General features: G+C 41.1%; 4 protein-coding genes across 9 annotated transcripts; 1 reads left to right on the top strand and 3 right to left on the bottom strand.

Moving 5' to 3' along the window:
- Window positions 1-2,956: 2,956 nt before the first annotated feature.
- LOC139465135 (uncharacterized) lies at window positions 2,957-7,866 on the bottom strand. The gene is made up of 5 exons (XM_071246824.1): window positions 7,820-7,866; window positions 6,250-6,565; window positions 4,855-4,948; window positions 3,958-4,080; window positions 2,957-3,234 (listed from the first exon to the last, which is right to left on the bottom strand). Exons 1-5 carry the CDS (start codon window positions 7,864-7,866, stop codon window positions 2,957-2,959), a joined length of 858 nt encoding a protein of 285 aa, XP_071102925.1.
- A 17,162-nt stretch (window positions 7,867-25,028) lies between these two features.
- LOC139464860 (PAT complex subunit CCDC47-like) lies at window positions 25,029-40,325 on the bottom strand. Of its 2 annotated transcripts, none has more exons than XM_071246416.1 (13): window positions 40,293-40,325; window positions 37,594-37,734; window positions 36,469-36,575; window positions 35,550-35,669; window positions 33,266-33,440; window positions 32,813-32,997; window positions 32,006-32,107; window positions 31,333-31,437; window positions 30,644-30,726; window positions 29,880-29,938; window positions 29,011-29,120; window positions 28,473-28,640; window positions 25,029-27,313 (listed from the first exon to the last, which is right to left on the bottom strand). In XM_071246416.1, exons 2-13 carry the CDS (start codon window positions 37,730-37,732, stop codon window positions 27,242-27,244), a joined length of 1,425 nt encoding a protein of 474 aa, XP_071102517.1. In that variant the 5' UTR covers window positions 37,733-37,734; window positions 40,293-40,325; the 3' UTR covers window positions 25,029-27,241. The 2 variants fall into 2 exon arrangements, with proteins under 2 accessions (XP_071102517.1, XP_071102518.1); XM_071246417.1 differs by lacking the exon at window positions 40,293-40,325 and adding an exon at window positions 40,254-40,285.
- A 9,842-nt stretch (window positions 40,326-50,167) lies between these two features.
- LOC139464285 (uncharacterized oxidoreductase YrbE-like) lies at window positions 50,168-83,014 on the top strand. 2 transcript variants are annotated; one of them, XM_071245809.1, is made up of 9 exons: window positions 50,168-50,228; window positions 54,319-54,386; window positions 68,771-68,994; window positions 71,850-71,920; window positions 72,272-72,380; window positions 73,067-73,191; window positions 80,341-80,573; window positions 82,338-82,503; window positions 82,804-83,014. In XM_071245809.1, exons 2-9 carry the CDS (start codon window positions 54,378-54,380, stop codon window positions 82,920-82,922), a joined length of 1,056 nt encoding a protein of 351 aa, XP_071101910.1. In that variant the 5' UTR covers window positions 50,168-50,228; window positions 54,319-54,377; the 3' UTR covers window positions 82,923-83,014. The 2 variants fall into 2 exon arrangements, with proteins under 2 accessions (XP_071101910.1, XP_071101909.1); XM_071245808.1 differs by lacking the exon at window positions 50,168-50,228 and adding an exon at window positions 50,270-50,391.
- A 2,586-nt stretch (window positions 83,015-85,600) lies between these two features.
- Window positions 85,601-112,321, bottom strand: LOC139464859 (uncharacterized). 4 transcript variants are annotated; one of them, XM_071246412.1, is made up of 9 exons: window positions 112,204-112,321; window positions 103,613-103,882; window positions 102,017-102,112; window positions 100,135-100,494; window positions 97,899-98,074; window positions 96,805-96,940; window positions 95,813-95,839; window positions 91,448-91,462; window positions 85,601-88,616 (listed from the first exon to the last, which is right to left on the bottom strand). In XM_071246412.1, exons 1-9 carry the CDS (start codon window positions 112,244-112,246, stop codon window positions 88,531-88,533), a joined length of 1,209 nt encoding a protein of 402 aa, XP_071102513.1. In that variant the 5' UTR covers window positions 112,247-112,321; the 3' UTR covers window positions 85,601-88,530. The 4 variants fall into 4 exon arrangements, with proteins under 4 accessions (XP_071102513.1, XP_071102514.1, XP_071102515.1 ...); XM_071246413.1 differs by lacking the exon at window positions 91,448-91,462; XM_071246414.1 differs by lacking the exon at window positions 95,813-95,839.
- Window positions 112,322-113,577: the final 1,256 nt, after the last annotated feature.

The raw sequence follows: 113,577 nt of genomic DNA, 5'->3' as shown, positions 1-113,577 counted from the left end.
GCTTCATGTAAAGTGGTGTCCATGTTTGTTTGTTTGTTTGTTGTTTAACGCCGCACTCAGCAATATTCCAGGTATAGGACGGCAGTCTGTAAGTAAGCGAGTCTGGACCAGATAATCCAGTGATTGATCTCATTAGCATCGATCCACACAATTGGCATCGATGACATGCATCAACCAAGTCAGCGAGCCTGACCACCAGATAACATAAGTCACCTCTTACGACAAGCATAGTCGCCATTTACGGCAAGCATGGGTTGCAGAAGACCTATTCTACTCTGGATCAGCAGGGTCTGGTGTCCATGTTATGTTATTGTAAACAACAACATAATAGTTGGTCATTTGTCTAATCAATGGTGCCGTGATATCACTGGAAAAAAAGCGGGGTTAAACTCAACTCAACTCAACTCTCAATGGTTTATCATAACAATTCCATTGACAAATACCAATACCGGGTAACAGGAGATCGGGTGACGACCTGTAAGAGGGTGGTATAACAACACGATTAATAATGTCCCCTTGAAAACAAGCCGGCAGATGTTCCAAGTGTCGGTCAAAGATTGGCCCAACTGAGCTGGCATTACCAGCTGGTTCAGTCCTGCCTTAGGCCTCATTCTATATCACCCAATACATGTTCTATGGGGGAGAGGTCTGCAGAAACAGACAGTATAGCAATGTTTTCCTACCTAAAAAATCTCTTATTAAACACGTTGCACGAGGGCATTATCTTGCTGTAACGTGGCGTTATGCATTTGCATAAAGGGTCGAACATGGTAGCGTACGCCATTCAAATTGCCAGTAACAATGATGAGTTGTGTTCTTCTATAAATTGTGATGCCACCTGGACTCATTTGTGAACTCAGACTTGTCTCTTGAAGCCCCGATGGTGTCTAAGGTCCGGTGTAGAATAGGTATTCAGCAACCCATTCTTGCCGTAAAAGGCGACTGTGCTTGTAAGAGGCGACTAACTTGGTTTGATGCATGCCATCGTATCCTATTTGCGTGGATCGATGATCATGATGTCAATCACTGGATTGTCTGCTCCAGACGCGATATTATTTGAGCATTTTAAAACAAGTGTTTGAACAAAGGAATATGGAAACAAACAGAAGACAATGTGAGATATTCTCTATTAAATTGTTTTTTGTCCACTACCAAGCAAGGCGCATTGGGACACCTGCTGCGACGAATTTGGACAAGAACATACATTATTGTTTGAACAGTAATGGACTTTGCAAACCAAGTTAAAAATGTACTTTTAGAACAAAACTATTACGTGTAAAACGAAACACGGTTTTAATTTACAGGAATCATTACGTGAACAGATCATTATAATAAAAACCTTTGCAATGTGATCGACACTGAATCTTAGCTGCTTTGGATAACGATGCGTTACCCCAGCTGAAACTGTTGTAGACAGATTGACAACAATGTCACATGGTTATGGTGATATATCATCCTCTTTCTTCTCATAAACAATATGTTTTTTGCACTCACACACAACTTCTCTTCACCGAGAATATACAATGGATGATACATGTACGGCTTTGTAACAAATAAAACAGCTTGAAGTGTACAGTGGACATTAGATTCTTGAAATGAACTATAGACATTAGATGGTTAAGACTGACGTCGTAAAACACAGAATCTGCTTTCAACCTAATGCAATATCTAAGCAACAGAGACCATACAGGCTTCCCTAGGCAAACGTGACGTATTGCGTCAGTTTGAAGTTTTATCACCTCAGAGTATTATTACCGTAGTAGATGAAGAAGAGGATTTACCATCAGTCGTTGTTCTTGTAACTAAACTAAATAAGCCTAAAGCTGGTCTTAAACCTGGAACTAGAGAGGCTTGTCGTTCCCTTTACAGATTTTGTTGTGACTTTTAGACATCTCAACTCTTAAAGTCAGGAACATTTATATATATATGTGTGTGTGTCAATCCTATCAGTTGTTTGTATTCCAGAATCATGATACAAGGGGGATAGCGCAGTCAAATATGTTACCATGCCATCACTTTATTTGTCTATGACTTGCATGCATAATACTTCGTTTGCGGACAAGTTGAATAAAGATATTTTCTATCCGCAGTTTTCATGGCCGAATATTCAGCTAATTACAAGGCATGTCTAAAGTTCACACAAGGCACTAGCTACAACGAGTGGATTAGAAATATAAACAAGTTACTGTGCAGTACACCATAAATTGGTCACAATATATGACTCTGACACTATTAGTTATGATGTCCTTAGTTGCCGTACATGGTGTCATATTAGGTTAGGCTAGCCTAACTAAAGACACAATAACGAATGTATTATACCGAAAAGTTTATTTGGTATCGTTGTCGCACATGTCATGTCAAAACCTAAAACCCAAAACTAAACACTTACAACCTAAGACGTTAAGGGTCAAAAGGGAGACTACTCTTCAAACCTCAAATGCCAAACCTTGTTGATAATTTTAACTTTATATAATCATATTAAAGTCATGAACGTGATCCAAAAAACATGGGCGTCCTTGCACATAAAAATTAATGATATTAAAACACAAAACTGTGTCGAATGACGAATTTCTGTACCAGAATTTTCATAAGAAATGTGTGAGGTGGGTATTGAAAAATCCAAGATGGCGGTTACTGACGGTATACGTCTCTACGGTATATGTCATAAAAAACATCTTGGATTTTTACTGACGGTATATGGGCTCATGTGTGGTCAGTAGTTCTGCTCTCTGATTGGTTTATTTCACTTTGAAGCATGATAAAGCGACATACAGTGCGATACATACTTTAAACCGACAATTTGAAAAGATATATGTGTTACATTTGAGTTTAATGGGTTTTTGTAGCCACCGACCATGTGGTTTTGGGACATCTTATATGTAAAACAGGTTGTTACAGAGGGTTCTTCTTATTATGCTTAATTTGTAGAGGGACAAATTGTATGATCTCTATAACATCATTGACATCCCCGTACTGCCATCCACCATCCAGGCAGATCCCGTTGTCTGTTCTCAGCGGCGACGTCCAAGTAGCCTTCACTGCTGAGGTGACAAAGCTCGTACCGACGTCCGTAATCTACACTTTTGCATACGAAGGAGGTTTCTTCCACACATGCCGACATGCACATCTTCATCGCATCTTCCAGCCCTCCAACGACCTTAAGTGTCTTCCTGTTATGGTCTCTTATGCCCAGTCCCTTATACGGCGTCATGGTGTCTCCATAACTCTTGCAGTCTGAAACGTGAGTGAGTTGGTTTTAACGCTGCTTTGAGCAAAATTTCTATGACATAAGTGTATGTCAGGTTCTTGTGGGAGGGGGCCGGTGGGGTGGTCTAGTGGTTAAAGCGTTCGCTCGTCACGCCGAAGGCCCGGGTTCCATTCCCGACATGGGTACAATGTGTGAAGCCCATTCCTGGTGTCCCCCGCCGTGATATTGCTGAAATATTGCTAAAAGCGGCGTAAAACCGTACTCACTAACTCACTCTTGTTGGAGGAAGGACAAACGTGTTTTCAGTGACTGACATTTGCTACTGTGGGGAAACCTATAGCCAGGGGCTGACACATCAAGGGTAATGATCTGGGCGTGTATAGGATTCGACTCACGACCATCAGATAGTGGTTTGGGGAATTCTGTAGCAAGTGACGCAGCTTCGACCACTGAACCACCTGTGCACTTGCAGCCTTGGAAATTTTTTTTGACTGGTGACTCCATTATTATTATTATTATTATTATTATTATTATTTTTATTATCATTATTGTTGTTGTTGTTGTTGTTGTTGTTGTTGTTATTATTATTATTATTATTATTATTATTATTATTATATATCGCACGTGACTAGTCAAATGTGATTTTTATTTTCCCCCGACCAGTGGATCCGTTCGCATACCAGTTATCATTCTCAACTCCCTGAGGAATATTTAAACTGTTTATAACCCGCTTCCGCTAAGACGCTCACCTCTGTCACAGGAGTTACGTCGGATGTTGTGGCTGTATCCAGGGTGACACAGACATTGTCCCAGAAAGCATGACGTCATAGTCACGTGACAGTCAGCATCACGAGTACAGTTCATGCCGATGACTTGAATTAAGAAGGTTAGAAGACTAAATTTCAAATAATGTGTATGATTCATAAGATGACATATGAACATATGAAACTGTAGGTACACACAAGTATGGCATCTATCTATTTATTTCATGGCATGCATACGTAGGTGTGATTAACCGTACATGTTATAATGGATTTATTACAATTGAGGCGAAGTAGTATAGGTAGTGGAAGTGGTCCAGAATCCCCATTACCTATACTACTGGCGACGTTTATGGGTAGATTCTAACACCTTTATCAAACACTTGGTGAGTTACGTGAGAGTCATTGTATTAAATAGCTGGTGCGCAGAGACTTACGTGGGAGTCATTGTATTAAATAGCACGTGCGTGGAGACTAATGTGGGTGTCGTTGTATTAAATATCACGTGCGTGGAGACTTACGTGGGAGTTATTGTATTAAATATTACGTGCGTGGAGACCTACGTGGGAGTCATTGTATTAAATTGCACGTGTGTGGAGACTTACGTGGGAGTCATTGTATTAAATAGCACGTGTGTGGAGACTTACATGAGGTCATTGCATTAAATAGAATCTGCGTGGAGATTTACGCCAGAGTCATTGCCACAGGTAGCACGTGCGTGGAGACTTACAGGAGCGTGATCGTCGTAAATAGCAATTCACTTGATATGGATATGATGGATCAGTTGAGAGTTCAAAAACAGGGGTAACAACACGCGTGTATTGGTTTCATGACGACGTAACACAGACATTATGCACATACATTTTCTTGACAATGTATACTTACCAGCATAGCTTACACACAGCGGTTGATCATACCTTCCCACAGTGCACCGCGAATTTGGGCCACAGGAAGCGTCACCACACGCTCCTGTCAGTGGCTGGATAAAGAAACAATTTAAATACGGCTTCATTGCGTTTACATATTTACAGATTATAAGTAAAATAATATCAACCCTAACTGGTAGAGATGAATTTCCCCAAGACGTGGGTGTTATGTTTATTTACACCACTTGGGTACGTGTTACAGCAGGGCGGTTTTCTTTGTAAACACTCTGTGCACGTGCCGAGGCTGCGCGATTCGATTTCATGGGATAGTAAGCCTTGGTTCCGGATTTTGTATTATTGAGTAGGTTTACTACGCCGCCTCCTTCATCCCCATTCCTCTTTGTTTCGTTTGATAAGATTGATGTGACTTTATTAGACGTCAGTGTTTCTATGTCAAATCAGAAATTTACTCAAAGACAAAAGTTATCGTCACTCGTGATTCCATTTTTCTTAGACATACATGTATCATATTATTATTTTTATTTGAACAAAAATGTTTGAGAAAGCTCGAAGGAATGCAACCAATTTATTGTTTGCTAATATTGCATGTTGTTTCCAAGAAAAAACGGATGTACGGATACATTGCTTCAAACTGTCTCTTAAAAGGCCATACCTTGGCAACTCTTAGCAATCCTCTGATAGGGTTCAACATAGTTCACAGTGGTCGCTCAAGGCCACAGGTGGCCCAGTCGTTCAAGGCGCCTCAACTTGAAGCAACCTAGGACCATGGGTTCGAATCCCAGTTCTCTTCGATTCGATTCGATATTTCTGCGACTTATCCTTCCTCAAATATGAACTGCCATTCCACAGTTCTTATGTCAACGTTTAATAATCTCAGAGAGATGAAGGTGTCAAGCCTGCATCAATGCATAAGGTAGACGCGCTCACTACTGACTGTCAAGTTCCCTCAACCAGTCTCGCTCTATAAGTCCAAAAATCTTGAACGCGACGATGAACCCCATTTCACCTCACCTCACCTGAACCAATAGTGTTACGTTAGCGCTGTCCCTATGAACTGTTTTTCGTTACCTTACCATTCCATGTGATATAATTCCATGTTCGACAGTTAAAGGTTTTGGCTGATTCTCTCTGTTTCAGGTATGTGACAAGAACTTTTACCCTTGAGCATTTATGGTATCCGTCGAAAAATCTGTCATTAATTCAGAATATATCAGTATTTCATAAAATATTTCAATCGGAAATACTGGGGCGACAGTTTTTATCGTAAATGTTTGCTTATAAACCTGTGCCTCCTGTCAACAGGGCAGTAAGCCTTCATACAGAAACAAGCAAGGAGGACGTGACGTACGTGTCCCGTGTCGCATCAGAAGTACACGTAACCCTTCATACAAACCATTTTCCAGTCTTGAATGTTGCTCAAGAAGATGCCACTGCCGACAGTGAAGCTGGGGTTAGTTTTCTTCAATAGTTGACATGCGCGTTTCTCTGGGTCAAAGATGAAGGACAGGCACGGCGGCAACAATTTGCATTCAGCTGCACAGTCGTACATAGAGGGCGCGCCAACAGACCGGATGTAATCATGATTCTTGCCAGGGGCAACTTCATGGACTGGAGGATGAACACAGTCGTCATCACTCGCCTGCAGTGTCAGAGAGAGGGCACACAGACAGGCAATGGCCACAAGAATGGTCCACATCTGTGTATGGAGGCTGAAAATAAAGGTTATTAGTAACAGCGATCAAGAGCATTGATACATCATAGACCCTATTAGGTAATATTGTTCTGTCTTCAAACTAAATGACAGAAATACCATAGACCCTTGCAATGATATACCCCTCATTAGCATCTTTGTATAATTTACATGTATTCTAATGCTATATTTAGGGACGGATCACTTTTCAATTTTCACCGAGATTCAGGTAAGCTCACTCCGACCTTCTGTAGATGCAAACAGGTCAGAGAATCATATTACTACCGACCTATTAAACGATGCTGTTGATGGTTGAAATCCTAACAGTATTCAAACATTATTTAAATCAACCAGGCGAGCAATGGGAAAATCTATGTGAGTTCATTTCGATATTTATTCCACTCAAGTGCAAGATCAAATGCTACAACCAAACATCACAGACTTGACAAAAGATATAAAATACACTCTTCAAAGAAAGAAACGCTTAGGCCATAATGATAATCTTGATTTTGTTAATCCATGAAACATTCAATACAAACGCAATATTTTTTAAACGATGTTGGTTAACTGGTGCAGTGTACAAATGCAACCGTTTTAACCCTATGTCGCTTTATACAGAGATTTTTATAAGACTCCACGAAAGTGTCATGAAAAAGAAATTAAAAGGTGAATGCACGTGCACGTTGTGACAACAATGTGCAATGACAATGACTATAAAAGATCAAACGTCCGTTAACATTTTCTCCTACGTTTGTCGGGTTACTGGAAGTGGGAAAATGCCGAGACTGAATGCTGCCAATCGCAACATCACCATAGGACGTCCTGAAGCTGGAGAGTCCCAGTCTGCAGTTGCACGTCATTTCAATGAACACCAGCGCTCCATGTTTACGGGATTCCATATGCATTGTTTAGCATCGTGCTGACATCAACCACTCAGAAAAACAACAAAATTACGCAATTATTCAACATTTCGAAATGCCACGCCTGTCAGAAAATGAGCGTCTGCGAGCCATTAGTATGCCTGAAGCAGGATCGAGTCAACGTGATGTTGCAAGACAATTTAACGTCCAAGGAAACACCATTTGGTGTTTATGGAAACATTGGCAACAGACGAATGCAGTCAGAGACCATCCTCGGAGTGGCAGGCCACGCGTAACCAATAATCGACAAGACAACTGGATTCGAACAACATACCTACGAAATCGATTCCAGCCAGCAACAGTGACTGCAAGAAGCACCCCTGGCCTTCGACGAATATCTTCACAAACCGTACGTCGTCGCCTCAGAGATTGTCGCCAGAAGACCCGCCAGACGTCCCATTTTGACCGGAAACCACCGTTAAGCACGTCTACAGTGGTGCAGACAGCGTCTACGCTGGACGGTCATGCAGTGGGGACACGTTCTATTCACTGACGAGTCTCGTTTTCACCTCAGCCACAGCGATGGACGGATTCTAGTGTACCGACGTCGAGGAGAACGTTACGTCAATCATTGTGTCATGGAAGAACATCGGTTCGGGGGCGGCAGCGTTATGGTATGGGGGTGGGATAACAGCAAGGCAGAGGACCCGTTTGATAGTGGTAGAGGAAAATCTCAATGGACAGCGCTACCGCGACGAGATAATCGGCCCTGTTGTTCTACCGTTTTTGCGTCGTCATGACCCAGGCATTACCATTCAACATGACAACGCCCGGCCTCACATTGCTCGACTTGTTCAGGATTCTCTTCAACAAAACAACGTGAATGTCATCCCCTGGCCGGCTCGCTCCCCTGATCGCTCACCAATCGAGCACATGTGGGATGAGATGGATCGGCGCCTTCGACGTCAACCACGTGTTCCACAGAAAGTCCTGGAATTTCGAAACATGCTTCAGCAGATGTGGACAGATATCCCACAGGACGCCTGTTCCATTCCACGAGACGAAGATGTGTTGCTTGCATCGCAACCAGAGGTGGACACACACGCTATTGATTTGTAAATTGACATTTTGGCATGTTCATGTTGTTTTTTATTAAATCACGCATTTTAAATCTTATTCAATGTCACAGGAACTTTTAAATAAATAGAGGTTATCACGCGAGTGTGTTTGGGGATGGTAAATATCCTGCATTAGGAATGAACATTGTATTTAGCGAGCCTAATAAAGGATATTTACCATCCCCAAACACACAAGCGTGATAACCTCTTTATCATATAATGTCATTCTTTAATTCTGTGCTTCAAAATCGCTTTCCCTCTCTCACAAACATTACCGAAACATTGCGAGTTTTCCTGGAATGCACGCATTAATATTTATTACGTCACAGGGTAAGTGATGTGTCAGTCGGACAGTGATAGTAGCCAATATAGTTCCAACTGAAATCGGTTTCTTACACAGTGGCGAAGCAACATATACGCAAAACAACAATTGTTTTTAATTGCCTGTCGCGGCAATCCATCGGTCTGTCCGCTAGAGTAACTGCCCTTTTTCAAAGGGAAGCTACTCTAACCCTAGTCTATGAGACGTCACGACCACGGTCAGACGTTGTTTACAGTCGGTCTGTCCTGTCATAACGTTAAGAAGTGTAGTCAGATGTACACACAGCGACAAAACGAAACAAGGTAACAATTCAAACATATTTCGGCCAAATCCAACTATTTTAATTTGTGGAGAAGGTTTCAAGCCGCAGAGGTCTACAAGCACAGATATGGCTACTGATCCCGCTTGGCTAGGCCTCGTGCCCTCGTAAAATTGTTTCGAAATTTATATCTCTAAAGTTGCCCAAACTTATAAAATGCCTTAGCTACGTCACATTTAGACTATGATTTTCAGTATATTAGACTGTTCTTTTGATGATGATAGCATTTATCCCTGTAGTTTATCCAGATTCCCGATGGTTAATTCTGACTCGATCGCCGAATGACGAGGGCGACGCCATGTTTGTTTATAAACAGTGAAAGTAGTCCCTACTTGACCTTTAATATTTGCATCTCTATCCGCATATGACCCCAACGGATATCGTGTCTATCCGTTGGCTATATCCTGCCGAGAAACCTACCCATTATATGATAAATAATATGTCTTGCAATGGCTTTCTAGATCTCCGGATCTGAAACCAATAGAGTATCTGTGGGATGAACTCGATAGACGGGTACGTCAACATCAAAATACGCCACGGTTGCAAGAAGAATGGAAGAGAATTCCACAGTACAATTTCGTGGAAGTATTCAGTCTGTGTCAAGGAGTTGTAGATAACACACGGTGGTCACGCCAGGTGACAGGACAACCAGTATTGCCATTATGTCGATAGAACATGTCACGATCACCCTGCTAAGTTTCATCCTTTTGCCAATCAAAGAAAATTAAATATACACATTTAATTGAACACTCTAAAACTGTGGTTGTTTGTTTTAAGAGTGTATGTTTATTTCAAATTTCAAACGAAAGAAGCATCTCAAACTTAAGTCACTTTCATGAAGAGTGACATTTTCATAGGAAGAAACTAGAAAAATAAATTTGATAGTCATTGATAATATTCTCTGTATGAGCATTGCATGAACATTGAATTTAACTGACAAAAATCAAAGCTTAGTAAATTATTGATAATGTGATTATGTGAATATATGAAATATATGAACCTAATGAATGTGCATACACTTACCCAACGTCAATTGTTTACTTATTGAAATAGACCCGTGAAGATTCCCGGGAAGAATAGGTCTTCAGCAACCCATGCTTGTCCTAAAAGGCGACGATGCTTGTCGTAAAAGGCGACTAACGGGATCGGGTGGTCAGGCTCGCTAAATTGGTTGATGCATGTCATCGATCCCAATTGCGTGGATCGATGCTCATGATTTCAATCACTGGATTGTCTGGACCAGACTCGATTATTTACAGACCGCCGTCATATAGCTGGAATATTGCAGAGTGCGGCGTTAAACAACAACCAACCAACAAAACAACCAACTTATTGAAATAAAATGCAAAATAAACCTTTTTGACAGGGCAATAGGTAAATGTCAATATTACAGCTGCCGTCCAAACATGCAAATAGATTGTTAATCCTGTTTATTCTGACATGTCAACAGGCTTCACATTTCAACCTTATCTGTTGTGTAAACATCAAACTATCATCATTTTGTCTTGTACAAACATCAATTATTCACATGTTTATAAACTTCCAACTGCCCATTTCCGTACATCACTTGCTAGATAACGGTGTTGGTATATGCCCTGAAACGTCGCATTCATTGTAATAAAGAAGTTGTATATCCATAGAACTATCTATGGACTATGGACCTTGTTCATTGATATATAGCCCTGAATGAATGAAAGAATCTGATTCAGCTTAACACAATCTGTGAGACTATAGCATCAATCAAATATCTGCAAATTTACGAAAAAGAGAAACAATGTGAAAGTTGTTATAACAGTATTGACATTGAGGAACGTAACGTTATATGATGGTAACAGTGCGGAAAGTAACACTATATCATGGTAACGGTGTGGAAAGTAACATTATATGATGGTAACGGTGTGGAAAGTAACAGTACAAGATGGTGGTGGTGTGGAAAGTTACAATATATCATTGTAACGGTGTGGAAAGTAACAGCACAAGATGGTAACGGGGTGGAAAGTAACAATATAAGATGGTGACGGTGTGGAAAGTAACAGTACAAGATGGTGATGGTGTGGAAAGTAACAGTACAAGATGGTGACGGTGTGGAGAGTAACAGTACAAGATGGTGACGGGGTGGAAAGTAACAGTTCAAGATGGTAACGGTGTGGAAAGTAACAGCACAAGATGGTAACGGGGTGGAAAGTAACAATATAAGATGGTGACGGTGTGGAAAGTAACAGTACAAGATGGTGATGGTGTGGAAAGTAACAGTACAAGATGGTGACGGTGTGGAGAGTAACAGTACAAGATGGTGACGGGGTGGAAAGTAACAGTTCAAGATGGTAACGGTGTGGAAAGTAACAGCACAAGATCGTAACGGGGTGGAAAGTAACAATATAAGATGGTGACGGTGTGGAACGTAACAGTACAAGATGGTGGTGGTGTGGAGAGTAAAAGCACAAGATGGTAACGGGGTGGAACGTAACAGTACAAGGTGGCGATGGTGTGGAAAGTAACAGCACAAGATGGTGATGGTGTGGAGAGTAACAGTACAAGATGGTGATGGTGTGGAAAGTAACAGTACAAGGTGGCGATGGTGTGGAAAGTAACAGCACAAGATGGTGATGGTGTGGAGAGTAACAGTACAAGATGGTGGTGGTGTGGAGAGTAACAGTACAAGATGGTGGTGGTGTGGAGAGTAACAGTACAAGATGGTGATGGTGTGGAGAGTAACAGTACAAGATGGTGATGGTGTGGAAAGTAACAGTACAAGATGGTGATGATGTGGAGAGTCACAGTACAAGATGGTGGTGGTGTGGAAAGTAACAGTACAAGATGGTGGTGGGGTGGAGAGTAACAGCACAAGATGGTAACGGGGTGGAAAGTAACAATATAAGATGGTGACGGTGTGGAGAGTAACAGTACAAGATGGTGACAGTGTGGAAAGTAACAGTACAAGATGGTGACGGTGTGGAAAGTAACAGTACAAGATGGTGACGGTGTGGAAAGTAACAGTACAAGATGGTGACGGTGTGGAAAGTAACAGTACAAGATGTTGACTGTGTGGAAAGTAACAGTACAAGATGGTGACGGTGTGGAAAGTAACAGTACAAGATGGTGACGGCGTGGAAAGTAACAGTACAAGATGGTGATGGAGTGGAAAGTAAAAGTCCAAGATGGTGACGGAGTGGAAAGTAACAGTACAGGATGGTGACGGCGTGGAGAGTAACAGTACAAGATGGTGGTGGTGTGGAGAGTAACAGTACAAGATGGTAACGGTGTGGAAAGTAAAAGTACAAGATGGTGATGGTGTGGAAAGTAACAGTACAAGATGGTGATGGTGTGGAGAGTAACAGTACAAGATGGTGGTGGTGTGGAGAGTAACAGTACAAGATGGTGACGTTGTGGAAAGTAACAGTACAAGATGGTGACGATGTGGAAAGTCACAGTACAAGATGGTGATGGTGTGGAAAGTAACAGTACAAGATGGTGACGTAGTGGAAAGTAACAGTACAAGATGGTGACGATGTGGAAAGTCACAGTACAAGATGGTGACGGAGTGGAAAGTAACAGTACAAGATGGTGACGGTCGGGAAAGTCACAGTACAAGATGGTGATGGAGTGGAAAGTAACAGTACAAGATGGTGACGGTGTGGAAAGTAACAGTACAAGGTGGCGATGGTGTGGAGAGTAACAGTACAAGATGGTGACTGTGTGGAAAGTAACAGTACAGGATGGTGACGGTGTGGAAAGTAACAGTACATGATGGTGACGGTGTGGAAAGTAACATTACAAGATGGTGACGGTGTGGAGAGTAACAGTACATGATGGTGACGGTGTGGAAAGTAACAGTACAGGATGGTGACGGTGTGGAAAGTAACAGTACAAGATGGTGATGGTGTGGAGAGTAACAGTACAAGATGGTGACGGTGTGGAAAGTAACATTACAAGATGGTGACGGTGTGCTCGGTGATGCATGATCAGATATTACTCAGAGCCAAATACACGCAAGATGCCACCACGAAGACAAGATTAAATTGATTAAAAAGTTGTTTTCTTATTGAAGTTTCCATATGGTTTGTTTGTTGTTTTACGCCGCACTCAGCATTAGTCCAGCTATATGACGGCGGTCTGGAAATAATCGAGTCTGGACCAGACAATCGAGTGGTTGATATCATGAGCATCGATCCACGCAATTGGGATCGATGACATGGATCAATCAAGTCAGGGAGCCTGACCACCCGATCCCGTTAGTCGCCTCTTACGACAAGCATAGCCGCCTTTTGCTGAAGACCTATTCTATCCCGGATCTTCACGGGTTAGTTCCGATATGTATCAATATTGGTAGCAGAGTTACTGTTACTGTTACTGTTACTGCAGTAGTTATGATATGTGAGGCAATGTAGTTTGAGAAAACAATATAGAAATTGACTGAGGGGAGTGTAAGTTGTGCCCCCTTCTGTATATATTACATTCAGGATGGTAACCCATTCGAAACATTGGACTAAGTACATGTCACTTTATGTCTTCGTTGGCTCTTGCATTCAATTTTGTCATAGTGGAATGACGATAAAGATTATTTTACCAATTAGAGTGTTCGGTTCCAAATTCAAATCTACAGCTCTACATTGACAACACATTTACATAAACATATGGTTCAAGTTATATAAAGAGATGTTTCGCCCTGATTATGTATTTTTATGTGTGGCCCTTTGTAAATGTCGAGGAACGTGAGCGTAATGTAATTGAAGGGAAATTCGTGCAAAATTGCATTTGGAAGAGATTTCTTATGATTATGTAAAGGGTCGTGCCGTTTTTCCGATATCCCTTAGAATAGGCTCATTCGTGCCTCACGACATGTTCGATAAAATGGCATGTGTTTTGTTGTTTAGATGATTTTCAAAGCTTTGTAATTTAAGGATACCGTGGCTCACGACATGTTCGACAAAATAGCATGTGCTTTGGTTTTTGGATGATTTTTAAAGATTTTGTAATTTAAGAACACCGTGCCTCACGACATGTTCGACAAAATGGCATGTGCTTTGTTTCTTGGGTGATTTTCAAAGATTTTGTAATTTAAGAATGTCTTATCGACCAACAAGCAAGACTCAAGTGTGATAAACAGCGGAGATGTCTTGACCGTTTCGGTTTACATGTCTTGTACAAATTGAGCTAGATGTTGTAGAGCAATGCGAGATGAGTTCTTCTTTGAAAATTTCTACAATCAGTACAGACATTCTGAAAAGTGAATAGTTACATGTAGAAACAACAAATGCAGTTTGGTATATAACGATTGTTTGGTAATATAACAAATTATATTAAACATGATAAATACTCACAAGGCACTATAAAACATGCAAAGCCAGCAAAGGCGACATACCTCAATCTTGGTGACTTGAAATACATCAGTCCTGATTCAGATCCTTTGTTTCGTAATGAATGACACGAGCTCGCCGCTCTTGCACAACGAAGACGGGTCGTATTAAAATTGCATCTTGCATAAATGTATAATTCCACAGTACACAGTAGGAGATTTTGATTTATTGATGTGGTAACATGATATATCGCAGATGACTCATCATTTGATTTGATTTTGTTTCAGACCGCACGCAGTAATATTCTAGCTACAAGACGCCGTGATTTGTATCATCAATCGAGTCCAGTCAATCCGGTGACTGACATCCTGAGCATCGCAATTGGGATACGATGACATGCAATCAAGTAAGCTACCAAACCTGACACCAAAACCGACCATACATATTTTATGATTAAGCAGTGGTAGATATGAAAATACATTGAATGGCATGGTGTTACAAATCCCTATCAAGTTGACAAATACCTTTACACTACACTTTCATAGATTGTTCAAGTGCTACCTCCGATGTGGCATTGGCCATCGCGTTACCATTGATGCCAACACACCAGGATAAAAAAAAAGATATTGTTGTACTGGCCAGTGGAAAGATCATTGTGTTCGTGTAGTTTAACAATTTCAGATTGGATGTTTGCAAGAATTATTTTTATAGCCTAAAGAAGAGGATAGAATATGCAGACAGCACAAATGGAAAACAATGTTCAAAGTTACAGGAACTGCATCAATTTGAAGAAGGTACTAAGAGGGGCGGGGGCTATGAATCACGCCATGCTTCACAGCAATTGAGGAACATCTAGTGGCTTAAGAACCTGTAGGTGAAAAGAAATTGTAAAGGAATGTTATAACCTCTGTCATCAAATTTGCCAATGTCATTATACTATGGTTCTTGTAAACATATTGGGGCGGTCGGGTAGCCTGGTGGTTAAAGCGTTAGCTCGTCACGCCGAAGACCCGGGTTCGATTCCCGACATGGGTACAATGTGTGAAGCCCATTTCTGGTGTCCCCCGCCGTGATATTGCTGGAATATTGCTAAAAGCGGCGTAAAACCATACTCACTCACTCACTCATGGTTTAATGTATTGAATTAACTGCTGTAAATCATTGTAATTATTCCTAAGTCATCTGCAGTTTATATTATAGTTGATGCTTGAGTCATGGAGATAAATTGTGTGATCTCTCACGTAAACGTATCACTAGCTTGTGTTTATGAATCACTAAATATTGATGATACCAGATGTTCGCGAAAAAGGTGAGCATATCCTGCTTCATCAGTGACACCCGTCACAAACACACCAAAGGCTAATGTTCACCGGGGGGCACGGGGGGCCCAGTGGTCTAAGGCGCCCCGATTATGTTTCTAGGTTTGTCAGCACCATTACCGCGCGCATGGGTTTCACTGAAGTGGTAAACGTCTGAGACCTGCTTCACTTCGGGCTTTCCTCCAAAATTAAGCTGACACGCCGTGATATAACTGGAATACTGTTAAAAGCGGTGTTAAACCCAACTCACTCACTAATGTTCACCTGAAAACAGCAATGTCTACCAAGACATTTTTGAAAGCTTTCCTGAATGTTGTAACCTTGAAGTACATGTCGTTTCCAAATATGAAAACGTTTTGAACCCGTGAAGATCCGGGGTAGAATAGTTCTTCAGTAACCCATGCTTGCCTTAAAAGGCGTATATGCTTGTCATAAGAGACGACTAACGGGATCGGGTGGTCAGGCTCCCTGACTTGGTTGATGCATGTCATTGATCCCAATTGCGTGGATCGATGCTCATGATATCAACCACTCGATTGTCTGGTCCAGGCTCGATTATTTACAGACCGCCGTCGCATAGCTGGAATATTGCTAAGTGCGGCGTTAAACAACAAACAAACAAACAAATTAAAACGTTTTGTAAACTGTTGGAAACCATGACCGTTTCTAAACTTGTAACCCCTTTCTTTAAGTCGCATTAAGAAGTTGGTAAGATGATTGGTTGGTTGGTTGGCTGGTTGGACGATGGTCTTTTCAAAAAAATAACCATACGGAAACTGTGGTTGTATCTAAACTTCTGTCCATTTGGAAGCTCTAAGATTGTTTCTTAACTTGTAACCACTTTGAAACTAGAGTAGTTTCTAATGTTGTAACCACTTGAAACTGCTTGTTTCTAAACTTATAACCAATTGGAAACAAGTGTGGTTGCTAAACGTGTAACCACTTTGAAACAATATTCGTTTCTACATTTGTAATCCTTTGGAAACTATGGTCGTTTCTTAACTTTTAACCACTCGGAATAATATTCAGTATTTCTATGTTAGTGCGTTATGGGGTGAACTGCAAAAAGGTTTAAAGATCAGAATCAATGCCTTCATGAATACTTTAATGGCCACATTTCAAACTGATGGGAATTAAGAGAAGGAATTCCACTTAATGTGGATCAATATGCCATTTTAACATTTCAAAATGGAATATTGTCTTTCAGGTTTGATACATCAGCTGAAGTCACTATAACTATTTATTTTTATACTCCCCATTACAAAAGTTGAAGGAAAGGGGAGAAGAAACTGTAAATCACACTAAAACTTTTACGTTCGAATCAAACTAATATCAGTTTGAACTGTTTGTCAGGTTACCTGATCTTAAAAAGTAGCTTGTGACAATGATGTTAACGCTGACAGTACCGCATGTGTCAGTACCACATAGTAAATTTCAAAGTTAAGATTGAAAATGAAATCAAACTACTTAAAGATCAATTTAACAAGCACAATCTTGCCCATGTAAAGTTCAGCCTCAAGGAATCAGTAGTTCACCTGAGCAGATCAATGCGGGACAGTTTGAGTTTCTCATTTTTATGACATAGACAATACCAAGGACTTCACAAAAGAGCATCCAATGACATGACAAATTTGGATGTTTATTTATGAATAAGACTTTTCATGACAAATGTTTGCCACGGGATGTCAGAAGCATTTCTATACAGATTCACTGTGGCAAATATAATTGCATACAAATGACAAACGGGTTTGCAGCAGAATATAGAAAATAAGGGGGCATCAAGTCATGTGGCTGACAGGATAGGGTACATCTGGCGAGTTTCTTCGGGGACACGATGGAAATAAACCCTTATGTCCTGCCTTGGAAGTTGTGAACATTATGTTTCAGACACAGCAAAAGTAGGAGTAATCATGTACACAAGGACATTTCGTTCGTCGGGCTATGAATACTTACTGTTTTAATGCAAATTGTGTGGACGGCTAGTTCTACCAGAATGGCAGGATATCCTTACTCTTTTCGCAAAAACATGGTGTCACCACTGGTTTCCAATGGTCCATTCATATAACGTTCACAGATATTTTGTCCTTTAGGTCAAATGGAATCTGTTTTGACGGAAAGTCAAGACTGGTTATTCTCTTGCATTGACAATTTATATTGCCATTCCACCTGGAAGACAATGGTAAATGGATCAACAAGGACCAACTTACTGCATTTTCTACAGCTTACCAAATATGCCAGGGTGAGGTTAGGTGAAATGGGGTTTAACGTCGCGTCCAAGATTATTGCACTTATATAGCGGCGTGCATGCACGTGTATGTGTGTGGCTGCTTGTACTAGTCCGGACTGATGCCTATTTATAGTGCTAGCACACGGAGATACCATGCCGTAGTTTAACATGAATACCCCACTCAGACACAGTATACTGACTCCGAGCCGACCAGTCCTTGTTTTAGCCCCTTAATGCTGAGCGCCGGACAGGGTAACAACAAGTACCATCTTTTAACGTCTTTTAGTATGACGCGGCTGGGGATCGAACCCCGGACTTTCCCATCTCCGGGCGGACGCTCTACCATTAGACCACGGAGGCGGTCAAATATGCCAGGGCCAGTGCAGGGCATGCTTACCCTTTTCGCGAACACCCGGTGTCATCTGTGATTTTCAGTGATCTATGCATATATTTGTCACCGTTAATTTGCCTTTTACACCCAATGGAATATAAGGAAGAGAATAAATGGATGTCAACTTCTTTATCATAAAAAAGAAGTTGACATCCATATATTATCTTCTTTATGTATATCACTTCAAATGCCTCTCAAAGACCCAATGGAAACTCTTTCGGCGGATAACCCGTAAGACTCCTCTTACGATAAGCATTGGTTGATGAAGACCAGTTTCAACCCGGATCTTTACGGAGTGCGGTTAGAAGCAGCTAGGATGCTAGGTTCATGAGCTGTCACCTTGACCCTCAAAGTCAGCCAACCAAGAATGCTCTACGGTGAGCGAATGATAAGAATACTTTGGAAATTGACCCGTGGGGGTTCTGTCCCGAGCACCGTATGCATGTCGGAAGAGGCGACCAAGCGGACCCGGTGGTCAGATGTAATAACTGGGTTAATTGCTTGTCATCGTATACTGACGGCGTGGATCGCTCCTGGCAAATCATGCTGACTGGAGCGTTAAAAAAACCCCCCAAAACACGACATTTGATTTTCAACTGATACCGTCAGGCTATTTGTAGTTAGTATCATGCCACGACTCAATATGTAAACACTATTCCATTGTAGAGAAGGATCGGATAACAATAGCGGGAAGGTTTCACAAAATGATCTTTACGAGTACAGTCAGTATGAATAGCTATGAACAGATATGCCTGTACTGAAGCTGAGAGAGCTACATTGGGCAGTTATCCATAGTGTTGCTTTTTTTATATACTATTTGCCTATCGAATTTCTTCATGCGTATTTGTACCGTTTTATATTCTGGAGAGGTCCTGACATTTTGTATGTCGAATAGCTATTTGTTTCAGCTACAGTTGCGAAACGAGACGTGCGTTTAATTACAACTATATGCCTTTATATCATGTATAGAAAACAGCTTACAACTATGTTTTTCAAGAGCTTGAAGTATAACTATTCCTTTCAAGCATGTTCTGTGATGTCTTTTTGTCGCTAGAATATGAAATGGCGGTTCCAAAGCAAATCAAAATTAATTAGGTATGGTGATTTAGTTATCGTTTTTACGAAAATACACAGCTTATCTCGAGGTCTGGAGAGTGTTTAAGATCATTCGTCCGGCATACCATACGGAATACCATCAATCCATTGAATCTAGTTTGTTTTGTTTGTTTGTTGTTTAACGCCGCACTCAGCAATATTCCAGCTATATGACGGCGGTCTGTAAAATAATCGAGTCTGGACCAGACAATCCAGTGATCGACATCAATCGAGTGGTTGATATCATGAGCATCGATCTACGCAATTGGGATCGATGACATGCATCAAACCAAGCCAGCGAGCCTGACCACCCGATCCCGTTAGTCGCGTATTAGGACAAGCACAGCCGCCTTTTACGGCAAGCATGGGTTGCTGAAGACCTATTTTATCCCGGAATCTTCACGGGTCCCATTGAATCTAAATGACCCAAGTTATTAGTGGATCCTCCTTTTCTGTTCCCAGTAGGGGGCATTTTCCGTTATGTTTGTTTTGCTATCTGACACGCTTTGTTTACACTTTATTAACTCTTGTTAACTTTCCAAAATGTTTTCGTAAATAAAAAACAAAAACACGAACGCTGTCACTTTGAATGAATTTGGTTTGAGGTTTGAATGTGTATTTTCTATCCATTTGTACATATGGCTGATTAAATATATTCAAGTAACATAAGGAGACATGTGTATGTTTCCAGTCTGGATGCATCTGAAAATAGAGTGAGTGAGTTGTAATTTACCGTCACATCGGCATTATTTCAGCCATATCGTGCCGAGAAAAAGTACTATATTCAAAATACATATATTGAGACCATAAAAACATGTCTTCGAAGGACAGTAAAATAACTAGATTTATCACAGATTTTTTTTAAAACTAGCTGATAATCATTTAAATAGAACTTCATACGTAACAATACAAGATAAAAATGAGCTATAGATCGCCAGCCACTGAAGGTAGATCACCACACTGGAGTCCATGGGGACTTACAGTGCCTTTGCTACCTGCATGGACCCCAGCAGGATTTACACCATCCTGTCAGTCGCTGGCAATTGTAATGGAAGATTAGCCACAATTAAAATGACAAAAATTCTACGGTTAAAAACGTAGTAGATATAAATATTCTTTGAATGACGGGGACTTACGATATCCTCACAGGGGGACGCATCTGAAGATAATAACCCAATTATGTTCCAGTGTTATTTCACTCAATGACGTATGCACAAGTGCACAGGCATGTCTTGCCTCATGGAAAACACTTGTGTCAACTTTGGCAGTTTGTACAAAACTGACTACCACAAACACCGGATATCGTTACTGTCATCTTTGAAAGATTTTTTCATTTGTTCTTTCTCTTGGATTGGTATAACATCTGCCTCCTTTCTTGGGAAAGAAATATGACATGCGAGATACACAGCCTGTATAAAGTAACTTCTTTCAGTGGCATTTAGAAGTTGGAGTGATGAAGTAAGACGAGTTCTATGGATGAACAACTTCTTTATCACAATTAGTGCGACGTTTCGGTGTAGATACAGTAAAGGTGTTAGGATCTACACCGAAACGTCGCACTAATTGTAATAAAGAAGTTGTTCATCCATAGAACTCGTCTTACTACTCCTGTATAAAGTAAGTAAGGATAAGAATTTATGGATGAACAACTTCTTTATTACAATTAAGAGCGACGTTTCGGTGTAGGTTCTAACACCGTAACGTCGCTCTTAATTGTAATAAAGAAGTTGTTCATCCATAAGTTCTTATCCTTACTTAGTACTCCAACTTCTAAATGCCTATCAAAGAAGTTACTGTATAAAGTATGTTCCACGCTGAATTAGAGTAGTGTATCTCTTTGTTCACAAATAATGTTTCTATCTTAAACCACAAAACGCGTAAAGTTTTGTATAACTCTTAGGGGTCGGGTATATAAAAAATAACGAAATCTAGTGGTCAGACTCGCTTATATCGTTGATGCATGCCATCGTGTCCTCTTTGTGTGGATCGATGTTCATATCAATCACTGGAATGTCTGGTCCAGATTCGATTATTTACAGACTGCCGTATACAGACCGCCATATTGATGATTGCGGCGTTAAATAACAAACACAATACTAATGCTCGTAACTTACACCACGAAACGCGGACACTTCAGTACGACAAGACAAGAGTATTCAAAAGTAACAACAAATGAATAATTTGTCTCGAGTGAGTGAGTTGAGTTTAACGCCGCTTTTAACAGTATTCCAGTTATATCACGGCGTGTCAGCTTAATGTGGGAGGAAAGCCCGAAGTGATGCAGGTCTCAGACGTTTACCACTTCAGTGAAACCCACGAGCACGGGTATGGCCCTGACAAACCTAGAAACATAATCGGGGCGAACCGGGATTCGAACCCAAAATCATATGTTTCTGGCGTGTCCAAGGGACGCAACTCTACACAGCGAATCGCTGCGCCTTAGACGACTGGGCCACCCGTGCCCCCAATTTGTCTCGACGAAACGGAACCTGACAAGTACAGCCGACACATATATTTTCTCATGGCATAAACAATAGTGTGTCGATATAGAAATGTTTGCGTTACAGACATATGTCTGCTCACAGCAGACGTAATTAAGTATTAAACATACACATGTATCGTTTTTTAGTTTCCAAAAAAATGGTAAATCGACACGCTATGGTGTCTCTGATTTTATGCTTGGTCCATCAATTTATTGCCTGGTTTGTTTACACACTGCCGTCGCATGACAGGATTACCGCAAGGTGGCGTCAGTCAACAAACAAACAATTACCCTGTTATGCAAAGTTGGCGGGTGGAAGGAGTTGTCGGTAGAGCAATGATACTATGATAGAATGATAGTAATGATACTATCCATTTAAAAGATTTGTTGCCTCTCCTCCAGGAACTATTGGGTCTCTACAAAGTAAAAACAAGACTACTCTGTGTCATTGCAAGAAACTAAACCACCCCAGAACTTGTCCTGATGGGTGGGCCAGTAAGAGCCCACAATACCGCCTAGAGAGTTGAGCTCTTAATACTGCTTTGAAAGGTTTGGCCAAACCAGAAACAGACTCCAGTAAATCAGACGAAGACGCATGTTCTTAAATTTGAAATTTGCAGACAAGTAAATTGATGCCTTAAATTTAAGAAACATTCTTTTCCCCAAATGCAACACTATTACAAGGAACCACTAACACTATCATTTTCCTATTCGAACACATTTTCATACAGATTGTTCAATTATAGGAAAGTGTAAATTTCATTTTGATGTAAATTCCTACTGCTCGTGACTGCCAAGAGTCACCATACTGCTTCCAACGTTAAGATGATATAATCATAGGTAGCTTCTCTATTATTGACAATACCAACCTTCGTCAGTTATTCAAATATGGACCAAACCGTCGTGAACAGCCTCCTATCAATTGGTGTCACAACTTTTAAGATCATTATGGATGCTGCCGAAACATATGCCAATAAATGGGCCAAACGAGAAGAATATGTTGAACGTCTTTCAGAGAGTGTAAAGTCAGTGCATGATGTTGTCAATGGTAGAATTCACAAACTGAAAATAGGAACAAAGTCTGGCTGCCCTACATGAAATGTTTGTTGTTGTTCCCACTTACAAGGCCAACCATTGTATGTCAACATCACTACATTAACTGTTTTATTAAAGATCTTGGTATAAGTGGCATATCAAATAATGCCACATATAAGGCCATTATGTTAACTGAGGAAGAATTCTGCCCAAACCAAGCATCAGTACTCTCAACTCCCAAACCTGAAGACATGTCCTTTCCTCTTTGGTACTGGATTCCAAAGCATCATAAAAATCCGAACAAAGAGAGATATATTGCTGGGTCCAGCAAATGTACAACTAACTCCCTCTCGCAAAGATTATCCATAATCCTTAATACAATCAATGAAGGACTTTCTATATATTCATAGAAAGTATTTGAGACAAGTGGAATTAATACCATGTTGATTCTCGGAAGCTCCAACGATTTACGTGACATTTAAAAGTCTCGGAAAATAATTAAGTTCAGTTCTGTCAAAACATTTGATTTTTTAACTTTGTACACCACTTTCCCACATGACAAACTTCAGGAAGAACTTCATTCCTTGATCCATTTGGCATTTGTTACAAACCGTGGTGACCTTAGATATAGTTATATATCTATCTTCAGCCCAGGTTGTCCAAAATGAAGGCAAATGCCATCTGAAATTTACTGAGAAAACAATATGTGAAATGCTGGACTTCCTTACTGATAACATCTATGTAGAATTTGATGGTTAGACATTTAGGCAGGAAGTAGGCATCCGCATCCAACTGCACTCCCCTTCTTGCTGATTTGTTTCTTAACCCATATGTATCAAACTTTCTGCTTGAAATGGCAAAATGAAAAGAAGGTAATTTGGCCATGAAGTTTAACTTGAGCTTCAGGTTATTCCATGAACAGATTTCGTTCAATAACCATCAAATAGACTATTACTTTTTTGTAGCTTCAGCTGATCTTTCCACTTGAACTGGAAATAAAGAAGATCTGTGAGACCGTTTTCATATGTGCATAAAGATTCCGAGTGACAAGAGTGTCAACTTTCCCTTTATGTCGAGCATTTTTCCTGACGATCCAATCCTTGGTGTCTACATTTCACAGCTTATGACGTACAAACTAGAATGCTCTTTCTACCAAGATTTCAAAGAGCGCCATAGAAGCTCTTGCTCAGAAGATGTTTGATCAAGGTTACATCATTTAAGGCCTCACTAAAGCTATCAACAAGTTTTATGGTAGAGATGTGGAGGACATTTCCATTTTTGACACATCAGTGACATAAATGATGCCCAATGCAATTCCTTATTTGCCTTCCTGGTTTTTTTTTCAGGTAAACAATGAACTTGTCTTTGCATGTTATTGTGGTGGGTGCCTCCAGTGGTGCAGGATATGCTCAGCTTTTCACGAACACCTATTTGATAGTGATTCATAAACACATGCACGTGATAGTCGGAATCGTACAATCGACTCTGTTTTTGGCAGAGTTTTCTTATGAATATGGAAAGGGTTTTTGTCGCTTATATTTAGTTTTGCTGTTCAGTTACGATGTCTTAAGATTTATGCCTTTTGTCTTGAACCTTCATCAGTTTCTGTGCAATATTGTGGGCTGTTGTCCGTTTTTCTGTTTAGATGATATATTTATTTATTTGTTGTTTAAGGCCTCACAAAGCAACATTCCAACTATATGACGTCTGGACCTGACAATCCAGTAAGTGAGATCATGAGCATCGATCCGCACAATTGGGATACAATGACATGCATCAACCAAGTCAGTGAGCCTGACCAGTCGATACCGTTTGCCTCTTACAACAAGCATAATCGCCTTTTAAGTCAAACATGGGTTGTTGAAGACCTGTTCTACCCCTGATATTCACGGGTTCAGATGATATCTACAAAGATTCATCCCTACTACGCCAACAATAAGTTAATTCTGTTTGCTTCTGAGGCTGTTTCTCTTGACATTCAAAGGAAACCAAACTTTGCATATGGTACAAACACGGACATTTTATTGGATTCACTTTGTACACAAACAGAAGAAGACAAACAACATACATGGTCAAACAACATACAGGATCAGGGTAAAATGAGGTCCAAATGATCTGATTAGTTTAGTATCTGCCAAATACAGTGGGGTGAAAGTCAGGTACCAGTTGTTACATGTAATGTCACATCCTCAATGTGATCAGAATACACGAAAGGCATATTCCAAATCTAATTCCTGTAACCTATGACTCAACTAAAGCCCATTAATATTCCATCGCCAGTGAAACTATTGCCTTGTAATGTTACAGCCCTGATGATTTATACTGTAGTATGTGCTGATATCCATGAAGCCCCTGTACAATAAATAGCTGGTGTGTGTAACCATGTAGCCTGACATACACCCATCTTGTACCTTAAACCACACTCACTCACACCGCACAATAATTGATCGTATGACAACTACATTACACTCTCATGTTTCACTGACATGATGAGCTGGTATTACAGGTATGTTACATTATATATCTTGACTATTGACATAGAAAGGCCAAAGTTCCGAGAAAAGTGTACAAATGGCAAAGAAAGTTAATGAAAAGGCTACACTACTGGAAGACCAAAAATTACATCCTGTACTTTCATGTCCAGGCATTCTCATCTATAAACAAATGAATTTGAAAATGGAAATGAAATACAAATGTTAAAACTGTGTATATTTTCACCATTCCTTCTTTTGTGTCTGGGATAAAATAAACACTGGCAGTGAACAACACCATTCATCAGACTGCCATCACACACATTATATATTATATGCAACACAAAAGTATGACAATTTAAAAATAAATAGAGATTTTCATACAAGCATGTGTGTTCTACTGATTTTAGGAAACGAGTGTGAGAATTCTTGTGTTTCCCGAGCAAGTTTCATGAAGTCATTATGGCACACGTGGGAGTGTAATAATTTCTTTATTACCTATGATTTTTTAATCTTTTTTGGCTCTCCCTAATAAAAATGCACTGACCATGACCGCCGTCTAAGAAAACCACATTTGTCGAATGGCGTCAACAATCTTCAGCTGTGTATGTGTATGTCATTTATAGTGTGACGTCATTCCGACCTTACGTCACAATAAGATTTGAATGATGTCAACCATGAAGCCTGGATGACGCAAACAATGGTGACCATGAAGTGATATTTGCAATAGTACACATACATGTTTTATGAACTTGGTTATGACTAACCCTATAGGTAATAAAAGGATATATCAATGACCCTCTGTGACTATTGTTCACAAACATGGTTCTCATCATAGATGTGTGTTCATCCATCTGTGACCATAAGCGACTATCCGTGCCTTTGACAGATATTCTCAAACAGGCTTTATATGAGCAGACAAATTAACCTGATAGTAACAGGCAATGCTTTACACAAAGACAACCAGGGTCAAGAACTCTCTGAAAATGCTTCAACAGAACCTTACAGACAGAAGGCAATGAGTTAAACAGGCCAATGAGGACCATATGTTACTTGATCCCTAAGTATTCAATCAATCTAAATCTATGATACATATCTTTGTAAAAGGCATAGCAAAAGGCATAGTTCTGGTTCATATGTATTTTCATTAATGTGAAGAAATATCTGCATTTCTGCCCTATTTAGCAAATAACATAAGAAACTAAAGCTAAAAGCCTGTTTTCCAATTTCATCACCTTCATCTTTCAATCACGATTCTGTTCTGTTTCTTTATAAAGTCAATAACACATTTGTAGAAAGGTATTACTACTAGTCACAGATAGCTGGTCATTTATGGATGTAATAAAATACCTCTCCTGCCCAAGGCTTTAGTCAACAACCAAATCATGGTCAAATTCCCCCATAGCTGCAGCCCTTGAGCATTTACGTACAATGACAATTTTGGTCTCATCCAAGAAGAACTGAAGAGAAATGATCATGAGAAGTAAAAGAAGCAAAAGTAAAAGACCTCTACTGATGATGGACAGTGCCTACGTCAGCTATTACATGATTAGCTCCGCCAGCAGGTGGTGTATTTGGTCTAGAAAAAAGTCGAGAGGTAAAATGAAATGGTGATATGGTTGCAACCGCTTAACAATCATGTCTGCATGCAATGACACTGTGGAACTTGTTCCATTTCTGGTATAATATATTCACACTTGGTTGAGTTGTCTAGAGTCTGTGGCCACCTGCCTAAACACACTGTCAAATTCATCATGGTCTACATTGCCTTCATCTTCATCATCTTCATCTTTGGCTGTTTTCTCTTCATTTCACGGCGACTCTCACGTTCCTGTAAAACAACAAATACATGTGCCAAAACCTCAATACAGTGAGTGAGTTTAGCAGGTCTTAGCGCTGCTTTTAACAGTATTCCAGTTGTACCATCACATGTCGGCTTGATGTGGAAGGAAAGTTTAAAGTGAAGCAGGTCTCAGATGTTTACATTGGATCACACAACACATTTTATATCAGTAACTTGGTATCTGAACATATGCCTTGCTTATGCACAAAATGTAATTCAGACTGCCTATAAATGAGACCAGTAAGAGAGGTAAGTGATGTTTTGTTTGGTATTTAAATTTGAAATGTTAGTAACACACATTCAACTTCAGAACACAGAAACATACATTCAAGAATGGAACACACGGTCAGTTTCAGAACATAGGAACACAGATTCAACACAGGAACAGACATTCAAGAATGGAACACACGGTCAGTTTCAGAACATAGGAACACAGATTCAACACAGGAACAGACATTCAATCCAAAAACATGCATTCAACACAGCAACAGACATTCAACACAGGAACACACTCACCACAGGAACAGCCATTCAATCCAAAAACACGCATTCAACACAGCAACAGACATTCGATCCAAAAACACATTCACCACAGGAACAGACATTCAATCCAAAAACACATTCACCACGGGAACAGACATTCAATCCAAGAACACACATTCAACACAGGAACACACATTCTATACAGGAACAGACATTCAACACAGGAACAGACATTCAATCCAAAAACACATTCAGCACAGGAACAGACATTCAATCCAAGAACACTTCACAACAGGAATAAACATTCAATTCAAGAACACATTCAACACAAGAACACATTCAACACCAGAAAACATACAACACAGGAACACATTGAACACCGGAACACACATTGAAGCAGCTACACATTAAAACAAAAATAAGAGCAGAGGACTTGAGATTGTATTTTCTCACTAACAGCTGAAGGACTAACAATAACATCGGGGGTGTGTGTGGAATTGCTGGGTTTGTTGCAAAAAGAAATCATTTTTACTGTCTGTCTTCTACATGGAGCTTAAAGATCAAACATAGCTGGACCTTATTGCACATATGAATCCTACTTTAATCAATAATATTCATTCAAGGTGCAAAGAGGTATCAATACAGGTCTGATAGTCCAGCTCACCTCCAACTTGCGGGCCTTGTCAGGATCTTCTTCTGACAGAAGTCGCTCCTTCTCCGCTCGTTTCTTCTCCTCCCGGCGAGCTTGAGCTGCTTCTTGTCTCTGGGCGTGGGCCTGCTTCAGAAACACTTCTTCGGCCTTCTGTCGATTCTTTTCAGATTTGTTCTTAGCCTGCACAATAACAACATATCATATCAGGGGAAGCCTGGATCCTGTTCAGGTGAGGCGAAATACTATTGCACTTATAGATGGATGTGTATGTGCGGGTGAGTGCCTGTATGAACTAGTCCGGACTAATGCCTTTTTATTGCCAGCCCACTGAAATACCATGAACCAGATGAATATGGATACCCCACTCAGACACAGTATGTTATATCTTATCAATGCCAAGCTCCAGACTGGGTAACAACAAGGACCACGTCTTTTGGTATGTCACACTTAGTGATCGAAAAAACACCGACCTTCTGCTCTCTGGACAAATGTCTATCCTCTACACCAGGGAGGGGAACTTTGATAAAGTTGAAGAAAGGCAGTTACTTACTTCCCGACTCAGCTGCAGACGACCGATCTTGTCCATACAATAAAACACAAGCTGCAGCAAGGGTCGGATCACCTCCATGTCAGAAGTCTTTGTCTTTCCTCGTCCAGGAACTGCCAAAATCAGGGTTAACTTTTACATACTAGGCTGACACAGAAAACACATAGCCATTTCCCCACGTTTCCTGAATGTAACAAACAATTTTGTCCTCAAGTCTCAGAAACCAACCAAAACACACAACATAAGCCATTGGAACACATCAGTTGAACACACCGATGAAACACATTCTGAATCAATTTTAACCTTGACATTTGACACAAAGAAGACAAATAAATGACCTTGACTTTGATAAAGGTATTCACTACTTATCATCACTGAAACATTATTCATGGACTAAATTCGTGTTTGACAAAGCTTTGTTTCATATTGTACACTGTGGTCTCTGGAGGTCACATTCTGCCTGTAGGTGACCTTGACATTTTGCTGAGGTCAGCAAATATCTTATCAGATGGAGAAATCATCCCCCAAATCTAATCAAAATTCCTTACATAGACATCATAGAGGATGTGTTATCAGCACAAGCAACATGATGCTTTACTATAAACTATCTTGACCATCAATATTTGGTATTCTGATTTCATTTTTGCCAGGGGGTCATAAAATGATTTATCATTCAAAACTGACTTTAACACGAGACATGGTTTGGGTGAGATCAATGATGTCTCTTTGGAAATATCGCTTCAATCACGTTGCATCGGTTACGTTAATGTTTACAAACTGAAAAGTTATTTTGCTTTCATATTTGCCACATTTAACACGATTCTTTGCAGAATGTGTCTCCTTGGTCAAGAGAACTTGGTGAAGACACTTACCATTAAAACTAAAGATTAGCACCGATTTAGTTGTGGGCATTTTGGTAGGCTGTGACTCACTGGAAATAAAAATGCAAATATATAATACTAATAAGGATAAAAAAGATAATAATTATCTAATGCACCAGATTCTATGGTAGAACATTACTGTTACTTGGAATTGATGGATCAGTGTGCATTCAATTTTCGTTCTCATCTTCCTAGGGAGTATAGAATCCAAACTACCGGGTACCCATTCACTGCTGGGTGTACAGAGGCATATTTTAAACAACATCCCTTGCCAATGGAGACTCCACATGTGCTATATGTGCTTCATTGACAGGCAGGACAGAAGCCCCAGAGTGAGTGAGTATTCTCTAATTCCAGCAATATCATGGTGGGTGACACCAGGAATGGGCTTCATAAATTGCACACATATGGGGAATCGAACACAGGCCTTCGGCTTACGAACAAACGCTTTTACCACTAGGCTACCCCACTGCTCCAGAAGCCCCAGTAAAACACAGGAGTCACCTGCCAATCACCGTGCATCCATCCACCTACTCACAGTTTTGTGACCTGAGCGCTGTACACAGGATCAAGCACCACAAATGCGCAATGTGCAATTTCAAGTATTGTTCAAGAAATTCAAAAACATACAACGTGATAAATCTGTTTCAATACCCAACATGCCCAAGGCCGATTTATGAAAAGTTGCGCCAAACAAATGCAGCAACATGCTGGCATAAAGACTTACTACTGGTGGAATAATAATTTGAACTTACTCCTGGTTTTTAGGTCCCGAGTACTGATCAGAGAAATGCATGAAATCCACCAGACCCTCGAACTTCGTCAGCACCTGACACACCTGAAACAGCAGCAAATGTGTCATACACTAGTCTGTAGCAGCAGTTCATCCACATAGAAATATATTTTCTTTAGACTCGCGTCTAGTGTAAACATTAATTCACTGGTCCTCAGAGTCAGAAGCTGGTCGTACTTGAACAAGACAAAGATGTTAAACATGCCAACATTTCCTGTCATTTCTATTCAGTTCAAATTTTAAGAAAAATGAAGCATTTAGACTTGATAAGAATGATACTATCAAATGCTGCTGATCCTTGTGGAGTTTTGTTTGTGTGTTTGCACGCAGCAATATTCCAGACATATGAGGGCAGGCCTGGACCAAACAATCAAGTGATTGACATCATGAGCATCGATCTATGCAATTTGGATAGGATGACAGGCATCAACCAAGTCAGGGAGTCTGACCACCTGATCCCATTAGTCCCCTCTTGCAACAAGGATAGTCACCTCTTAAGTGTCACTTGTGCCATCTGATTTTTCACAATAAGACGTGTTGATATCAGTAGTGTTTCTAATGCCATGTCATACACAATGTCTCTAGAATAAGACAGTCATCATGAATGATCACTTTGAACATCAACAGAAGTCTACAGCTACAGCTACTTGCCTTCTTGTCGAGGATGGCGGATGTGGCTTCCCCAACTTCTGACAGCACTTGGTAAGATGCAGGTAGGTCGTAGCGGTCCACATTCTTCCTCTCCGTGAACTGACTCTGTCAACACACAACAACAGGTTACCATGGTTACATACACACACATTGCTCTATTTCTCACTCACCGTGACTCGTGATAACCTGATAACAGTGAATCGTCATGTTTGTGTAGTGGATAAATACCTGAGATCCATCATGTTTGTGAATTGATAAATCCCTGAGATCCATCATGTTTGTGTGGTTGATAAAATATTCAGATCTACCTTGTTTGTGAGTTGATAAATCCATCATGTTTGTGTAGTGGATGAATCAATGAGATCCATCATGTTTGTGTAGTGGATGAATCCCTGAGATCCATCATGTTTGTGTAGTGGATGAATCCCTGAGATCCATCATGTTTGTGTAGTGGATGAATCACTGAGATACATCATGTTAGTGTAGTCGATAAATCCTCAGAACTCATCATGTTTGTGAATTGATAAATCCCTGAGATCCATCACGTTTGTGTAGTTGATAAATCCCTGAGATCCATCACGTTTGTGTAGTCTATAAATCCTCAGAACTCATCGTGTTTGTATATTTCATATCCCCCGAGAGGTTTTTACAGAGTGCAGAGTAAACAACTCACCAAGTCCTGCATATCCTTGTGCAGTTTGGTTGCAACTTTCTTGTGTGCAATGCAGAACACAAACTTGTCCATAATGGCCTTCTCCATGTCCACAGTGACAACCTACAACACAACAACCACTCACTCACAACACCAGTCAACATATGACATAAAGACCGTCTCCACTGACAAAATTAGCCTATGCGGTACACCTGCTCTTCGAAGAGAAAGTCGGTTTCAGACAGTGCAACATATCTTCAGGAAAAGAGAAATAATAAAAGGCAGATACAGGTCCCAGGGACGACACTTTGTACTTGAGATCCCAGATAGTTAATCTGCGCCTCAAGACTGAATGCTTCAAGTCCCTGATCAATGATGACATGGCTTCATGGTATTCTATAAATGTTGGTCTGCCAATGACAGCTCTGGTGCATACAGCTGGCTTGAGTTTGAGGGTCATACTGTGGTATATACTATGATGATATACAGGGACGGGAATGGGTTTTCTAAAAAACACATTGAAAATAGCCGGGGGTCAGGGGATATTATATGATTAAAGCATATACTGTAATGATATAAATAAGAAAGTGAACCTTGACGAAACAAAATCCATGGAATTCCACATAAAATTTTCATCTCAGTATACACACGCAAGTGCTATGACTAGGGTTAGTTACAGCCATTTGCCCAAAGAAAAGTGAAAATTTGAAAGGACTTGACTGTATCAATCCAGAATCTCACAAAGTTGAACAAACCACAAGACCACATTTTGATGTGCAAATGTTGAACTTGAATGTTAGTTGTAACTCCTGGCGCCTGGAGACTTACCACCTGGTCCGATGCTGGCTTGAAGAGACGCAGGAGGCAGTTGATGAGGTCCTGGCGCTTCAGCAGCTTCAGCTCCACCAGCATCCCCTCCACACAGGTCCGGCCGCTGCACCACAGCGCATACACATTCTCAGAGTCCTTCATCAGGATGCCGGATGTCACTTCTTTGGCCGAGCCATCATCTCCTGGAACCACAGGATCGGATAATAACCAACACTACTTCCCTTGTCCAACACCGACTTGGTCTACGACACTTACACACGATGGCAAAGTTGGACTCCAATATCTCTCTGTGCGACACAGACATGGTCTACGACACTTACCCACGATGGCAAAGTTGGACTCCAATATCTCTCTCTGCGACACCGACATGGTCTACGACACTTACCCACGATGGCAAAGTTGGACTCCAATATCTCTCTGTGCGACACCAACATGGTCTACGACACTTACCCACGATGGCAAAGTTGGACTCCAATATCTCTCTGTGTGACCCCAGCCAACACTGAGCCAGTTTTCCATTCTTGGTCTTGCCTGCCAGGAAATTAAGGAAGTACACCCCGAGGCCTGCTATCATCAGCATCTCCAGGTAGAAGCTGTCCCAGTTGGTGCGAAGATGAAGAGGCACCTGGCAAGTGAAATGTTTCAGTCAGTGCTCAAAATGCTCATGGTGCAACGTTTACCTTGCTAACTGAAAACCCCCTAGCTTGTGACAACTGCCCTCAGTATAGCTAACTGAATCTATCCCCTAGCTCGTGACAACTACCCTCGGTATAGCTAACTGAATCTATCCCCCTAGCTCGTGACAACTGCCCTCGGTATAGCTAACTGAATCTATCCCCCTAGCTCGTGACAACTGCCCGCGGTATAGCTAACTGAATCTATCCCCCTAGCTCGTGACAACTGCCCTCATTATAGCTAACTGAATCTATCCCCCTAGCTCGTGACAACTGCCCTCGGTATAGCTAACTGAATCTATCCCCCTAGCTCGTGACAACTGTCCTCGGTATAGCTAACTGAATCTATCCCCTAGCTCGTGACAACTGCCCTCGGTATAGCTAACTGAATCTATCCCCCTAGCTCGTGACAACTGCCCTCGGTATAGCTAACTGAATCTATCCCCCTAGCTCGTGACAACTGCCCTCGGTATAGCTAACTGAATCTATCCCCCTAGCTCGTGACAACTGCCCTCGGTATAGCTAACTGAATCTATCCCCCTAGCTCGTGACAACTGCCCTCGGTATAGCTAACTGAATCTATCCCCCTAGCTCGTGACAACTGCCCTCATTATAGCTAACTGAATCTATCCCCCTAGCTCGTGACAACTGCCCTCGGTATAGCTAACTGAATCTATCCCCCTAGCTCGTGACAACTGCCCTCGGTATAGCTAACTGAATCTATCCCCTAGCTCGTGACAACTGCCCTCGGTATAGCTAACTGAATCTATCCCCCTAGCTCGTGACAACTGCCCTCGGTATAGCTAACTGAATCTATCCCCCTAGCTCGTGACAACTGCCCTCGGTATAGCTAACTGAATCTATCCCCTAGCTCGTGACAACTGCCCTCGGTATAGCTAACTGAATCTATCCCCCTAGCTCGTGACAACTGCCCTCGGTATAGCTAACTGAATCTATCCCCTAGCTCGTGACAACTGCCCTCGGTATAGCTAACTGAATCTATCCCCCTAGCTCGTGACAACTGCCCTCGGTATAGCTAACTGAATCTATCCCCCTAGCTCGTGACAACTGCCCTCGGTATAGCTAACTGAATCTATCCCCCTAGCTCGTGACAACTGCCCTCGGTATAGCTAACTGAATCTATCCCCCTAGCTCGTGACAACTGCCCTCGGTATAGCTAACTGAATCTATCCCCCTAGCTTGTGACAACTGCCCGCGGTATAGCTAACTGAATCTATCCCCCTAGCTCGTGACAACTGCCCTCGGTATAGCTAACTGAATCTATCCCCCTAGCTCGTGACAACTGCCCTCGGTATAGCTAACTGAATCTACCCCCCTAGCTCGTGACAACTGCCCTCGGTATAGCTAACTGAATCTATCCCCCTAGCTCGTGACAACTGCCCTCGGTATAGCTAACTGAATCTATCCCCCTAGCTCGTGACAACTGCCCTCGGTATAGCTAACTGAATCTATCCCCCTAGCTCGTGACAACTGCCCTTGGTATAGCTAACTGAATCTATCCCCCTAGCTCGTGACAACTGCCCTTTGTATAGCTTACTGAATCTATCAACTCTGGATCAGACAAACTCGTGAAGATCCGGGGTAGAATAGGTCCCACAACCCACATTTGCTGTCAAAGACGACTATGCTTGTCGTAAGAGGCGATTAACGGGATTGGGTGTTCAGGCTTGCTGACTTGGTTGGTGCATGTCATCGTATCCCAATTGTGTGGATCGATGCTCATGATATCAATTACTGGATTGTCTGGTCCAGACTGACGTCATATAGATGAAATATTGCTTAGTGCGGTGTTAAACAACAAACCAACCAACTGGACCGAACAACCTAGTGATTAATATGTTGAGAAGTGACTGATGGCATAACACTCAACCAAGTCACCACACCTGACCATCCAACCCAATAAGCCACCTCCCACACAACCAGCATAGATTGCTGGGGACTTATTCTAACCTGGAAACCTAGGAGCTTTGTATTGCTAATTGTTACCATCTCAGCCAGATCATTGCTGCACATGTCAGCTAAATACACGTATATCTCACCTTGGCCATCTCCAGATCAGGTAGCTTGTCCTGGGACTTCCCCTTGGTTGAACCTCTCTCCTTGTCAAAACCTTCAAACTCTTCTTCATCCTGAAGATGTTCAAACTCATCATCTTCTGTCTGCAACAGCAAAAGGACTTTGTGGACATACCGAAGTCAGCTGGCCTTTACCATGTACAAACCACATTACTATCTCTATACTTATTTTAAGGGGTTGTGGATGGGGGACGTGGTCGTCTAGATATTTTCTGTCCCATCCCAACCGTCAGTTTCAAAGAGATATTGTTAAAAAGGATGTAAAAGAAAACTATAACAAATAATAAAAGTCAGCTGAAATCTTTACTTCTTGTTGTTATTTATGACAGTTACAATTTCAATACATACATGAACTAACTGCAAGCCGTACATCAAATATATTGATGACGTAAGTGCCAGTAGATTGTCATACTCTTTGAGCAGATCACTGGAGCTAACTATAACTGTTAAATAATATGATGAAACATTTAATTGATCTTATACCCTCAATAAACATAGTTTTTACACACAAGACGTGTATGTAATAATTAATAATCATAGATTTAATAGCTATAAAATCTTCAAAACAATTTTGGAAACGTGGGCGAAAACCAAAGGTCTCGATTGTTTCCGACCGAGCCTGACTATTACACTTACCCTTCCCTATATGGCACATGTCTATAAAACTGGCCCTTACCATGTACAAATCATGATACTATCCCTACACTTACCTATACTTCTCTATGTGACAAAGTAGACACAATTTATGGATAACAAATTACAGTAATTAAAGAAGTTGTTATCTATTAATTGTGTCTACTTTGCCTATCAAACATTTCTTGCCCATATGGCACATGTCTATAAAACTGGCCCTTACCATGCACACATAAATATTGATACGTACCTCTACAACAACTTCATCATCCTCTTCTTCAACTTCCTCCCCAGCGATGTCCCGTGGTTGCACTTTCTTTTCTACTATAGGTTCTTCCTCTATTACAGCCTCTTCTTCTATAGAACATAGTTGGACAGTATTTGAAATAATTTAAAAACCCAACAAGACAGTCGGGCAGTTGACCCATAAGTGTTGCCTGCCCATCCTCAAAGTTACCTGTCCACATCCAGACATTATAAATATTGAAAAATCACAAAACATGAGATATAAATAGCATCTTGATTCAGTTAAAATAATGCAAACAATCACTTGAGAATCTACAATGAGTTCTGGTAAAACTGAATACTTAATTAATCAAAATATTATCTGCTAGTTAATCAGGCTGGTAAATTCATGCAGCCAAACAGAAAACAGGCAGTAATTTCGGACACTGTGTATAGTAGGGCTGCAACAAATACACTATGAGGCGAATATGATTCATATCGCGAATATAGGGTAACGAATACAAATATTAATTCACAATTACAAGTCAGCAGTTTATGTAGTATTTATTATATTCAGTGTAACAATATCATCATAATTTATTTGACAAGGTTTGTTATTTATTAATAAATTAAACATTTATATACTGCACTTATCCAGGTACTAGTATCTGCTCAAATGCGACAATGACCAGTAAAAACAATACTATCAAATTACATATTATTAGAGTGTTGTCATTGAAAGAAATCTATGCATTTTATATGTTCTTATGGATATTTTTAGGTACAGGGTATGTAAATATACATGATAGCATATTCATAAATATTCGATTCTAGTGGCCATGAATAACGAATTCAATTCATGAATGGTTACCGAATACGCGAGTGAATTGTAACAGCCCTAGTGTATAGATTATCCAAAATATTCTGAAGCTATCTGCAAATATGGTCATAACATTGTAGTCCAATCAAAAGTTGACAAACAATTTAAATATCCCAATTCATCGTATCTCTAGCGAATCACAGTCAAGACGTTTTAATATGTCGTACAAGACATAAGTGGGGACAAACTATACAATGTGTGAACTGAGCTTTAATGACGTGAGTTACATTTACAGGAGGAGGAAGTGGGAAGTCAGAAATACAATGGCACCTTCATCTTCAAATTCTTCAAACTCTGCAAACTCATTATCATCGATATCAGCATCGTGGGGCTGCCTAGCAACACACAGTGCCACAACAGAGGACAGGAACACCAGAATCAGTAGCCCTTTCCTAGACATGGTCAACATATCTGAAAGTAAGGAAATGCATACATCATCATATGATCACATACATGCTGTGTCCAGGGGTATTTAGGTTGAGTATTTCAAGGGTAGAAACTAACATGTTTAGTCCACTAGTCCTTATAATGAGTGAGCGAGTGAGTATGGTTTTACGCCGCTTTTAGCAATATTCCAGCAATATCACGGCAGGGGACACCACAAATGGGCTTCACACATTGTACCCATGTCGGGAATCGAACCCGGGTCTTCGGCGTGACGAGCGAACGCTTTAACCACTAGGCTACCCGACCGCCCCTCCTTATAATGATAACATATAGCAAAACCCTTAAAAATGGCAAATTTCTACTGGTCTGTATACCTTAACTATTAGGCAGTTTGGCAAGGACTACTGGACTAGTGCCAATTTCTAACACTGGTATGTACCACGGTACAGAAGTTCAACTGATTCAGTAAAAGGGGAGGACATACCAATGTAGTTCTTTTGTGGGAAATACATAAAATAAAAAAGGATACAAGATTTTTTCTTAAATCTTCATGCAGTACATTCTTAGAACATTTTTTTGTGATACCAGTTTTGAATGACCTAATATTTTGTCAAATTTATTTAAACAGACAATCCAGGATGTCTAAAGAGTTATCATCGTTCCTGTTTTTCAGAGTGACTGCCCCATGAACCTATCTTATAATTAGACGCACCTTAAACATTGCTAAAGTTGTTCATTATCATATTCTGGTATAATGGCAAAACTGGCCTAAAACTTTCAAATAATGAAAACATCACCTCCACACAACATTCAGATTCTATCCCATCAAAATATTATGAATATCATATCAACTGTATAGAGTGAAGGAACATTTCCCAAACTCAATCTTGGAAAATATTTTTTCAAAGTCACATACAGGACATTTTTAAATTTTCAGACTGAGGGTAGCTAGTAGACTGATCATAACATTACATCGATCACAGTGGGACATTTTTTAGTCCGAGGCGAGAGATTGGGTTGAGAGAAGCTTGCAAATGTCATGTTCAGAAAGCAAGTGATCAAATGAAAAGCGATTTCTGTTGAAAGGGTTTGGACTTTGTCAAACTGAAATTGATGGCTTAGGAAGTGTTTGTCGTTGGGCTGATTTGCTGTCTGCTTTGGCTGTTGAAGCCTTATGTTCAAGAGGGTTTAGATATGTAATTCAGTGACTTCTTTTTTTCTTACTATTTGGTGTTCTATCTAAGCCTTGAGAAGCTTGAGATGAAAATGATCATATTAATACATTTGCCTTAATTCAATTATGGTTTTATATGTTGTAACCATGATAACACTGTTGCCATACAACATGTACAAAATGTAAAACATATGAAAATGTAACTGTGTACAATCATAGTGACTTCTTGACCATGAGGTTTTTAGAGGATCAATTTCAGTCTGTGCCTAAAACTTAGAAGGCCATCGATGCTAAATTACTTGGATTATCTGGTCAAGACTTGATTATTTACAGGCCTCCCCCACATAGCTGGAAAAATGCTGAGTGTGGCATTAAACAAAAAACAAATAAAAATTGTCTGCATATTGCGCTAAGGATCATTTTCAGTAGATTTTAGTGTTATTGTTATTACACAGACTTCATTAGCTAGGTCTACTAGTCCAAACAGCTTTTACTAAAATCTGGCTTTAAAAATAAAGACTGCAATTTTCATCGCCAAGTGTTGGCACTTTCCTAAGGCTGTATGTCCAATGTAACAGTATCCCACAGGACAGCAGAATTTCTTTTATCACCTGTTTATGGCCTGGGGGTATTCTAGTGTTACATGTATCGTTATTTGGGCTCGCAGATGTTACAGGTTAATCTGTATTCATGTAGGTGTACAGCATATCTATGTACTTTATTTTATGTTATGCACAGCACATTGAAACTGATCAATTACACACCTCAGTTGATCAGTATTAGTGGAAGGGACTAATCCCCCCCCCCCCATATGAAAAATATAATGCTACCTACGAACACAAAAGTATATTTGTGCAAATTCTGTCTTCGGACATGTTTGTGGATCTGTGGCACAGCAAAACGTCTGAATATTCTTCACCAGCAAACGCGAATATTACATGGGATGAATCTGGGGCAGCCACACAGAGACAGGGCGTGGTCCTAACGAACAGGATTATACGTCGAGTTTGGCTTACTGGTGACAATGAAACGCTTCTTGTTCAACCACCAGTTCTCGAACATACCAAATACACAAATATATGTATTGATGTTTGAAGTACGCAAGTGTCGTTTTCATATTTCTAAATATGTTGTTGTTGTATAATTAGTACTACACGTCGCCTAGATCATATTGCCGAAGACCAGGCTGCCAATATTCGTTACCCACGCGAAAACAGGTGACGCAGTAACCGGCGAAGCCATGAAGCGAGTAACTACAGGCGCTCATTTAACATCAAATGTACAATACGCACGTTCCGCGTCTGAATGCATCGTGTGCCAAATGATCTGATTACTTTATATGAATTCACTTCATGAAAGAGCAACATACGTGAGAAAATGTAGCTTCTATTTCAATGCATCACCTTACCTCACGATTTCCAATCTTCTCCTTGAAGAGTTCTCGGGAAATACTAAAAGTTGCATTACACTGAAACGAAAATCTTGATGATTTAGGATTGTGGAAATGGAAACGGAATATGAATCTATATACTACAGTACATGATTGATGATCGATACAGTTTTGATGAGAAGGCGAGGTGATGTGAAATGGGCTTTTACGTCGCGTCCAAAATAACTGGTCTTATATAGCAATGCGCTCCTGCGTCCGAGTGTGTGTGTGTGTGAGTGTGTGTGTGTGTGTGTGTGTGTGGCTGCTTGTACTCTTCCGGACTGGTGCCGATTTATACGGCCAGCCCACTGAGATACCAAGTCGCACTTTAACATAAATACCCCGATCGGTACACAGTCTTGTGGTATGACGCGGCCGGGGTTCGAACCCCGGACCTCCCCCTTTCCGGGCGCTCTGCCATTAGACCACGTACGCGGTCGTTTTGATGTGAAAAGAAGGATTTATTATATACTTCAGTGTAAAAGACGGAGTTTTCCGAAGTTGAAAAAAGTGATATTTTCATTTCAGTGAACATAACACTTGATATGTCACTGCAGTGAACATAACACTTGGCCAGAACTAATATCATACAAGAGTTACCTCCCCTCAAATTGTCTCCCTTTATCGTAAATGTCTGGCCTGTAAACAAACTGTTGACTTCCTTTTCACGTTAGTTCCACATTGACAAGGCAAAATAATGATAGATAGCCAACATTGGAGTTAATGTCGCTTCTTGCCGTTTGTTATTCTCTTTCAAATGTTTCGTTATAAATTGTAAATTTCTCATTTAACTCGATCGCCAGTCGGTGAAGACATTTTCACGAATTGTTTTTCCTTTCACTGAAACTGATAATGGCGCTATGATTAGTTTGCTGAAATAGTATTGTCCGTGTGTCCTGTGTTCATGTCCTCATCGAGTGAAGGGGAGAAAGGAGATATTTTCACGAGTGGCGTCCTTTTCCCCGTCACGAGATGAGAGAGACACGATATTGCACTCGACACATGGAATATCCTATTTATCATATGCTTTTTTGTGTTCTTGTTTTCAGGAAAATTAAATTATTTCATTTCAAATGTAAAACCTTGAAACATAAATTCTCCTGAAATCACACACGGGGACGGTTCACCACCCTTGTATTAGCGACTTATAAAGTAGTTTCGTGATTGCAAAAGCTTAAAAAAATATAAACCAAAGTATTTAAAAAGTATTAAGGGTGAGGAAGATTATTTATCATACTATTAGATGTGATTATACACCAAATCAACTTTAACAAAACTATATTCTTGAAAACTACGAGACAGCTTTTGGAAGCGAAAGAATACAGCCTGGGCAAGTGACAAAAATGGCGCTTGGCGAAACGAACAGTCACGATTCACGAGTTAAATCAGAAATTTACAGTTTATAACGAAACATTTTCGAGATAATAGCAAACGAGAAGAAGCCATATTTACTCCATAATGACCAATGTGGAACTAACGTAAACAGGACGTGAACAGTTTGTGTACGGAGTAGACACTTACAATAAAGAGAGACAAATTGAGGGGAAGTAACTTGTATGGCAATAGTTCTGTCAAAGTGTTATGTTCACTGCAGTGAAATATAAAGGGTTATGTTCACCGCAATAAAAATGTCACTTTTCTCAATTTCAGAAAACTCTTTCACACCGAAGTATATAATGCTATTCTATTTTACAGAACTGATCTGAACAGGAACGTAGCTCTGGTACTTCCCAATTGGGAAGATTTCCACAGCCACCAACGAGTAAATGAGAACGCTTGGCAAACATAGTTAGAATTTAGCGCAGTTTTCTAATTTTGCTATGTGCTTTTCATTTTCTCCTCTCCTTTTTATGACAAATATTTTCACAAGTTTCATTTATCTTTGATCATTACCTATTTCAAACTTTCATAAAAGCAAAAATAGCCGACCAAGAGGTGCATCAAAATGATCACAACAAGAACATGCAAACCATTCGTCGGGGAACACGTACGATTCGGTAAAACGCACCCAGTCCATAAACAAAAGGGCCACGGAGCTGCTCGTACCTCACGTGCAGCAGCACTATGAACGGTATTGAAGGTTTTTGATTGCCTGGCATCTGCGTCAATCGAACAGTGACAGTTCAACAACATGCCAATATTAACAGACGTGCAAAGAAACAACGTCACAGGCCGCTTGCAGGCAGGGGAATCCCCATCAGCTGTAGCCACGGTTTCCATGTTGCACCCAGCACCATCACAAGGCAATGGGATCGGTTTGAACAGCATGGGTCAACATGTGATCGGCCAAGGTCGGGTCGACCAAGAGTAACCATCCCCGGCCAAGATCGCTATATCCGACTGCGCCACCTACGTGAAAGGACGACCACAGCCACCTCAACCGCATCCCAAATACCCAGACTGCGCAGAGTCACCAACCAGACCGTACGAAACCGTTTAAGAGAAGGAGGTCTACGAGCAAGACGTCATGTTCGACGTGTCATATTAAGACGACAACATCGTCAAAAACGACTGCATTGGTGTCGTCAACACATGGTACGGCCTCAACTGCGATGGAGAGATGTCTGGTTCAGCGACGAATTAGGATTTCTCCTTCGAGGGGATGGAACAGCACGAGTCCACAGACGTCGGGGAGAACGTTACGTCTGAAACTGCGTTTAGGACGTGGACAGGTTTGGTGAGGGTAGCGTTATGATGTGGGCAGCTATCTCTCTTCATAGCATGGCAGGTTTGGCCCATTCCAGGGCAATCTTACGGCTCAACGATGCATCAACAAAATTCTCCTACCACACGTCCTCCCAATGGCAGCCAACGGCCACGGTATATTCCAACAGGACAACGCTCGACCGCATATAACACGGAACACAAGAGCCTATCCACACAGCAACAACGTTGATGTTCTTCCCTAGCCCTCCAGATCCACTGATTTGATCCCGAAAGTGCACCTGTGGGTTAATGATGGTAGCTGACCTTCACCTTGGGCTTTTCCTGTGTACCGATAACTGAAATGACTACAATCACGTGCCAAATGCTCTCTCCACAGCATTTTGGCTCAATACCTTGTACAGTTCCTCGTATCAGTGTATTTTCCTACCTTAAACAAATCTGCTTTGCGTTTCACTTTTTGAAGAGTGTAAAAAGAACCATATAACCAGATCACTAATATGCTATTTTTGAAATTCAATTCTTCGAGTAAATATCCAATATTTTGATTTCAAAACGTACACTAAATAACACCGTAAATGGTGATTCAGTAATGTGTCACAAATGGTAAGATTAACGATGTTCCATTTTTCAGAGGTCATTTTCAGTCATTTTTCTTTGCCTAAAATGAGATTGGATGAGGCCACAGACCAGGACATTCCCAACAGAATTGAAAACCTTGCGTAATGTATTTTGAATTGCATTCGACTTCAAAGTGAAGGCAGAAGAATAGGTATATATACTGAACCGCAAAAGAAACGTCACCCCAAGTAACGTTGCATGAAAAGATGTCTTTTAGATATCTGGGTAATTTTCTCAAATTTAATATAACCTTGTCCGGAATAATGAAATTTGATGTTTAAAAAAACAAAGCAGATGACAATAAAAGCGATCGCCCAAACGCATCATGGGAACCCGATGCACGTGAGTTCCGTGCAAATTGAAATGCACATGCGTTCCCCCGTTTCTTGTCCTTTAAAAATCCACCATGATCGGATAACATTCATTCGTTATTGAATTGCTACCACACGCCAAGATTGACAAGAAACCAGCGACACCAAGCCCTTGGACGATTGCAAGCTGGACAAACCGCCCAGAAAGTAGCCAATGCATTTCAAATCCACGTAAGGTCCATATACTTGCTCCAGCAAGTGTACCAGACCACCAACACTACAGAAAACCGACCACGTAGTGGAAGACCAAGGGTCACCACCCGACGTCAGAATCGTCAGATTGTGCGAAATCATCTTCAAGATCGCTTTGTTACTGCTGCGGAAACTGCTCGACAGACCATGGGGACACACCAGCGACACATTAGTGGTCTTGCACAGAGGGTCGGCCCTGTGGTCTTCCAGAACATCGGTCCAGGGAGAGGCAATGATGTCACAGCAGCTCAGTATATTGATCAAGTCTTGAGACCACACGCCATACCTCATTTGGCACGTCGCCGCAACCACGCGTTTCAGCATGATTACGTCCGTGCCCACACTGTGGGAGCAACAAGAGACATCACAGCAGAATGGCATCACAACCATGCAGTGGCCTGCCCTCAGTCCCGATTTAAATCCTATTGAGCACCTGTGGGACGAGATTCAAAGACGGCTGAATGACGTCCGACCAAGGCCGACAACTGCAGCTGAACTGCGTCAGGCGTTCCCCAGAGTGTGGGCTCAAGTGCCTGTGGCCTTCATCAACCGCCTCATCCATTCCATGTATCGACGTTGCACGGCAGTCATCAATGCAGATGGCGGACACACGAGATACTGACTTGTGGTACCATTTTCTCATGGATTAGTGTAAAAGTTGTGTTTTACTTTAAGAACATTTGGCACTTTAATCTCAACCATGATGATCAGTTTTGCCAAGTTTCATCTTTTTAATATGTCTCATAGTATGTTTACAGTGTTTGGACAAATAAGGTTTCTCATATATCTATCCATGGTGACGTTTCTTTTGGGATTCAGTATATTTGTCCCTGTTGTATCCATGTTGCATAAGTGTTTAATACTACCTTGAATGAAAAAAAACCCCGTTCATTTATTGTCCGACATTGCCGATCCCCACGATCGTTGTAAGCAAGGGAGGGAATAGAGAATTGTTGCACTCGGGGATTCCCCATGAAAAGTAGTTCCTGTCATAAGTCGAGTAAACGTCAAAAGGGGAAGTTTTTACTTTGTAAAGGTCACTTTTTGAGGTTTGTTGAAAAATGAACGAGTTATGTGATCAGCAAGTAAACCAATAAAATCATCGGAAATCCCTTTAACTTCAAAATAAGAATTTATTCGTTACTGTTCGTCCCGAAGAAGCCCGGCCAATTATAGCAGAAAGGTTTACTTCACTCCCAAGTTGTACAGTGTGTAAGATGTTTAATGACTCTGTTTCCTTTTCCTTAACATGATATGTCACATTTGGGGGCACGGGTGGCCCAGTCGTGTAAGTTGCCGCAATTCGCTGTGCAGAGTTGCGTCCCTTGGGCACGCCAGAAACCTATGATTGTGGGTTCGAATCCGGTTCGCCCGATTATGTTTCTAGGTTTGTCAGCACCATATCCGTACTCGTGGGTTTCACCGGAGTGGTAAACGTGTAAGGCTCTCCACCCACATTAAACTGACACACCGTAATATAAGTGGAATACTGTTAAAAGCGGCGTTAAGCACCACTCACTCACTCACTCACTCACTCACCCACAGACACACTCACTCACTCACATATCACATTTGATGTGTTACCATTGGCATCAGTGAGTGAGTGAGTTAAAATTTAACGTCACATCGGCATTATTTCAGCCATATCGTGACGAGAAAAAGTACTATATTCAAATTAGATATACTTAGACTATAAAAACCTGTCGTTGAAGGACAGTAAAATAACTAGATTGATCACAGATTTTATGTAAAACTAGCAGATAACCATAAAAATATAACACCATACGGAACAATACAAGATAAAATTAGCTATAGATCGCCAGCCACTGAAGGTAGATCACCATACTAGTGTCCATGGGGACTTACAGTGTCTTTGCTACCTGCATGGACCCAAGCAGGATTTACACCATCCCTTCAGTCATTGGCGATTGTACGCAAGTTTTAGCTATAATTAAAATGACAAACATTCTACGTTTAAAAACGTAGTAGAAGTAAATTTTCTTTGAATGACAGGGACTTACGATATCCTGTCAGGGCCATTGGCATCAAATCATCGTTTCCAAATTCATCACTAGATAAGTAGGACGTTCAAGTCTGAGTAAATTAAAAATCAGCATCAGTTCATCTAAACTGACCGCACCAACACCATCCTGTATTAAGTCGAGGGGACGACCAGCGCTGGTATATGAGCGGATTCTTACAGAAATTTGCACATGGTTTTTCGATTCATACCTGAATGAACCGAAAAGAATGCACAGTCAATCCTTATAATCAAATTCGACAACGCAAACATACAATAGTTTAACCCAAAACATTTGTTTTTATTGAAGTAGACAACAATTACGAGGTTGATAAACATTCCGGGTGTAGGAATACATACTGTGGCGTGACATGAATCCAATCAACGGAGAGTAGGATCAAAACAAAGTTCATAGGACCTGTCAATCAAGGCAAGAGGCGAGACGAACTGCAACAGTCAGACTGTAAGTGTAAAAATGCTGCTTAGAAATGAAGAAGACATGAAAGTTGTGGAACCGAGGCCAGCGGGGAAAAAGACAGGCGAGCGAGCCTGCACGTTTGCTGTTTCATTCCTTCTCGGCCTTCGGTCCCTAAGGGTTGTGGCCCGTGAAGACGCCGGGGTAGAATAGGTCTTCAGCAACCCATACTTGCCGTAAAAAGTGACTATGCTTGTCGTATTAGGCGACTAACGGGATCAGGTGGTCAGGCTCGCTGACCTGGTTGATGCATGTCATCGTATCCCAATTGCGTGGATCAATGCTCATGATATTAATCACTGGATTGTCTGGTCCAGACTCGGTTATTTACAGACCGCCGTCATATAGCTGGAATATTGCTGAGTGTGGCGTTAAACAACAAACCAACCAACCAACCAACCCAAAGGGTTGTTTGGACAGAGAATATGCATGAATTTCGCTAAATTTCGCCAAATGCCATGTGCATGAACGATACACGATACACTTGAGCAGAAAGGGAATTCCCTCGACTGTAATATTGGGTTCCCTGACATTCCGTACAGCAGTAATAAAAGAAGTCAGGTTCGGTGGGCGTGTCTTATTTTTTTTTTACATTTATTGGGAAATGAATGTAATAACACGTGATCAATAGAGCTAATCAGAATGCAGGAATCTCAATGATCAAAAGGAAAATTTAATTATTCTTCCATAAACAAGAACTAGAAAACACAGCGAAATGATGGTGGCATGTGGCCCTGTGCACAGACACAGGTTAGAGGTCACAAATCCGGTGACGTTAATTAAGCGACGTGGGTCTCGGAGAGTAGCTGGATGGGTGTCCCCGTTAAGCAGCTTGACTCCTGAGATTTTCCAGGGCTTGGTCCTGCCCACACTGATGTACATGTAGCACATGTGGTGTCTCCTTAGTCAAGTGACTTTCTTCGAGGTGAGGTGAGGTGAAATTGGGTTTAACGTCGCGTCCAAGATTATTGCACTTATATAGCGACGTGCATGCATGTGTATGTGTGTGTGTGGCTGCTCGTAATAGTCCGGACTGATGCCGATTTATAGTGCTAGCTCACTGAGATACCATGCCGCAGTTTAACATGAATACCCCACACAGACACAGTATACTGACTCCGAGCCGACCAGTCCTTGTTTTAGACCCTTAATGCCGAGCGCCAGACAAGGTAACAACAAGTACCATCTTTTAACGTCTTTTTGTATGACGCGGCCCGGGATCGAACCCTGGACCTTCCGCTCTCCGGGCGGACGGACTTTCTTCGAAGTGTGCCTCTGTTCACACAGCGGTTGATGGGTACCCGTTAGGATGACTTTGTAATATGAATTACACCCTTCTAACCTTCTCAGAGGCACCTCGAGTTATATACTCCCAAGGGTGCTGAGAATGAAAATCGAGTACACTCTGTTTGAATCTAAACCGAGGGACAACAGAAACTATACCTCTCTTTTGATTATGTTATGTGTTTATTTTCAATTGCACATATCTTAGGTTTGCATAATACACAACTGCCAAAGGGTATCTTTCACACCTATCTTTGAAGATTTAGCTTTTCTCGGCACAAATTTACAACAATTTAAACATGGCAGGTTTCATGTGGTTGCAAATACATTTTTATACCCCAATCTTCATTGAGCCAATTTATTGTTACACAAAACTACCAAACAGCAGATTGCATTTTACAAACTGTGAGTGACGGTTAAATATATGTTACAGCTGATTAGACTCCGGGGGTGAAACATGACTCGCTGTGGGGTTGTGATTGGTTTTCTTCAGAGATTCCGATATGTAGATATGGAGAAATGTTGAAAGGTAGAAATGAATGGCCCTATTTATGGAATTGAGTCATGTAATTAAATGTGGTGACTCACGCTGGATGATCATAGATTGCCTGTTTAATTCATGTTGCCACCTTGTTGTTGCCTCACGTGCTGTGCCGTGATTGTGAGGTGTTAAGATTGGTGCAAAGAAGACTATCTCAGTTTTTAAATTAGCCAATGAGAAGCTAAGAATTAGGGTCAGGTGATAAACAACTTTCATCCTGGATCCAGAATGAGACAATACTCTTAACCATTCAGATGAATGAAATTCATATGAACTAATAGATAAACAAAACCAAATGTCAATCTAATTGACATTCGCTTAAAACCACAAACGTTAGAATACTGCCACCAACCATCAGTATTTGCAACAACCTTTTTATGACTTATATATTATTTTTATTCGTATTTTACCTTTAAACCATAAAATATAAAACACCATGTTACATCCAAAAATTGTAAAATAGATATGTACAAAGAAACCAATTAGAAGGATATTAAAGCAACAAAATTATCCCTCCAACTCACAGATGTAGGGATAAGCTTAACCAGCTCAAACTCAGAAATCAAACGTGTCACTAAACAAAAAATGGCGAAATATATACCAAAACTCAAATAGCCTAATCAGGAAAGTACTCAATAATAGTTAAACTAAACCAAAAATACAACACCCATCCATAAGAATCGACAGAATATTTACTAAACTACAAACAGGCCACACCATACTAAATAATCACCGTAAAATAGTTAATCTACACTCACCAGGAAATTGCCCACATTGCAAACAACAAGAAACACCAGAACACGTACTCATTCACTGCAAACACTACCAAACACAGCGAACAACACTACAGACCACCCTAAATCTGAAAACTGCACTTACACTAGAATCAATCATAAATCCAGAAAATATATTAGAAAAATTAAAGCCTTATAGGCATATACCTAATTAAAAACAGGACTGATTAGTCGCATTTAAACCCAAATAAAATATTAAACCAAAACTACCTAATCTAACAACAACCCAACACACACAGCTCCCTTAGTTCGTCCTCCACCCACTCTTGGCATTGATTCCAAATCTCAAAATTTCAAAATTACTATATAAGCAACCCATAAAGCCCCCCTCCTGGGTTGCACAAACTCACTTTTCCCCTTTTCGGAAACACATTAAATGGCCGGGCCGGGCCCGTGTGCGACATACGCTTGCAGTCGGAAAGCGCATGTTAAATCGCCAATATAAGTATGTAGTAAGTAAATTAGGTCTTACGAATACTATCAAAATGTTACTGCCACATAGACATAATGAAATTAAACAACAGTTCTTTTAATTTTCAATCACATTAAAACCAACTCGTATATTTTCCTTTGCACCTCAGTTTATACATCGCAACACGGGAAAACGAATGGCTAGGATTTGGCAGGATAACCAACGAATACTGCACGAAATAGCGTATTTACATTAACAACACTATTTCAAACCCATGGAAATAGCCTGCTTGTTCGTGTAGTGATAGGTTTAAGTTCGAATAGCCCTTTCATTTCGCACGTTAGCAATAGTCCGCAATTTATTCACAGCTATTATGATTCTAGATCGGTTGACGGCCAATTGCTTGCTATGCAAATTTTATATAGCATGCCGTGAATCGTGACTTGAAGCGATATCTGCCGGTGAGACGAGCCTGCTCGCTGAAATAGTGTGAGCGGTAGCGTCAGTCCCCAGGTGGTTATCTCCGGGTACAGATACCGAGGTAGGTCACTGCAGATTGTTTACACTGGCAATCATTGTATAGTTTGGTTGCACAGGTATTTGGCGGTTGGTGTGCACCGACAGAACATGTAAACATATGCCGCTATATGCCGTAATATGCCCTGTCCTCTGACGCCGTATTCGCTCACCTTTCGCAAACACCCGTAAGTATTCCTATTTCATAGAGATGTATGAGCAGAGGTTACATTGCTTTCATGTAATGGCCTGTCGTATATCCCGAGTCCGATATATCCTGCTTTGTATACAGTGTCATATATGCACTGTCGTATATATTTTATCCTATTTGTCGTGTCAAAAATATGCTGTATAATGTCCTGCCGTATCTCACTGCCCAATATGGTCTGTCTTTTATACCCTGTATAATGTTCTGCCGTATATCACTGCCCTATATGGTCTGTCTTTTATACCCTGTATAATGTCCTGCCGTATATCACTGCCCAATATGGTCTGTCATTTATACCCTGTATAATGTCCTGCCGTATATCCCTGCCCAATATGGTCTGTCTTTTATACCCTGTATAATGTCCAGCCGTATATCCCTGCCCTATATGGTCTGTCATTTATACCCTGTATAATGTTGTGCCGTATATTACTGCCCTATATGGTCTGTCATTTATACCCTGTATAATGTCCTGCCGTATATTACTGCCCTATATGGTTTGTCATGTATACCCTGTATAATATCCTGCCGTATATCCCTGTCCTATATGGTCTGTCATTTATACCCTGTATAATGTTGTGCCGTATATTACTGCCCTATATGGTCTGTCATTTATACCCTGTATAATGTCCTGCCGTATATCCCTGTCCTATATGGTCTGTCATTTATACCCTGTATAATGTCCTGCCGTATATCCCTGTCCTATATGGTCTGTCATTTATACCTTGTATAGTGTCCTGCCGTAAATCCCTGCCCAATATGGTCTGTCATATATACCCTGTATAATATCCTGCCGTATATCACTGTCCTATATGGTCTGTCATTTATACCCTGTATAATGTCCTGCCGTATATCCCTGTCCTATATGGTCTGTCATTTATACCCTGTATAATGTCCTGCCGCATATCCCTGTCCTATATGGTCTGTCTTTTATACCCTGTATAATGTCCAGCCGTATATAACTGCCCAATATGGTCTGTCTTTTATACCCTGTATAATGTCCTGCCGTATATCACTGCCCTATATGGTCTGTCTTTTATACCCTGTATAATGTCCAGCCGTATATCACTGCCCTATATGGTCTGTCATGTATACCCTCTATAATGTCCTGCCGTATATTACTGCCCTATTTGTCCTGTCATATATACCCTGTATAATATCCTGCCGCATATCCCTGCCCTATTTGTCCTGTCATATATACCCTGTATAATATCCTGCCGTATATCCCTGTCCTATATGGTCTGTCATATATACCCTGTATAATGTTGTGCCGTATATTACTGCCCTATATGGTCTGTCATTTATACCCTGTATAATGTCCTGCCGTATATTACTGCCCTATATGGTCTGTCATATATACCCTGTATAATATCCTGCCGTATATCCCTGTCCTATATGGTCTGTCATTTATACCCTGTATAATGTTCTGTCGTATATCCCTGCCCTATATGGTCTGTCATTTATACCCTGTATAATGTCCTGCCGTATATCCCTGCCCTATATGGTCTGTCTTTTATACCCTGTATAATGTCCTGCCGTATATCACTGCCCAATATGGTCTGTCTTTTATACCCTGTATAATGTCCTGCCGTATATCACTGCCCTATATGGTCTGTCATGTATACCCTGTATAATATCCTGCCGCATATCCCTGCCCTATTTGTCCTGTCATATATACCTTGTATAATGTCCTGACGCATATCCCTGCCCTATATGGTCTGTATTATACACCCTGTATAATGTCCTGCCGCATATCCCTGCCCTATATGGTCTGTATTATACACCCCGTATAATGTCCTGCCGTATATCCCTGCCCTATATGGTCTGTATTATACACCCTGTATAATGTCCTGCGTATATCCCTGCCCTATATGGTCTGTATTATACACCCCGTATAATGTCCTGCCGCATATCCCTGCCCTATTTGTCCTGTCATATATACCTTGTATAATGTCCTGCCGCATATCCCTGCCCTATATGGTCTGTATTATACACCCCGTATAATGTCCTGCCGTATATCCCTGCCCTATATGGTCTGTATTATACACCCTGTATAATGTCCTGCGTATATCCCTGCCCTATATGGTCTGTATTATACACCCTGTATAATGTCCTGCCGTATATCCCTGCCCTATATGGTCTGTATTATACACCCTGTATAATGTCCTGCGTATATCCCTGCCCTATATGGTCTGTATTATACACCCTGTATAATGTCCTGCCGTATATCCCTGCCCTAAGCTAAAAATCGTTTCATATTTTCATTGATTGTACCGGAAGTTCGCCTTGACATTCATTTGAATATCTCAGATAACATTGATTGATATTCACCATTAACGTCAGTACATTCTCGTATTATATAGCATTATGCAGAGGCAGCAGATGGCTGCGTTTGTGCCTGCATGGATGCATTTAAATAGTCAGTGAGTGAGTAGGGTGAAAAGCCTCTTTGAACAGTGTTCCAGCAACATGACGGCGTGTCAGCTTAACGTGGAAGGAAAGACCGAAGTGCTGCAGGTCTCAGATGTTTACCACTTTGGTGAAACCAATTAGCACGGGAATGGTGCTATCAAACCTAGAAACATAGATTCCTATCGTGCCCAAGGGACGTAACTCTGCCTATGTATGTTCAGCAGTGAGTGAGTTGGGTTAAACGCCGCTTTTAACAGTATTCCAGTTATATCACGGCATGTCAGCTTAATGTGGGCACACAGCACGATGGCGCTACAAACTACAGAATTGGTATTTATATAATAAAATTCAGAGCATAATAATTATATGAACGTTATATGTGTTATGGGGCGGTCGGGTAGCCTAGTGGTTAAAGCGTTCGCTCGTCACGCCGAAGATCCGGTTCGATTCCCGACATGGGTACAATGTGTGAAGCCGATTTCTGGTGTCCTCCGTCGTGATATTGCTGGAATATTGCTAAAAGCGGCGTAAAACCATACTCATTCACTCACTATATGTGTTATAATACAAAATTAAGGGATTATCCTGACCCGTGACGATTTGGGTAGGAATTGATCTTCAGCAAGTCATGCGAGTATACTTGTCGTAAGAGCGACTAACGGGATAGGGTGGTCAATCTCGCTTACTTGGTTGATGCATGCCATCGTATACCAATTGCGTACATCGACTGTTTGATTCTGACTCGATTATTTACAGAGATATAGGTGGAGTAAACAATAACGCTGAGTGAGGCGTTAAACAACAAACAAACACATAAACAAACAAACAAACAAACACGGCATAATTTTGGTATGAAATCTGAAAGGAATCGGCACATGTACCCGTATGGCACTTACCCACTTACTTACTTCAATAGTGATAAGTGTGAAATAACGCGACAAAACCCCTCGACCTTACGATTCCAACTTTATCATGGGTAGGTGTTTATAAATCACTATTAAATAGTAATGATACAAGGTGATCGCGAAAAAAGTGAGCGTATCCTGCCCCAACGGTGGCATCCGTCACAAACACACGCAAAGGCATGTCTCTGAGTGGTGCATATGAATAGGTGAGGGGAGAGTGCGAGAGCATCCTGCTTCTACCTACCTGCTCTTATTCAGAGGACGTGCATTCTGTAACAGATAGTAGTTTACATTTGCCACAATCACGGCTGTTGCTTATGAGGCGATACGTCACGCGGGATGGGATCTATAATAAATTTAATTTCTTCATGCGTTGGTTATCGGATAACCAATTGCGGACTGACTTGTTTGATAGGCATTTGCGGTATAAGGCATAAGGATTAATGCCGAAGCATCAACTTTACAGGAAATAAAGCAGTTGTTATCAATAAATTGTCCCTGCTTTACTGGTAACATAATTACATGTAAGTAGTCCGAGAAGGAAACACGTGTTACAACTTGTCATTTGCATCTGTTTATCCCCTGATTAACAGGTCGCACACGCTCTCCCGCTGCCAAGTTATACTCATTTATTGGAAGGATACGAGGCGTCATGTCGGCCGTGAGTATACACGTTTGTCCTCGCTATTGTTAGATGTTGGACCTGTCGGAGAGTCCGTGACATATAAATGTAGAATCATTGTCTGTAGCCGTGTATCCTCGCATGTGTTAGATTGTGGACTTGTCGGAGGGTCCGTTGCATGTATAGATATAAGATATGTCTGTACTCGTGCGCTCTCGCTTGTGTAAGTGGGCGTCTCAGAGAATCTGTATCATATAAATGTATGATATAATTATGTCTGAACACGCACGTAATACCATGTCCTCGCTTATGTTGCATAGGTGATCTGTTAGTGTATCTGTGGTATTTGAACATATAGGTGATCTGTTAGTGTATCTGTGGTATTTGAATATATAGGTGATCTGTTAGAGTATATGTGGTATTTAAACATACAGGTGATCTGTTAGAGTATATGTGGTATTTGAACAGATAGGTGATCTGTTAGAGTATCTGTGTTATTTGAACACATAGATGATCTGTTAGAGTATCTGTGGTATTTGAACATATAGATGATCTGTTAGAGTATCTGTGGTTTTTGAACATACAGATGATCTGTTAGAGTATCTATGGTATTTGAACATACAGGTGATCTGTTAGAGTATATGTGTGGTATTTGAACACATAGGTGATCTGTTAGGGTATATGTGGTATTTGAACTCATAGATGATCTGTTAGAGTATCTGTGGTATTTGAACATATTGGTGATCTGTTAGAGTATCTGTTTTATTTGAACATATAGGTGATCTGTTAGAGTATGTGTGGTATTTGAACATATAGATGATCTGTTAGGGTATATGTGGTATTTGAACACATAGATGATCTGTTAGATTATCTGTGGTATTTGAACACATTGATGATCTTTTAGAGTATATGTGGTATTTGAACATATAGGTAATCTGTTAGAGTATATCTAGTATTTGAACATATAGGTGATCTGTTAGAGTATATGTGGTATTTGAACACATAGAGGATCTGTTAGATTAGAGTATCTGTGGTATTTGAACATACAGGTGATCTGTTAGAGTATCTGCGGTACTTGAACACATAGGTGATCTGTTGGAGTATATGTGGTATTTGAACATATAGATGATCTGTTAGTGTATCTGCGGTATTTGAAGATATAGGTGATCTGTTAGAGTGTATCTGGTATTTGAACATATAGGTGATCTGTTATTAGTATGTGTGGTATTTGAACATATAGGTGATCTGTTAGAGTATATATAGTATTTGAACATATAGGTGATCTGTTAGAGTATATGTGGTATTTGAACATACAGGTGATCTGTTAGAGTATGTTTGGTATTTGAACACATAGGTGATCTTTTAGAGTATCTGTGGTATTTGAACACATAGATGATCTGTTAGAGTATCTGTTGTATTTGAACATACAGGTGATCTGTTAGAGTATCTGTGTTATTTGAACATATGGGTGATCTGTTTGAGTATCTGTGTTATTTGAACATATAGGTGATCTTTTAGAGTATCTGTGGTATTTGAACATATAGATGATCTGTTAGGGTATATGTGGTATTTGAACACATAGATGATCTGTTAGATTAGAGTATCTGTGGTATTTGAACATACAGGTGATCTGTTAGTATCTGTGGTATTTGAACACATAGGTGATCTCTTAGAGTATATGTGGTATTTGAACATATAGGTGATCTGTTATTACTATGTGTGGTATTTGATTACATAGATGATCTGTTAGAGTATCTGTTGTATTTGAATATACAGGTGATCTGTTAGTGTATCTGTGGTATTTGAACACATAGGTGATCTGTTAGAGTATCTGTGGTATTTGAACATATATAGGTGATCTGTTATTAGTATGTGTGGTATTTGAACACATAGATGATCTGTTAGAGTATCTGTTGTATTTGAACATACAGATGATCTGTTAGAGTATGTGTGGTATTTGAACACATAGGTGATCTGTTATTAGTATGTGTGGTATTTGAACATATGGGTGATCTGTTAGAGTATATATGGTATTTGAACATAAAGGTGATCTGTTAGAGTATGTTTTGTATTTGAACACATAGGTGATCTGTTAGAGTATCTGTGTTATTTGAACATATGGGTGATCTGTTCGAGTATTTGTGGTGTTTGATCACATAGATGATCTGTTAGAGTATCTGTTGTATTTGAACATACAGGTGATCTGTTAGAGTATGTGTGGTATTTGAACACATAGGTGATCTGTTAGAGTATCTGTGGTATTTGAACATATATAGGTGATCTGTTATTAGTATGTGTGGTATTTGAACACATAGATGATCTGTTAGAGTATCTGTTGTATTTGAACATACAGATGATCTGTTAGAGTATGTGTGGTATTTGAACACATAGGTGATCTGTTATTAGTATGTGTGGTATTTGAACATATAGGTGATCTGTTAGAGTATATATGGTATTTGAACATACAGGTGATCTGTTAGAGTATCTGTGGTATTTGAACACATAGATGATCTGTTAGAGTATCTGTTGTATTTGAACATACAGGTGATCTGTTAGAGTATTTGTGGTATTTGAACACATAGGTGATCTGTTAGAGTATCTGTGGTATTTGAACATATATAGGTGATCTGTTATAAGTATGTGTGGTATTTGAACACATAGATGATCTGTTAGAGTATCTGTTGTACTGAACATACAGATGATCTGTTAGAGTATCTGTGTTATTTGAACATATGGGTGATCTGTTTGAGTATCTGTGTTATTTGAACATATAGGTGATCTTTTAGAGTATGTGTGGTATTTGAACATATAGATGATCTGTTAGGGTATATGTGGTATTTGAACACAAATATGATCTGTTAGAGTATATATGGTATTTGAACACATAGATGATCTGTTAGATTAGAGTATCTGTGGTATTTGAACATACAGGTGATCTGTTAGTATCTGTGATATTTGAACACATAGGTGATCTCTTAGAGTATATGTGGTATTTGAACATATAGGTGATCTGTTATTACTATGTGTGGTATTTGATCACATAGATGATCTGTTAGAGTATCTGTTGTATTTGAATATACAGGTGATCTGTTAGTGTATCTGTGGTATTTGAACACATAGGTCATCTGTTAGAGTATCTTTGGTATTTGAACATATATAGGTGATCTGTTATTAGTATGTGTGGTATTTGAACACATAGATGATCTGTAGAGTATCTGTTGTATTTGAACATACAGATGATCTGTTAGAGTATGTGTGGTATTTGAACACATAGGTGATCTGTTATTAGTATGTGTGTTATTTGAACAGATGGGTGATCTGTTAGAGTATATATGGTATTTGAACATAAAGGTGATCTGTTAGAGTATGTTTTGTATTTGAACACATAGGTGATCTGTTAGAGTATCTGTGTTATTTGAACATATGGGTGATCTGTTCGAGTATTTGTGGTGTTTGATCACATAGATGATCTGTTAGAGTATCTGTTGTTTTTAAACATACAGGTGATCTGTTAGAGTATCTGTGGTATTTGAACACATAGGTGATCTGTTAGAGTATCTGTGGTATTTGAACATATATAGGTGATCTGTTATTAGTATGTGTGGTATTTGAACACATAGATGATCTGTTAGAGTATCTGTTGTATTGAACATACATACGATCTGTTAGAGTATGTGTGGTATTTGAACACATAGGTGATCTGTTATTAGTATGTGTGGTATTTGAACATATAGGTGATCTGTTAGAGTATATATGGTATTTGAACATACAGGTGATCTGTTAGAGTATCTGTGGTATTTGAACACATAGATGATCTGTTAGAGTATCTGTTGTATTTGAACATACAGGTGATCTGTTAGAGTATTTGTGGTATTTGAACACATAGGTGATCTGTTAGAGTATCTGTGGTATTTGAACATATATAGGTGATCTGTTATTAGTATGTGTGGTATTTGAACACATAGATGATCTGTTAGAGTATCTGTTGTATTGAACATACAGATGATCTGTTAGAGTATGTGTGGTATTTGAACACATAGATGATCTGTTATTAGTATGTGTGGTATTTGAACATATAGGTGATCTGTTAGAGTATATATGGTATTTGAACATATAGGTGATCTTTTAGAGTATCTGTGGTATTTGAACATACAGATGATCTGTTAGAGTATGTTTGGTATTTGAACACATAGGTGATCTTTTAGAGTATCTGTGGTATTTGAACACATAGATGATCTGTTAGAGTATCTGTTGTATTTGAACATACAGGTGATCTCTTAGAGTGTCTGTGTTATTTGAACATATGGGTGATCTGTTAGAGTATGTGTGGTATTTGAACACATAGGTGATCTGTTATTAGTATGTGTGGTATTTGAACATATAGGTGATCTGTTAGAGTATGTTTGGTATTTGAACACATAGGTGATCTTTTAGAGTATCTGTGGTATTTGAACACATAGATGATCTGTTAGAGTATCTGTTGTATTTGAACATACAGGTGATCTGTTAGAGTATCTGTGTTATTTGAACATATGGGTGATCTGTTCGAGTATCTGTGTTATTTGAACATATAGGTGATCTTTTAGAGTATCTGTGGTATTTGAACATATAGATGATCTGTTAGGGTATATGTGGTATTTGAACACAAAGATGATCTGTTAGAGTATCTGTGGTATTTGAACACATAGATGATCTGTTAGATTAGAGTATCTGTGGTATTTGAACATACAGGTGATCTGTTAGTATCTGTGTTATTTGAACACATAGGTGATCTCTTAGAGTATCTGTGGTATTTGAACATATAGGTGATCTGTTATTACTATGTGTGGTATTTGAACACACAGGTGATCTGTTAGAGTATATGTGGTATTTGAACATACAGGTGATCTGTTAGTGTATCTGTGGTATTTCAACACATAGGTGATCTGTTAGAATATGTTTGGTATTTGAACATATTGGTGATCTGTTAGAGTATGTTTGGTATTTGAACATACAGGTGATCTGGTGGAGTATCTGTCTCATTTGAACATATCGGTGATCTGTTAGAGTATGTTTGGTATTTGAACATATCGGTGATCTGTTACAGTATGTTTGGTATTTGAACATACAGGTGATCTGGTAGAGTATATGTGGTATTTGAACATATAGGTGATCTGGTAGAGTATATTTGGTATTTGAACATATTTAGGAGAATGGGACATTAGTATGTAAATATTTAGATTTGTACTTTAGTATTTAGGCGACAGTTGGATTGAGATGGTAGCGTGTGTAGTGTAGTGGTTGTGTATGTGTATGTGTAGATGGTCCCCATCTATTATATCAATGACAATAAGGCTATTTCTTTATTCACGTGGGCAGTCAGCATGTAATATTTGTAACAATATATATAATCATCATGGATCTTTCTGAAACAATTTGCATAATAAATATACATAGCCAGGTGTCGAATTATTTGTTGATGCCCAAAACCTACTGTATTTGTTACGTGAAGGGTGTCATGTGCATTTAGTAGGCATGTCCTCACGCAGCGTTTTATACCATTAAAAAGTGACATAGTGCGAAATTCCACCCGCTGACGGACATGCTCAATGCGAATCACAGCTTAACATATATTACAGAGAGGGGATGGTAAGATAGTACAAATATCACATATAGCGGACGGGGCAGACAGTAACCAGGGCTTGTATGGACAAATTTATATCAGGCATGCGACTTGTAATGTGTTTGTGGGTCGCTTTGACCACAAATTTCACAAAAGCCTCAGGGCAACGGATTCTATTCCTATATGATTCAGTTGAGTTGATTTTGAGGACAGATTTAAAGACAGTGATACAAAGTGCATCTTGGGGCTGAAGGTTCAGAGTTCCATCATTAGGAACCTGCACGGACGAAGGATCGAGCACCGAAGGACTTCAGTCTGTATTTTGGTAAAGACCGAAGCGTTGTCCTTGTCACTAATGTGGACATAAAAGTGTAACAAAACCGAGCTTAAGCATCGATGTCTTCTGTCATGTTTAAAGGTGAGGTGAGTGAAATTGGGTTTAACGTCGCGTCCAAGTCATGTTTAAAGGAATATGCAAGTGTATGGATACATTTTGGTTGCAGCGGGTGCCTTATTCTTCGTGACTGTCGTCGATGTTAGGTATTGAAGGGACGATTAGGCCAATAAATACTTAACTATAGCCTGTTACAAAATATATACAGGCTTAATGAGGAAAGATAAAACACAAACCTAAACAAATAATCCGTCTACAATCCGTTGTATAAGAGCATTAAATTATTATTTTGAGTTAATTCTCTCGGTCTGTGATAAAACACAACATCTATCCAGTCGCCTTGAATGATTACGTGACAAGATTTCTAAGAAAGGGGCACTGGGGTTCTCGCGTTACACCGAAGGTCCGGGTTCGATTCCCAACATGAGTATAATATTAATGGTATCACCTGCTAACATAATGCTGGTAAAAGGGTCGTTAAAGTCATATTCACCCACTCACTCATTCAGCTCAGTGTAGCCTTTCCCGACTTACTATGAATAGTGTTTTGATCTCTTGTGTTGCTTTTGGTGACGAGGGGCGGTCGGGTAGCCCAGTGGTTAAAGCGTTAGCTCGTCACGCCGAAGGCCCGGGTTCGAATCCCGACATGCGTACAATGTGTGAAGCCCATTTCTGGTGTCCCCCGCCGTGATATTGCTGGAATATTGCTAAAAGCGGCGTAAAACCATACTCACTCACTCACTTTGGTGACGTAGCAAATATAAGTTGATATGATGAAACTGTCACAGCTGATATTGAGATCTTGTAAAATGCATATTCCTAAAGTGTGATTTCATTTTGGAATATGTTTAAAAGCGATGTGAAACTCAACCCACTCACTCATTCACTCACTCTAAAGATAAAATCACAAACATCAATTAGAAATATGTACATAAATATATAGACCCACATTGAAGGCGGTTCACGTCATAAGGCATTATAAGGCATTCGTGTGTGCGTATTGACATATGCATTGTAGCTGTAGCAAATTTATAACCACTTATATTCGTTTCTGAAAAACTAGCGCATAGAAAATACTTAATGGAATTCAGTTCATAATATTCAAAGTTTGTGCAGGTTTCATATGTAGTGGAGGCTATATTGTTATGAATGTCTGACTTTCGATTTGCTGACTGGAATTTGAATAAACAGGTTTTAACAGCTTCTACATAGCAATGTAAATATACTCCCCCAGAATGTAGGGGGTATTCGAAAATATCAGATAATTACAGAGGGGTATCGAGTGATGTTTATGGGTAAATAAGAAAAAGGACTTGGTGTAACATGAACATTGTGATGTAAAGTTTGCAAACAACCAAGAAAGACGACAGGGGGTGTTTTCGAAATATGAGGTGAGGTGAAATGGGGTTTAACGTCGCGTCCAATATTATTGCACTAATATAGCGACGTGCATGCACGTGCGTGCGTGCGTGTGTGCGTGCGTGTGTTTGTACTAGTCCGGACTGATGCCGATTTATAGTGCTGGGCCACTGAGATACCATGCTGCAGTTTAACATGAATACCCCTCTCAGACACAGTATACTGACTCCGAGCCGACCAGTCCTTGTTTTAGCCCCTTAATACCGAGCGCCAACAGGGTAACAACAAGTACCATCTTTTAACGTCTTTTGGTGTGACGCCGTTCTCCGGGTGGACGCTCTACCACAAGACCACAGAGGCAGTCGTCAAAATATGAATGTTTGATAATATTCATAAACTACAGATATGCCATGTAGGTTTCACATACACTAGAGATTAAATTGTTATGCATGTCTGACTTTCGATTTACTGGCTGGAATTTGAATTAACAGCTTCAAACTAATAAATAACAGTGTTGATAGACTCCCTCAAAATGACGGGGATATTGGAATATCAGATTACCGAAATAGAAAAAGGAATCGAGTGAAGTATGATGGGGGAAGGACTGTCGTATCATGACAATCAACAGAACATGTTGGTGATGTATTGCAAGGGTGTAAACAGAATGTTTGGGATGGTCAGTTACGATACATGCACGGTAGGCACGAGCAATGCGTGGTGCAGTACGCGGTACAATACGCGGTACACTACGTGGTGCAATACGCGGTACACCTATAATAAAGTAAACTACGGTTATAACGAACACGCTTATAACAAACTGACTGATATCACGATTTTATTTTTTAGTCCCGGCCATTTGTTGTATATGTGCTGTATATATGCTTATAACGAACTACGGTTATAACGAACCAAAATAAGTGGTCCCTTTGAGTTCGTTATAACCGTAGTTTACTGTACTGTTAAAAGCTGCGTTAAACCCAACTCACTCTCACTCATTCAGTTCAGCAACCCATGCTTGCCGTAAAAGGCGACTATGCTTGTAGTAAGAGACGACTAGCGCGATCGGATGGTCAGGCTCGATGGCTTGTTGATGCATGGCATCGTGTCACAAGGAGCGATGCTCGACTGACTGCGTTTCATCGTACCCCGACGGCGTGGGCTGGTGTTTCAAACATCAACGACTTGGCAAGATTCAATTATTCACAGGTCGCCGTACAAATATGGATGATTGCTGACATTTATTTGTGACAGGGTCGAGAATGAGATAGTTGTATTCAACTCGAATGGCTTTATGATTGAATATGTAGCATGGGCGAAACTGAGATATTTATTTTCTTAATTTGAAGTTTACACGATATACGGCTTTTCCATTGGACGAGAAACTGGTCACATGACCGAGAAACTGACGTTCAGAAGCGTATGACCAACACAATTTGACGTGCACTGTTATACTGTTATAGTGCAAAACATTTCAATACTTTTACTTAAATAGTGCAAACCATTTCAATACTTTTATTTTACATTTCATTTATCTAAATACCTAACTGGTTCAATATGTTTCCAAGTGCACCGAAATTCTATGCCCTTTGTCTGTTTAATATATTCAGCAAACATTCGGCGTTCCCCTCTTATCATAAGCCCCTCCGGGCAGGATCCTTAATCTCCAGCACTATCTATAAATTTTAATAAACACCTCCTAACGTCGCCGGATCTTACGTATGTAGCCTGCAACCTCGGGGTATCGCGGTACTTGTCATGTACGCTAAACGGAACAAAATGCACTCACTAACCTTTATGTTTATTCGTGTTCTCTGTATCAGATATCATTCATGTTATCAAACAATGCATTTTTTACTGATAAAAGTTAATTATTTACATTAGTAGCTCCGAGTAAAAGCCGGGCCTCGCGCTCTGTTTGACAAGGGAGAGAACTCCATCGTATCGCGGTACAGGGAAAAGTTGTGTATGGAGGTCCGAATTGGACAAAAAGAGGACATAATTCTACCAACCACTTGGTATGATCATGCCAGACATCAGTGATTTGTCCAGACAAGTGCAAAGACAGCACAAGTAAAATTCTAAATGTGTTATCAGCAATAGGTATTCAATGCATATTTACCGAAAAGTAAGAGAAAAATATTTTTATAAGTCAACATCAAAATAACAGAAATGATATTTTAAGATTGTTTAAAAAAAATGGATGACAATAATTTGTCATAAAATGGAAAAATGTTAAAAGTCAACAATAAATATATAAAAACTACTCCTAGTATGCCCAAAGTATGTATTTATCTTTTGGTTACTAGTGAAGAACGTATTTCTAAGTTTGGCATTATGGCCCTTATGATCTCCCAATAAATTCTGGGCACAGAGCGGGAAAAAATGTTCGGACTACGTAACTTCCGTTACCTTATTAGTCGCCATGAATATGCAGATGATCTGGTTCGGGTCGATAGAGAAAGTTTACTTTTGGAACTACGGGTTATATCGTTGGCCATTGAGAGATGGGGGTGAGGCAATATTACAAAAGATGCCAGAAATATGTATCAACGCATTAATAACTCCTAACTTACAGCAGACGGAACATTCCGAGGAAATTGAAATTGTTTACGAAGTGTGCACTTCCTGGTTACTCATTAGCATTAATGGACAGCTGCCAAGAGGCGTTTCCCGCGTGAACTATTGGAAATCACAAATGCCGCGATACGATGAATGCCGCGGTACCATGGAGTCCGAGTATACATACACGTGGGACAATGACCTTGCCACATGTTATGTAATACCTCGCGCTACAAAACCCGACTGACATGGTCAGTCAGGGAGACAGCCTGGAGACACCCAGAAGATCGACTCGTGTAAGTGACAGAACGGTTCTCCCATCCGGGAAGATTGGCCACTTGGTCCCGGTGTGCGTTCTGTCACGTTATTATCAACATGAACCTTTTCGACTCATTTCAACCATCAGCAATAAATATGGCTGCTGTCGTCTAAACTTCACCCCTGAGTTTTGTCTTCCGTCTCCTCCCTGAGCTACCATCCGAGGACCGAAACGAACGCCCATGGACAATACCTTTCAGCGCGAGGCGTCACTCCAGGCCGGGACGACTTTCCAATACATTCCTGGGAAAACTCTTCATGGAAATTCCTATCCTGTCATGTATTCTCTTTATATCTTGCTCACGTCATGTGACCAAAAATAAAAATATTCTGTGTAATTTATTTACAAAACTGTTTTGGTAAACCATCGGTACGAAAAGGTGTTCTGTCGTGTTTGAAATATAAACATATACATGGATAAATTTGTTTTGTTTTGTGTTATCGTCTGCTAGACGTCAACACTAAAATATGGTATAAAATTTCGGTTCATTCGATGTACACTGGATCAATGATGATGATCTCGATGCCACATTATTGTCACTGGGTCAAGGAAATGAGACAACCACATCTGCAGTTCCCATTATGCAAGTTAAAGAAGACCCCGTGGACGACACGCTCACTGAGAGTGATGGGAGATTCCCCCAAATCAGTGGAGAAACACTGACATTGAGGCACAAAGGCATTCAGCATCCACAATTAAAGAAAAAAAATTAGGCTCCTAAGATAAAATCACTTTAGATAAAAAAGATGTAATGGCCATGTAGTGTATTTGTAAGACTGTACATCACGCTCAGGTACTTGCACGATCCGCACCTAACTCGGGAGGAACATCAAGCAACAAGACGTCTGAACTGAACGATGATTTATTCATAACTGACCACAGGTACATAGTCATGACGTGACGTATGGCGTAGTAGCGCGTGCATATTGGCGATCACAATATGTAAACAAACCTCTCAAAACAGGCGACATATATACATCAATCAAATTTACATACCTTTCATTTCAGACTGGTCCTTCCAAACACGTAACATCCAAACAGATTGGGTTAACATATCTCCAGAAGAGCTTGCCACAAGTCTGCGATCCATTTATGCAAGGATATTGACATTGTGAAAGATAAGGCATTCCACAAGGCTAATGAATTGTTCAATGGTCAACTGAAACAAAATGTCAGAGCTGGCTTGTCCACACCAACGAAGCACAAGCCGACCATTGACAAGGGAGAAATCGTTAAAATCAGAGACTATCTTGTTTTTATACATGTGTTTTGCAGAAAGTTTGGTTTGACGTAGCCATTCATTACGTCACAAAAGGCCTTAAGTTTCACTCTCAGTTGTCCTAATATTCGTTCACGTTAAAAGTTGGCGATGAAGGCAGCAGAGAATTTGCAACTCTTACCCATGACGTAGCAGGAAAAACTAACCAGGGGGTATTGATGATGGTGAAAGCCATGCGGCTGACAAACGCATGTATGCGACAGGCACACGTAATTGTTCCGTAAAGTCTCTAATTGTTCCGTAAAGTCTCTAATTGTTCCGTAAAGTCTCTAAAATTGTCATGTGTGGTTCTCTTCTAAACCCTTCTCCCAACGCCAATACGGGAACATAATCCGTACAATTTCCAAAGAAGCTGGGTTGAGCCGTATCTATACAACCCACAGTGTCAGGGCTACTGCTATTCAAGCGTTGAGTGACGCCTCCTTTGAATTACGCCCCATCCTGTTTCCAAGGGTCAGAAGCTACAACAGAACAGCACAAGGTTGGTTCTGCACTTAGGAACATTGGATTTGAGGAAGCCGCCAATCGGCAGCCATCTGCGACGGTTTCAAGGCCGCCGTCAGAAGGCTATTTTGCACAGCATTCAGTTCAGCATTTGCCATTTTTTTTTAAATTGTCGTCACAGGTGGCCGCTTTATCCGGCAATTTTACGTCCAGAGAACGTTTGAGAACTGCCGATTCAACTTTAACTTCGCTGGTAAACAAGAAACTTGCGACACAAATTCAGTCTCGATGGCTCTCACGATTTGCAAAGAACTTCACTGTATCAGTGCGCGATTTCACCGCCAAACTGCTTTACAATTTCACCAATGTTTGTTAAAGATTGTTCTTTAAGTTTTGTTGAGTGCAGTTTATGAATTGTTGCTAAGTATTAAACTTTATTAAAGACAACACTGATGTTCTGTTTATGTATTGAATTTATTTTAATGGAACTACTTTTGAAAGGTGGATGGATATGTAAACAGGAAGTCGCTAGAGGTCGGCCGTGTAATCGAAAGAACGTAAAACAATGTTGATAGATTGTTGCAATAAAAGGTATGTGTACCGTAACACTTCAAAATAAAAATTATAAGAATTGACCTTCACTTTGTGTGAGCTCCGACGTTACAGTTTTGCCCTCACTCTATGAAGTTTCATACTCCAATAAACTCACACAAAGTGAAGGTCAATTCTTAATTAATTTCTAGGTGTTGAGATTCAATACCTATGCCTATTTCCCATTCAGCTGTTGCTGTCTTACGTTTGCAAACATGCTGTACTCTACCGGTAGTGTTTTATGACCGAATACAGTAGACGCATATACCCTGATCAGTATGTATTGTTTTGAGATGGAATACATAGAAAGATATGATCCACTAAACCAGTATCGTTTTTTATGATTAGATACATACACATTGTATATGCTGTACTTTACTTATGTTTCAATGATTGAAACATAAGAGACCTGTGACCTACTGATATTGTTCATGATTGAAACATACGAGACCTGTGCCCTACTGATATTGTTCATGATTGAAACATATGAGACCTGTGTCCTACAGATATTGTTCATGATTGAAACATATGAGACCTGTGCCCTACTGATATTGTTCATGATTGAAACATAAGAGACCTGTGCTCTACTGATATTGTTTATGACTGAAACATAAGAGACCTGTGGTCTACTGATATTGTAATGACTGAATCATAAGAGACCTGTGCCCTACTGATATTGTAATGACTGAATCATAAGAGACATGTACTCTACTGATATTGTTCATGATTGAAACATATGAGACCTGTGCCCTACTGATATTGTTCATGATTGAAACATAAGAGACCTGTGGTCTACTGATATTGTAATGACTGAAACATAAGAGACCTGTGGTCTACTGATATTGTAATGACTGAATCATATGAGACCTGTGCCCTACTGATATTGTTTATGATTGAAACATATGAGACCTGTGCCCTACTGATATTGAAATGACTGAATCATAAGAGACCTGTGCCCTACTGATATTGTAATGACTGAATCATAAGAGACATGTACCCTACTGATATTGTTCATGATTGAAACATAAGAGACCTGTGCCCTACTGATATTGTTTATGATTGAAACATAAGAGACTTGTGCCCTACTGATATTGAAATGACTGAATCATAAGAGACCTGTGCCCTACTGATATTGTAATGACTGAATCATAAGAGACCTGTACCCTACTGATATTGTTCATGATTGAAACATAAGAGACCTGTGCCCTACTGATATTGTAATGACTGAATCATAAGAGACCTGTGCCCTACTGATATTGTAATGACTGAATCATAAGAGACCTGTGCCCTACTGATATTGTAATGACTGAATCATAAGAGACCTGTGCCCTACTGATATTGTTCATGATTGAAACATATGAGACCTGTGCCCTACTGATATTGTAATGACTGAATCATAAGAGACATGTACCCTACTGATATTGTAATGACTGAATCATAAGAGACCTGTGCCCTACTGATATTGTTCATGATTGAAACATATGAGACCTGTGCCCTACTGATATTGTAATGACTGAATCATAAGAGACATGTACCCTACTGATATTGTAATGACTGAATCATAAGAGACCTGTGCCCTACTGATATTGTTCATGATTGAAACATAAGAGACTTGTGCCCTACAACATACATATACCCACGTACAGACACACACAGAGACACACACACACACACGTGAATGCACGTCGTTATATGAGTGAAGGAGGCTTGAAATGTAATGTTAAACCCATTTCATCCTCAATTCACCTTTTTTAGCTTAAATACAGAACAGACATGTTGCCTTTTTTGCCTCCTACACTTAATGGAATCTGTTTCGGCAGAAAATTGAGACTAATATTATTCTCTGGCGTTGACGTTTCTACCGGTATCGCTTCAGGAGAATCACCATGGTAAAATTGTCAATGTGGCCCTGTTCGGCCTTGGCCGTATTGGTCGGGTACATCTACGGAGCCTGGTGGACCAAGAGGATGTCTGTATCCTCTACCTCGTGGACGTCATGCCGTCACAGGGGGAACTGCGTCAGCTGGTCAGGAAGCATCGTTTAGGGGACACAACAGTGTTAAGCACAGAGGAGGCAGACATCGTCTTCGATGACCCCAGGTAAGTTTATTCATCATTGCTGCTTGTGAAATATGAGTGAATGTTGTTTTATACCACTCAGCAACATCATTGCTATATCACGGCGGTCTGGGAATAATCGAAGCTGGACCTGGGTAACTAGTGGTTGAGCATGAGCAGAGATTCACGCAGAAATTGGGGAAATACATCCCCGAGGAAACAAATAAACTGGCCCATGACCACGTAGATGTTTATGCATATACTTTGTGCACATAATTGTAAAGAAATAGTCTTTATGTGATATAGGAAAGGTATTAACGTTGTACAGAAAAACATTTACCTTTATCTAAAGTGCCGGACAAAAGAAAGTATACAACCAATTTATGATAGCGACCTTAAGTGAAACGACCAAGAAATGGTTAGTCGATGGTGATGTATTCCATAAGAGCACAACAGTTGTGTTTTGGACCTTAAGTTTGCGGTGTTTCGGCGACTGTTTTCAGCCTTGTAATGTTTTGATAACATTTTCAATTTTGTGTATCAAATCCAATTTTCAAGTGTATACCCGGCAGTATATATATATATATATATACTACTCAAAAGAAGTTAAAGAACACCAGATATATAATACACGATTTAGCAAATTGGTCATGGCATTATGTGTTATAACATTACTATCATCTAATGTTTGGCAACATGTTGCACCACGTCTGGGGTATTGCTGATACTCCTGACACTTTCTGGAAACACTTCTGGTAGTCATGCAAATGAATTGAAAACATGAGCAAAACACAGGAATATTGTCGCCCAAACACAACGCTGCACCTGTCCTTAGCAACAACCAACACAATTTTCATGCTCAGCATATGAAAGTGGTGATGTTCATGGTGCACGTGCATGCTTTCCCTTTAAGCAGGCGATGAGGATGATCGTGTTATCACACTTTCCAAAACTATGCCACAGAGACGACATTTGACTGATGTTGATAGAGGACGAGCGATTGGTTGGCTCCAGGATGGCCTTTCTTTACGTGAGGTGGGCAGAAGTTTGCAGGTGTCCCCCTCTGTCGTTCACACCCATGGGCATCGTTTTGCTGCCACTGGCAGAGTCCAAGAGCAACATCGTTCTGGACGGTCAAGGTGTACCTCACAACGTGATGACCGATACCTGGTTCTCCAAGCACTCAGACAGCGTACATCAACAGCAAACAACCTCAGGTTACAGTTAAGGGCTGTCAATAACACTGTCGTTAGTGATCAGACGGTGCGAAACCGTTTACGAGCTGCGCACTTGAGAAGTCGACGACAAGCAGTGAGACCACCTTTACGTCCAGTTCACAGAACAGCACGTCTGGCTTGTGTCGACAACATGTGCGCTGGAACAGACAGCAATGGTCTCGTGTACTGTTTACAGACGAGTCGTGATTCTGTTTGCAGCTCAATGATGGAAGAATACGGATGTGGCGTCGTACTGGAGAGAGATTCACTGATGCCACATTACATGAACGTGTCGCTTTTGGTGGGGGATCAGTGATGGTATGGGGAGGATTCAATTGGAATCACAGGACTCCTCTGTACCATATTGTCGGGAATCTGAATGCTGCCAGGTACCGTGATGAGACTCTTGAACCCCTGGTATTGCCCACACTTCGTCAGATTGGTCAAGGTGCTATCCTTCAGGGGACGACAATGCAAGACCCCATCCCGCTCGGATCATCACTGACTATCACAGACAAAAAAAGATTACCGTTATGCAATGGCCTGCTTATTCGCCAGATCTGGCGCCCATTGAACATCTTTGGGATGCCTTGGGAAGAGCCGTTCAAGCTAACCACCCACCTCCTGTTAATCTCCAGCAACTGTTAGGATTTCTTCATCAGGAATGGCAAGCAATTCCACAGGCAACACTGCAGCAACTTGTCCGATCTATGCGCAGAAGATGTCAGGACTGTATTGCTTCCAGGGGTGGGCATACCCGCAATTGAAGGAACATGATTATCCTGAACTGTAGTGTGTGACTTTAGATTTGTAGGGTACATGTAGTTCATATTGTTTTGCTCTTGTCAGCTGTATGCCAGCGTTTCTTTCGTCAATGGAATGTCATGATTAAATACTTATCTTTTCCATTCAGTGTTGTTCCTGTTTCCACGATTTATTTTTTGAGTGATTTTGATAACTTATTTGGGTGTTCTTTAACTTCTTTTGAGTAGTATATGTGAGTCCCGAGGACTCCGAGTAGGACATTGCAGAGTCCCAGCGAGTCCATTATACTCACCAGAAATCAGTAACAAGTTGATTGGTTTGTTGTTTAATGCCGCACTCAGCAATATTCCAGCTATATGACGGCGGTCTGTAAATAATCGAGTCTGGACCAGACAATCCAGTGATTAATATCATGAGCATCGATCCACGCAATTGGGATCGATGACATGCATCAACCAAGTCAGAGAGCCTGACCACCCGATCCTGTTAGTCCGCTCTTACGACAAGCATAGTCGCCTTCTACAGCAAGCATGGGTTGGTGAAGACCTATTCTACCCCGGAATCTTCTTCGGGTCCAGTAACAAGTACGGCGGTGCTTAATACGTATTATATGTGGAGATTTCCTTGTTTGAGTCTGAAAGTAGTACTTGAGTGAAAACATTTGACATAGTCTGTCTAAACAAGAACAGTATATGCCATCGGAACATAAAGATAACAGAGACCTTAAGTACATGCTTGGATTCCATCATTCCGACATCCATAATCCTCAGCATCCGCTGGGACTCGCAGGGTCTGATATTTCTGTCCATTTTGTTAATGTTTATACGTACAGGATACAATTGTTTGCGTCCGGTAAAACCCTGGTACGGATTGTTTACTTTTCATGTAAAACACGTATTTGTTTTTGTCTCTCAGAATAGATGCTGTATTTATATGTTCGCCGTCTGCATTTCACGAAGAAACAACGAAAAAGGCTCTCCAAGCAGGTATGTGTTCAGCAAGCAGGGTTAGATACAGCTTTCGTTAATATTTATACCATATTGGGGAGGAGTAGTGGGGAAGCCTAGTGATTAAAGCGTTCGCTTCCTCACATAGGCACAATGTGTGAAGCCATTTTTCTGGTGTCGCCAGCAGTGGTATTTCTGGAATATGTTAAAAAGCGCCGTAAAAACCAACTCAGACACGAGGTCTGATCTTTAATCCCAACAAGTATCGGTCACATCAAAAAATTACAATATATCGCGATTGTTATGCTTACAATCTGCATCTGTCAGCAATTTTAATGTGTAAAATATATTCGCATAATGAAGCACCTTGAGTGTCCTGTTGCGCTGCAGGGAAGCACGTGTTCTGCGAGAAGCCGCTTGCACTGACCAACCGCGGTGTTCAGTCATGCTATGATGTTGCTGAGAAGAGCGGCAAGAGGCTCCTATGTGCCTTCAACAGGTGAGTCGTTAGCGCGACAGAGAGGAGTGAGTGAGTGAGTGAGTGAGTGAGTGAGTTTGGTTTAACGCCGCTTTTAACAGTATTCCAGTCATATCACGGCGTGTCAGCTTAATGTGGGAGGAAAGCCCGAAGTGATGCAGGTCTCAGATGTTTACCACTTCGGTGAAACCCACGAGCACGGTTATGGTGCTGACAAACCTAGAAACATAATCGGGGCGAACCGGGATTCGAACCCACAATCCCGGCGCCTTAGGCGACTGGGCCACCCGTTCCCCCTCGACAGAGAGGAAGAGACAGGGGAAGAAAGAGAGGGAGTTAGAGGAAGAGGGAGAGAAAGGAGAATAGAGTGAGGAAGAGAGGGAGAAAAAGAGACGGGAAGAGAGAGAGAGAGAAGGAGAGAGAGAGGGGAAGAGAGAGAAGGAGATAGGGAAAGATGAAGAGAGAGGGAATGAGAGGAAGAGCGGTGAAGAAGGAGAGGAAGAGTGAGAGAGAGGAAGAGAGACAGGGGAAGGGAGAGAGGAAGAGGGAGAGGAGAAGAAGTATGCAGGCACCCTAACTAAAAACTCCTTTCATCAATGTTTTTGCTACTTTCACATCGTTCCTCCAAAGACGTAAATAGACGATGCTAAACAGACATGTCTATCAACTGATCCTGACCATGACGCTGACCGTATCTTTCTCGTAAGGCGGTTTGACCCGGACCTCACCCGCCTCTACAAGATGAAGGAAGTTGGTGAGCTTGGCCGTCTCCGTAGCGTCAATATATACAGCCTGGACAAACATGTCCCGCTCAGCTACGTGAAAACATCAGGTACGTATTACATGTCACTGTGCATGTCCCAGTTAGCCAGGTCGTTTATTTGTTTGTTGTTTAACGCCACACTCAGCAATATTACAGCATTATCCATCGAATCTGGACCAGATAAGCCAGTGACTAACATGAGCAGCGATCTACACAATAGGGATACGATGACATGCTTCAACCAAGTCAGCGAGCCTGACCACCCGATCCCGTTAGTCTCCTCTGGCGACAAGCCTTTTACTGCAAGCATGGGTTGCTGAAGATCAATTCTTACCCGGATCTTCAAGGGTAGTCAGCCACATCAAATTCAGCCACACCGTCTGGCCATGTACTCTTACAGCAGTTGCCTGTTGCAATCAGTCCCTTATCTGAGTGGCAGTTTGCAACCGATTATTTTAATGTCATCGTTCTGATTGATCTGTCCTTTGGCTGGAGCCTTTGGGCGTCAGAGCGGCGTCGACCATCGACGTTATGTGTTTGTCGGACCCACAATCTGATGACAGATTGAGAAACATGCAGCGTTTTGGCAACACTATTCTGACATGTGCCCACCAGCAACATGCCTTTGGCAGGTAAACGTTCTCCACGTTCCAAACGTCGCATTATCAATGTTGCTGCTTCGTTAATGATTACATGTGTTTAATAAATTGTTTGGTTCCAAGATAACAATATGCGTCTGTTCACAACCGAGTCTGAGTGACAATGGTAAATCTGGCATACGACCCCTTGAATGTTGTCACATGCTTCATAATGCTGCGTTTTCAAGAGAGCTTGGTTAATTGCGGATATGTTCTTGACACATAAATACCTTACTTCCATTACCAGGCATTGCTGTATTTTCCTGTAGTTTCACACCAAAATAAAATATACCCAACTTTGTTCGCATAGAAAATATTTGAAGAGGTATTAGGCCCACCGCATCTCGAACAGTTTACATAGTAAATATTTGAAGAGGTATTAAGCCCACCGCATCTCGAACAGTTTACATAGTAAATATTTGAAGAGGCATTAGGCCCACCGCATCTCGAACAGTTTACATAGTAAATATTTGAAGAGGTATTAGGCCCACCGCATCTCGAACAGTTTACATAGTAAATATTTGAAGAGGCATTAGGCCCACCGCATCTCGAACAGTTTACATAGTAAATATTTGAAGAGGCATTAGGCCCACCGCATCTCGAACAGTTTACATAGTAAATATTTGAAGAGGCATTAGGCCCACCGCATCTCGAACAGTTTACATAGTAAATATTTGAAGAGGCATTAGGCCCACCGCATCTCGAACAGTTTACATAGTAAATATTTGAAGAGGTATTAGGCCCACCGCATCTCGAACAGTTTACATAGTAAATATTTGAAGATGTATTAGGCCCACCGCATATCGAACAGTTTACATAGTAAATATTTGAAGAGGCATTAGGCGCACCGCATCTCGAACAGTTTACATAGTAAATATTTGAAGAGGTATTAAGCCCACCGCATCTCGAACAGTTTACATAGTAAATATTTGAAGAGGCATTAGGCCCACCGCATCTCGAACAGTTTACATAGTAAATATTTGAAGAGGCATTAGGCCCACCGCATCTCGAACAGTTTACATAGTAAATATTTGAAGAGGTATTAGGCCCACCGCATCTCGAACAGTTCACATAGTAAATATTTGAAGAGGCATTAGGCCCACCGCATCTCGAACAGTTTACATAGTAAATATTTGAAGAGGCATTAGTTGGGTTAAGACCACCAGCACCAGCCAAAGTTCTGATTAAGATTAATAAATTTTCTAAGTATCACACACTAGGGTCGTACGTTCAAGGGATGATCTGTCTGTACAGATAAATACTCCTTCATATATAACAGAATGCTTTACTAGTAGTTTGATTTTACTAGTATTTTGATTCCCCCTGGATATCAGTTTAGAGGTGACGTTGGTTTTCTTGCACATCTAAATGATGATACAGCACTTTTACTGAAATAATATTATAATATTGCTGAGTGCGGCGTTAAACAACAAACCAAACAACCAAAAATATAGATCGTAAACAGTCATGCAGATATGACTCAACCCTGGCCAACGCCTTGTTTGACATGAAATACATCAGACTTTAAGCCAGCACACCTAACACATGATACCATTGAGTTGTATGATAAACGCAGAATTCTCCATAGTGTTCCAGTAATTTCAAATGTATACAAAATGTGAAAGAGACCGTCAAGCTATACCCGGTAGAATGATTTCTCATTATCGAGGAAAGCGCAGTAGAGTGAGTCTCTCTCGTTTGAGTAGGCGAGATTTTCCATTACGGTAAGGACTGCTATCAGAACGCCAGCGCCTTTTCTTAATCCACACCGAAAAGCACAGGGAAATGTGACATTGTCATTAGTCCACTATTCTATTCTTTCACGTGGACATATTTCAATAATTTAAGTTACATGGGGGCACGGGTGGCCCAGTCGTCTAAGGCGCCGCGATTCGCTTTGCAGAGTTGCGTCCCTTGGGCACGCCAGAAACCATTGATTGTGGGTTCGAATCCCGGTTCACCCCAATTATATTTCTAGCTTTGTCAGCACCATACCCGTGCTCGTGGGTTTCACCGAAGTGGTAAACGTCTGAGACCTGCATCACTTCGGGCTTTCCTCCCACATTAAGCTGACACGCCGCGATATAACTGGAATACTGTTAAAAGCGGCGTTAAACCCAACTCACTCACTCAATAAGTTACTTAAGACGGGAGTTAGTTACACTCCAGCGGATAAAAGGGTCACATTTACATTTTCCATGACCTGTGTATACAGGGGGGATTTGACAGACATTATATATCTTTGGTATATATTCGTTTGTAATAACAGTGTTAAATAACAATACCATTCTAGTATATTGTATCCATCATCTTCCTGAGTAGTTTTGATACAGGAAAAGTTGTAGGAAAGAGAATCAGTCGGAGGAGAAATGTTTTCTTCCATACACCGAGTCTTGGTAGTCTCATTGTTTTCAATGATAGACAGATACCTTGTAAACTATCTATAAGCTTTCGTTCACATTGTTTGTAGCGCTTTCTAAATATTCGCTTTGCTTGTTTTTATTTTTGTATATAAGATGGCATGTGTGAACGATAACAATTTTGAATGAACACCCTTATCTGCGCTTTCCAAACACTGACAATAGGCCTTCCTGGTAAGCGACTCAAGCGCGTGCGTGTCGAAGGCCGCTACACGAAGGCTGCAGACATGGAAAAACTGGCACAACTCGACTCTGGTGCAGCAGCACCTAGCCACAAGCGCGTTTAAAATTAGGTGAAATGAGGTTTAACGTCGCGTCCAAGATTATTGCACTTATATAGCGAGGTGCATGTACGTGTGTGTTTGTGTGGCGCTTGTACTAGTCCGGACTGATGCCGATTTATAGTGCTAGCTCGCTGAGATACCATGCCGCAGCTTAACATGAATACCCCACTCAGACACAGTATACTGACTCCGAGCCGACCAGTCCTTGTTTTAGCCCCTTAATGCCGAGCGCCAGACAAGGTAACAACAAGTACCATCTTTTAACGTCTTCTGGAATGACGCGGCGGGGGATCGAATCCCGGACCTTCCGCTCTCCGGGCGGGCGGACGCTGTACCACTAGACCACGGAGGCGGTCCTTAAGCGTGTCTAAAGAACTGGAAAATGGTATAAGGTGCCCAAGAGACCAGCTCCAGAAGGGAACCAAGACGCTGATGCAGTGCCTAGTGGAACTGGTCATAAACTTAGTTGAGAGAGACAACACTGTTGGAGGTCACTGAATATCCATAATATTAAACATAGTGTAATAGAATATACAGCTGGATAGTGATGAATTAGTATACAGGGTGACAGTTATGTTGTATGTCGCTGTATATCAATATTCAAGATCATGTAATGAAATGTAGTGGTGAATACTCACATGGCATTCAATAATGTTGTACCTCACTGTTTGTCCCTTCTACACGAAGCCCAGACAGCGAATGGGACTTCTCGGGGGGAGCGCTGCCGAATCCACCCACAACTCATCGGAGAATGTGAAGACTCCCCAACACTGCAGCCTTCTGCATTACCCAGATTTTCAGAAGGGCTGTATTCCTGGTAGCAAACCCGGGTACTCACCCAATGTCAGTCAACGGATTGGGAGGTATCAAACCTAAGGCACGAGAACAATGGGGAGTCGGACAACTTGGTACTTCGAAAGCGTCATCCGCATATTTGCCGTGTTTTTCCTCAATCTTGTCAATCACACTAGTGTCAAAAGGGACAGAAAATTCAATGATGTAAATGATTTCGTTGAATTTATCAAAAAGGACAAGATCAGGTTTGTTGGCCTGGATACGTCTGAGGCTGTAAATGGGCCTATACCAAAGAATTTTGTATTTATCTTTTTCCATGACGCCCTCTACAGATTCTGGGTCGTACCAAGGGTGGACCTCTGTGTCAAAACCACAAGCATGGCGAAGACGGGAATAAAATGATCGAGCCACTTCATCATGTCGCTTAAGATACTGTGTTTGTGCCAATTTTGTATTATTACTATAACATAAAACCGCAAGTATCCAGGTACTAGCATCTGCTCAAATGCGGTTTTATTTGTTTCCCGACCAGTGGACCCCAGCTCTCATTCTAGCTATTAATCTCAACTCCCTGGGGAGTAGACGACCGACGGGCGGTAGAAGATTTTACATCCACCTCACATGTCGGGTACCCATTCCCTGCTGGGTGAACAGAGGCACATTTGAACTAAGTCACTTGTCCAGGGTGACACCTCACGTTTTTTCTCTTGTGTTTCGGATGTATGTACGTTTTCTTCTTTCCCCAATCTGATCATCGACTATTGGACGAGTGGGTTCTTTTGTGAGCATAATCCTATGTGTGCATCCCCGTACACGTTACCATTCAACTTACAAGAAGCTTGAATACGACATAGGTCATGAGCTGTTCAACATACTGACGAGCACACTCAAGTAGCTATGTTTGTACATACACGGTTGACCGCCTCCGTGACCTAGAGGTAGAGCGTCCGCCCGGAGAACGGAAGGTCCGGGGTTCGATCCCCGGCAGCGTCATACCTAAAGACGTTAAAAGATGGTACTTGAGTCAGTATACCGTGTCTGAGTGGGGTATTCATTTTAACCTGCGGTATGGTATCTCAGTGGGCTAGCACTTTAAATCGGCATCAGTCCGGACCAGTACAAGCTGCCACACACACACACGTGCACACGTCGCTATATAAGTGCAATAATCTTGGACGCGACGTTAAACCCAATTTCACCTCACCTTATCTCACCTCACATACACGGTTATTCAAAACACAGTCGAGTACGAACACATTTAGGACAACAAAACATGCACATTTTTTCAAAATACAAACGAGCATGAACATAACAAAGACCCATTGCGCTTACAACTTTCAGCGTTCACTATTTTGAATATCTAAATGGTAAAAGTAAATAGTACATGCGTATTGATTTATACCATTCATTGCATTCTGCAGTGTTGGTGAGGATTTTACACACATGTATGTACAATGACGATCGGCAACACTCTCCATGTGATATACACTTCATACAGTATAGTTAATGTGTGTGAGAGATTCAAGGCAATATTTAAACCACATGATCTGATTGGTCAAAGAAAGTATTACGAGTTTGAACATTAAAAGAACTGTTGTTAAATTTGATTTAACCATCACTCATACCCGCAACTATTTGTAAAAAGTGATCTCCGTGAACTCGGCAATGTTCTTACTGGAGAGTGGGATAATCTTCCCTTGGCGATCATCCAGACTCTCATTGGGAGGATGCGACGACGGTGCCACCCTGTGATCGCATCAGGTGGATCACGTACGCGCAACTGAGAGTTGTTTTTTTACAATGATTTTCTTAAGTTCGTGATTGTTGACGTTTCAGTTTTGGTCAGATACTGTCATTTTAACGGGTGATCTGACTGACTATTGGCCAAGCGTTGTTTGTTTGCACACACGACAACGAAGTCCTTAGCAAACTTTGAGTAGTATAGTTAAAAGGAACTAAAAGGAAATCAAAATGGCAGTTTGTGAACAGTTACGACATATTCTATTTGCACATAGGAGTAATTTGTGAACATTTTCTACATATTCTATTTGCACAAAGTGGGTATATTTGTGAATAGTTACTACATATTCTATTTGCACATGGGGGTATATTTGTGAATAGTTACGACACATTCTATTTGCACAAAGTGGGTATATTTGTTAATAGTTACGACACATTCTATTTGCACATAGGGGGTAATTTGTGAATAGTTACCACATATTCTATTTGCACATAGGGGGTAATTTGTGAACAGTTACCACATCATCTATTTGCACATAGGGGGTAATTTGTGAATAGTTATTACATATTCTATTTGCACAAAGTGGGTACATTTGTGAATAGTTACTACACATTCTGTTTGCATATAGGGGTATATTTGTGAATAGTTACTACATATTCTATTTGCACAAAGTAGGTACATTTGTGAATAGTTACTACATATTCTATTTGCACAAAGTGGGTATATTTGTGAATAGTTACTACATATTCTATTTGCACAAAGTGGGTATATTTGTTAATAGTTACGACACATTCTATTTGCACATAGGGGGTAATTTGTGAATAGTTACCACATATTCTATTTGCACATAGGGGTAATTTGTGAATAGTTACCACATATTCTATTTTCACAAAGTGAGTATATTTGTGAACAGTTACGACATATTATATTTTCACATGGGGGTAATTTGTGAATAGTTACCACATATTCTATTTGCATAAAGTGAGTATATTTGTGAACAGTTACTACATATTCTATTTGCACATGGGGGTAATTTGTGAATAGTTACCACATATTCTATTTGCACAAAGTGGGTATATTTGTGAATAGTTACTACTTTATCTATTTGCACATAGGGGGTATATTTGTGAATAGTTACGACATATTCTATTTGTTCACATGAGGTATATTTGTGAACAGTTATGATATGTTCTGTTTGTTCACATGAGGTATATTTGTGAACAGTTATGATATGCTCTGTTTGTTCACATGAGGTATATTTGTGAATAGTTACGACATATTCTATTTGTTCACATGAGGTATATTTGTGAACAGTTATGATATGCTCTGTTTGTACACAGGGGGTATCTTGGTGGACAGTGTTATCCACATGCTGGACTATGTGTGTTGGTTTGTTGGGGAGCGTCCGCAGACCGTGTATGTATGTGGCAGCAACACCTCGGCGTACGCTGACGACTACCAGGCGTGTGACGACCACGACATCGCAAACATCGTACTCACCTTCCCGGGCGGGGTGTTAGCTAACCTGACGGCGGGTAGGGAAGTCCCATATGGATACGATCAACACTTCCAGGTGCAGTAAATACCAGGTTATAGGAACATTAAATAACAGGTTTCAGTAAAGCTACTACCATGGTTAATACCAGGTTCTGGGTACAGGTTAATACCAGGTTCTGGGTACAGTAAATACCAGGTTCTGGGTACATTAAATACCAGGTTCCAATAAAGTTAATATAAGGTTTTGGGTAAGGTTTGTACCAGGTTCTGGGTAGGGTAAATACCAGGTTCTGGATAGGGTTCATACCAGGTTCTGGGTGCAGTAAATACTAGGTTCTGGGTACAGATTATACCAGGTTCTGGGTAGGGTTCATACCAGGTTCTGGGTACAGATAATACCAGGTTCTGGGTAGGGTTCATACCAGGTTCTGGGTACAGATAATACCAGGTTCTGGGTAGGGTTCATACCAGGTTCTGGGTACAGATAATACCAGGTTCTGGGTAGGGTTCATACCAGGTTCTGGGTACAGATAATACCAGGTTCTGGGTAGGGTTTATACCAGGTTCTGGGTACAGATAATACCAGGTTCTGGGTAGGGTTCATACCAGGTTCTGGGTAGGGTTCATACCAGGTTCTGGGTACAGATAATACCAGGTTCTGGGTAGGGTTCATACCAGGTTCTGGGTACAGATAATACCAGGTTCTGGGTAGGGTTCATACCAGGTTCTGGGTAGGGTTCATACCAGGTTCTGGGTAGGGTTCATACCAGGTTCTGGGTGCAGTAAATACCAGGTTCTGGGTAGGGTTCATACCAGGTTCTGGGTACAGATAATACCAGGTTCTGGGTAGGGTTCATACCAGGTTCTGGGTACAGATAATACCAGGTTCTGGGTAGGGTTCATACCAGGTTCTGGGTAGGGTTCATACCAGGTTCTGGGTACAGATAATACCAGGTTCTGGGTAGGGTTCATACCAGGTTCTGGGTACAGATAATACCAGGTTCTGGGTAAGGTTTGTACCAGGTTCTGGGTAGGGTTCATACCAGGTTCTGGGTAGGGTTCATACCAGGTTCTGGGTGCAGTAAATACCAGGTTCTGGGTAGGGTTCATACCAGGTTCTGGGTGCAGTAAATACCAGGTTCTGGGTTAAGTAAATACCAGGTTCCGGTTGAGTTAATACCAGATTGCGCGTAAAGTAAATACCTTGTACCGGGTACAGTCAGTTCCAGGTTCCGGGTATCATTGTGTGATAAACCTGAAGCAAAACGATTATTTTTTGTAGTTACTGTCACAAACCTATAACAGAACCCCAATCCCCTTCAAAGAATATGAAATGATAGGGACCTTAAAGAAAAGTTCCTAAAACAATGGAGCTATTGAACAGTTACGGTGAAAGTGAGAAAATTGAGAAGCTAAAGTGGGAAATGTTTTTGATAGAGTAACTGCTTTTCGTTCGTTCGTTCGTTGTTTAACACCGTACTCAGCAATATTCCAGTTCTATGACGGCAGTCTGTAAATAATCGAGTCTGGACCAGACAATCCAGTGATTGATGTCATGAGCATCGATCCACGCAATTGGGATACGATGACGTGCATCAAGCACGTCAGCGAGCCTGACCAGCCAATCCCGTAGGTCGCCTCTTACGACAAGCATAGTCGCCTTTTACGGCAAGCATGGGTTGCTGAAGACCTATTCTACCGCATCATCTTCACGGGTGGGAGTAGCTTCTAGACATGTAAGGAAAGGCTAAGCTGCAAAAGAACTCTCGTGTTTTAATATAAGGAGAGTGAATATCTGTTTATCTATGTATGAACAAATCTATTCTATGTGTGTCTTTAGGTTCTCGGTTCAAAGAAGATGGCAGTGTCCAAAAACTACAGGAAGTCGGAAGTGGAAGTCTGGGATGCAAATGGCAGTTTGGAAGACGACTTGCTGGAGTCTTTCATTGAGAGGTGGCGCTCCAGCTATACAAGGATTGTACAGCACTTCATCAATGTTGTTCACGGTGAGTGTCACGCTGGCCTAGTCGTCTGAGGCGCTGTGCAAGGCCAAGAGTAGCGCCCCTTAGGCATGCCAGAAACCTGCGATTGTGGGTTCGAATCCTAGTTCGCTCCAATTATGTTTCTAGGTTTGTCAGCACTATACACGTGCCCGTTGGTTTCACCAAAGTGGTAAAAGTCTTAGACCTGCATCACTTCGGGTTTTTCTCCCACATTAAGCTGACTCGCCGCGATATAACTTGAGTACTGTCCAAACCGGCGTTTAAACAAAACTCACTTACTCACTAATGATGTCGATGCTGCAGGGCGGGAGGAGTGCGGAGTGTCGGCGGAGGAGTGCCTTCAGAGCCTGGAGCTTGTGCAGCTGTGCCAGGAATCATTGAGGTCAGGCAAGGTCATCGGTGTACCCCAGAGGAAAGCGTGAAGACACATGTCTGAACTTTAGTCGCATCTCAAACAAAACCGTCTTTCGATGGCCATATCACATCACATGTTAATAAATATGATTGGAAGTCAGTGTGAATTGTTTTCAGTGGCTAATACCCTTTTCCCACATACACGATGATGCTATAGTAGAACACGATTTTTCAATTATTCACAATAGCAATGGCGGCGTACACATGTTCGTGGTCAATCGTGGTCCACCGTAGTGCATCGAAGGGGAACCTGATGCCACCGTGAAGAAGCACAATTCCTAGGAATGTTCAAAAACATTTTGCTCTACCGTAGTACCAGTTTGTGATAATAAGCAGCAACGGGGACCTTCTTGTGACGCTTGGGGGAGCAGGATGGAGGAGGGTAATCAGATTGAAACAGTGAAGATACGTGAAACATTGTATTAAATTTGATAACTGTGAAAATAATCGTGGTCCTCCGCAGCTGCATCGTAAGAGAGTCGTAACGCTGTCGTGGTATGTCGTGACGCCGTCTTGTTCATTCGTAGTGGCCATAACACCAACGGCATGCCCAGACATCGCTACGGTGCTGATACGAGGACACTGCGATGGTGGTACGACCAATCACGACTTCATCAAGACGCCACCAAGAACGTATTTTTGCATCCCGTGACTCTTGTTGATCGTCGGAAAGTTAAATTAACAAGCTGTCGTGCCACATTTATGCTGGTTTTTACTTCACATTATTTCTGAAGTGTTAGGGCATCAGTTTTTAATTGTTTCTGGATTTATTTATCGTGTGAACCATTTTGACAAGGTGGAGAGGGAAAATTCTATATTACACAGAATTAATATGGAGCATGTCATGGGTGTTCGGGTCTTCGATGTCTATTATCCGTGCAGCTTGACGTGGGTATCTCACTGCCAGGGGGTTGTGCCTCACACAAGACCATAACAACGCTTTCCACTCTGCGGGTGTTGCTGAAGGTGATGCTGCATTGTAGTCAGGGGGCATCTGAACCGGTGAGCCAAAATACCAAATTTGTTTTCGACCATTCTGTGTGCCCTGGACAGCCTGTAGTTTAATATTCTTTGTTTTTTCGTCCTGCAGGGTAGAGTTTCATGAGCTACGTTCGACGGTAAAAAGCGTCATCTCCTCCCAAAGCGCAGGGCATGGGTTGGTCATCATTTGGGAGTGGTCCATCTTCCGGAAGCGCAACAGTACGTTGTTCCAGAGCCACATAAAATCCAGAGTCTTTAAAACGGCAGTATCTGAGCATGTTCCATTTGTTCCAACGTCCACAGAGAGGAACCCGTACTCTGCATGGACAAGAGCGAGGAGTACGATGGTATGAAACCCCCTAGAGCTGTAATGCAGGGATCCTGCCAAATGTGAACAGCGGATGGCAACATGCTTCCCATCAATGGCTCCTACGGTGTTGTGGAAGTTCCGTCTATTGGAAAGCTCCTTCCAATACTCCGGGATGCTTGGACACTGCATAACTTCATCGCACTTTTCAAGGGTAATGACATTACTGGTTTCAGGGACGATTGTGTAGTGTGCCACCGAAACCCACATGGGATACTTTTATATGAATCCCCCGTTGCCATGTCTCGCAGACTTATTGCAATCCGAATACCTGGGTCTTAGGACATACGCCTAAAGGTATCCTTCTTCGGTATATGAGGTTCAACGCGTTCCACCAACTCACTGAAACGTTCGGGGCGGTCGGGTAGCCTAGTGGTTAAAGCGTTCGCTCGTCACGCCGAAGACCCGGCGGGTTCGATTACCGACATGGATATAAGCCCATTTGTGGTGAACCCCGTCGTCTAAGGCGCCGCAACTCGCTGGGCAGAGTTGCGTCCTTTGGGTACGCCAGAAACCTATAATTATGGGTTCGAATCCCGGTTCACCCCGATTATGTTTCTAGGCTTGTCAGTACCCTACCCGTGCTCGTGGAATTCACCGAAGTGGTAAACGTCCGATACCAGCATCACTTCGAGCTTTCCTCCCACATTAAGCTGACACGCCCTGATATAACTGGAATAATCTTAAAAGCGGTGCTAAACCCAACTCACTCACAACAAAGTGGAGGAATAAAACACTTATCACTCGCTGAGCAAGATATGCTAATTGACATTGGTTCGGGTGCCATATGTGCTGAACAAGAAAAGTTAGGGATCTTATCTTGCAAGCTTCATGATCTCTAACCCTTTTTGTTCCATATAGGCTCCAAGCACTTTGGGCTTACTCCCATTGACACAATGCCCGTGCCCCCTCCACTTAGTAACGCATGGGATATTGGAGTTATTGACACAATGCCCGTGCCCCCTCCGCTTAGTAACGCATGGGATATGGGAGTTCTATTGATCCCATGTTCTGTGCAAGGGCAACTATTATATGCAAGAGCTTCACGGACTTGCCTACCGATCATCCATGTAACATATAACCCAAGACCCGGGGTACAATAGGTCTTCAGTAACCCATGCTAGCCGTAAAAGGCGACTATGCTTGTTGTAGGAGGCGACTACCTGGTTTGGGTGGTCAGGCTCAGACATGGTTGATGCATGTCATCATATCCAAATTACATGGATCGATTATCATGATGTCAATCACTGGATTATCTGGACCAGACTTCCATCACATAGCTGAAATATTGCTGAACGCAGTGTTGAACAACAAACAATCTATAACATAAGTCGATGATGAAAGCTGTAAAAATCTTTATTACAACATGATGTGTCTATGACAACAGAAGACAGCAACAGTCTAGATGATTCTACAAGTTAGGGTTTGGCCAATCACAGTCGTTGTAAAATTTACAATGGTATGGATGGTTCAAACCTGCCACAACCTCTAAGCATCACATCCTCTCTTGCACGTACCTGTCCTAGAATACAGGTGAGCGTGAGCATGCACCCATATCCCCCCCCAGCATAGAGGGGTCTGGAAGAGCATATCATACTGCAGAGTCAAGGACAGCCCAGCCCGTTTTCCAAAGGGATACAAAATATTATCTGCCATCCAGCAATTAAAGACTTTGCGCTTTCATTTTGTATTCCTATATTTTTTTACCGAAAGAGAAACAATTTTTTTTTTCAGTCAATATATCCTGGACCTGAGTCCTCTTTTTTGAGTATTTTAATCAATTTTATCACTGCTCCACACAGCTGAACATGGGAAAGAGGTTGGAAGCATTTACCCTTTAAGACGCGTGTAAGATTGAAGCCTGAAGGAAACAGTAAAACTAGTGTTTTTCTAAACAAATCACTACAAAGCCAGGTAGATAGATATTGTTTCTATTTATCCATGAGTCACACATATAGTATACATCATTGTTGAAAAACTTTAGATTCTTAAAACTATAAAAAGCAGACAATAAACTCCCATATAATGTGTGAGGCCCACTGACTGCCAGGGTTAGGGTTGTTCAACTGGCTGCTTTCAAAATAGTCTCATACACATCACCGAATGTTGTTGCTACACCCAGAGAGTTACCTCCCTTCCACTGCAATCCAACTGTGGACTTATAACTCCTTCAGTCCTGGAGAAATGGAATGTATGAATGTTGCATAAAGGTATAGTTTACATAACAAAATAAGACATATTTCTACCTCAGTGAAAGGGAGATAGCTTTTCTTGCATTACACGATTACCATGACAACCTATCTGTACACTGAGCATTACGCCAGACCAACATGCACGCAAATATACATGGTATCCCACTGCTGTAACACAGGCCACACTCCCCCACCCCATCGAATCTGAGGTAGGTTGCAAGTGTGGGGCTGTTTGTATTCTCTAGTTCTATAATAGCACTTGTCTGAGGTGGAGGCCGTACACGATTATACAAAACAATTTCCTTTCAGACAAAATAGTGTATATAAATACAGCATCCTTCTTAAACGTACACATAACACAACAATGAAGTGGAAGTGTGCCCTTTTGAATGTAGTTGAGTATATATTTAGGTTTGGGCAGGGGCTGAGGATGGGTGTGAAGACAGTCTGGAGATGTATGGGTTAGACACACGTAGAAATATAAATTCGCAACTGTCCTAGCATTTAAATTTTGTGGTGTTTAGCGAGGTGGTTGGGTGGGGTTAAATAGGAATGCATTAGGGTTAACTTGGAATGCGTTGTGGTCAGGAGGGCAACTTCCTAAACAGGAATTGATGATAGAGTTAAGGATGTGTTAGGTAGGAAGATGGGCATCCTAAACATTGAGATGGGGACTTGGGTAATTAGTGTGGAAGGAAGGGGTACACCAACACTTAGGGTGGAAACTGTAGGCACAAGTGTAAGGGTCTTCACAAATTGATATTAAAATTATGATTAAATTATGCAAATTGTGCTCTGACTATTGAATACTACCGAGTGAGGTGGCAAGTGGAGGTACTTGCATGTGGTGGTCTTTACCATGTGGTTCAGATAAATCACTGAGGAGTATATACAAGTATTGCAGCGCAGGTTTGTCAAACATACACCAAGGTTATTACTAAGTTGGTACACTAAATCAACACAAACATACCGTTTATTATATTGCTGTGCATCAAACATTTCATCACATTAGCTACACAAACAGCCAACCCCAAGTCGGAGAACCACACGCAAGTATTGATTACTTGATTCTTATATTGTGATGAGGAATTAAATCGCTGTGTGCATATCAGAAGCAGAAAATCATACACCATTAGTCAATACTTAAAGGGCAAAACTCAGGCTGTAAATACCTGTACCAAAGGTAATGGTAGGCATAATTACAGATGTGGCTCAAAGGCTGCCGCACAGAAAACTGAAGGAGACGAATTTAAGTAAGAGGGGAACATTTCTGCACAACACAGGCAGAAGAACGTAAGTATGAAAAATCATACCACCACGCCTGGTGGATAAACAGAAGAATGACATAATGTATTTAAACACAACACACGCAGAAGAACGTAAGTATGAAAGATTATACCACCATGCCTGGTGGATAAACAGAAGTATGATACAATGTATTTAAACAACGCTACAGGCAGAAGAACTTTAAAAGTCATTACAGGTAACAGTTTTTGAACACGTACACACAAAAACACCAGTCTTCAAAAATACGAAGACTGATGAGGAAAATAGTGACATAAATCTTGCTTTCCAAATAGTTGTCTTCTCAACTTCCCTGAATTAATTACACTAAACACATATCTGGATTTCAGGCGACAACATTTAACACTTAAGGCCATAACAACTTAGATCAGTTATTGCTGAGATGGGAAGAAATTATTATCTTAGACTGTCTGGAATAAAAGTCTATTAAAACAACAGTGAATTAACTTGACATAAAAGGAGCCTGTAGTAAGACACTGGCAAGGAATGTTCTCCGAATAAGCTTGACGTTCCGGAAGTTTCAGTTCCTTGAAACTGAAACTGAAACGTTTCAAGAGCCAACTTTCTCAGTAAACTTTTGATGACTATCAACTGTCCAAACTTCTGAGAGTATCTCAGCAAACTTTTGATATATCATACAGCCAAGTAATATAGTCAGCTGTCTGCAGGCTTGAGTGGTGGGGAGGTCAAGTTAATCTGGACTTGCTGTTGCCTCTTCAGCACTTGCAGCTTCATATTTCCCTACTCTTATTGTTGTATAATCTCAGAAGCTCATAACACTTTCTGTAACACTCCAGCCAGCAGGCACACAATGGACAGAGTTGTGGCCCCTGTCAGGGAAGTTGCACCATTCACATCTGAAACATAAAGCGCACAATACAAGTACTAACTCCAGGAAGTGTTTTTATGTGCAAACATGAACTGACATTTTGAAAAAGCATCTTTGATTCTTTTGATAATATTTGTCGACATGCCTAAAAAATCAAATTTAGTTGTTTTGTGTTTTCAGTCATGAGGTAATCAAACACAAACAGCAATGCCATCATCTGTGTTTGGATCCTCATTCGAAGTGCTTCAAATTGGACAAAAACACATCTTCTGCAGATAGACATTAACCGACTGCATTAAGAAAATCATAGTGTTACCATTATTGAATACATGACTCTACTTTGAAACAACTATTCATGTCATTGAATACAATACAAGTCTCAGGACACATTGCACTCTGAATTACAAACTACTGTTCACTTGTGTCCAGGCATCAATGGTACAAATCAGACATTAAGTGACAGAATCACACATCCACCACCTGTATGACATTACAAGAGCACTGTTAACCTTCCCTGTACATAGGGCCCACACCATGAGGTTAGCAAATCAGCAACCCAAATTATTTTCACCTAGGAAATGTGCAGTTAACACTCCAGTTAATTTAGAGTGAGCGAGTATGGTTTTACGCCGCTTTTAGCAATATTCCAGCAATATGACACCCGGGGACACCTGAAATTGGCTCCACTCATGTACCCATGTCGGGAATGGAACCCGGGGTCTTCAGCATGACAAGTAAACACTTTAACCACTAGGCTACCCGACTGTCCCTTAGTTAATTTAAATACTTAATTTCATACATCCTTATCAGTACTGTGTAAACTGGGATAAAATGAAACAGCCTGCATCAATGCCATCCATAAAACTCAGGCATCCTGGTCCTGGGTATGCTGAGGCCTCCTGTCTATCTGTACACAGATGACTGAAATACTGCCAGACTACAGGCCAACATTTTTTTATTTCACATCTTACATACATAGGAAGCCTGTTATTGAGCTAAGTAGGTGAAATAAATTAACAGGTACGGGTTCGAAATTTGCAGTCAGACTCTTTTTCGTGTGAACATTGTCGATATAGGAAGGTGGAAGAGCAAGTTAGGTGGCAAGGTGAAATCAAGGTGAAATCAATGCACTTATGTAAGAAAGTGTATGTTGTGAGAGGTGACGAAGCATGTGACGCACATAATAGTAGTGCCATAAGGATTCATATGAGAGAGAGAGAGAGAGAGAGAGAGAGAGAGAGAGAGAGAGAGAGAGAGAGAGAGAGAGAGAGAGAGAGAGAGAGAGAGAGAGAGAGAGAGAGAGGTGGGGTTGGGTTTAACGCCGCGTCCAACATTATTACACTTATATAGTGACATGCATGCACGTGTATGTGTGTGTGTGTGGCTGCTTGTACTAGTCCAAACTGATGCCGATTTATAGTGCTAGCTCACTGACTGAGATACCATGCCACAGTTTAACTTGAATACCCCACTCAGACACAGTATACTGACTCCGAGCCGACCAGTCCTTGTTTTATCCCCTTAATGCCAGACAGGGTAACAACAAGTACCATCTTTTAACGGAGAGTGAGGGAGAATGTTGTGACTGCTTGTCTAAGTCCAGACTGATGCCAATTTCATAGTGCTAGCCCACTGAGATACCATGTCGCATTTAACATGAATAGCCCACTGAGATGGTCAACTCCGAGCCGACCAGTCCTTGTTTTATCCCCTTAATGCCAGACAGGGTAACAACAAGTACCATCTTTTAACGGAGAGTGAGGGAGAATGTTGTGACTGCTTGTCTAAGTCCAGACTGATGCCAATTTCATAGTGCTAGCCCACTGAGATACCATGTCGCATTTAACATGAATAGCCCACTGAGATGGTCAACTCCGAGCCAACCAGTCCTTGTTTGAGCTCCTTAATGCTGAGCGCCAGGGAGGGTAACAACAACTACCATCATTTCACGTCTTGGTATAACATGGCTGTGGATTGTACCCTTGCTCTTCCGTTCTCCCACCAGACCATGGTTGGTTGGTTAGTTTGCTGTTTAACGCCGCACTCAATATTCCAGCTGTGGGATGGTGGCAAGTAAATAATCGAGTCTGGACCAGACAATCCAGTGATTGATATCATAAGCAGTTAGATTCGATGACATGCATCAACCAAGTCAGCGAACCAGACCACCCGATCCCGTTAGTCGCCTCTTATGACAAGAATAGTCGCATTTTACGGCAAGCATGGGTTGCTGAAGACCTATTCTAACCCGGCTCTTCACGACCAGACCGTGGAAATGGTCATATAATATTGGGGGAAGGTAAGGAGATGAGAAAGCCATTTCATGTGGAGTAGGGTCAGCAAGGTAGGTGGCTGTGTGGGTATTGGATTGGTAGAAGGCATTTCTTATGGTGTTGGGTGGTGGTGTAGCTGTTGTGCAGGTGTGTAGCATGGGAGGGGTAGATATGGAGGTGTCTGATGAGGGAAGAGTGAGTGAGTGAGTATGGTTTTAATCTGCTTTTAGCAATATGCCAGCAATATCAAGGCGGGGGACACCACAAATGGGCTTCACACATTGTACCCCTGTCGGGAATCGAACCCGGGTCTTCGGCGTGATGAGCGAATGCTTTAACTACTAGGCTACCCGACCGCCCCTGATGAGGGTAGAACTAGTGTGTATCTGGTTTTGTATGTAGTCGTGAAAATAGATCAAGACTCCTGGACGGAAATAGCATTGATCTGATGACATGAAGTAGTAACTAGCAAATAAAACACATACATCTATAGATGTGAAAATTGATTGAAAGCGCAAGCTTGCAATTTGATTACATCAAGTTAAAGCTACATGATCACGCAGGGAGATATTAAAAAAATCTTAACCTTGAGCAGCAGAAACTGAAATGACGAAACAGAATTTTTTAATATATTATAATGAATGATGACTAGCTTCTGCCAAGCAATTCAGATGATGCCCTATGACTGCTGTGGTGTAAGCAATATCCTGCATCCCATGCCCACAACCCACGACATGGGTATCTTACAGCCAACAGCTCTATCTCGAAGTGTGCACCTCTCCTGATGTCATGAACCCGGAACCCGTGGCTTCCCTTCTCCCCGTAGATGTTAGGGTCAGTTGTTAATGGAAGGTCATGCAAACTCAGACAAAAGAACCTTCATAACATTGTCAAACATGCAAGTGTTAAAGAATCCAAATTTAACGTGATGTATCATGTACAGCTGCCACTAAATTTCGTAGTTCTCAGAAAAAACTGAGGCTTGCAGGTAAGATGGCTTCTGAACTGTCATGCAGACATTGCTTCAAGCAGGGCTTTGCAGTCAATGGGTCTACCCATGCTCTTAGTCAATGTGTGTCAATGAGGACTTGCAGTGCATGAACCAGTGCCCTGTTCCACAATCTGATATTAGCGCTACAAATATCATAAGCCAATGAGTATGCGACTTACAATCACCTTAACGCTTTGGACACTTTGTGGTACTGGTTCAGTGTGTCACCCAGGGCTTGCAGTCAATGTGTCGACCAGGGCTTGCAGTCAATGTGTCGACCAGGGCTTGCAGTCAATGTGTCAACCAGGGCTTGCAGTCAATGTGTCGACCAGGGCTTGCAGTCAATGTGTCGACCAGGGCTTGCAGTCAATGTGTCGACCAGGGCTTGCAGTCAATGTGTCGACCAGGGCTTGCAGTCAATGTGTCGACCAGGGCTTGCAGTCAATGTGTCGACCAGGGCTTGCAGTCAATGTGACACCCAGGGCTTGCAGTAAATGCTTGAACCAGAGCTTGCAGTAAATGCTTGAACCAGGGCTTGTAGTCAATGTGTCGACCAGGGGTTGCAGTCAATGTGTCACCCAGGGCTTGCAGTCAATGTGTCACCCAGGGCTTGCAGTCAATGTGTCACCCAGGGCTTGCAGTCAATGTGTCACCCAGGGCTTGCAGTAAATGCTTGAACCAGAGCTTGCAGTCAATGTGTCACCCAGGGCTTGCAGTCAATGTGTCGACCAGGGCTTGCAGTCAATGTGTCGACCAGGGCTTGCAGTCAATGTGTCACCCAGAGCTTGCAGTCAATGTGTCGACCAGGGCTTGCAGTCAATGTGTCGACCAGGGCTTGCAGTCAATGTGTCACCCAGGGCTTGCAGTCAATGTGTCGACCAGGGCATGCAGTCAATGTGTCGACCAGGGCTTGCAGTCAATGTGCCGACCAGGGCTTGCAGTCAATGTGTCGACCAGGGCTTGCAGTCAATGTGTCGATCAGGGCTTGCAGTCAATGTGTCACCCAGGGCTTGCAGTCAATGTGTCACCCAGGGCTTGCAGTCAATGTGTCAACCAGGGCTTGCAGTCAATGTGTCAACCAGGGCTTGCAGTCAATGTGTCAACCAGGGCTTGCAGTCAATGTGTCGACCAGGGCATGCAGTCAATGTGTCGACCAGGGCTTGCAGTCAATGTGTCGACCAGGGCTTGCAGTCAATGTGTCGACCAGGGCTTGCAGTCAATGTGTCACCCAGGGCTTGCAGTAAATGCTTGAACCAGAGCTTGCAGTAAATGCTTGAACCAGGGCTTGTAGTCAATGTGTCGACCAGGGGTTGCAGTCAATGTGTCACCCAGGGCTTGCAGTCAATGTGTCACCCAGGGCTTGCAGTCAATGTGTCACCCAGGGCTTGCAGTCAATGTGTCACCCAGGGCTTGCAGTCAATGTGTCACCCAGGGCTTGCAGTCAATGTGTCGACCAGGGCTTGCAGTCAATGTGTCGACCAGGACTTGCAGTCAATGTGTCACCCAGAGCTTGCAGTCAATGTGTCGACCAGGGCTTGCAGTCAATGTGTCGACCAGGGCTTGCAGTCAATGTGTCACCCAGGGCTTGCAGTCAATGTGTCGACCAGGGCTTGCAGTCAATGTGTCGACCAGGGCTTGCAGTCAATGTGTCACCCAGGGCTTGCAGTCAATGTGTCACCCAGGGCTTGCAGTCAATGTGTCGACCAGCGCTTGCAGTCAATGTGTCGACCAGGGCTTGCAGTCAATGTGTCACCCAGGGCTTGCAGTCAATGTGTCGACCAGGGCTTGCAGTCAATGTGTCGACCAGGGCTTGTAGTCAATGTGTCGACCAGGGCTTGCAGTCAATGTGTCACCCAGGGCTTGCAGTCAATGTGTCGACCAGGGCTTGCAGTCAATGTGTCGATCAGGGCTTGCAGTCAATGTGTCACCCAGGGCTTGCAGTCAATGTGTCGACCAGGGCTTGCAGTCAATGTGTCGACCAGGGCTTGCAGTCAATGTGTCACCCAGGGCTTGCAGTCAATGTGTCGACCAGGGCTTGCAGTCAATGTGTCGACCAGGGCTTGCAGTCAATGTGTCGACCAGGGCTTGCAGTCAATGTGTCACACAGGGCTTGCAGTAAATGTGTCACCCAGGGCTTGCAGTCAATGTGTCACCCAGGGCTTGCAGTCAATGTGTCACCCAGGGCTTGCAGTCAATGTGTCACCCAGGGCTTGCAGTCAATGTGTCACCCAGGGCTTGCAGTAAATGCTTCAACCAGAGCTTGCAGTCAATGTGTCACCCAGGGCTTGCAGTAAATGTGTCGACCAGGGTTTGCAGTCAATGTGTCAACCAGGGCTTGCAGTCAATGTGTCAACCAGGGCTTGAAGTCAATGTGTCACCCAGGGCTTGCAGTCAATGTGTCGACTAGGGCTTGCAGTCAATGTGTCACCCAGAGCTTGCAGTCAATGTGTCACCCAGGGCTTGCAGTCAATGTGTCGACCAGGGCTTGCAGTAAATGCTTCAACCAGGGCTTGCAGTAAATGCTTGAACCAGGGCTTGCAGTAAATGCTTCAACCAGAGCTTGCAGTCAATGCGTCAATCAGGGCTTGCAGCAAATGCTTCAACCAGAGCTTGCAGTAAATGCTTCAACCAGAGCTTGCAGTCAACGTGTCACCCAGGGCTTGCAGTAAATGCTTGAACCTGGGCTTGCAGTCAATGAGTCAATCAGGGCTTGCAGCAAATGCTTCAACCAGAGCTTGCAGTAAATGCTTCAACCAGGGCTTGCAGTCAATGTGTCACCCAGGGCTTGCAGTAAAGGCGTCAACCATGGCTTGCAGTCAATGCGTCAACCATGGCTTGCAGTCAATGCGTCAATCAGGGCTTGCAGCAAATGCTTCAACCAGAGCTTGCAAGTCAATGCTTAAACCAGGGCTTGTCAATGAAAACTGGCCAAGCTAGTGCACGCTATGTCAGAAGAACCAGTTCTAACAACTGCACTGTGTGGATATCTCGGCATCTTAGACGGAGGTGAGCAGGATTAACCAGCACAGGAATGTAACATGATGAACTCTAACAGGTTCTTTGCCTAACATTATCTTGTAGTACTTGTTTTCACAAAAAAGAAATTCATTCATCTGTCAAACTGTTTTCCGGGACCAGCCTTTGGATATTCTGGGGGAAGGGGGAAGGGGGGAGGGGGCCTAAAATATTTTTTACAAAAATTAAATTGTCCCAGAATATTTTGAAAAAAATATCTACTGGTATGTTTAACAAAATCTTCTGCTTTAAAAAGTACACAGATTCAAGGTGTTTTTAATAAATATTTAAGCTCATAGTTATAATATATAAAATATCTGATTTTGCTGCTGAAAAAGTATGTAGTCTCCATACAAAATAGAGCCCACCCACCTGAACCCGCACATATCAGATGGTCGTCACTTAGTACAATGTAGTATACAGTAGACTCCTCCGCAACAATTTTTGTGTCAATTTTGTTTGAATACTCTATATTAGATTTTTGTTTCTATAGATCATTTAAACATAGCTCAGTTTTGTATTGATAAGTTGATTCCATTTTCAGTTTGTGTCAAAAATACTAACAGTTTCACAGTTCAAATCTTTACATGCGACAGGATCCTCATACCAAGAGTGAGTGAGTTTAGTTTTAAGCTGCTTGTTTAGCAATATTCCAGCAATTTCACATCGGGGGACACCAGAAATGGGCTTCACACATTGTACCCATGTCGGCAATCGAACCCGGGTCTTCAGTGTGACAAGCCAATGCTTTAACCACTAAGCTACCCGACCACCCCCCTCATACAAAGAACGTGTCAGAATCCAGCATATTCCAGGAGACTGGTTACTACTTTACACAACGTCTTGGATGCCAGGTGTCTACACACATGTATGTTAGATGCATCTACCCGCAACAAGGTGTTAGTGAACCAAGTCCTGAGTACCTTGCCCTGCAACACCACTTACCCTTCGTTTCAGTGGGGGTATCATTGCCTGTCATTGGAAATACATAGGTTTACTCTCTTAACTAAAATCAAATTTGTTAAACATTCATTGCAACTGTTGCAAAAGCAGGAACCATGGGAGGTCAGCCATCAAAACACAGTGATCAGTCATTCCTAGCTCAACTGTCAGTTACCTCCCATCAATCTATATTCATCATAAATGCAGGATAGACTATATTGCAATACAAATATGCTAACATATAAACAAAAACACCACAGCCTCCACTTGTAATGGTAGCATTTTAATCAGAGTCAATACCATTCACCCATCACCTTACTCATGATGCTAGTTATCTCCCTTTGACCAATGACTTCATTTGAACAGCCAAGCAGCTCATTTGTTCAAACCAAGTGATTGTTGTAGTATAACTATTGCAAACTGAATAAGCTATAAGTCAAATATAATTGCCATGTTCCCACCACTAATGCAAAAGTATTGTAATACTATGCGGAGTATAACTGACTTTAAATGATATGGCCGTAATTGAACAAACAGAGATACTTATAGGCTTAATTGTAATACCGTACAAATATTATTTCATCACTATTTCAATAGATGTGTTTTTTTGTGAACAACACAGACACTTAAAAAAGGCTTAATTATAATACCGTACAATCATTTCATCACAACTACTTTATTAGACGTGTTTTTTTGGTGAACAAAAATCAGAGATACTTAAAAAAGGCTTAATTGTAATACTGTACATTTATCATTTTTATTCTATCAGCTGAATCAAAACACATAAGATTCAAGTATGACAATATCAATCTATGTCTAGCCTCTATTAGGATCGATATTTCTGTTTAGTCGGCATGTATCCTTGATAGCATTAATACAAGTGCATGCTCGGCCTTGACACCAAGATGTTTAGTGCAAGATATACAGCATGGCTGAACTCAGCTAGTCTGCCCAAGAAGCATCACCAGTATCTACAAGTAACCATGGAAACCTACCTCTTATCAAATACACTGGATACTGGAACACCTGATCATCGTATCCTTTCACATCCAGGTAGATGTTGGCTGAGAAGTGCCATTCTTCCATCTCGAAGAACTTCAGTATCACTTCATTGTGAGTGGCATTAAAATCCTGGAAAAATTTAAACCCACAGGTGAAGAAACACATCGCATCTTAGGCCTCAATAAATTAGTTCTTTCCCTCCAAATGGGCATGTTCAGCTAAGAGGCATTTTATTTTGAAGCTTTTTCGTTTGTAAAAAGGCATCAGTGTTCATTAACTCTTATCATGTCAGAATGATGAGATCTGATTGGTCCATGTGATCTTGATAAAATACTGTGTTACCCGCCTTGGAGGGTAATAAATGTCTGAGTGGGGAAAGAAATCTCTTATACCCCGCCATGAGCAATACAGACTGCACAAGAATTTACTAGATGCAGAATAAATCCTTTACATCCAACTTCAAAGCGAAAATTTGCATGCTTCCCCCCCCCCCCCCCCCCCCCGAGTCAGTGGAAGTAACGTTACATAGCACAAATTAACACCAGCTCAATCAAACAGCTGTTTTCTATCAATTTTGAATTTGTGTTTATTCTTTTACAGTGTCAAATTAAAACATGTCAGTAAGATAAATCCGTTGTAGCAGGATCACTCAGGGTGCATGGGATTTTATGCATTCCTCGTATATAGTTCAGAAAAAGCAACAAAATGATGTGAGGCAGGGTGTTTGATGGGGAGACAGATGGGAACATCATTTTAAATGTTTATGGGCTTGTTGTTTGCTGTAGTCAACAATGGTACAGCGATACGACAGTGGCCTGAAAATAATTTAGTGTGGACCAGATAATCCATATAACGAACCATGCAGACCGATATCATGAACAACGATCCACTCTTTCGGAGTATGTTGACCCCGTACTCCAGCACGTCAAGCCTGAACAACAGATCCATTCCGTTGCCCCTTGCAACCAGCACATGCTGCTACAGGGACCAACTTTAACCCAGAATCCTCATTGGTTCCTACACAACATCACATATGGATGCGAGAGTCTCTCTCTTCTCCCTAATCTGACCTGAAACAAATACATACCTTTTGTACGACTTCTGTGAGAGATTCTGTCTGGTTGCCAGGATACAGCAGATGTCGGTTGCCAACATTAAACATGACTGACTTCACTGCAGGGATCTTGGACACAAAGCAAGTGAGGATCACTCGGCGGTCATTGGCACTGGCAGTCTTGTTGCTGCACGCAACCATTGGTTTGTCTGCAACATGGAAAATACATCACCTATAGATTTACATCAGTTGATAGTTGACTTTCTAGATGTTTTCTTTTTGTTTGTGTTGTTGTTGTTTCTCAGCAATATTCAAACTATATAATGGCGATCTATTAAAAAACAAATCAAGTCTGGACCAGACCATGCAGTGATGCAGGTCTCAGACCTTTACCACTTCGGTGAAACCCACGAGTATGAGTATGGTGCTGACAAACCTAGAAACATAATCAGGGCGATCAGGATTCAAACCCACAATCATATGTTTCTGGCTTGCCCAAGGGATGCAACTATGCACACCGAATAGGGCGCCTTAGGCGACTGGGCCACCCGTGACCTTGTATTCATGAGGAACAGACGTTGGGTGAGGTGAAATGAGGCTTAATGTTGTGTTCAAGATTATTGCACCTAGATAGTGATGTGCATGTGAGTGTGGGGCTGCTTGTACTAGTTCGGACGAATGCTGATTTTTTAGTGCTTGCCCACTGGTAGATGATCCTACATACAAATTAAGCATCACCTTACCCGTCATAATGCTAGTTATCTCCCTTGGACTAACAACTTCATTCGAACATGAAAGGGGGTTTAGCCTAGTGGATGAGGTTGTCAAAGAATTCCAAGGAGATCTGTTTTTTGTAGCCGATGATGATAATGATAAAGCTCAAGCTGTCTCCAGATGTCCAGGAAATGAGGCAGATGGAGACAAAGAGCTTTCCAGAGCTCCAGATAACTTTTTGAGCAATTGAGCTTTTGAATACGCAATGTACAGATTCTCATACTTTTTTGGGTCGAGTCCTGTCTGGGATTCGAACCGACACTTGCCAGAGTGAGGCACCTAATCGATAGCACACAAAGTCAGCGATCTAACCCACTCAGCCACGGAGGCTTCCACAAAAATGAAAGTCTGACAACTGGTAGTCTAGATCACGTACTTTGAGTACCCCTCTGACAAGTGTAAATTGGCACAGTTCACATGGCCGAAAGCTATGAATACACAATGCCATTCAGAAAGTGGTCAAATGTAACAAATGTTATATTTGGGATAACACTTTCTTAGTAAAGTACAGCCTCACTCTGGCAAGTGTGGGTTCGAATCCCGGACAGGACTCAACCCAAAAATGTACGAGAATCTGTACTTTACTAAGAAAGTGTTATCCCAAATATAACATTCGTTACAATTGAGCTTTTACTCAAAGGTTTCTATTTTAATTGGGTTATTACATTTTTCATTGGGTAACCAATATTTTTACACTCATCTATTCATCACTCTGTTGGGTTCACCCCAAAATGATTAAAAGATAATGAAATAATGTTTTAGATGCATATAACTGTTCTAAACATAGACTTGACTCGTAAATTAAATTAGCTCAAAATTGTGTTTCAGACAATGTCGGAAATTAGCTCTGTTGTACGCATGCTAAAAAAGCTTAATTGGGAATATACGCATGCTGCTTTTATACATTTGAGTTTTTAATAGAATGCATGCGTTCCTGTTCCCATGTAATGATGTTAATTGAAAGTAATCGGGTTTTGAATAGTTTTGTAGGTATTTCACGCAAATACGCATATTATCAGTAGCTCTGCTTTCACATGCTCCTTTACACTGGTCAAAAACAGACATGTTGATGTTCTTGGTGATGATAATGATGCATGTGGATGATTGACAAGACGATATGTCTTAAAAAAATGATGTATCAACAAATGCTTTGAAGACTGGCATTAATGATAAGTTTTTTTATATGTTAAAAAAATAAGCACTGCAGTAACCTACAGTTATAACAAACTACAACATGTACAAGGGACCACTAATACAGTTCATTATACATGTTATAATCATAGTCGATATAAGGTAAAGGCATATACTGCATATGTATAGCAAATGGTCGGGACAAAAAAGTAAGTTTGTTATATCCGTCAGTTTGTTATAAGCGTGTTCGTTATTAACATAGTTTAGCGAAGTTAAAATTATCAAGGAGCGGTAAAAGGCATATGCAAGTCCTTGTTGCTGGTTTCTCCAGCTGACAGGTATCACACATTCATGACTCACTCACCTACAATCCCTTTAAGGGTGACGCTGACCGTCTGGTCTGCGCTTTCCATGGTCACGCCCTCCGGAAAGTCTGGTTTAGCATGGCACTTGAGTACCTGATCGAACAGTTTGTGATCAAAGTCTAGCTCATAGCTGACCGAGGCCTTGTATGACCGTCTTTCTTTGTTTCCGTCCTTGTCCAAGATGGCGGTGACATCACCCGTGTTAAGATGCTGGTCGCCTGTCTTTAAATGAATGACTGGTGCTGGGTTGGAACCCATTGCCTCGCATGTCACTAACAGTGTTTTAGACTTCGATGATATGATGTCTCCATCAGCTTTTTCCTCCCCATCAACTGTCAGCTTGATGCCACTCACTGGAGCTGAGGAGACAAGCACAGATACATGAGCTGACATGTCATTGCTGGGCATGAAACACAAACATGCAGGGCCCTGTCCCACAAAGTGATCTTAGCGCTGTGGTGATCGTAAGCCTTCGTTAAAGTGGGGGAGTTACGATTAACTTAGCATCAAGATCGCTTTGTGGAAAGGGGCCCAGGGATTTATCTTGGACTCAATATTAAGTGCCCTTGGAAACCAAATTGGGAAAATATAATTACTTTGCGCAATATTGGGATTGTTTTAAAGTCCTTCTCTTCTTAATTTCACAGGTAATACAATATTTTATCAAATACAATAACGCCTCTCCTTTATATTGGTCCTGTTGACAGGGAAATACAGGGCACCTCTACCAAGCCATAATATTACCTATGACTATATCAATTTGATTAAAATAAGGAGGGAATAACGTAGTCGCATATTCAGGAATTTGTCAAATCCAGACCCTACAGAAACCTGATCAGTCAGTACAGGAATAGATTTTTGGTCCTGTGGGGAAAACTTATCCCGTAAAATCTGCTTAAGGCATACTTCCTTCACTAAGTACGTCAGACTGACATCATGCCACAAAGAACCAATTTTTATGCAGGTGACACTACAGGGACTTTGCCCCCCCCCCAAAAGAGTTATTTTTCTCAAACTACAAGAGTCACATGTATTAATACGTGATTATATTCTTTAGTGACATGAACAATAAACACAATAAAAGTAACATTTCCTATATCAATCATGTAGATAAATCCCGGCTAGTATGTTAATAGTATGTTAATACAAGCAGGGATTTATCCGCGTGATCCAGGCTTCCAAGAGCCCTTGGCATGGCGATTGGGATATAATTGTTACTGTTACAAATTATTATTTTTATAAAGTTGTTATATACTTAATTTCAGAGGTACTATAATATTGCAGTCAATTCTAAATGTAAAATCAAGCATTAACTGATTAATGCATTATTATCCTAATTGGTCCTCTGAGCAGTACAATACAAGTCACCTCAAAACAAACTATCACATCGCCATGGTCATAACTTTATCAACACAAATTAAGTGGGTGAGTGAGTGAGTTGGGTTTAACGCCGCTTTTAAGATTATTCCAGTTATATCACGGTGTGTCAGCTTAATGTGGGAGGAAAGCCCGAAGTGGTGCAGGTTTCAGACGTTAACCACTTTGGTGAAACCCAAGAGCACGGGTAAGGTGCTGACAACCCTAGAAACATAATTGGTGCGAACCGGGATTGGAACCCACAATCATATGTTTCTGGTGTGCGAATCGCGGTGCCTTAGACAACTGGGCCACCCGTGCCCCCTACACAAATTAGGAAATTTAGGAAACTTTTGCTGCAGAATATCGGCCTCTGAGCAGGTACAGGGAAGTTCTTTAAGCGCTATATACTAGTCATTTGAAATATAACATTGTTTCTTTATCTTGAACTAAAACATGACTTGCACAACTTAAACATCAAGTTGCTTGGTTGAAAACTCCTTATGTTATCCCAGACTCACTCACCGAGGAAAACCACTGTCTTGGTTGCTGACTCTAGAGCATCACTGGTCCCTGTCTTCTGTGTGCGACATGTGTATTCCCCGTCAGCAGCAGCAGTAGCTGGAAACAATTCAATCACGAAATTTTACAAGATCTCAAAATCCGGTATTAAACAGACTTTGACAAAGACTTGTGACTTTTTACTCGCCCGAACATGGTTCTTCTTCTTATTTTCAGAAGATTTAATGTTCATACATGGACTATTATTAGCTGAGCTTACTAGGGCTTCGGACTCGAGGCCAAAGAACGGTTCACTATATCCTTGGTAGCTGACTTCCTACCGATTTTCTTACATAAAGCAAAAACACAAGGTTCAAAACAATGTTTATAGTAAGCAGGAAAATGGTCCACTGAGCTGAATGAGTAAGTGAGAGAGTATGGTTCTTACCCCTTTAGCAATATCATGGTGGGAGACACCAGAAATGGGTTTCACACATTGTACCCATCAGGGGAACCGAAACCTGGGTCTTTGGCATGAAGATCAAACACTTTAACCACAAGCTGAATACACTGAGCTGAATATACGACCATGGGATGTTTGTTTGTTGTTTAACTCCGCACTTAGCACTATTCCAGCTATATGATGGTGCACCATAAATATTCGATCTGGACCAGACAATCCAGTGATCAATATCATGGGTATTGATTTATGCAATTGGGATATAACGACCTGCATCAACCAAATCAACGTGCCTAACCACCCAATCCCATTAGTTGACTCTTACGGCAAGCATGAGTTGCTGAAGACCTATTCTAACCCAGATCTTCACGGGTGTGATATTATCTATAACTATTTGAACTCAAAACCGAATATAAAAGTGTGTACACAAACATTCAGCTCATAATCAGGGACAAATGTAACAATTTTTTCATTGTGAAGTCAAAAGTAAAAACTATTTTCTACAATTTGATCTATCTTGTGACCATGGTTACCGTCAGCAGACTCAAGTATTGGTACTCAGTATGGGTCTGAAAAACGTGATGTCAAATCAAACAGTATGTCATGATATCCGACTTACAAGACGGACACTGGCTCATAACAATGATGGGTATTGGCCCGACTTTCATAGTGCAATTTATTGCAATAATGGTTTGTAGATTGCGATACGTATTAAAATATACTGAATGAGTTCTTCCTGTACTTTCATCTGCAATTTGTTACAAACCTGAATATATAAGAACCTACACAACTGCCTGCCCACTCACAATTTTTCACAACTTTGTCGGTGGCTGCCGTTATGTTGGGATGTTGCTATGGTCACAATGTACGCGTAATACACTTATTACATGTATTAGGCAGGAACCTGTTCACAAATGGTTTCAAGATGGTTTTGTCGCACGAATAAGTTGCAAATTTCTGCATTTCATAATCACAATTCACCGTGTCACTTTTGTGAAGTTTGTCAACAAGATGAAGATATCCATGACTTTGAATAAGCAATTTACAGGTATTTTCCAAACATATTGCCATACATATTCTGTAGCACCCCTAAGCATAGATTCTTTATGGAGTAAAGTTGAGTTCTTGCCATGATAACTCTGTACACTTGCTGTACTTACCTGTCTTTATTTTGAGGGTGACACGAACAATGGGTATCATTTCAAGCTTGATCACATAATTATCTGCTGAGGCAACAAGAAGACTCTCTTGCTCTGAAATGATCGTCTCGGTTTCGGTTACCAGGTTCTTGTGGACAATAGCCAGCTGTTTTGATGCCATGAACTGCACGTCTGCATCTGTCGTGCAGGACAAGTTAATCTCATCTCCTTCTTTGACGTAATCGGGTCCAGTGACGTCAAACCTTGGGTTATCTTGTGCATGGCTGATGCCTGGAACAGACACAAGAATGCATTACCATGGTTACAACAGTAAAACCTTGAACTTTTTCATGTGATGGAGTGAGTGAGTGAGTGGATTAACGCCGCTTTTAGCAATATTCCAGCAATATCATGGCTAGGGACACAAGAAATGGGCTTCACTAAATGTACCCATGTGGGGAATCAACCCAAGCCTTCGACGTGATGAGAGAATGCTTAACCACTAGGCAACAGTGGTGTAACGACTTAATATTGCATCCCGGTCAAAAGCCCATGATACAATATAGGGATTAAACACAAATATACTGTGATACATTACAAATTATATTGGGGTAAAATACATGGCTAATAACAGAAACTGTTAAACACCAGTGTGTGCAGTTTCTCTAGTATTACCCAGCTGGCAATAAATAGCATAACATTCACTGTGCCTATATGTTTCGGGATTACAATATCCTATTGTCAATCTCTAAAATTTAAGAGTGAGTGAGTGAGTGAGTTGCGTTTAACGCCGCTTTTAACAGTATTCCAGTTATATCACGGCGCGTCAGCTTAATGTGGGAGGAAAGCCCAAAGTGATGCAGGTCACAGACGTTTACCACTTCGGTGAAACCCATGAGCACGGGTATGGTGCTGACGAATCTAGAAACATAATCGAGGCGATTGAATTTACCGACAAGTGATTCAGGGTTGTGATTCATCTGCAAACAGGAAGAATATCAAATCTACATCTGCAACTGGGATTTTCCTGGGTTGTTTATCATGGTGGTCCAGTGGACTCCAAGACTTTAATTGTAGGGGCCCAGGTAAAAAATTATAACAGTTTAACATGTTTAAGCAATATCATGGCTTGACACACCATTGGGCTTCAAACAGTATACCCATGTGGGAATCAACCCCTGGATTTCAGTGTGAGAGTGAATGCTTTAACTAGTAGGCTTAACTACACCACTCCATTCTGATAGAGAACTGCCAGCTATCACAATAGCACATTATGATGGAATTATTTATACCCCTATAAATTTCCCACAGTAATAACTTTCAGCTAAGCCAACATTCATTCGAAAATTTGTTGTTATGAAGAAATGTAAAGAATTCACTTCCTTTTTCGTTATCTGATTTGGCCACGTTGAGTGTATTGGAAGTGATTTTGCTAGTTTATTGTGTAACGTCACGCTCGACAATATTCCAGCCATATGACGGCAGTTTGTAAATAATCAAGTCTGGACCAGACAATCCAGTGATTCACATCATGTGCATCGATCACGCAAACCTACTATTATACAGTAACATGCATCAACCAAGTCAGTGAGTCTGACCACGCCTCTTACGACAAGCATAGTCACCTTTGAAGGCAAGCATGGGTTGCTGAAGACCTACTCTACCCCGAATTGGAAGTGAACTAAACTTAAAAATATTTCAGTTATCTCTGGCAGTAGAAATGCCCCCAAAAGAAACATTTGTCCATGCTTCTTTAACAATGCTACCCTAGTTACCTCCCTTCCTCTATCAACACACTCAAAATGAATAAAAGTGAAAACTCTCAGCTGACTCAACAGGAAGATATGATTGTGTCGTCACAGTAACTACTTTTCATCATTTTTACTTGTCTTTGAACAAGTGGATGAGTGAGAATTTATTATTCTTAGGCTGTTGACAGGGTGCTGGTGTACAAAGCTATCTTAGTGTGAAGGTGATTGTAACTCCCATACTTTAACATCGACCTACGACAGTCATACCCCTAAGCTGTTTCGTACAACCAGGGCACCCAGGGATTCACCTAGACCTGCTCAGAGGAAGGTTTTTGGCCTTGAGTCTGCCGCAAATGACAGTAAACATTCCCAATTTAATTTTAAAATTTCCAAATACCTGATGTTTTTTTAATTTTGCGTGCCATGGGCACTTAGTTAGGAGTCCTAGATAAATCCTTGGTGAGTGTATGTTGTGTGTGTTAGTCAGCACTACTGCTGCTGTGTCACAGCCATGTGACTACACACCTACAACTGTGAGTGGGAGGTGGCCCCCGCTTACTGAAGCACAACAGACAGCAGACATTCCTGTGTGCAGTTGAACAGAAAGCTGACAGAGACTTGGGCTGACTGCCAAACTACACTACAATACTCACATAGGACACATTTGACACACTAAGCAGGATCAAAAACTGGACTGTCAAAATCACATAATATGAGGATTGACTGACTGACTGACTGACTGACTGAGTATGGTTTTAGGCCGCTTTTAGCAATATTCCAGCAATATCACGGCGTGGGACACAAGAAATGGGCTTCACACATTGTACCCATGTCGGGAAACGAACCCAGGTCTTTGACGTGACGAGCGAACGCTTTAACCACTAGGCTACCCGACCGCCCCAAAATGAGGATTCCCATGTATCCGCACCATTCAGAGATTTGAAAACATCCTTCAGATTATTTGATTATCAATTACAGTCCCATCCATGACACCATTACAAACAACAATTTCAGTACTGAATCCAAGCATGTTTGCATTGGGGAATGAATTCCCTTTCATAGCGGTGTGGTTTATTCAAGTGTTCACTGTATTTCAAATAGGATAGAATTCGTGTAATGGGATACAAATTGCCATAAATATTCTCCAGGGGTTTCAGATGAATGTTTACTGCACCATCAGTGAAGCCAGCTAGATTATCACCACATGATAGTACCATCTCTGGTTACACTGACATCAGAAGTCAAGCTGTCTTCAGTACGAGATCCTGCAAATATATATTTTTCCACCTGTCTCCTGATGTAACTTGCCGATAATCAAAGCAATAGTTTCATCCAAGGAATGAACACAATTCCACAAGGAGCTACCGATACAATCTTAGATGCAAGCTTCAATCATACCAGTGAAGTAATTTTTAAAGTCTTTATCATGTTTATGTTAATAAGCTTGTCAATTTACAGAGTTTAAGCCTAGCTTAAATGGTCGGTTGGTTGGTTTGTTGTTTAACGCCGCACTCAGCAATATTCCAGCTATATGACAGTGGTCTGTAAATAATAGAGTCTGGACCAGACAATCCAGTGATTAATATCACAAGCATCGATCCACGGAATTGGGACCGATGACATGTATCCACCAAGTCAGACATTTTGACCACGAGGCTACCCCACCAACCAGTGAGAAAGCATGGTTTTATGCCTATTTCTAGCAATATCACTGCAGGGAACAACAGAAATGGGCTTCACACATTGTACCCATGTGGAGAATCAAACCCAGGCTTTCAACATGAGAGGCAAGGGCTTTCACCTCACGACTACCCCACTACCCAGATACTCAATATATAAGCATGATAAGTATGGAATAGGGCACTAATTGTAAACGTGGCATGATGGGAGTGAGTTTGGTTTTACGCTGCTTTTAGGAATATTCCAGCAATATCATGGTGGGGGACACCACAATTGGACTTGAATGTCGGGAATCGAACCCGGGTCTTCGGCGTGATGAGTGAACACCTTAACCACTATTCTACCTGACCATCCTCTTGCATGATGGGCACCAGGTTTGTTCAAAGGCCGATACAGGTTTGTTGTACAGAAAAGGCCCAAGAGCATGCAATGATCAGTGCTTTAGATTGCTTTTAACATACTAAAGTGTGACAGAGCATGCAGTGTGACAGAGCATATGGATGTGCAGCTGTGCCCTCTGGGACTCAAATGTGCCAACCAGAATGCATTTCAATGAAAAAAGTAATAGCTTATTTGAATTTCTGTGTATTATGGGTGTTTCTGTTTGTCCAGTATATTTGTGCAGAAGTAACTTAAGCATGGGCATCACCATGATCACATGACAAAAAGCATCACAAGGTGTTTTTATTACACAGAATGAGATTCCAAATAGTGTCATTAAGGCGACAGTACCTTTTTAAATTCGCCCTTAAGAACCTACCCTGTCATTTGCACATTAATAAAAGCCAGTTAGTGAGTATGGTTTAATGTCACTTTTAACAATATTTCAGCAATACTGTGGCAGGAGACACGAGAAATGGGCTTCACATTATGGCCATGTGGGGAATTGAACCTGGTTCTTCAGGGTGACAAGTGAACACTTTAACCACGAGGCAACCACACTGCCACAGTAATAGAAGGAATTTCGAACCTTTGTATTTGTTTGTTTGTTTGTTGTTTAACGCCGCACTCAGCAATATTCCAGCTATATGACGGCGATTTGTAAATAATCGAGTCTGGACCAGACAATCCAGTGATTAATATCATGAGCATCGATCCACACAATTGGGACCAACGACATGCATCAACCAAGTCAGCGAGTCTGACCACCCGATCCAGTTAGTCGCCTTTAACGACAAGCAGAGTCACCTTTTACGGCAATCATGGGTTGCTGAAGACCTACTCTATCCAGGAAATCTTCACGGGTCTCGAACCCTTGTAACAAGTAAGGAGACATTAGCATGATATCTCTGGAAACTAAACTGTATGAACAAGTTACTTATGACTTTCTACTGTTACGGCAGGGCTCGATTCAGCTACTAGTATCTAAAGTGTTAGTATATTAGCATATAAAGTTATGATTATTGTAATATGCTACCTAATGTTTAAGTCTACAAGCTTTCGTTTGTTTGATGTTTAACGCCACACTCAGAAATATTCAAGCCATATGATGGCGGTCTGTAAATAATCCAGTGATTGATACGAGCATCGATCCACGCAAAATGGGATATGATGACATGCATCAACCATGTCAGCGAGCATGACCACCTGATCCGATTAGTTGCTTCTTACGTCAAGCATGGGTTGCTGCAGACCAATTTTAAACCCAGTCTTCACTGGTGTTATGTCAACGTGCACCAAGTGCATCATGTAAAAAGCTACAATTTTAGTCTCACCCACCATTCCCCAAACAATAATGATCTTTGAGCACACTCACTACCCCTAAGCTTAATGTACCATACAACAACACAACTCAAGCCAATCCCTGCGTTATGTGAAATTTATATGCTTTCTTGGGCTCGACGTCACCAAAAATTATGTTAACATGTCCCTTTTTTGTTGTACAGCAATACGCCAATATATAAAATCATGACGGACAGAGATCTGAGATCATATTTATTTAGACTAGTTAATGCATCAGTGTTACCATGGTTACAACTCTTCTAAATTTATTGGACCTGGTTGTTTGGCGTAACTCAGTTTTCACGTCAAAAGCACCTGGTGCAAGTTAAATCAAGTTCCGTAACTCCAGCCCTGTATGGATACCCAATTTTCAAAAAAAAATTCCTTGCTATCACCCTATCAATAATATTAGACAACTTTGGATGACTAGCCCAAGGCCCCCACACATTGAAATTCCTTACAACACGACCTGTGAAGATCCGGGTTAGAATAGGTTATCAGCAACCCCTGCTTGCAGTAAAAAGGTGACTTATTGTAGTTAGATGCATGTCATCATATCCCAATTGTGTGGATCGATGCTAATGATATCAATCACTGGATTGTATGATTATTTACTGGCTTGATTATTTACAGACCACCGTCATATAGCTGAGTGAAGCGTTAAACAACAAACAAACAAACTCACCATACATCATGCATATCACACTAATACTGAAATGCTGGGATGCAACAGGGCTCAAAAAAATATTTTTAGACATTGGGTATTTCTATTTTCCCACGTTATGAACTCATAATGGATACTGATACTTTCTTTGCATATTCAATATATCAATAATCTCTTGGGTATTTTCAAACCAATGAGCAGAAATTTTTTTAAAACACAATCTACTTAAAATGGTGACTTCAACTGCATCTCTTTGTGTGCTGTCCCAAGTGTCACATGTGCCTAGCTCACAACAACGACATACCTGCAAGTTGCCATGTTTACAATTAGAGAGAAGTTGCATTTTTCTTCCTTGTTCACTGTGTAGTATGTGCATGTATAAGTAGTGTCTGCAAATGGCCATTAGTTATGTAATAGCTGAGCAATTATGTTCTGTATAATTGTTCTGCTACTGTATTTATCCAAGTCAAAAATTCATTGATTATGTTGACTCACTTTGCATATTTCACACAAATACACAGCTTAGCCGAAGTTAAGGGGCAGTAGGGAATATCAGCATATGACAGAATGGTTTGGGGGAAAATATATCTGCATTGCATTTTACCATCCATCAAGCATGTTAATTGATTTCTAATGGATGGTAATCTCTAGAGTGTGCCAATGACTAACATATTTATGACTATAGACGATTAACCATTGCCATCGCAACAGCTACAGCCTCTCTCACAGTCCCTTTACCATGTTAGTTATTCATTCTGCAAGCTCACAAATAATAACTGAGACGAAAGGGTACGTGAAAATATTACATCACAAGCACAAAATGATATGTGAAAATATTACATCACAAGCACAAAATGATATCCACTTGCCATGTTAGACAAGTTGGGATAAAGGAAATGTTTGAGCCTTGTACTGTAATGCTATCATGGCTATGGCTCTAAATGAAGCAAGACTTGATTTTCAATAGGTTTTGAATCTCATCTCATTGTGTCTCCTTTTTCAATTTAAATGTAGTTACTCGTTTCTATCAAAATTACATATTATAACATCACAGTGGAGGACACCAGAAATGGGCTTTATACTTAGTACCCATATGGGGCATCGAACCCAGTTCTTCGGTGTGACAAGTGAATGCTTCAACCACTGGCTACCTTTTGCCTATCATTTATTTTGTAGGGACCAAAGAGGAGGAGCCAACAGATATTGTTGCCAGTCATATTTACTTATAGGTAGCCAAGTGATGAGCAGTAGATGAATTTAGGTTGCCAATCGTTGAGGAATGATTATTAGATGTTACTCTGATATTTAGAGGATTGACTATGACAAGAATTAACATGGGAATGACTATTGCTTGATGAATCACCCCCATGTCATCAGATCTTCCCAACCCAGATGTATTAATAAACATGATAGAGACTTTACAAGTACACTGATCACAACACCCACTGCAAGAACAAAAGAGGGTAGCATGTACATAAAAAACGAGAGGGGAGGTTGTTATGTCACATCGTTATGTTATGACACAAACAAAATTGTTTGTTTGTTATTTAACGCTGCTCTTAGCAATATTCCAGCTATATGGAAATAATCAGACCTACTGCATCCCTCCTCTGCATCTACCAGTGCAACAATATGCTGTTAGGGACATTATTTCCCCATTATACTCCTTTTCCAGATACCTATTAATAAAAGTGAAGACTATTCAGTCATATCATTAAGTCAATATGATCCTTGATTATGTACCACTACAAAGTGGCATCTACCAGTGCAACAATATGCTGTTAGGGACATTATTTCCCCATTCGTACATTATACTCCTTTTCCAGATACCCATTAGTAAAAGTGAAGGCTATTCAGTCATATCATTAAGTGAATATGAATCTGGATTATGTACCACTACAAAGTTGTTCTTGTTTCTACTGAACTATATTAATGACTAGAGACATGGGCAAAATAACTTAGACCTGCATCGATGTATAACACTGTTCCAATGATACGAAATATCAAGGTCATACAAATGTTATTCACCAGCTTTGACATCGATATCGGGAGAAAATATGACGTGGATGTGTACCAATGTATAACACTGTTCAAATGATACTAATATGCAGGTCATAAAAATGTCATACACTGGCTTCGATCGATAAAGGAACACGCATAAGAATATTCATTGTTGCATTCACGCTCAGCATTTGGATAGTGAGATTATCGCATTACATAAGCAGATATTCTCCATAACCGCCTCAACAGGCCGCGCCTGAATCCACACCGCGGGGTTACGAGACAAGAAAGCAATACAAACGATAGAACAATGTTCTGTCTACTACTAGACAATCAACTGTCATCGGTAACATGTGGCGTTATTGGTTGTGACGATCGATACTCGTAAATTTGTGCTCCTCTGTGTGTTAAGATGTGTTAAACATGAATTGATCCATTTACACAGATCTCAGATCGATACTTTTTAAAACAGATCACGTGTTCAAATGCATCAGACGAAGCCGGTAAGCGTCTGTACAGACGCCGGCTTCTGACAAGAACAGATCGCACACAAGCGGAAAGGGGATATTTCCCTTATCAAAGTATTAACCATACTTGTGTGGACTTCCAGTATCAAATATTCCCCGAACTGAAACCGACTAGCATGACTAGGCTGCTCCGATACTGTCCCATCAGCAAGACATGGCGCGCGTTTGAAACCGGCAGGTGTAAATCCAGGTGTGTTCAGTAAATGCATGATTATATACACTGGCAGTTGGGAAACACATATTTATCCGTTAGTTTGAAGAACTTACCTGCAAATAAAACACAAACTGCTGCTATTATAATCCTCGACATGTTTCCCGTTCAACTAACACACAACGCACGCTATCTCTGTCCCGCTTCTACCTGCTAACCAGTGACGTCACAAAAGTAGTCCCGCACTATTTTCTCTTGAGTGAGCTGTACATATATATAACCTTGTCTTACCCTGGTTAAACTAGACACACAGTGCAATCACCGGATGCCTCAAACACGAGCCTGGAGCGCCATTAATTGGAGGATTATCCTTTTATTATGTGTCATTCGGATTATTGTTCTGTAATTCAATAAGTTTACTGTCTTCACAAATTATGGTGACCCGAGGCATGATTTATGGTGAATGCCAACATTCTTGATGACGCAATGTACGTGTGACTGACGGTGAAAACTGGGAAATTTGGTCTGCGCACTGTTTACATTAAAGTAATTTAGTTGTCGGCTAGTAGTCTGTGCAGCGCTAGCTTGCTATAAGCGGAATCTTATGTGTCTGCGTATTTAGTCACATGTACAGCAACCTCTGCCATTACTTCAAGAATATCGTCAGTGGTATAACTATAGGCGGACAGTGTTTTGGACGGTCTAAGGGAATGGACGTAAGCTTGAATTTCGAGAAAATGACATTAGCTACATGGCATAACTTTCTAACTGAAACTACTTTTCGGGGACCATTTTATAAATTAATGTTCTTATTATGTAAAAATGTAGGCAGCCATTCATAAGTCTGTGAATTATTATATATATAGTATGTATGTATTATGTGAAATGCTATTATTCTTAATATACTAAGTAGGTTCGCTCATAAGTATCAAGACGCATGTATTACGTGGCAATCATTGTCAGTGATGCTGATCCGAGAAAAAGAGGAATGTGTCACAAGATGTGCCTCGATCCTCTAGTTCCACATCATATGTGATACACACCCGGTGATTCAAGTGATGGCCTTTTACGGCGATACATGAGATGAAGCATACATTGAGATGATACATGCTCCCAGTGATGCAGTCAGATAAACACACATTTACGAGGAGGTAGATTCAGCAATTGATACACCCATATCAGATACAGAATGTTAAGGCCTGTATCATAGTATCATCTGGTTATAACCCCATCCTTTATTGAAATACTTTAACAGGAAATAATGTATGATGATGTTGAATGAAATATATATACTACCCCCTTTTTGATAGAATATTTTTAGTTTTCCATAATGCACAACACTGATTCTCGTGATATGTCAAATGTATATTTAAATAGAATGACATACTTGATTACCCCTATAAAACGTTGAGTAGCATACAGGTATAGAGAGTGAGTGAGTGAGTATGGTTTTACGCCGCTTTTAGCAATATTCCAGCAATATCACGTCG

Source organism: Haliotis cracherodii, unplaced genomic scaffold, assembly GCF_022045235.1.
Source record: "Haliotis cracherodii isolate W230 unplaced genomic scaffold, xgHalCrac1.p SCAF_17, whole genome shotgun sequence".
Lineage (NCBI taxonomy): Eukaryota > Metazoa > Mollusca > Gastropoda > Lepetellida > Haliotidae > Haliotis > Haliotis cracherodii.
The sequence above is the reverse complement of the archived record's forward strand: the minus strand, read 5'-3'. Positions and strand labels throughout refer to the sequence as shown.

What these genes read in the sequence shown, in the direction of transcription:
- LOC139465135 (XM_071246824.1), bottom strand. Translation starts at nt 7,866, where the DNA reads ATGGGACGTCTGGCGGGTCTTCTGGCGACAATCTCTGAGGCGACGAC. An exon ending in ACAATCTCTGAGGCGACGAC is followed by an intron (nt 6,566 to 7,819) that starts GTACGGTTTGTG and finishes CTTTATTTTCAG; the next exon opens with CCTCCATACACAGATGTGGA. An exon ending in ACATTCAAGACTGGAAAATG is followed by an intron (nt 4,949 to 6,249) that starts GTTTGTATGAAG and finishes TTCTTTATCCAG; the next exon opens with CCACTGACAGGAGCGTGTGG.
- LOC139464859 (XM_071246412.1), bottom strand. Translation starts at nt 112,246, where the DNA reads ATGTCGAGGATTATAATAGCAGCAGTTTGTGTTTTATTTGCAG. An exon ending in AGTTTGTGTTTTATTTGCAG is followed by an intron (nt 103,883 to 112,203) that starts GTAAGTTCTTCA and finishes TGTCTGTTCCAG; the next exon opens with GCATCAGCCATGCACAAGAT. An exon ending in CAAGACAGTGGTTTTCCTCG is followed by an intron (nt 100,495 to 102,016) that starts GTGAGTGAGTCT and finishes TTGTCTCCTCAG; the next exon opens with CTCCAGTGAGTGGCATCAAG.
- LOC139464860 (XM_071246416.1), bottom strand. Translation starts at nt 37,732, where the DNA reads ATGTTGACCATGTCTAGGAAAGGGCTACTGATTCTGGTGTTCCTGTCC. An exon ending in GTCCAACTTTGCCATCGTGG is followed by an intron (nt 32,998 to 33,265) that starts GTAAGTGTCGTA and finishes CTGTGGTTCCAG; the next exon opens with GAGATGATGGCTCGGCCAAA. An exon ending in ACAAGGCCCGCAAGTTGGAG is followed by an intron (nt 27,314 to 28,472) that starts GTGAGCTGGACT and finishes GTTGTTTTACAG; the next exon opens with GAACGTGAGAGTCGCCGTGA.
- LOC139464285 (XM_071245809.1), top strand. An exon ending in CTCCTATGTGCCTTCAACAG is followed by an intron (nt 72,381 to 73,066) that starts GTGAGTCGTTAG and finishes CTTTCTCGTAAG; the next exon opens with GCGGTTTGACCCGGACCTCA. An exon ending in GATACGATCAACACTTCCAG is followed by an intron (nt 80,574 to 82,337) that starts GTGCAGTAAATA and finishes GTGTGTCTTTAG; the next exon opens with GTTCTCGGTTCAAAGAAGAT.